The sequence below is a fragment of the Lactuca virosa genome, chromosome 1 (assembly GCF_052849685.1).
Source record: "Lactuca virosa cultivar CGN04683 chromosome 1, Lactuca_virosa_CGN04683_v6, whole genome shotgun sequence".
Classification (NCBI taxonomy): domain Eukaryota; kingdom Viridiplantae; phylum Streptophyta; class Magnoliopsida; order Asterales; family Asteraceae; genus Lactuca; species Lactuca virosa.
Window position 1 is genome coordinate 318,643,453 of NC_136426.1, and position 144,179 is coordinate 318,787,631.

A 144,179-nucleotide genomic window follows, 5' to 3' on the forward strand; every position below is an offset into this window, starting at 1 on the left:
ACACTTGAAACAAGTCACCTCCTCACCGCATTTTCCAGAGTGTTTCTTTTTGCACTTTTTGCACCATCTTGCTTCACTTCCTCTTCCTCCTCCAGACTTCAGGAATTTGCTCTCCTTGTTAGACCTTGAAGATCCTTCAAACTTCGTCTTTTCTCATGCCTTGTCTTTTTCTAGACCCCTTTCTCTTATCTGGGTCTCTACATTCTTAGTTGTTCTAACAGCTGTTTTCAAGGTAGCTGCCATTTTGACTGTTGGGCCAAAGTCTGTGGGCAGTCCGTTAGCAAACCTATCAATCTTGGAGAGTTCAGTAGGCACCAAGTAGGGGAATAGCTTCATCCTCTCGGTGAACGAGGTGGCATACTCATCCACACTCATCTTCCCTTTCTTCAGGTTCTAAAACTCGTTGTTTAGGTCTATCAGATCTATCTCTGAGCAGTACTGCATCTTCAACTGTTCGAAGAACTCTTCCCATGACATCCTTAGGGCTTTTCCTCGTGGCATCATATCTGCCAATAGTTTCCACCAGCTCAAGACTCCAGTTTTCAGTTGTCTTACTGCAAAGACGGTCTTATGTTTCTCGCTACAGTTGCAGCTCTCAAGCACCATCTCCATCTTGGAGACCCAATCCATAATATCAACTGGCTTCGGGCTTCCGAAAAGACTTGGTGGCTTGGCACCCAAGAAGTTCTTATACATTCGTCTATCCTTGTCGTTTCCCCTCTCCGGGCCATTCCTTCGTTCTCCTTGAGTCCCAAGTTGACTTACAGGGCGGCTATTGTTCCCTTCCTCCGATTGCTCGGGAATCAGCTCAGGTTGTTCAACGGGAATGGTAGGCTCATCCCTATTTTCAAGGAACATCTGCCTCATCTCTTCCCTTTGTTCAGCCAACATAGCCCGTATCATGGCTTGTACTCCAGCCATTGTGATTGGCTCGGGTGTGGCTACCACAACATGTATTTGCTCAATCATTGGGGGCTGTTGATTTCTATTCACGTTTCCACTTCGGGTTCTTGCCATCTTGATCTATACACCAAATCAGACGTTCGGTGCGGAGTGACGAGAATTTAGATAGAGAAGATTTTATTTACGATCGACGTATAATTCCCCCTATCACTTTGAAAAGTTATATGTCAGTTCTAATATCGTAATTAAACGTTTAGAAACCTGAACAAATAAAGTTTCCAGATCCGGTCGGCAACAGACCATAGATCCGATCGTATAACGCATCTCATAAATCATTTAGCACATAAAAGCATGTTAGGAATTTTCCCTAAATAAGCTAGTGCTTGTGTCTATTCAAGTGTATTACCTAAATTTTGTTTAGACACACTTCTCACGATCATCACTTAGCATTCTAAGTTTAAGTCTAGAAATAAATCCATATTCCTAGTTCGCTTAAATTAATGCTCTGATACCAACTGTGACATCCCCATTTTCACGGCCAGAAAAGACCGATTTTGTTTATGCTTTATAAAAATCAGAGTACCACTTTTAATAAAAATGTTACGGAATTTGTTCCCAGTAAAACATGATAAATACGTTATCAATGCATTTCTGAACAAATGTATTTTTATTCATTTTAAAACATTTGGGATGTCATCGTCAATACAGAAACATAAGCATAAACAGAACTTACATTCATTATCACTAGTGATTTATATCTCCTTAATCTCTCAGTGTAATGTAACTTCATATCGACACCTGTGATACAAATAAACTGAATGGGTCAGGTTGGGAAACCTGGTGAGTACATAGGGTTTTCAACCCACAATAATATAATTATTATATTTAATCATCAAACAGTTAACCCAATTACCCATCCCCATTATCTTCTTTATTCTTAAGGATCTACCCTAAGAATCAGCTATTTCTTGTTCATTCATTCCTAAGGATTATCCTAAGGAATAGGTACGAATTTCATCGTTGTCAATGACACATCTATCAAGCACAGCTGCTAGTTCTATCACTTAGGCGCATCTGCCAAAATTGTGACATTCTCTACGAGGCGCATCTGCCGGTATTGTCCTTTAGGCGCAGCTGCCAGGGTTATCTTGTTTATCGACAGTATCGTTTCCGAGAATCCACTCGCAATACATGTCAATGGGTTTTTAGAGTACACCGGTGAATACATCGTTCACAACACCTACAGGTTGCGAGCCTGCTAGTGTTCCACTGGACTGCCTAGAATAGTCCGTGGTTGTCATCTATACTCTGCTAGATGACGGGGCTAGCATTTGCGTACAAGGCTTCTTACATCGTCCACCTCTCACCCTCACCTCATTGTCTATTTCACCTCTCACCTCATCATCTGACTCATATTTCATCTACCCATGTTTTACGCAACATATTTTGTAGATATAAAATATATATACAGTTTAAATCATTTAAAGCATGTATAAAAATCTTTCACCCAACATAGACAGCAAGTATACAGACAATATGCACACTTAGCACGTAATTTATACTAAATACTTCTTATCTAGGTGTAAGATGAAAGTAACTATGCACTCACCTGAAAGGTGGTGACTCTGTACTTGAACAGCGCTTCGTTATCTCAAAATAATTTTCCCTTGACAAAACCTAGTATCAATACCATTAGGGTTTAGTCTAACGTTAACCGCGACTAATTAATAGTCTAGCTATTATTACTATTATATAAGCGTTAAGCAACACTCTTATATAACTCATAATAATAGCCCAAATAATTATTTTAAGGTCCTAATAACATTACTATATTAAAACATAAGTTATACTAAAGATAGGTTAGGCGTAGCTCACTTACAGCGGGTTTTTCTCAAAAACGGGCTCCGCTGGAGCAGCTTTCCCGAGCCGAAAGGCTCTTCTTCTCGGAGCCGTCGGCCGCTCCGGGGCTTCCGCCTCGTGCTAGGGAGGTTCCCTTGGCTAGAGAGAGGTTCTAGAGAGAGAGGAAGAAGTAGGAAGGCGTGAGAATGAATGGAGGCCTGACCACTTATTTATAGGGGCTGGAGGAAAGTTCACGTCGTGAATCTCTTGATGTTCACGTCGTGAGTGAGCTTGGGCTCCAAGTCACAGCCTGGTGCTGACACGTGACATCGCACACATGGTGGAAATCAACCGATTTTCAAAAACTCATAACTTTTGCATACGAGCTCCGTTTTCGACGTTCTTTATATCCACACGTAGGTAAAAACAAGATCTACAACTTTTGTTTAGACTCCGTTGGCTAGTTCTCGACCGATCTTAACTTTAATAGTAGGAAGAGATTAGACTGTTAAATGACCGCGAAGAATTCATAACTCCTTCATACGGACTCCGTTTTCGTCTGTCTTTCTATCGTTGAGTTCCTATTAATGAGATCTTCAACTCTCATTTAGGTCGCGTAAGCCAAAAACCCCTCGAACTAAAATTCGAGTTTCGGGTCGTGCACTGCTAAGCTGAATCTTAGAAAAATCATAACTTCCTCATACGAAGTCAGATTTGGGCGTTCTTTTTATGGACGCTCTCGGTTTAACATATACTACTACAACTTTTCTTTGGATCACTATGGCTAAAAAGTCCTTTTTCGTAAATTCACTATTTACGTCTCCCGGTGCCGTGTCGGTTTTGCCGTAAAACTTCGACGAGCCATAACTTCTTCGTTATAACTCGGATTTCGGCGTTCTTTATATGTACGGAACCCTTGAGACATATTCTACAACTTGGTTAAGATTATTTATTCTAAATAATATTTTGTCGAAAAGTCGTTTTCGACCCCTTTTATCTCTAAATTGACTAGCCCGGATCTACGGGCGTTACAAGTTTGCACCGGAGATTGAGGTGCAACAGCTGGTGAGGTAGTTTCATGACCTTCTCCAAACTTCTGATACTATGGCAGAGATCACCGCTAAGTTCCGACAGAGGGATCTATTGGTCCCGTGGTATGCTACGGATGAGGAGATGATGAAGATGAGATACCAAGATATGTTGAGGGATGATATTACAGAGTTTGTGAGCTTTTCAGGGTCTAAAACCCTGAATGACATGATTGCGAGATCCTAAGAACGGGAGATTGAGCTGGAGTTTTGGACGAAGCACAAGCGGAGCAGCTATAGACAATAATGGGTTAGGAAAAGAGGCCTAAGACTGCTGATTCACACACTAGAGGCCGTCAGGGTCGGAGCCGTTGAAGAAAGTTCGGCAAGCCGCACGGTGGGGCATGTCGAGATGACGGTTTCAGGTTGTTTCAAATGTGGAAAGACTGTGGGGTGTGCTGATTTGATTTCATTGCAATCAGACTTGCCATAAAAAAGATGATTGTCTGAGGCTGATGGGAGGAGCAGTGCGTGCGCTTGCACCAGCCACCTTAAGGATTACCGACGGCCGTTAGGGCAAGGCATATGCACTTGTGGTGAGAGCAGAGTGTTCCAGTTAACTACCGATGAGGCTCGATTAACACCGGATGTGGTTACCGGTATGTGTTTTTATCATATCTTTTATTTCTTTCCTTATTTATGATTCTGTTTTATCGGATCATGTATAAGGACTTTCTTAGTCAGTGGTATGACTGCTCATGTTCTGTTCAATCCGGGTGCTAATCGATTTTTTATATCTCTTGCTCTTAGCAAGAAGTTTAGTGATGTTCCCAGGATTTTAGATTATCCGTTGGAGGTAGAGATTGTTGATGATCGTTCAGTGAGTGCTTCGAGGGTTCCAGCGAGGGTGCATTTTAAACCTATTCTGTGAGAGATATTCTATTGATTTGGTTCCGATTCCTTTGCAAGGGTCGAAGGTTATCATTGGGATGTATTGGTTTGGTCCAATGGATCCATGATTGATTGTGAGCACCAGTTACTGAGAGTTTGAACCCTAGTAGGGTAGAACTGGTTATTCATGAAGAGGGTGCATTGTGTGGACCGCCCCTCTGTTTAGGTATGAGGGCCAGGAGATATCTTTAGCAAGGTTGTTCTGAGTTTTTGGCTTATATGGCTCATACTGGGGTTGGGGGCACAACGATGTTGAGTGAGGTGCCCATCGTTTAGTATTTCCCCGATGTGTTTCCTTTGGATTTACCTGGAGTGCCTTCTGAGAGGAAGGTTTAGTTCCAGATGGATTTGGTTCTTGGTGTGGCTCTGATAGCCAAAGCACCATATCGTTTAGCACCCCCGGATATGTAGGAGTTGTCTACGTAGCTGCAAGAGCTGTTATACAAGGAGTTTATCAGATCGAGTAATTCACCATGGAGAGCACCGATTTTGTTTGTGAAAAAGAAGGACGGTTCACACAGAATGTGCATTGACCACCGGGAGTTGAATAAGTTAACGATGAAGAACCATTACCCACTCCCGAGGATTGATGATTTATTTGACCTACTTCAGGGTGCATCTTGGTTCTCCAATATTGATTTTCGGTCCAGTTATCATAAAATGAGGGTTAGAGAGGAGGATGTGTAGAAGATGGATTTCTGAACTCGTTATGGTCATTATGAGTTTGTGGTGATGCCATTCAGACTCACCAACGCACCGACAAAATTCATGGATCTCATGAATAGGGTGTGTAGACCGATGTTGGATCGGTCTATGATTGTGTTCATTAATGATATTCTAGTCTACTCTAAGACCAAGGTGCAGCACGAGGAACACTTACAGGAGGTTTTAGAGATCATGAGGATAGAGAGGTTGTATGCTAATTCTCCAAATGTGAGTTTTGGTTATGTGATGTGAAATTTTTGAGGCGCATCGTCAACCAGAAGGGTATATTGGTCGATCCGACTGAGATTGAGGCTGTAATGCGGTGGAAGATTCTGACACCATTATAGATTTGGAACTTTCTATGTCTCACGGGTTATTATCGGCGATTTATCCAAGATTTCTCCAAGATTGTTGTGCCATTGACCCACTTGATGAAGAATAATGTTACTTTTCGATGGGGGCCCGATCAGCAGACAACTTTTAAGATGTTGAGGCAGAGATTATGTGAGGCCCCAATTCTTACCCTTCCCGAGGGTATGGATGATTTTGTAGTCTACTTCGATTTGTCTATCTCGAGATTGGGGGTTGTAATCATGCAGAGGGGTCACATGGTTGCTTACGCTTCGAGGCAAATAAAGCCTCATGAGGCGAGTAACCCTACACATGATTTGGATTTTGGGGCTATGGTTTATACCCTCAAGATTTGGAGGCACTACTTGTATGGGGTTAGGTGTACTATCTACATTGACTACAAGAGCCTGAGATATCTGATGGATCAGTCGAACCTAAACATGATATAGCAGAGGTGGCTGGATGCAATTACGAGATTCTATATCGCCCAGGGAAGGCCAATGTTGTGGCCAACACTTTGATCCGCAAGGCAGTGAGTACACCCATCAGGGATTTATGCTTGAGGGTGGTTATTGTTTCTCCTCTTTTAGATATAATCAAGAAAGCTCATGTGGAAGGATTGAATAAGGAAAATTGGAAGGCGGAACTGTTGGAAACTGAAAGTGAAGCTATAGCAATCTCTAACCCTTGTAGTTCCAAAGTCAGGCTTGAGTACGAAATGGTTATGGTACGAGATGGTGGTTGAAGTCTGGAGTGGAGTTTGTGGTACGATATGAAGAAATGTTCTGAGATAGTGTGTCAGTCTATGCATTAATTTTTCTTGTCTTTTGTTTGATGTAACCTTACATAGGACTAAGTCTTTTTGTCAATATGGATAATCAGAGTGTCAGATGTAACTTATGTATCCAGTCCTTTGTATGCATTTCGGTTTGTAAGTTGTACCTCGTTTTCCTATATAAGGAGTGTTTAATGACAAGAATATATGACAGATTGTTGCTCTAAAGATAGTTATTTTTGAACTTACTTCACTTTCACTTTTCTCTCAAATCAAACTCTTTCAAACATTCTACTTGTTCATTTATTGTCTTTACCTTGATTATACTCATAGTTCTACATTTAATACTTGAAGTACTTTGTTGATTTCTCTCTTCAGTCTCGACTGGTCTTGCCACACTTGACTGGAACACATAATTATAAGCAGACATTGATCTTAAGCATTAACTCAAGGTTCGAGTTTTCGAACCATGTCCCTGCGCATCATATCTTTCTTCTCACAATTGGTACCAGAGCTTGAGTGGTTGTCCTTTTAATCCATAAGAATAATTATAGTTGGCTCGAGATTACCCTGGTATTTCGATCATTTCTATGTTTAGGATAAAAGTTCTTCTATATACCACTTTTTCTCAAGATATCTTAATTTCAATGGCTGCTTCTAATTCTCAACAAATGTATTCAATGCAAATAGAAAATAGCGTGGGCTGCCCTTCTCGTGCCCCATTGCTAGTTATTGAAGAGTATGATCACTGGAAAATTAGAATGGAAAGATTTTTACTTGGTAAAGAAAAAGTTGAAGCTATCTGGAGATCCGTTAAAGAAGGTCAACATGTTCCAGTTCGAATAATTGTTAGAGATGCTGCTGTAACTCTAATGGGAGAAGATGAACATCGTCAAGCACCTCTCACTGTTGATGACATCGAAAACCTGCATGCAAATCAAGTTGCCTTTTTGGAAATGGTGTTTGGTGTTCCTCCTTCTCTCTTTGAGCATATTAAACCGTGTAAATCTGCTAAAGATATTTGGGACACACTTCAAGACCTGTTCAAGGGATCAGAGAACATGAAGGATAAGCGTCTAACCTCAGTTGTCAACGAGTTCCACACCTTCACTACAACTCCTGGTGAATCTGTTTCCTCAGCTTCAAACAGATACTGAATCGTCGTCAAAAACATGACAACTCATGGGATAGTCCAAACCCCACTTGAATACAAACTCAAGTTCATTAACGGCCTCGGAAAGGGATGGGGAAATGTGAAATCATGTCTTCAGAGTAATGGATCTCTGAAAAAGCTGAAGATCTACCAACCGTTCGATAAGCTTCAAGGTCATAAATCAAATGTTGCACAAACCCTACGAGAACTCACAGAAGGTCCTTTAGCTCTTGTTAGTTCTTACGATCCTCAGATTTCGAACCTCACTGTCTCGGACCCCTTAACAGTGGTTGTTCCATAAATCCCACCTGTTCAATCCTCACCTCCAGCCTTACCTGTTCCTACAAACAACAACTATCATTTAAATGGTGACCTCAACCTTGAAGAAATGCACTCCGAACTCCGCTTTCAACAGGTGTTTGCCTTGCTTTCCATGAAATACAATTATCCTTTTAACAAGACATATCGCAACCGTTTCCATGCTCCTCATCAAAATAATCCTCAACCATTCAACAAACCTTCAGAAAATCCTCCAACTTACAAATCTAACCTTCCTATACCAAATCACACCTCGGAATCTTTACAGACTCCGAAGTCAGTCAAACCCAAGATTGTATGTCACAAATGTGGTCATGCAAACCATTTTGCAAAAGACTGCTTAGCTGAAGTCCCATATAAACCCATAATCAAGGACCCTGCTTACTATGCACGTCGAGCTCAAGAAATGGTAGAGAGTGAAAAGGCCTTTGTTGCCATTGTATCAAGAGAAGTGGAAGGGTACTTGTCTTCAGGAGATGATGATGACATGAGTACTGGCAGGAATATGTGTCTTGTGGCTAGACAGACAATCGAATATGATGAAGGATACTGGTCATTTGGATCAGAGGGTGATTACGAAGATGTTGAACCAAACTACTGCTACATGGCTACCAACGATCCACCTGACAGAAGCATCGTTCAACAGGTAAAATTTATGATTACTGATAACAACTTTGATTTATCTCTTTGCGAACCATATCTAACCCATATCCAATCAGATATGAACATCATTTACAAAGCCTACGAGTCAGCCATAGAATCCAGTGAGAAGATGGAGAGTGAATTAAGTCGTCTTAGATTACGTTTCGAGGATAAGAAGTTGAAAATAGAGTCTTTACAACGAGAGCTTGTAATGTCAAAAGTTGAATGTATCATTCTTAAAGACAAATATGAAATCACTTATTCTGTAAGAAATTTTTTAATTTCTGAAAACAAACGTCTCAATGCCAAAATAGATGCTTTGCATAATTCCATTGACATTCTTGAAGCAAATGAACGGATGACTCATAATTTTCGTCATCCTTGGTCAAAAGCTCCTGGTCTCGGAAGCGAGTTTCCGAAACCTATTGCTCGTCCCTTGAAGGATTTGCAAAATCTAACTTTTATGGGAGACGTTCCGAACCACAAACATTCCGACACCCCTGTCTCACCTTTGTCACCCCTTCCTGAGACTTCTGACCAATTTGCATAACTAATTCATGATTTTCAGCCTATAGTTGTCAAGTGTCCCGATTCCACACCTCTTCCGCCTATAACAAACCTGGACCTGAATCGGACCTCAGAATCCCACTCTAGCATTCCAAGCACTATCGTTCAAATTCCGAACCACAGTCCTCCTAACAATTGTGTTGTTGAAGAAATCATTCCGGAGACAACTGAAACTAATACTTCTAAGTTTGTTTGCGCATCATTAGATAGTGAAATTGATGATTCGTCGATTTCATGTGAGTCAGACTCGCAAGTGGTCTCCAAAACTAATATTATGCCAATCAAGCATGTGTTTGACAACCCTTCTATTGGTCAAACTTCCAAGTCTTCTTTTAACTCCAAAAAGAAACCCATTTTAAATAGAAAAGATGTTGTTGATCCTAAGGTAGAAGCCAAAAATGCTTACAAAAAGGAAATTAAGTCAAGACAAAATTCCAGATTCCTTGAGAACTCCAAAAATAGTGTATCTCAGACTGCCAACCCACCAACTTGGAGTCACAACACCTTCGCACCCACTAAGATTCTCAAAAGGCCATCTAATCCTCCCAGTCAGTTGGAACATAAGAAGGTGGTCAGCCCCACCTCGAAAAATCCCATTGTAGATACTCAATCTATCAGAACTAACTCTTCTCGGATTGTTTCAACTGTATTTATAGCCAAATCTGATGGTACGATTTTCAAACCTCAACAGCTTTCAAAACCAAGTATATCATCAAACAAAGAACGAGTTTTTAAGAAAACAGTTTCGCAAAAATCTTCAAAACAAAATCTTGTGTGGAAAGTGAAAAATCTCAAAAATGAAACTGCAACTCCGAATGACACAGTGATTCTCACTGCTCCGGAAGTCGCTGGTCCGAGAAAAGTTGTTCCAAAACCACATGTCATTGAGTATGATTATTGGATAGATGAAAGAACCATGCCTTTTTCTTTGTTCCCAAAAGAATCTTGGAATAAACCCTCTAAAACTACTATTGCTCAAAAGTCACAACCAAAGTCCAAAACCCGTGCCCTGGTCCCAAAACCTAACTCGGAGCCTATAAACTCCACAACTCACTAATTTTGCAGCCACTCTGTGCTTCGGAGCAAGAAACAATATGGTATATTGATAGTGCTTGCTCCATGCACATGACGGGGCAGAAGGACTTTCTGCAAGATCTTAAACTTTCACCAAATATTGGCTATGTGACGTATGGCAACAACTCCAACTCTCATATCAGAGGTTATGGCATCCTCACAAATGGAAACTTTTCCATATCCAACATGGCATATGTTGCTGATTTGAAGCATAATCTGATAAGTGTGGCTTAAATCTTTCTGATGCAAACCGACGAGTTGAATTCTGCAAGAGACACAACTATATCATGACAGAAGACCGGAAGGAATGTTTAATCAAGTCAAATCGTAACAATAACATGTATCCTCTTGACATCAACATGATTATTGGCAATCCCCAGCTCTACTTACTCTCAAAAGCTATTCCCAATGTCAGTTGGTTATGGCATAGAAGGATTGCTCATCTAAACTTTTGATATATGAATAATCTGTTTTCTGGAGAGATGGTAAGAGGTTTGCCACTCCTCAAGTTTGAAAATGATCATTTATGTGTTGCGTGTGAGTGTGGAAAACAATCAACGAAGGGTCATCCTGTTATCATTGAAAAATCCATCTCGGAGCCGTTAGAGCTTCTGCACGTTGATTTGTGTGGACCCTCAACAATAGAGAGTCTACATCACAAAAAATACATTCTTGTGATTGTGGATGATTTTACTAGGTTCACCTAGGTCTTCTTCCTAAGGTTCAAGTCGGAAACAGCCTCCGAACTCATCAACTTTATCAAAGGAGTTGAAGTTCTCATCAAACTTCCAGTAAGGCGAATCCGAAGTGATAATGGTTCGGAGTTCACCAATGCCACCATCGAGAACTTCCTCACCGAGAAAGGTATTGACCACAACTTATCTGCTCCATACACTCCATAACAGAACGGCGTAGTCGAACGACGCAACAAAACACTTGTTGAATCTGCTCGATCTATGCTTAACTTTGCAAATCTTCCACTCTATCTGTGGGCTGAAGCTGTTTCAACTGCATGCTTCACTCAAAATAGGAGTATTATCAATCGACGCCTCAACATGACACCGTATAAAGCAATGAATGGTTGAAATCCGAGTATCTCCTTTCTTCACGTTTTCGGATGCCAATGCTTCATCAAAAACAACTGTGATCAGCTTACAGAGTTCCAACCCAAAGCTGATGAAGCAATTTTTATTGGTTACTCTGCAAAATCAAAGGCTTATCGAGTTCTTAATCGACGTACTCGAGTTCTAGAAGAAAGCTTTGATGTCACCTTTGATGACAATTTCATTTGGAATTCTGGCCCAACCCATGCTACAACTCACATTTTGGAGTACGATGCTCCTCCACCAGAATGTCTGAACCTTCAAATAATTCATGAAGTTGACTTTGAAACCGTTTTTGGACCCTCAGAAACAACTCTTGATTCGGAATCTCGACCAAGAAAAACCTCATCCTCTACAACTCCTATTTCCCAAACTGTTTCAGGTCCAGCACCAACCTTTCCTCCAGTTTATTCCAAACCGTTTCAACCTTCACAGGTTGAGGGGGAGATTGGTCAAACTTCCCTTGAATCAAATGTGGATGGATTCCAAGACGAAGCTACTGAATTTGAATCTAATCCAATCAACAACAATGATGATGCAAATTTCTTCGATTTCCCACCTGAAGATAATGTCAACCTATCCGGTTCAGAAGTTCAGGGGGAGCATCATCCACAAGTTCAAACCAAATTATTGGAAACCCCAGCGCCGGTGTACAAAATCGTTCTGCCACAAGTGTTCAAAATGATTGTCATTTGTCGGCATTTATCTCAATGGTTGAACCCAAATCCATCAAAGAAGCATTAGAACATGCTGCTTGGATTACAGCTAGGCAGGAAGAGTTGGTAGAATTCGATAGAAATGAAGTATGGATTCTCGTCCCTCCTCCTCAGAATCATCCCATTGTTGGTACTAGATGGGTGTTTCGGAACAAACTAGATGACGCAGGAGTTATCATTCAGAATAAAGCAAGATTGGATGCCAAAGGATTCACACAGATTGAAGGACTTGACTACGACGAGACCTTTGCTCTGGTTTCCCGTCTTGAAGCTATCGAAATCTTTCTTAATTATGTTGCTCACAAAGGCTTTAAGGCTTACCAAATGGACGTCAAAAGTGATTTTCTAAATGGTGAACTAGATATGGAAGTGTATCTCCAACAGCCTCCTGGTTTTCTCAATCTCTCATATCCAAACTACTGCTACAAACTCCAAAAAGCTGTTTATGGCCTCACGCAAGCTCCTCGCACATGGTACGAGACTCTCACCGACTTCCTTAAGTGTTCTGGTTTTCAAAGAGGTATTCCCGATCCTACCTTGTTCCGAAGGTCAAATGGAAAACATCTCATGCTTGTCCAAATTTATGTTGACGATATCATTTTTGGATCTGCAGATTCATCAATGGTAACTGACTTCGCTAAGTTAATGATCAACCGATTTCAAATGAGTATGAATCGTGAATTGAGTTTTTTCCTCAGTCTTCAAATTAGGCAAACCAAGAGAGGGATTTTCATTCACCAAGAACAGTACATATCGAAACTTCTCAAGAAATACTCAATGGATATATATGCCTCTGCCAAGGTACCCATGGGTTTCGGACACAAAATATTTATGAACCCTTCAGGTGTTGCTATTGATGAAAAGAAGTACAGAGGAATGATTGGATCACTACTATACCTTACAACAAGTCATCCCGACATCATATTTTCAACATGCTTGTGTGCCAGATTTCAAGTTAATCCAAAGATGTCTCATCTCTTGGCTGTTAAGCAAATATTTCGATATCTCAAAGGTACAAAGAGTCTCGGAATCTGGTACCCAGCAAATGAAAGTTTCCTCCTTGAAGCATATTCTGATTCGAACTATGGAGGTATTCAACTCGACAGAAAAAGCACATCTGGTGGCTATCAATTTTTGGGTGGTCGTTTGGTTAGCTGGTCATCTAAGAAACAGTACTACATTGTACTCTCAGCAGCTGAAGCGGAATACATTGCTACTGCTAGTTGCACATCTCAAGTTCTTTGGATGAAATCATAGCTCTTGGACTACGGTTACCGGTTTCAACAAATCCCAGTCTATTGTGATTCGTAAAGTGCCATTGCCATTTCACACAATCCAATTCAGCACTCTATGACGAAGGACATCGACATACAGTTCCATTTCATTAAAGATCATGTTTTAAATGGTAACATCGAACTTATTTTTGTTCCATCTGACGATGAGATTGCTGATGTCTTTACCAAGGCATTAGACAAAACCAAATTCAATGGTTTCCTGAACAAAATGGGTATGATGATGCATGATCCTCAGTTCTTTCAAGAGGCTTGCTCTCACTGATGGCAACATCAGAAAGTAAAAAGTTCCGGAGTCAAATTTTATTCCATCTCGGAACTGTTACCTCTCAGAATAAATAGGGTCATTTTACGTGTCTTTTTGTCTAACCACCTTTTGTAGTTGTAATTTGTACAACTCACTTCATCATATGGAGTTCATGACCAATATAGTCACATTGGTATTAATCTCACCTCGGAACTTACTTCATAAATACCACAAGAAGATCATCTCGGAATTCAAGTCCAGAACGGTATTTAACTTTCATCTCATTCTTTGTCTGAGATCAGATCCTTTTTGTCTCGGAGTCTCAAAATCTTCTTAACATAAGTCCACTGAGATCTTCCTATATTTTACCTCTAGTATTCAGTCCGAGTCTGTGCAATCTCGTACTCTATATTATGTACAAGAACTTTTCATTCTAATCTTGGAAGTATCTTATGTCTGCTCATCTTGGAACCTTTGTGGTCTGACATCATAACATAAACTCATCTCGGACACCTAGTGCTCCGATATCACTTCATAAAACTTATCGCAAACCTTTTTCAAGTTCCGAAACAATATCACAAATTCATCTCGAATATTTCCTGGTTAGAGACTCATTGTCAATACGCCTCGAAACCTTATGGCTACAAAATCAATTCTTTTAGGAGAAGTTTAAAAGGTTTTCATCATCTTGTTCCGAAACGTTTTTCTTAAACAACTCAAATGCTTATTTTTTTAATGATGATTATCTCTTTATCCTAGAAATCCGCACCCTTTTTGCACACATCTCTGTAAAAGTAAACATCCCATCAGTAACGATCTGTCGGGTTCAGGATTGATCTCTGGCGGTTTCCATTTTACACATACCGTCAGTGGTTACTTTAGTCATTGCAGGTCAACTAAATCCAAAATTGGCAACACATTTAATGCGATCCGTTTCCAAATCCGGGTTTCATCATTACTTTTCTAACCCAACCCATCCTTCCCTGAACCTATAAAAGAACCCCCAAAACCTCTTTTACCCGTTACGCTCACAAAACCATCATATTACCTTCTCTCTTCTAGTATTCTTCAAAGCTTCAAAACCTGCAACAATAGATTCAGCTCAATCTGTTCCCCAAGTTCGCAAGTCTGCTCTTAAGAAGAAGACATCAAAAGGGTTTGCATCATCGTCTTCAACTGAACCTTTCCTCAGGGACACAACACAACTTTTTTCACTGGACCCCATGGACTACGATGAGTCCATCCGGGTCATGATCGAGTTCATCTCTCGACACCCCATCTCAGTTCCACTAACCAAGATCCCTGATCCACCCCTTCCACTTCGTCTTCTCTACACGACATTTGAGAGAATCAGAATTGCAGATGACGTTCTTGAAACGGTCATCTCCGGTGATCGAATCATTTCTGTTCACAAAAGACCTTCCTGAATGTGATTAGAATGCCCGAAAATCCTAAAGGTTTCACCGTTCAAGAACCAACACCACAATAATTTCAGTCGTTTCTCAACAAAATTGGTTATGCAGGGGAGTTCAAGGCTAAACAGTTCAAGAAATTGGCTGTTCCAGGATTGTAGACTCTGTTAATGCATTTTTTGCTTCGAGGCCTCTCCGGAAAGCACCATGGCACTGATACACTAAGCAAGGACTGGCTGTATGTCGTCTACAACATTTTCACCGGAAAAGCCAACGTCATCGACATCACGGAAGTCCTATGGCAGGACTTTCGAAAGTTCTCAGTCAACAAAAAACCACAAGAGATATTGTGTCTGAGGTTCTGGGCTCTGATTATTCAAGAGCTTTACAAGAAATGGAAGGAGCCTATCCCATACGATACTATTCCTAAAGAGGTATTTCTAACTTTTAAAACGATCAAAACTTATCGACTTCAAAACCAAGACTCTTTCGGACCTATTAGGCGATTGCCTGAACATATGCTAGGCACTCTCCCATCCGACTCCATCCATTTGAAACGCCATTTGGCGACCTCGATTGTGTACCACCCTACACAATCTACCCCGATCACCATTGAGCCCGTCTTAGCTGTGGTTAAGCCTGTTCCATCAAGAGGTAAGAAGAAGAAATCAGCCAAGAGGAAGTCCTCTCCTTCAAATCCAAAAGCCAAAAAGAGAACCAAAGTCGGTCCCCCCTCTCAATAGGTAGGAACCAAAGACATTCCAGCTGACTCTGGCCGTCCACTCACCCCTCCTACCCACTCTTCCAAACTACCCTTTGGAGTTTCAAAATCACAATCACACACTCACGGGGAGTCTCCCCATAATCCACCCTCACCTTCCCAACAAGGTGTTGTTGGTGTTGAACAAAGTTCCTTGCACCCCCATGGAACAAACCCACGAGTCAACTTAGAAACCCTCTTCTTTCATCACAAGCACGGTACGAGTCTCTTGTCTCGAACCCTAAGCTTTCCGAAGCAGGAGTTGTCCCTCCTACCTCGGAAGCCACAACTGGTCTGATACCCGGTAATGGTATAGGATGACCAGGTGCTAATGATCCTCTTTGGAAAGATTTTTTTGGTAGGGCACATTCGAGGCATGCTGAACTTACACGATCCCAGGTTGAATAAACTCTCATTTCGATGAGAAACATGGCCATTCAAAACAACATACCCTTTCTTACTCGAACTAATGATATCACTGATTTAGAGTTTGCCTCAAAAGAAACACAACACAACATCGTATCGGACGATCCTCCCAAGACTCATCATCATGACGCCTTGCATCCTGATCCCGATGAAGAATGATCACATGAAGTTTCGTTTAATGACGATAACACCTCTATTGCTGCTCAACCACTGTTGTCCTCACCAAGCCATATTCTTCAAGGCAAGTGTATGATTATGGGCTCTCCTCCTCTTCTTCCAAACTGGTCGATGAAGAGATCAAAATTGACGATCAAGCTCACGTGCACCTCGGAGAGGAAACAGAATCTACTGCTCACAAGGAAGACAATATAGCCAATGCAACTCAGGTTGGCCCCTCCGAACCACCTGTCAACCAAGAAGATAATAAACCCAAGTCTCAGACCTCTACCTCATACACAGGATCATCAACTAGTAATTATGCTGATCCTTTTGCCCTACCGGAACTCCGAGACAATGTCTCTGATGCTGTGAAGAAGGTCGAGTCACTTTAAACCTCTGTGGCTGGCCTCAATGCCAAGCTTGATGAAAAGGTTTCTGGTCTAGATTCTAAGCTCGATGTAATTCTTAACTCCTTGTCCAAAACCAAAAAGTCCGGACCCACAACTGTTGAAAGGGAAGCCCAGCTCGATCAAATTATTTCCCTCCGACTCAAGCACACTATCGAGGAAGTAGAACAAAAGTATGATGCATCTCTCGATCACTACCTCAACACCATCACCAAAATGTTGAGCATTCATGATGACTTGATCGGCGCTACAAACGAGCACATCAAACAGACCCACATCCGCCATAAAAAGCAGATCCATTGACTAGAGAAGGAGATCCGAAAAAAAGATGAAATGAACCTAATCATACAACAAGTTCTTATCAAGCTTCTCAGGGCATACTGGAACATTGTGGATGTTCCAAATAATAAATTTGATAAGATGCTCTCGATTCTTGGCCAACTCTTCGATCATGTCAAAGTTCAGGCTCCCACAGCTAAAGCTTATGACGCACTGATCTACAGCCGAATAAGAGTTTTCAAAAAGTGTTTGACAAATTCTCGGATCTCAAAGCATCTACGTTGCTTTCACCGGTTGCGGGGTCATCCGTTGCAAGAGGGGGTGAAGGACCTAGCTGGAGAACTCAACCCTGGAAACCTATCTCGGAGTACAGACTCCAAGATGAAAACCCTGATGATTCCTTGCAAGTTCTTTCAGGATCTCCAGATGATGATGATGATGATGATGATGATGATGATGATGATGATGAAGATAAGTACATCTCCAATTCCATCATAGGGATTCCAGCTCCGACAAAGTTCCCAGCCAAGGTGCTTTCCGAGGAAGAGCAAAGAATTTGGTCAGCAGTCACATGGCCATCAACCCTGGCTGATTTTCTTCAAATAAGCCGAGAAGTGGCTAAGGCTAAAACTAAACTAACAGTAGACGCCTTCTGAGATACCACATCGATGTTGCCTCTGATTTCTTCGCCCAAAATTTCTCCTATCAATGAAGGCTCTCCTCTTCGGAAACCATATGATATTCCGGAAGAGCCCCTTCCTTCCTCTCCTCTAAAATTTGTTGTTGATGAAAACATGCAACACATTCTCTCGGTCCTCAACAAACATCAAGACAAGGGAAAGAAGCCTATCCCAGAATTTCCCTACTCCGGAACTCCCATGAATGAGAGAAGTGGTTGGTCCCAGGAAGAAATAAATCAAGCTCTTGAGGAAAGCATCCGGATCCAAGCTCTCAAAGATGATCCTCATCCGATGCTAGGGATTTCCCCTCTTTGCAGAGAAGGGATCATACATGATTTGGACATAGTACCATTTATGTACTACGATCTTCCCAACCAAGATTCGGACCAGATTGATCTGCCTCTCTCTCCATACAACAAATTCTACACTAAGTTCGCTCCTCTCCACCTGGAAGATGATCTACAAATGATCATTAAAACTGAACGTGAAAGATTGAAAACCTTTTACTCCAAGAACGCACTTCCTCAAAAAGAAGTATGGTCTCGGAAAAGGATCACCAACATTTCTGGGTTTGGAAGGAAAATCCTAACCAAATTTGAACCGAACTGTGTGATGTTCCGATACCACATCTTCTGAAACAAACCAACTCAAAAAACCATCACTGACGCTGATTTCCCTGCAATCAATCCAAATGACATCCTGACGATAGTTGCACATTTCAGAAGCCACCAAGTTGATGATATTAGCATGGGAGCTTACCATGCTGCTTTGAGTTTCCTCAAACATTATGTCGCTGAATTTTTGCGGTGCGACTTTGAATTGGCCCATTTGTTCGGAACCAAAAAATATCTAGCAATGATTGACTTCACGCTGCCAAAAGCTGAGATATTGGAAGAGGGACCAATTGACGAACCAGTGTTAGGATTTGTCTATCTTCAAATAAAAACAAACAAGAAGGACTTCTTCCGAGTCCTTAACAAACATCTGGTTCCCACCAAGGCCCTTCGGAAGTTTATCAATCGTGCATCAAAGTCCGACGCACCAGAGCATGTGAAGGCTAAATTCATAAGTCAGTTGTAGTAGTACATCGAAGTCAGAGATTGGTTGTACTGGGCGTATGTGTTTATCTAGGAAGAATCGAACTAAGCTGACTGGATTGCTAAGTTCACTTAGGGGGAGATTGTTGGAACCTGAAAGTGAACCTCTAGCAATCTCTAATCCTTGTAGTTCCGAAGTCAGGCTTGAGTACGAAATGGTTATGGTACGAGATGGTCGTTGAAGTTCAGAGTGGAGTTTGTGGTACGAGATGAAGAAATGTTCCGAGATAGTGTGTCAGTCTATGCATTAATGATTCTTGTATTTTGTTTGATGTAAGCTTACATAAGTATAAGTCTTTTTGTCAATTTGGATAATCAGAATGTCAGATATAACTTATTTATCCAGTCCTTTGTATGCATTTAGGTTTGTAAGTTGTACCTCCTTTTTCCTATATAATGAGAGTTTAATGAAAAGAATATATGATGGATTGTTGCTCTAAAGATAGTTATTTTTGAACTTACTTCACTTTCACTTTTCTCTCAAATCAAACTCTTATTGAAGGTTTTGGTTCATCTTTGAAGGCTGGTAAAGAAATTCTATCAAAGATTCGTGCTGATATTAAGCTTGATAATGTCGATCTGAACTTAACCATCACCACCTAGCTTGATAAGTTAAAAGATGACTTGGCAGCAGAAAACAAAATAATGGACGCCTTAGCAGAGCAAACTCAGAAGGAAAAAGTTCTGAATGAAAAATTGAAGCATGCTAAAGCTGAGGTCGCTAGGTTGCAAGAAGAGAAGTTCTCTGTCAAGTCTCACATTTCTGAAATCCATCAACGACTGTTGAGAATCGTTGAGACCAGATCTCATCCATTCAATGAAATAGTACGCCTTACTCTGTCTGAAAAACTTAAGCCAGTGTTCGCTTAACTGAATAAAACTCTTGGTGTTTTGGGAAGCGATGCTCCTTCGAAACAAGGGGAGAAAAGGAGGTTAAAGTGAAAGAAGATATTGATCATAAGGGTAATGAAGCTTCTGGATCAAAGAAAAACAAGGGAAAAGAAATCGATGAAGACGACATTGAAGAAGATTTGTTTGAATCTAAAATGCTTGTAAGAAAGAAACAAGATAAAGAGCTTGATGAGCTCAATGCTCTCCGACAGAAGCTTGAAGAAGAAGATGCAAATGTCAATAATTCAGCTTTCATTTTAGAAAGTCAAAAGTCCTTGTTTCCTGCTTGGACTATTCATCGAATTCAGAAGGAAGCTATCGATCTTCCGGAACTATACTAGTTGGAACCGAAGACATCATTTGATACCTGTAATGATATCAAATGCCAATTAGACTTTCCTCTCACCCTACGAGCGTTTATTTTCCGATGCTTCCAGAAGATTGAGAAGTCCCCCATCTCCAACAACACGGTCAACAGAAGAGTCTTCAACTTTTATCAAAAGTATGGAAAGCTTCAGTACGAGTCATGGAGTCTAAAGAGGATCGTAGGTTTGAAGATCGGATTACCTGTGGATACTGAAGATTTTCCAAACATTCATTTCAAAGGATATCAGGGTTGGAATCATGTGCTTCATGAGTTTACCTTGGCTGATTTTCCTTTCTCGAATCCATATGATTGGATTTCGTTATTCAATATTGTTGCGAAGGATGTGAACAAATACAAGCCTATTTTCAACCTTCTGAAGAAGATGATTAGATGCTACATCCTGGAGATTTCGAAGATGGATATTGAGATAGCCTCAATTCTAAACAAAAGACCCATAATGAAGCCATTTGAAGAACCGGAGGACATCCAAGATCTGCCAGGGGGACAAATAGACAAAGAATACTGGAGCATCGTGTATAAGAAGAAGGAGGGTGTTGTTCTGAAAAATTGCATGTTCTTTCTAAGGGACAAATACTTGTATTCCACAAGTGACATGAATCAAATTCTGGCTAGGGCTAAAGCGAACAAGACCAACCCAGCTTCTGACATAAAATGTGTGGCGGATATGATTCAGTGGTATCAGGCTGTTAGGGCATCCTTATTGAAAATAATGCCTAAGATTTTTTGAAGCACAAAGACAACAATGAAGACTCTCTTCCGATTCGACACAAAGGGGGAGATTGTTAGGTCTAATAATATTATGTGTCAAATGTATGTAATTAGATTCTGAAATGGGTCTGTCCATGTTTTGAACCGCTACTAGTCTTTGTCTATTTATAGCGTGCATGTAAGTTTTAGGGTTACAGTTTTTAGAGGCAAGTACAAAGTAGTTCCTCCTTGATAACAATTCTATTTTCATGAATATTAATCATTCGACACCCTTTTGATCATTATTGTTTATCATCTTTAATTCATCTTGCAAGTATAGAATCTATCGATCTTTATTGTTCCCACAAAGTTCTTATAGGATCCACAATGCCCGAACAAGTCGAACATGATCTCGTAAAGATTCTCAAGGCTAGAATCAAGACGTTTGCATGGAAGCATGAGGACATGAAAGGTATTGATAAAATCATAATAACCCATAAACTTAACATTGATCATATTTCAGGCCGATACACCAAAAGAGAAGGAAATTTGCACCAGAAAGAAACCAAGTTATACAAGAAGAAGTAGAAAAACTTCTCAAAATTGGCCTGATCAAGGAGGTGAAATTCCCAAGATGCGCAGCTAATGTGGTCATGGTACAAAAGAAGAACGGTAAATAGAGAGTGTGTATAGATTACGCGGATCTTAACAACGCTTGTCCCAAGGATCCTTTCCCTCTACCACACATAGACTCTATGATAGACGCAATAGCGGGTCATGAATTACTAACATTCATGGATGGATCAGCAGGATTCCAACAGATCCGGATGGAACCCTCTGACCAAGAGGACAGGGCGTTTATAACTCCAACAGGTATCTACTGTTACACTGCCATGCCATTTGGTTTTAAAAATATAGGTGCAACCTACCAAAGACTGGTCAACAAGATGTTCAAAGAGAAATTCGGGGACACCATGGAAGTATACATCGATGACATGGTGGTCAAGTCCAAAAAAAGATGAGGATCACCTTAAGAATCTCGAAGAAGCCTTTAACATCCTGGACCAATATAACTTGAAGCTAAATCCCTCCAAGTGCCACTTTGGGATGAGATCGGGTAAGTTCCTGGGATACATGGTAACCAAAAGAGGAATCTAAGAAAGCCTGGTGCAAATCAAGGCCATCCTTGATCTAAAATCACCATCCTCCAAAAAAGATATTCATAGACTAACAGGAAGAGAAGCAGCCCTAAACAGGTTCATCTCAAGATCCTCAGAAAGACGCAACCTTTTTACGGCATCTTGAGGAAGAACAAAAGATTTGAGTGGATCAAGGAACATGAAGATGCTTTACAGGAACTTAAAAGAAATTTGAGTTCACCACCCCTATTAGTAAACCATTAGACCGGGAACCATTCCTTCTTTACGTCTCAGTATCCTCGAAAGTGGTAAGTGTAGTATTAGCTAAGGATCTCAATGGGGACTAGCATCCCATCTACTATGTAAGTAAAAGTCTCCTGGATCCTCAGACCATGCATTCCCACTTTGAAAAACTTATACTTGTATTATGTCACACCCCAAAACCGGAACGGCGGAAACGTTCGGGGGCGGAGGACGTCATGTACAGTATCACAACAATGCATAATAATAAACAAGAAACAACATCATCCATTGCATTAATAGTAATAATTGTAATACAAGTGTGTTCTGAAGTTTATAAGACACCAAAATGTATAAACAAAATAAAGCTGGTGAGTTCATAAGTATTTTAGTGTCATTGTATAAACAAAATAAAAGATGAGTCCTGAATGTGCTCGATCTTCTCAAAAACCTGGTCATCGGTACCTATCTACTGGCGACCTGAGAATACAAGTTATTTTGAAAGCGTAGATCAGCATTAAAGCTGGTGAGTTCATAATTATTTTAGTGTCATTGTTTGAATAAGTTTGAAGAATGCTTGTAAATGTTTGATGTAAAAGTTTGTAAGTATTTGATGTAAATGTTTGTAAACTTCCTAGAAAATCCTATATTTTCTACTAAAGTAGTCTTATACCAAGACTCAACTGTTCTCTATGTTTGTTCTTTTGTAAAAGTGTGAGTTTTCCCAAAGTATGACTATGATTACCAAAATATAGTTTCTCATTACCGTTTATGTGAGAAGATCACAATGTGAATGAATATGGGAAAAATAAAGATGTACTAGTAGTTTAATCTAGGTAACTACCCATGTACTAACTACCTTTAAACTTGTTAGTTAATTAAGGTAAAATGTGATATGATTGTAACCATACTCGATTGACCGGTAAAATATGACGTTCGAGACGTCGAAAAGATATGACATTCGTCACCCGCAGACCTGCAGGTCCCACTGTAGCTAGCAGCAAGGTGTAGGAGGGTCAGTCCCGTATAGATCTATACACAAATTCACGCTCTCCCTCCAGGAGACTCTGGGTACAAAACGTGACACATCATTATATGCCGAGCCATGAAGTAGTATCTCACATTAATGTTATTGTATTCTTGTATTTGTATAGTATGTACTAGTGTAGTGTATGTTCTCTAGTGTATAGTGTGTAGTATGTATTGTTTCTCATTATAGTATTCTTTACCTGTTTCTCCTTATAGTGAGTATTGTTTCTCGTTATAGTGTTTTCTATCTGTTTCTCTTTATAGTGAGTATTGTCTCTCGTTATAGTATGTACTGACTCATGTATGAACTGACTCTTTGTATGTTTCGTTGTTCTAGTAATAGTATTAGTGACTTCCTAAACTATACCTATTATAGTTTACTAGCAATGTTTTTTGTATAAATGAACATGTTTGTACACCTTTGCTACCCAAAGGTATTGAACTGAACTAAGAACTTTTATAACTATATACATATACATAATATATAACTAAGATTCAAATGACCTTCGCACAAACAACCGATACCCTAAGTCCACAACCAAACAAGGAACAGGAAGTAAGGCGAGCTATCAGTCGTAAGTCCTTTCAATCCTACTTATATAACTATATCTATATAGATATGCTTTTGACAAAATATAAGGTTTAGAAGAGTTTGATAAAGAGTTTTGTATATAAAAGAGTTTGTAAAATGATTTGAAGCAATTTGATTTATAACACAGTTTGAAGTATAAGAAATCCATTGTTTGATAGTTATTAATCACATGTGATTGATATATTAACTATAAAGTTTCTACTTGTATTCCCCCCCCCCCATAAAAGCATTTAAAATCATTTAAAAGGTAAGTTAAAGGGGTATGAACTCACCTGCAGTGAGTAATACGAATGAAAGATCGGGTCTTAGGATGCTAAGTGCTAAGTGTAGACTTGAGCACAACGGATCCTACCGAGCATATATTGGCACATATATGAATATAATTAGTCTATATACCACTAATCATGAAAGGAAAACACCCTAGGACTTAGAAAACACTTATATTTAAGTGTTAGAAGCATTAAAAGTTGCCTGAAGTGGGTGTACGACCGTACAGGGCCGTTTGCGGCCACCGGGTGTGCTGCCCATTAGGTGTGCAGCCAGGTGTGTGCGGTCAGGGAGTGTGCGGCTGCACACTCCTAGGGAAAATAATCAAAAGCATGTTTCTAAGGTCATATCTTGTATCCCTTAAGTGTGTTTGATCGTTTGCTAGCATACTAGTTGAGTTTGAGGCCTTAAAGCACTAATATAAAGGGTGTACGGCAACATGCATGTGTGCGGCCGCACACTCCTTGAAGATCGAGTTCTTGGACATTTTCTAAGGCTCAAATATAGCTAAACACATGTAGGAGTAGGGTACTTACAATGTAGAAGCGTATAGGGGTGTTTGGAGCCCAAGAACTTAGTAGGTGTTCTTGGTGTTTTTGAAGAACACTTAAAGATCTAAACAAAAGGAGTAGTTTCACGGATGAAATCATGTATTGTTACTAGGAAGTGTAATGAATCAACTAAACATAAGGAGAAACACTTACAACTTGAAGATCTATAAGAAAATTCGGATGATAGTTGAGAGAGAAGTGTGTTCTTGGCTTAGGAATGTAAAAAGAGTGAAAGGAAAGTTGAGTTCTAACCTTATGCACGTGTGTGTGCTGCCAGAAGGGTGTGTGCGGCCGTACACTCCTAATGTTGGAGTGTTTGGCCCTTTTTTGAATGTGGTGAACTTGTGGAACACAAATCCAAACTTCTAACTTGCAACTACTAGGTTTAGAACACTCAAATGACTCAAAACAAAGCTAGAAAATAGCAAAAACGAGTCTAACTTCAATTGATTTGAATAATAGTGCTAGATGAAAATTTCGGGTTGTCACATCATCCCCCCGTTAGAGAGAATTTCGTCTCGAAATTAGAGTTTAAACAAATAAGCTATTACACATAATTAAACGAAAAGATGAGGATATTTCAGTTTCAACTGATCCTCGCGCTCCCAAGTGAACTCAGGTCCTCGCTTGGCATTCCAGCGAACCTTCACTACCGGGATACGGATTTGCTTCGTTTGCTTGACCTCTCAGTCCATGATCTCTACAGGTTCTTCCACGAAGTTAAGGCTCTCGTTGATCTCGATCTCATCGAGTGGGATTATAAGAGTCTCGTCGGACGGACACTTTTTCAAGTTCGAGACGTGGAAAGTAGAATGTACGTTACTGAGTTCGCGAGGTAGTTGAGTTTGTAAGCTACAGGGCCGTTTCTAGAGAGAATCTCGAAAGGCCCTACGTATCTTGGATTTAGCTTTCCACGCTTTCCGAAGCGTATCAAGCCCTTCCAGGGTGAGACCTTCAATAGAACATGGTCGCCCACCTGGAATTCCAATGGTTTCCTTCGTTTCTCTGCATAGCTTTTCTGTCGGTCTCTAGAGGCTTTCAATTGTTCACAAATCTGAACAATCTTCTCTGTCGTTTCCTGAATGATTTCTAGACCTGTGAGAGTGTTGTCAGGAACTCGTCCTTTGGCTAATTGTGTGTCGCCCACCTCAGCCCAACACAGAGGGGATCTGCACTTACGGCCGTAGAGGGCTTCAAATGGAGCAACCTTTATGCTCATGTGATAACTATTATTGTAGGAAAACTCGACAAGGGGTAAATAAGTATCCCATGCTTTCCCAAAGTCTATCACGCAGGCTCGCAACATGTCTTCTAAAGTCTGGATAGTCCTCTTACTTTCTCCGTCGGTTTGTGGATGGTAGGATGTACTCATGTCCAGCCTAGTTCCTAGAGAACTTTGTAGCGACTGCCAGAATCTCGAAGTGAATCTACTATCTCTGTCAGAGATAATGGATATGGTAACATCGTGCAGTCGTACGATCTCCCTGATGTAAGTTCTTGTTAGTTTCTCCATCTTGTCAGTTTCTATGATTGGCAGGAAGTGTGCGGACTTTGTTAACCTGTCTACGATCACCCAAATGGTATCGAGACCACCTATTCTCTTGGGCAATTTGGTTATGAAGTCCATCGTGATTCACTCCCACTTCCATTCAGGTATCTCCGGTTGCTGAAGTAAACCTGATGGTTTCTGGTATTCGACCTTAACCTTTGCGCAAGTAAGACATTTACTCACGAAGGTAGCAATCTTTGCTTTCATGTTAGGCCACCAGTATAACTTTTTAAGATCCAGATACATCTTATCTGAACCTGGGTGGACGGAATATCGAGTGTTGTGAGCTTCGGTCATGACCAAGTCTCTGAAACCACCGTGTTTTGGTGTCCAGATCCGATCCATGAGATATAAAGCTCTGCCACCCTTTACCACTAATTTCTTATCCATCCCTCTCAGGGATTCACCCGCCACATTTTCAGGTTTCAAAGCTTCGAGCTGAGCTTCCTTAATTTGTGTGGACAAGTGTGAATGGATAGTCATAGTCAATGATTTGACTTTACGACCAGAGTATTCTTTCCGACTTAGGGCGTCAGCTACTACGTTGGCCTTACCGGGATGATAACGAATTTCGCATTCGTAATCACTGAGTAGCTCGACCCACCGTTGTTGTCTCATGTTGAGTTCCTTCTGGTCGAAAATATGTTGTAGGCTTTTGTGGTCTGTAAAGATAGTGCTTTTCGTAACGTACAGGTAGTATCTCCAGATATTCAGAGCAAACACTACTACTCCTAACTCAAGATCATGTGTGGTGTAGTTGACCTCGTGTGTATTCAGCTGTCTTGAAGGATAGGCGATGACCTTTCCTCGTTGCATCAGAACACAACCGAGCCCTTGATTGGACGCATCGCAATTGACCACGAATTCTTCTATCCCTTCGGGGAGGGACAGTATCGGTGCAGTGCATAAGGCTCGCTTTAGCGTTTGAAACGCTTTCTCTTGCTTCTCTTCCCAGTCAAAGGCCATGCCTTTCTGGGTCAATGTCGTAAGAGGTTTCGCAATCCGTGAGAAGTTCTGAATGAACCTACGATAATAGCCAGCGAGGCCTAGAAATTGTCGAATTTCTGTAGGCATCTTCGGTGCTGACCAGTTCTCAATGGCTTTGATTTTAGAAGGGTCCACGTGGATTCCCACTTTGCTAACCACGTGCCCTAAGAATTCGACTCTTCGGATCCAAAATTCGGACTTCGATAACTTCGCATAAAGCTTCTCTGTTCGCAGTGTTTCTAAGACCTATCGCAGATGTTGACTATGCTCCTCCTTACTACGAGAGTAGATAAGTATGACATCGATGAAGACGATGACAAACTGATCCAAGTAAGGATGGAAAGCCCGATTCATTAGATCCCTGAATACTGCGGACGCATTAGTTAATCCGAACGGCATTACTACAAACTCGTAGTGTCCATAACGAGTTCGGAAAGTTGTCTTCAGAACATCCTCCCCTAGCACTCGTAATTGGTGATACCCGGACCTCAGGTCTATCTTTGAAAAGAAGTTCGCCCCTTGAAGTTGGTCAAACAAATCGTCTATGCGAGGCAGAGGGTAACGATTTTTGACCGTTAGCTTGTTAAGTTATGTATAGTCGATGCACATACGGAACGATCCGTCTTTCTTCTTGACGAACAAGACCGGTGCTCCCCAGGGTGAGAAGCTTGGTCTAATAAAGCCCTTACTGAGTAGTTCGTTAAGTTGACTGGATAGCTCCTGCATCTCAGCTGGTGCTAGACGATTGGGCGATTTGGCTATGGGGGTAGCCCCTGGAACTAAGTCGATTCTGAACTCGACTTGACGCTGCGGAGATAATCCTATGAGTTCTTATGGAAAGATGTCGGGAAAATCGTGTACTACTGGAATGTTCTTAATGTCTTTGGACTCTTGGCTGACATCGACAACATGAGCAAGGAATGCGCGACATTCCTTTCGCAAGAATTTTTGGGCTTGAATGCTCGAGATGATGCGAAGGTTCGTGCCGGGCTTGTCGCCGTAAATCACTAAGGTTTTGCTAGACGGCATATTAAGGCGAACAACCTTTTCGTAACACGTAATGTCGGCACGATGAGAACTCAACCAATCCATGCCGATTATGTATATTTCTGGTTCTACTATAAACGGTTCTTTAAGTGCATGCAATTTATTCTTAAGTAAGTGAGCAAATTTCTGGTTCATGAAACTCCTCTCCGCTCCACTATCAAACAGAATGCATGCATATGAGTTATCGAGGAGGAACGTACCAGTGACCACTGTAGGGTCGGCAACTGCTTCCTCGTGGCCTATAGCCAAAACTCTTCCCACTCCATTGGCATTCCTTGCCTTCGGGAAGTTCCTCTTGTAGTGGCCCGGCTCGCCACATCCGTACCAAGTCTGACCCACACCAGCACCGGGGACTTGGGTGATTGGCCTTGCTGGAGCCTTTGCAGAAACGGGCAGTGTGCCCCTTCCTGTTGCAGTTAGAGCATTGCATTTCACGGAAGGGTCCATTGTGGTGGAAGCTATATTTGTTACACTTCGGCATGTTTCCAGCGTACGGCTTTACCGAAGCAGCAGTGGCAGGTGCTATCGCAGCATGAATAGCTACGACCTGCTGCTTTTTGGCAGCTTTCTGCTTCTTCTTGTCATCCCAGAATTTCCGCTTGTTGTCGGCGGCTTTGGATGGTTCTGAGATGGCAAGGGTTGTTGTTGTTGACGGGGTTCGGACCCCATGGTCAATGAGCCTTTGTGCCAATCTCTTGGCACTATCGATGGTAATGGGGTTGGTGATGGGTTTTCAGCATTCTAATACCCCTATGGTGTACATGCAACCCTAGAAACCTTGGATCTATGTTTGACTAAGATACATGCAAATAATTATTTTTCCAAGGTTCTTATCCTAACTAGCATGGTTAATGGTTATTTATAAATGTGACTTTTGGTTATCCATAATTTAAGAACTAGTTATGGACTCCATTAAAACACATAAAGATCAAGAATTAATCTAATCAATTATTAGCACATAATTTCTATGATCTTCTAAAATCATATGTTTATGAATGTTCATATCAAAAGTTTCAAGAATCGTAAGTACATATACAAAACTTGAAATTTTGATACGAGCTTTTGAACAAAACTTCGATTTTAAATTTTTTTTTTTGCATCAAGTATCAAATAAACAAACCTGGCTCTAATACCACTGATGGGTTTTCAGCATTCTAACACTCCTATGGTGTACATGCAACCCTAGAAACCTTGGATCTATGTTTGACTACGATACATGCAAATAATTATTTTTCCAAGGTTCTTATCCTAACTAGCATGGCATGGGGTACTTGAATCAAATAAAACTAGTAGAATTACTTACCTTGTAGTAGTAGTTGATTGCTTGGAGTTTGAGAGCCTAGCACCAATAATGTGGATGCCTCAAATGGAAGTCACAAATCACCACAAACTTGGAAACTTGAGAGAATAGTCACAAACTTCTTGAAATCGGCCCTCTTAGTTTACACACATCAACTAGTGCAATTTCAAGAACCAAAGCCTCCTTTATATAGTGTGGTGGATTAGGGTTACATCCATGTAAACCCTAATACCCATGTCTTTTCATTTCCATGAGATGCATGGGTTAAAGCTCCATGGAGTATCCATTGACTTTCCATGCTAGCCTAGCCCATTCCAAATAAGCATTATCCCACACTATATAAATACAAGAGCCCATATTTAATTAGTCATACTTTGGATCTCTAAATTAATTCTAAATTAATTATAGATCAACACTAATTAAATAATATGATTTTATATTAATATATTAGAACTTACAATATATTAATAAATCATAACTTATACTATTCTCAAAAGATTATCCGTAAATTGTTCGGGTGAACTGCAACCCAAATGGACCATGCCGGGTCGGGTCAAGTACATACCAAATATAGTTATGGACTTAGACACTATCTCCAACAGTCTCCCACTTGGATAAGTCTAATAACTATAGTTGCAAGTATGACTTCAGGAACCGATCAGCAATCGTAGCTCTTAAAACTCTGTTGAACAATGAAGCGCCATTTTAGATAAGTGATCATATAATCCTCTATTCTAGATATCAGTCGGACAAATACATGGAACATGGTCTTGCTTATTGTCCAACATTTGTTTCCCGATTTCTAATTTGTTTGACATAGAACTTAACTGAACACATCAATTTAGTTCTGACCGGGCCCGGTACATAGGTCAAAACAAAATCATCGAGGGGCCCAGATATCGCTTCTAACCCTAGAAGGAATAGATAAACTTCGACTCATATGTTTGCTCTACTACTTGTTGAACTACACACAAAGGCACGGTTTATAACATCGAGTTACCAATGCGTTTTCGTGCAATCAATGCATAACCAACTCATAGGCAACAAATCATATCTCTAGGTTTGAAGACTTATATGATATTACCGTCTCACGATCACTCGAGATAAATTCCATGAAGTGATACAAGTGAGCGTGGGTTGAAGCCAATACTCAGAACTTATGAGCACTCATGAGTGCTGTAGCCCCGCTTTGTCTAACATCTTAGACCTCTACAAGCCAACCCATGACAGTCTTGATTCATATCTACTTCCAACATATGACCGACTGTGGAGAGTTTGAATAATATAATATAAACCATAACATAATTATTCTGGAAGTCAAAACATGCAAAAAGAAATAATAGTAAACGATTGACAAGAGATAGCAACACTTTACTCATAAATAACAACTTTTATTTATCATCAAATGTCAATTACATTTTACAAGTTTCAAGATTATCTAACTACTAAAACTAATATCATCCTTCAGCCCTATGCTCCGAGCATGCTGGAGATGCTTAGCCCGAGTCAGTCCCTTCGTGAGGGGATCTTCTAGGTTCTCATCCGATGATACCCTCTTTGCCACGAAGATTCCTTCTTCTATTCGATGTCTGATGAAGTGATATTTTCTGTCAATGTGTCTGGATCTCCCATGATCTCTTGGTTCCTTGGCTAAGGCAACCGCACTATTGCTGTCACAGAAAATCTCCATTGGCTCCTTTATATCTGGTACAACTCCAAGGTCTCCGATGAAGTTCTTTAGCCATATAGCCTCCTTTGCTGCCTCGCTTGCTGCTATATACTCTGATTCACAAGTGGAATCAGCCACTGTCTCCTGCTTGGAACTTTTCCAAGTAATTGCCCCTCCGTTTAGAGTAAAGACCCAGCCCGACTAAGAGCAGAAATTATCCCTGTCAGTCTGAAAGCTAGCATCACTGTATCCTACAACTCTCAAGTCCTCACTGCCACCGAGGGTAAGGACCCAGTCCTTAGTCCTCTGTAGGTACTTGAGGATATTCTTTACCGCAGTCCAGTGTGCCTTGCCAGGGTTCCCCTGATACCTGCTAACCATGCTCAAAGCAAAGGCTACATCAGGTCGAGTACACGTCATAGCATACATGATCGATCCTACAGCTGAAGCATAAGGTATTCGACTCATTTCTGCTATCTCAGCCTCAGTACTAGGGCTTTGTGTCTTACTCAATCTGGCGTTACTCTGGATTGGTAACTCTCCTTTCTTGGAGTTATGCATGTTGAACCTTTTCAACACTTTGTCCACATAGGTGCTTTGACTAAGTCCAATTAGTCTTTTACTCATGTTTCTCAAAATCCTTATCCCTAGGATATAGGCAGCTTCTCCAAGGTCCTTCATAGCGAAACAATTCCCAAGCCAAAACTTTACTTCCTGCAGGGTTGGGATGTCATTTCCTATGAGTAGTATGTCATCCATATACAGTACCAAAAAGCTGACTATACTCCCACTAGCCTTGATATAGACACAAGATTCATCTTCACTCCTTCAAAAGCCAAATTCTTTGACTTTCTCATCAAAGCAAAGATTCCATCTGCGAGGTGCCTGTTTTAATCCATAAATGGATTTCTCGAGATTACACACTCTAATGGGGTACTCTGTACTGACAAAACCCTCTGGCTGAACCATGTAAACAACTTCAGCCAACTTTCCATTAAGGAAAGCGGTTTTGACATCCATTTGCCATATTTCATAATCATGAAATGCAGCAATGGCTAACAGAACCCTAATAGACTTAATCTTGGCCACTGGTGAAAAGTTCTCATCATAATCAACTCCGGGAGTTTGAGAATAACCCTTTGCAACCAGTCGTGCCTTATAAGTGTGTACATTACCATCCATGTCGGTCTTCTTCTTGAAGATCCATTTGCACCCAACTTTCTTACGATCAGGTACATTGTCAACCAAGTTCCAAACTTGATTGTCATATATGGACTGTATCTCGCTATCCATAGCCTCTTTCCATTTAACAGCCTCAAGGCCTGCCATGGCTTCCGTGTAGCTGTTAGGCTCATCCAAATTTACCAGTGTGTTATCACTGATAAGTGTCTCACCTTCTGCAGTAATATGAAAACCATAATAATGCTCAGGTGCATTCCTAACTCTGGTGGAACGCCTCAGAGGTATAGATTCTTTAGTCGGCTCAACAGGAGTTTCCTCCTCAGGTTGAGGGCTAGGGTTTGAGGTTCCTTCACCACTTGACTCTTGAATTTCCTCAAGGTCAATTTGCCTCCCACTGTCTCCTTGGCTCATGAATTCTCTCTCTCGAAAGAATCCTCTTCTTGCTACAAAGACCACATTATCACTGGGTTTGTAGAAGATGTAACCAAAGGATTTATGTGGGTAGCCGATGAAAATACACCTTTCGCTTCGGGGTTCGAGCTTATCGTGAGTCTCGCGTCTCACGAAAGCCTCGCAACCCCAAATCTTGATGTGGTCTAGATTGGGAACTTTTCCAGTTCACACCTCGTGAGGTGTTTTGGCAACCTTCTTTGTAGGGACTAGATTAAGGATATGGGCGGCAGTCTCTAAGGCATACCCCCAAAATGAGATTGGTAGCGAAGCTTGACTCATCATGGAACGAACCATGTCCAACAAGGTCCGATTGCGCCTCTCAGCTACACCATTCAACTGTGGTGTCCTAGGAGGTGTCAATTGTGAGACAATCCCACATTCCTTAAGATAGTCAAGGAACTCAGTACTAAGATACTCACCACCACGATCGGATCGAAGCATCTTAATGTTCCTGCCCAACTGATTCTCCAGTTCTTGCTTAAACTCTTTGAATTTCTCAAAGGTTTCTGACTTATGCTTGATTAGGTAGACATATCCATATCTGCTAAAATCATCAGTAAAAGTCACATAGAACCGATTAGCATCTCTTGTGGCGGTTCTGAAGGGTCCACACACATCCGTGTGTATGAGGTCCAACAAACCTTCACCCCTAGCATAAGTGCCACTAAAAGGTGACTTTGTCATTTTACCAAGCAAACAAGATTCACAACTATCATCTGACTTTAGGTCAAATGACTCTAAGACTCCATCCTTTTGGAGTTGGCCTATGCGTTTCTTGCTTACATGTCCAAGACGACAATGCCATAAGGATGCTTTATCTAAGCTAGTGGAAGAGTTAATACAAAATACATTATTTCCTAGATTATCTACAACAGATACAGTTTCATACACGCCATCACAAGGTAATTCTTTAAAATAAAGAACATTATTAAAGAAAGCATCAATACTACCATTATTATTATCAAAATAAAAGGTAAAACCTTGTTTATACAATGCATGAAAGGAAATAACATTTCTTGCCATTTCTAGTGAATAATAACATTTATTCAAATCTAATGTAAACCCACTATTTAGCATTAAGGAATAAACTCCTATCTTGGTGACAGGTGAAGCTTTCCTGTTTCCCATGATCAAGTTTATCTTTCCCTTCTCCACATTCTCACTTCTTTTTAGTCCCTGCAAATCACAACATATGTGAATACCACAACCTGTATCAAGGACCCAAGACTTAGAATGAGGTGAGTTATTAGACAATATAGTGTATATACCTGCATGGTTGGGTTTTACTTTCCCATCCTTCAAATCTTGCTGGTACTTTGGGCAGTTTCGTTTCCAGTGCGACTTTTCATGGCAATAGAAGTATTCAGCCTCATTAGGGTTAGCAGAAGGAGTGACAAAACCTTTCTTGGTTTTGCTTGAAGAGGAGCCTTCAAGGGTCTTACCCTTGGTACCCTTAGAAGGGTTCTTTCTCTTCTTCCCTTTGCCATGCCCGATTGCCAAGACATTGGCCGCAGTTGGAGTAGGAGTAGGAGTAGTAACAACCGACTTACCCTTTAGACCACTTTCGGCGGTCTTCAAGAGTCCTTGAAGTTTGCTAAGGGTGACTTCTTCCTTGTTCATGTGATATGTCATGCGGAATTGATCATAACACGATGGCAAGGAGTGCAAAATGATGTCTATTGCTAACTCCTTAGGGAAGTTCACATTCAGCTTCAGTAAACGGTCCACATACCTTTGCATTTTCTGCATGTGGCCCATGATGGGTTCACCATCCTTCATTCGGGTTGTTATCATGGAGGAGATTATTTCATATCGCTCTTGACGAGCAGTTTGATGGTAGCGGTCCATCAAGTCCTGGTGCATCTCAAAAGGATAATAGTCCTCATAGGACTTTTGGAGCTCGGCTGTCATGGTGGCCATCATGATGCATGCCACTTTTGTAGCATCTCTTTCATGTACCTCATATTCAGCAAGCTCTTCAGGAGTAGCAGTTGGCTCGGGTACCTTCAGCTCCTTGTCGAGAACATATTCTTTGTTCTCATACCGAGTGACCATCCTAATGTTTCTGATCCGATCTGTAAAGTTGGACCCATCAAAGATGACTCTCCCACAAAGATTCATGAGAGAGAAGGAGCTAGTAGGGTTTGAGCCAGAAGCATTGTTATTGGAAGACATCTGAAGAGAAGAGGGAATAGATTAGATTAGATATAGAGATAGTCCTTAACAAAACACCCAAATGTAATATTAAGGCTAGGACCCAACACAATATTTTATAACTTAGAAGAGGGATGTCGTAATCTAAGCTATAAGATATTTGAAGGTAGGTGAATGACGATTCACCAATTTCCAGCATGAAAAACGAAATATTTAATTAGGTTCTAATTGGTTTAGAAACTCCTAGATTCTTTGACATTCATTGAACTTTCTTCAATGGCATGTTTCAATCTTGAGTGTGCCCTTCAAGTTTTGTGACTGGGATGCCGAGGATCACAAAACAAGGTGTGAAGTAACCATGCAAATTACTTGGTACCCTTAATGTATTACCCCTCAATCGATGTGCCGGTTAACCACACACGCTCCATCGATACTATGATAAACATTAAGTCACCCTTTACCTACCTTGTTAAGTTCAAGTTAGTGTACCGGTTAACCACACACGCTCCACTAACGACTTAAACAAAGTGTAAAGTGTAATTTCATGGATTAGCACCTTATTCACATTTTCCTAAAATAACTAAGATTGGGAATTCAATAAAGTTTAGTTACTTTAGTATTATCATTATACTTTTAATGAGAATTTATAAGTCCTTGTCCTACCCGTTCGGCTAACGACCCTCCACAGATCAAGGAAGCGGTGGGTGAGAGTGGACACCCATTAAGTTGCCATTTTATAGGCAACAACCTTATACCCCCCTTATAGACCGGCTTCGTGAATGAGGCGTACTAGCGGTAAGATGACTTGATCTTATACATATATAAATATTATTAAACTTATAATATTATAAAGTATAAGGGTTGAATTTTAAATTTTAAAATTCTAGGGGTTGGAACTAAAGTTTTTAATATGACTTTACATGTTCCAAAACTTGAGGGAAAGTTTTGTAAACTTTCAAAACTTTTCATTTCTAATAACTTATGAGTTAATGGTTATTAAAAATGAAGACTCTTCATTTTTTGTAACCTATGTGTTCTTTTAATGGTTATTTATAAATGTGACTTTTGGTTATCCATAATTTAAGAACTAGTTATGGACTCCATTAAAACACATAAAGATCAAGAATTAATTTAATCAATTATTAGCACATAATTTCTATGATCTTCTAAAATCATATGTTTATGAATGTTCATATCAAAAATTTCAAGAATCGTAAGTACATATACAAAACTTGAAATTTTGATACGAGCTTTTGAACAAAACTTCGATTTTAAATTTTTTTTTTTTTTTTTTTTTTTTTTATTTTGCATCAAGTATCAAATAAACAAACCTGGCTCTAATACCACTGATGGGTTTTCAGCATTCTAACACTCCTATGGTGTACATCCAACCCTAGAAACCTTGGATCTATGTTTGACTACGATACATGCAAATAATTATTTTTCCAAGGTTCTTATCCTAACTAGCATGGCATGGGGTACTTGAATCAAATAAAACTAGTAGAATTACTTACCTTGTAGTAGTAGTTGATTGCTTGGAGTTTGAGAGCCTAGCACCAATAATGTGGATGCCTCAAATGGAAGTCACAAATCACCACAAACTTGGAAACTTGAGAGAATAGTCACGAATTTCTTGAAATCGGCCCTCTTAGTTTACACACATCAACTAGTGCAATTTCAAGAACCAAAGCCTCCTTTATATAGTGTGGTGGATTAGGGTTACATCCATGTAAACCCTAATACCCATGTCTTTTCATTTCCATGAGATCCATGGGTTAAAGCTCCATGGAGTATCCATGGACTTTGCATGCAAGCCTAGCCCATTCCAAATAAGCATTAGCCCACACTATATAAATACAAGAGCCCATATTTAATTAGTCATACTTTTGATCTCTAAATTAATTCTAAATTAATTATAGATCAACACTAATTAAATAATATGATTTTATATTAATATATTAGAACTTATAATATATTAATAAATCATAACTTATACTATTCTCAAAAGATTATCCGTAAATTGTTCGGGTGAAGTGCAACCCAAATGGACCATGTCGGGTATGGTCAAGTACATACCAAATATAGTTATGGACTTAGACACTATCTCCAATAGTTGGAAGCTAGGACATTCCCCTGAAATGGAGGCACCAGCCCCCAGATTTACCTCTCCACCTTCTTAGCCTCAGAAGGGACCATTCCCGGACATAGCGCTACCAGATTGCTAAACCTGGCAGCGTAGGAGACTATGTCGGAGCCTTTCATGGTTAGGCTCCAGAGCTCCTACTCTAACTTATGTACTTCGCGCCCTCTGGCAGTACTCCTCGATCATCAGCTCCTTTAGAGCTTCCCAGCCGATGGCATTTGCCACTATAAGAGATAGTGACTTGACATGGCTGTTCCACCATGTCAGAGCTCGGTCCGCGAAGGTGCAAGCAGCAAATTTTACTTTGCTCCCTTCCGGACAGGAGCAGATCTGAAAGATCGACTCCGTCTTCTCGAACCATTGCGAGAGGGCAATGATTCCGCCAGTTCCATTGAAGGATCTGGGTTTGCAGCTATTGAAGTCTTTATATGAGCACTCCCTAGAGCGCACAAGAACTTCGGTAACAGAGGGAGGCACATTAGTTCCACTCCCGCTCGTACCGGTAGTTGTGAATTATGCTAGAGCTGCCGTAACAGCCGCATTCACAGCAGCTTGGATAGTTGCTGGGTTGTATTGAGGAGGATGAGGTGTTTGATTTTGAGCAGTGCGTCTCGTTACTCGGCGTGGAGTCATCCTGTAGCTATAAGATCACAAAATGAAGACATTGATAAGAATTCAATAGAGAGTATGACGAGAGTGACTCATGGATTAACTCTCCATAGTCCAACAACACATACGAAAGTATGATTGGATAGAAAGATGAAAGAATTTGGATATTAATTTTCGTGAGATTAGATATCTGTCAATAATACTGGTATTACAGATGCAATAAGTTTGGGAAAAATGACCTAGACGTAGGTCTTACATCACACCAAGATTATGAAAATTTGACAGAATTAAGACCTAAACGACCGAAAGTTCAAGGTCTTAACATAGACAGGAAATTAAAACTAGAGTTTTTACATAGGCCTAAGTTATATCCAAAAGAAAAGGGATGAGCAGATTATCCCCTACTAACGACGGGAACCCCTTGGGCGAACCCTTAAATCATCCATCAAACGTTCCATTTCTAGGAGGCGTCGCTCGTACACTCGCTGGCGCACACGATGCTCTATGACCTCAGCCCTAGTCTCAGCTAGTGCCTGAAGTAGAGACTCATGGTCTCTTTCAGCCCTCTCACTAGTATCTTCCAACCGACGAATGCGGACAGTGTTGACCCCTGTATTGGCGTCAAGTTCCGTAATTCTTTGGAGGGCTGTCCTTCCCTGAATTTGGTTATGAGCAACCCTGCGGACCAGGATAGGCAGGACCCTGTCCGCTGAGCCTCCTTCTCTCACATCGTAGAAACTTTGGTCTCCATTGAACGAGATAGGTTGGCCTTGTTCCTGACTCCAAGTATCGAGACTTTCCACCCATAGAGGTGTCGGGCCCTAAAAAGCTGGACGTGGGTTTGGATTCGGGATTTGAGCCATAGAGGGTTGATCATTGAATTCAGGCTCGGAGTCAGAATCCTCCGGGAAGTTCTCAGCAAAGTCATCATGCAAAGGAATTGGATGATTTTCTTCTTCTGGCTCGACATCGAGCCATCCTCCGTTATTTTGGTTGGGGAAGTACGGATCTCCTGGGATATGGAATTCAGCCATGTTATCTACACGAGAAAAGGGGTAGAGAAATAATTAATAGACATACTAATTAAGATAATTATAAGATGATCCTTACTAGTTACTCCAATACTTGCGTAGTGCATACCAGTCATATGTAACTAAAATAGGATAGACCCTCGAATAAGTGATCCTAACTCTAAGTCCACAACCAAACAAGGAACAGGAAGTAAAGGAAAGATCACATATTCTAAGTCTATAACACCCTAGTCACATATAACCTTAGTGTATCCACTCAACAACTATTGATATACTAATAAATACCTTTTAGTTTGCACATAAGTAATTATAGTAACACAAAAATACTCTTATAGTATTTTAAGTTTATGTTCTAATGTTTTCATTGTAGTAGTGTTTGTAAGTTTTTAGACTTGCTGCAACATCACAACCATTCCTAGGCACATGCAATCACTTCTCGGAAAGATATAGTTGATTAGGCTATATCACTCTCAGATCTGATTATATGTCCCCAAGTCTACTTGTGCTGTCCAACAATCGTAATACTTTTTGTTCTGTCCTAGTGACACTGATTTTAGTATGAATGCAGGTATGTATACGTTCATTAAATATTTTATTATTTATAAGTATACACACTTGGTCAGAGTATTTTAAATCCCGTTGTGTTTATAGTTGTATATCTTTTATGGGTTGATATACTCAATTCACTATAAACAATGCTCTGATACCAATCCGTGACACCCCAAAACCGGAACGTCGGAAACGTTCGGGGGCGGAGGACGTCATGTACAGTATCACTGTAGTGACATAAGAACATGGTTTGGCATGCGGAATTAAAGATTCCACAATGAACATGGTGATTTGGGTGTTCAAGAGATGTATTGGTTGTATATGGTGTTACACAAAAAGGATCTAGATCTAGAATACATAAATAACACACACTTACACACTCACCCTTTTCTAAAGCTGGGTAGAAAGCGTCAATTTGCACAAACTGCAGGGGCCTGAAATGCATTTTCTTCAATTTTCAGCAAAAACAGTCCTTTTTCGAATTTGGGTATGAACCGCCAAACATTCGAAGTCTCTGGGACTATTTTCGAAAATTCTGCCATTTGTGTTCCAAACATACGAAGAGTTGTCCCAAACATTCGAAAATTCAGAAAATTTTCGAATTTGGGTGAAAAGTGTCAAACATTCGAAACTTCAATTAATTGTTGAGGTTGCCAAATATTCGAAAGTTCAGGGGCTGAATTTAAAAATTCTGCTTTTTGATCAAAACATACGAAATTTGGATCATTCATTCGAAGCCTTTTTCCATTTGTCAACCATTCGAAACTTGAGGGACTACATTCGAAAATTTTACTTTTCCATTCCAAACATACAAAATTTTGCGTCTAAACATACGAAAATTTTGCCATTCGTACGAAATTATCATGTGACAAACATGCGAATCTTCAAGGACCATTTTCGAAACATTTCTTTCTTTTTCCTCAATTCACACGAAATTAGGCAACCCAAACATACGAATTCGAAGGCATTCGAAGCCTCTTAATGAACAGTAACCTCTTAATCATCCAACCTCTGAATCGAATTAACTCACTTCGTACATTCAACCCAAAATCAAATTTTCGTTCTTACAGTTCATCGTTTTTCGTTCGTTTTCCAGTTCACCAAACCTAAATCAAAATTTTCTTTTACAGATCATCAAACCCAAATTTTCATCAACATCAAACTTCATTAGCCAACATCAATTCCCAAATCTTCGAATCTTAACCCAAATCGATCGTTAACCCTTCGTTCATTAACCCCAAATTCTCGTTCTTCGCTTTTTCTATCACAGGTTCTCTAAAATCAAATACCCTCATTCTCTTTCAAAATCTATGGCTTCGCACCCTCAATGATTCCAAAACCAAGTCGTTGACTATCGATTTCAATCAACAGGCCTTCGATTTCTAATCATCAATTCTAGTCGATATTCAACCCAAAATCCAACTCCACAAAACTAAGTCCGATTTTGATTTTCAAAACAAACCAGCGACCAACACCAGTTGACATCACTCAGCAAATTCCAGGTCGTTAGTAAACAACCTCCAAAATCAAATTCAGACTCCAATCAAGTCACTATCACAAGCCCAAATCAGCTCTTTGACTTTCATCAAACTTCAATCTGTTATCCAGCTTATACTCAAAGACATTCGAAACAAACGACCAAAAACGACCAATTTTGACTTCAAAATCAATCGACCCAAAACTATTCCTCTTCGATGAACATGATTTTGAATTTTTCTCATGTTTGACTTTTTCGATTACAGATATGAAATCGATTCAAACTCCACATCAATCGACTCCAAAGAAATTTAATTCATTTGATTTGAACTCATCACCAATCATCGGTTCAAGATCTATTGCAATCTTAACTCGAGTTCAATATCACAGACGAACTAAACTTTGAAAACCGACTATCGATTTCAGATTAACATCTCCAACCATAATTCCAAATTGATTTAGTTAATGAAATCGATCAAGAATACGAAAAATAAAAACGTTTTGATTTTGGTTGCTCGATTTAGATGCTGAAGATGAAAATAATATATCTTTTATCAACCAAGAGTTATCGGATGAAGATAATAAGAACAGATCGACAAAAAGTATCGGACTCAAATGATATGGGCTAAACAAAAATTAAGAGAAATTGAATTGGGCTGCTGACATGAACAGTAACTACTTCGAAAATTTGGGCTACAAAAGATTAGGTCATGTATAGTGACAGATTTCATATATGAATCTAAATATAATCAATAAATTTCAAAAAAAAATATATGAACAGTGAATTTCGATTTTGGTTTTGATTTTTGTAATTTTGATCTAGACAAAAATAATTGGATCAATCAATGGGGTTGAAACAGATGTGATCCAATGAGACAAATCGATCGAAAATTAAAAACGTAACGCATGATTCAATTATTAAGAGATATCATAGAGAGAGACTCACCAAAAATTTCTCCAATTGTGACAAATGTTGCCAAACCGAAAATCGTTCTTCAAAAATCACCTTGATCTTGAAGACCCGCTCTGATACCAATTGTAGTGACATAAGAACATGGTTTGGCATGCGGAATTAAAGATTGCACAATGAACATGGTGATTTGGGTGTTCAAGAGATGTATTGATTGTATATGGTGTTACACAAAAAGGATCTAGATCTAGACTACATAAATAACACACACTTACACACTCACTTTTACATCTCTCAAGCACACCTCTACAAGTGGACTAAACCCACCTTATATAGAGGTGTTTACATGTCTCTCTGTCACTCTCCATCTCTCATGTGTCATAAGGCTAATACTCCACATGCAAGTGGGTTTTACAAAAGTCAAACATTACAAAGTCATTCAAGGAAAACTTTGTACCCCAACAATCAAAACAATGCATAATAGTAAACAAGCAACAACATCATCCATTGCATTAATAGTAATAGTTTTAATACAAGTGTGTTCTGAAGTTTATAAGAAACCAAAATGTATAAAAAAAATAAAAGATGAGTCTTGAATGTGCTCCATCTTCTCAAAAACGTGGATATCGGTACCTGTCTACTGGCGACCTGAGAATACAAGTTATTTTGAAAGCGTAGATCAACATTAAAGTTGGTGAGTTCATAAGTATTTTAGTTTTATTGTTTGAATAAGTTTGAAGAATGCTTTTAAATGTTTGATGTAAAAGTTTTTAAGTATTTGATGTAAACTAGAGGGGAATTAGCTGCGCCTTTGGTGCTGTGTTTGTTTTTTTTTTCCTTAATTGAAGCTGTAGCAAACGATAGAACACAAAATGCATTAAATATAGAAACGTATTAGAAGTAGGGATGTTTGTCGTCGGGGAGGTTTTTGACCTTTATTTTGAGATTTTGAATAAGGGCTTCATATTTCTTTTGCATATCGTGCATGGTCTTCAACAGTTTTGCGCTCTCATAGTTGTTGTCAAATAGGAGTTGCTGCATCTTTAGGTATCCACATGAATTGAGACATGTTCATAATTCTGTCATTATCTGTTCATGATTCCCAGAAATCCACCGCTGATGGTCTGAAAGTAAATAAAATAGAGAGAAATCACAACCAATCAAATAAAAAAACACAAAACCAGTCAACATTCAAAGAATGAAAATAGTAACAAACCTTTAAAATATTAAAATCAAACCGAATTTGATAACCGTTATGCCGTTTTTAAAATTTACAGGCCTGCCCTGCAGTAAATATGTTGAGATACACAACCTATTTAACTGATTAGTAGATTTGAAAAAAGGAAATCGTGGTCCAATTTTTCTACGAATGCAAAGTACCACAGAACATATGTATAAAAAGTAGACCTACTTTGCTTTAATCGAGTCCATTGTGCCAAATAAATGATTTGTCATCATCACCCAATCCAACAATCACAGGGGGGGGCAAAAATAAGGAGCAAACATACACACAATATAAGTAAAAAAATTCAATCAATCTAACAATCATATAATTTTAGTAAGCTAAATGTTGTAACAACTGTTAAGATGAACAAAAAAGATATTTACCTTGAAATTGCTTATCATCTTTACAATAATGGGATCAAAACAGAGCTGCACAAAACTTTTGAAGATCAGTGTTTCGTTAAAACAGAATTGTACAAGAACAAAATTTGTGAAAATCATATTACACATATTGAATATGCTACCGGATTCGTTTAGGAAAACAAAAACCTGAGAATCGAAATAGATAAACACAAACATCACAATGGAAGGTAATAGAAGCAAAAAACATATAAACGCGCCAATAACCACAGACGCACAAACCTGAACATTATAATTTTGAGAAGTTTGAGTTGCTTACTTACATTTTTAGACACTTTCTGAATACAGCTAAGAGCAACTATTCAGGCAATTTGTCCCGAGGCAACCTGAAAACAAAGGGATGGTTTAGGAATGGAATAGAGCAACTTCATGGAATGAAATGTGATTCTTTGTCATGGGTATGGGTTGATTTGCATTCCATAGGAGAAGGGTGTTGAATTTTCTTTCATTTATGAATGAAATCACATTTCATAATTACAAATTAGTTTTTGTTTTATTTATATAATCTTTAAAATGAAGAGTTCTAAATTTTTACAAAAATTCAATAAGATTCTATTTTTTGTTATTTTCCAAAAATAACTAAAAACACAGTTTTTGTTATAATTCCATTCTTAAATTTCACGGTATTTGATTATAACTAATTGTTTATTTCTGTAAACATTTTAACCAACAATAGACTCGACCACTATAATACAAACCTTAACTTGCTTGTGGTTATGGACTTGCATATCCATCACCTGTTTAAGGTACAAAATGATTATAGGCCGGCTCTTCCCGCCTTAATACTTCAAACACATATAAGAAATAAAAAAAATTTAGTTAAAATTTTCATTCGTAATCCAAATATAAAAATATTAAAATAAAATAGTCACTTTTAATTTGTTTACACGAAAGCAAGTGAAGTAGAGATTGGATCTAACTATTTCATTAAAGCTTAACTTCATTAAACCTTGATCATTTCACTTTCACAGTAAAGCTAAATTTAGCATGAACTTAAAAAAAAGTTAGTGAATACATATGTCCTTAACAACTGATTATTTATATCTTTAAAATAAATAAAGGATTAACCATTTCTATCACAAAATAACTACATTAAGTTATCACTTATTTTGTAAATTAATTTGTTTATGAAATTTGGTTTTTTTAAAGAATGTCATCATTTTCTATTATCTGTAGGAGATCTCTCATAGAATCCTAGAAACCCAGAAACCGGAATAAACATGTAGACCCACAAACAAATGAACAGAATTTTCATTGTGACATTTTGTCGAGCAATTGGAGGGTGTTTATGTAGCAACAACCAATAAAGAGATCACCGCCATCCCTAAAACGTTTACACCTCTATTCATCGGGATATAATCAAAAACCAAGGTCAAATATGGAAGAAACAGGGAAAAAACCACATGCATAAGTTCACAGAGTAAAAAAAAAGGATGAAACACTGGTAGGCGATGTGTAAACAAATGCCTAATGTCCAATTAGGCAACAATTAGGCAATTACCTTGTTTTGCAACTGGAAATGTTAACACACGGGTTGAGTAGACGCCAATCATTCCTTCTACAAACAAACGATTCGATTAACATAAAATCAACACATATAGTCGTTGGGTTTCATGAAAATTGGAGAATACATACCTTATGAAAAGGCTTCAATTTCCATCTCTCTTTTGAGTTGGTATTGAAGCCTGCATATGTGAATAATAAGAAGAAAGGAAAGTGAAAGCGTCCAATTTAAGCCCTAATTTCAACCAAATCCAAGTTATTTAACTGTATGTATGTATTACCAACGGCGCTGCCACCAACAACGCCTCCAACTCTGCCATCCATGTTAATGCCATGATAAAAAAAAACAAATTAGGGTAAATTGAAACTTTATGCTGCAAATTTAAAGGTTTTAGTGTGAAGCTTGCAGCCTTGCACAAAGAGATTTAACAGTTGGAGTGCATTAAAAAGGCGTTGAGGAGGAAACCCACTGACGATTAAAACAATGACAATCCCCAAAACGAAAATTGCAGACAAACTTTTAGCAGAACGGAGAGTCGCATGAAAAGGACAAAGCGGGGTTGAATAAGCAGAAAGGAATCCAGTGAAGGACATCGTCGTGAAAAGCAGATGATTGGGTGCACCCAGTTCAGAATTTGTGATTAAAAATGTAGATGGTGGAGACGTCGTCGGCGCCGACCATCCGCAAAACCTTGTAAAAGAAGAAATCAAAACAATTTCGTGGAGACTATGAGATTGACAGAGACAAAGATGCAAGAAATCGAGGAAACTACCTTGGAATTTTTTAAAGTTATTTGAAGTTCTACTCGTTGCCTCCGTTATTGATTCCAAAATTCCTCCTTTGTTCATCTTGGTGGATTTTTTGGAGGAAACTTCAACCTTCGCATCGCCTCCAGCCACCGCCACCGGCAACCACCGCCAGTAAAGGTCGGCGGTGGTGTTTTGATGAAGATGGGAATGAGAATTAAGAGGGAAAAGTGAGATTACGACAAAAGTATTGGAGTCGGTGTAATGAGTCAGTGGAGGAATTGTGATCGGAAGGTTGAGAGGCGGGGGCTAAATTTTGCTACCTTAAGTTGCAGAGATGAGCGTTACTCATGGTGCGTTGAAGAGAACCATTGAAATCGGAACCTATCAAACGAATCATAAATCTACGTGAAGCCATCAAAGGAAGAAGATGGTGGGTTGAAGAGAAAATGATGAATAGCAGAACATGATGAAATTGGAAGCAAATTGAGATAAGAAGAAAGAGGCGAAGTCAAAGGCTGTGGAGAGGAAATATAAGACTAAAGTTGCAAAAGTATTGTGGCGTTAAAATGAGAATAAGAAGTTTCGTGGCCAAAAATGAAAGGGAAAAAAAGATACTATAGCTAAGCTTTTAGGAATTGATAGTATATATAATGTTTGTAAACTTCCTAGAAAATCCTATATTTTCTACTAAAGTAGTCTTCTACCAAGACTCAACTGTTCTCTATGTTTGTTCTTTTGTAAAAGTGTGAGTTTTGCCAAAGTATGACTATCATTACCAAAATATAGTTTCTCATTACCGTTTAGGTGAGAAGATGACAATGTGAATGAATATGGGAAAAATAAAGATGTACTAGCAGTTTTATCTAGGTAACTACCCATGTACTAACTACCTTTAAACTTGTTAGTTAATTAAGGTAAAATGTGATATGATTGTAACCATACTCGATTGACCAGTAAAATAGGATGTTCGAGACGTCGAAAAGATATGAAATTCGTCACCCGCAAACCTGCAGGTCCCACTGTAGCTAGCAGCAAGGTGTAGGAGGGTCAGTCTCGTATAGATCTATACACAAATTCACGCTCTCCCTCCAGGAGACTTTGGGTACAAAACGTGAGACAGCAGTATATGCCGAGCCATGAAGTAGTATCTCACATTAATGTTATAGTATTCTTGTATTTGTATAGTATGTACTAGTGTAGTGTATGTTCTCTCTGTCTAGTATGTAGTATGTTCTCTAGTGTATAGTGTGTAGTATGTATTGTTTCTCATTATAGTATTCTCTACCTATTTCTCTTTATAGTGAGTATTGTTTCTCGTTATAGTGTTTTCTATCTGTTTCTCTTTATAGTGAGTATTGTCTCTCATTATAGTATGTACTGACTCATGTATGAACTGACTCTTTGTATGTTTCGTTGTTCTAGTAATAGTATTAGTGACTTCCTAAACTATACCTATTATAGTTTACTAGCAATGTTGTTTGTATAAATGAACATGTTTGTACACCTTTGCTACCCAAAGGTATTGAACTGAACTAAGAACTTTTATAACAATATACATACACATAATATATAACTAAGATTCAAACGACCTTCGGACAAACAACCGATACCCTAAGTCCACAACCAAACAAGGAACAGGAAGTAAGGCGAGCTATCAGTCCTAAGTCCTTTCAATCCTACTTATATAACTATATCTATATAGATATGCTTTTGACAAAATATAAGGTTTAGAAGAGTTTGATAAAGAGTTTTGTATATAAAAGAGTTTGTAAAACGATTTGAAGCAATGTGATTTATAACACAGTTTGAAGTATAAGAAATCCATTGTTTGATAGTTATTAATCACATGTGATTGATATAATAACTATAAAGTTTCTACTTGTATCCCCCCCCTAAAAGAATTTAAAATCATTTAAAAGGTAAGTTAAAGGGGTATGAACTCACATGCAGTGAGTAATACGAATGAAAGATCGGGTCGTAGGATGCTAAGTGCTAAGTGTAGACTTGAGCACAGCGGATCCTACTGAGCATATATTGGCACATATATGAATATAATTAGTCTATATACCACTAATAATGAAAGGAAAACACCCTAGGACTTAGAAAACACTTAGATTTAAGTGTTAGAATCATTAAAAGTTGCCTGAAGTGGGTGTACGGCCGTACATGGTCGTGTGCGGCCACCTGGTGTGCTGCCCATTGGGTGTGCGGCCAGGTGTGTGCGGTGAGGGAGTGTGCGGCTGCACACTCCTAGGGAAAATGGTCAAAAACATGTTTCTAAGGTCATATCTTGTATCCCTTATGTGTGTTTGATCGTTTGATAGCATACTAGTTGAGTTTGAGGCCTTAAAGCACTAATATAAGGGGTGTACGGCCACATGCATGTGTGCGGCCACATGCATGTGTGCGGCCACATGCATGTGTGCGGCCGAACACTCCTTGAAGATCGAGTTCTTGGACATTTTCTAAGGCTCAAATATAGCTAAACACATGTAGGAGTAGGGTACTTACAATGTGGAAGCGTATAGGGGTGTTTGGAGCCCAAGAACTTAGTAGGTGTTCTTGGTGTTTTTGAAGAACACTTGAAGATCTAAACAAAAGGAGTAGTTTCATGGATGAAATCATGTATTGTTACTAGGAAGTGTCATGAATCAACTAAACATAAGGAGAAACACTTACAACTTGAAGATCTATAAGAAAATTCGGATGATAGTTGAGAGAGAAGTGTGTTCTTGGCTTAGGAATGTAAAAAGAGTGAAAGGAAAGTTGAGTTCTAATCTTATGCACGTGTGTATGCTGCCAGGAGGGTGTGTGCGGCCGCACACCCATGTTTGCGCCCATACACTCCTAATGTTGGAGTGTTTGGCCCTTTTTTGAATGTGGTAAACTTGCGGAACACAAATCCAAACTTCTAACTTGCAACTACTAGGTTTAGAACACTCAAATGACTCAAAACAAAGCTAGAAAAAAGCAAAAACGAGTCTAACTTCAATTGATTTGAATAATAGTGCTAGATGAAAATTTCGGGTTGTCACATATTAGTAATAGCTTCTACTAAATTGAGACATTATTTCGAAACGCACCCTATAACTGTAAGAACTAACTATCCCATTAAGAGTGTGATTAGAAAACCAGAAATGACTGGAAGGATGGAAAAGTGGTCCGTGAAGTTAGGAACATATGACATAAAATACGAACCAAGATCCGCTATAAAGTCCCAAGCATTGGCAGAGTTTTAGGCTAACTTTAGTGATGATCTAAGAACCGAAGTCGAGATAGAAGCCAAACAACTTCTAGAAGAAGAGAACATGGGAAGATGGACGCTATTCACAGATGGAGCATCAACCCAAAGAGGAACTGGATTGGGGATCATAATAAAATCGCCACAGTGGGACATCCTACCCCAAGCAATCTGTTGTGAGTTCAATGCAACCAACAACGAAGCAGAATATGAGGCACTAGTCATGGGACTATAGCTATCCAAAGATCTTCAAATCAAGGATCTTCGGGTATTCTTCAATTCTTTATTATTAACTAACCATTTTAATATATCTTATGCAGTAAAAGTAAGGAAGCTAGCACTATATCTCCAGATCCTCAAAAACCTGGCCTCAGAATTCGAAACATTTAGCCTAAACCAGATTCCTAGAGAAGACAATGTTGAAGCAGATGCTTTGGCCATTCTAGGATCTTCCCTAAGGATCCCGTCAGAAAACAGGATCCCTATAACCCATGTATTGAACCCGAAAATTGAGGATCCTGACAGGAGATTGAAGGATCCTAACGATCACATGGAAACTACTGACGTCGCCAGAATCGAAGATCCCGATTCGACCATTCAGCATGAGGATCCCAACATCAAGGATTCCTCTCCAACCTCAGGATCCTGGATCCAACCCATTATGGAATACCTCCAGAATGGAACGATCCCTAACTAAGAGAAAAGAAAAAGGGAATTTTGAACAAGGATCTCAAGGTTTGTTATAATCCAAGGCAAGTTATATAAAAAAATCTATAGCAGTACCATACCTTAGGTTCCTAGAAAATCATGAAGTTGTAGAGGTCCTAATGGATATACATGAAGGAGACTATCGCAACCACACTGGGGGCAGATCCTTATGTCCAAAGTATTGAGTATGGGATACTACTGGCCAACCATGAAGAAATATTCCTTCCTTCATGCCTAGAAATGTTATGCTTGTCAAAGACAAAACAACATCCTGCATCAACCAGCAGAACCTCTACATCCTATCATCTCCCCTTGGCCATTCATGAAATGGGGAATGAATATAGTGGGTAAATTGCCAGTACCCTTTAGAGGAAAGGTCTTCATACTAGTGATGATTGACTACTTCTCAAAGTGGATAGAAGCCAAAGCCTTCGTCCAAGTAAGAGACAAAGAGGTTGTATCCTTCATCAAACGTAACATCTTGAGCAGGTTCGGGATCCCTGCCGAAATTATATGCGACAATGGATCCCAATTCATAAGCAAAAGGACAAGGGACTTTTGCAAAAGTTGGGGAATCAATATGGTAATGTCTACTCCTGTCCACCATTAAGCCAATGGCCAAGCAGAGTCCAACAACAAAATTATAGTCAACAACTTGAAGAAAAGGTTGGATGAAAAGAAAGGAAGATGGGAAAAGAACTTCCTTTCGTATTATGGGCAGATAGGACCATTTCCAAGGTAGCTACGGGCCAAAACCCATACTCATTAGTGTTTGGAATGGAAGCAATTATTCCCACCGAAGTGGTGATACCAACATCAAGATACCTACTTCAAAACCAAGAGGACAACAACAGGATCCTGGCCCAGGATCTTGACACTATAGATGAACTTAGGGATCTTGCCATGATCTTTATTGTTGTTCATCAACAGAGGATCACCAAGGCGTGAAATAAAAATATAAAAGTCAGAAAATTCCAAATAGGAGACTTGGTATTAAGGAAAACATTCCAAAATAGCAAGGATCCTAGTGTAGGTAAACTGGCACCTAAATGGGAAGGGCCATATCTCATAGATGCCGAGGCAGGAAAGGGGGCATATTGGTTGGCCACCCTAGATTGAAACATCTTGCCAAGATCCTGGAATGATATACATCTCAAAGCCTATTTTATGTAAGTAAGGTTAGTCGTTTCCCAACAAACTTAAGGTATGCATGCTATTTACCTTTTTCTCTTCATTTCTATTACTATTTATTCTCTTCAAATACCATTATTAACTTAAGCATCGGAGGGGCATTAGCTAGGCTAACGCCCACCCCTAGCTAAAGTTTGTTGCATGTAGGGACTTAAGGATCCTGACCTATAAGGATCTTGACGGTTGAACATTCAAGGATCCTGAAACTTAAGGACCCTGACCTCTAAGGATCCTGGCCTATAAGGATCTTGACGGATGAATATTCAAGGATCGTGAAACTTAAGGATCCTGACCTCTAAATTTCTTGATAGATGAATATTCGAGGATCCTGACGTTAAAAAAACCATTGGCATCAAAAAGTTCTATGACTGCAAACATGCGACAATTCACAATATGAATTTCCTAAGAATAGAGACTGATCATCTCTCCTATGAATAAGGTTACTTAATGCCCTCTAAGGTTTAAAGAGTTAATTACCTCTATCACACAAGTTAAGGTTTATACACATCACTAGGACGCACGATATCCAACTATGGGATGTGAATGAGAGGATCATTTCACGCTTTAGTGGATTGGCAACCCTCTTATTTCTGAACATAAGTTGAGATCCTAAAGTTTGAATCTAAGGTTAACAAAATTTACATGTTATCTTAAGTTGGGATCTTCCCCATAAAATTTCTAAGGTTTATAACATTTACATGTTATCTCAAGTTGGGATCTTCCCAAAAAATTCCTATGGTTTATAACATTTACATGTTATCTCAAGTTTGGATCTGCCCCAAATAATACATAAGGTTTATAACATTTATATGTTATATTAAGTTGGGATCTTCCCTAGATAATTCCTAAGGTTTATAACATTGACATGTTATCTCAAGTTGGGATCTTCCCCAGATAATACACAGGGCTTATAACATTTTCATATTATCTCAAGTTGGGATTTTCCCCATAAAATAAATAAAGTTTATAACATTTTTATGTTATCATGTGGTTTGGGATCCTCCCCAAGACTCTACTAAGTTTGGAATTTTTCCAAAGTTCTTCGAGAGTTACGATACCAACGCATTGCTTGAAGATGGGATTATCCCCAAAAAATATGTAACATTTGTAGTACCATAATATTGCAATAGTTTGTTCAGTTATTTTCCAAGTTGGAGTCATTTTCAGTCGATTCCTGAGGAGAGATCCTCCCTAAAGATTACTGGGTTAAAAACAGTCAAAGATCGTCCTTGACGATCAAGGATCCTTCTATAAACGAACTCTGTGATCCTATAGAATTATTTGCACTTCTCCTAGAAGTGAGTCCCAAAGGGCACAAAGTCCAAAGATACTCAGTATCGTAAGAACTCTTCTAAATCCTGGACTACTTAGGATCCTAATTGTAAAAATCCTTGAAAATCCTACTACTACAACCACACAAGTTAAGCAAACATGCAAAGTAAAGATATTTAACAACCATAGCATAAAGGATTGTCATCCAACCCCGCAAAAAGTTAATTGTTTTACATTGCAGGTGAAACAAAAAACTACTTAGACTAATTTCTTGGAGGACTAGAACATAGCCTGGTCATCATTTGCCGCGTCCTTCTTCTCCTCCCCCTCTGCAGGCTTCGGCGTAGGATTCTTAGTAGCGGTGACAGGCTTGCCAGGTACTTTGTGATGGGTTTTGAGCATTCTAACACTCCTAAGTGTACATGCAACCCTAGAAAACCTTGGATCTATGTTTGTCTAAAATACATGCAAAATACTTTTTCAAGGTTCATAATCCTATCTAGCATACATGGGGAACTTTAAACAAAAAAGATGGCTAGAATTACATACCTTGTAGTTAATTTGATTCCTTGAAAAACCTTGAGAGCCTACCACCCCAAGTGTGATGCCTCAAATGTTTGACACAACACCAAGTGCTTTGGAATGACTTTGACAGAATGTAGAACACTTCTAAATTCGGCTTGCCCTCTATTCTTTTTAGTGTAGCCAATTTTGGTGGATGTTATGTTCCTTATATAATGTGTTACACTTAGGGTTACACCATGTAAACCCTACTGTAACATGGCTCTTCATTTCCATGACCTATGGGTTTGTAACTCCCATGGAGCATCCATGGAGCATCCTATGGACCTTAGCCCAACTTGATAATCCATGAAGCCTTTAGCCCACTATACAAGTTATGGATGATTTACATAATCAACCCATATATTTAATTAGTCTTGTTTTGATCACTTAATTAATTCCAAATTAATTCTTGATCAATACTAATTAAATAATACTATTAATATATTCGAACTTATAATATATTAATAAACCACAAGTGTTATTTCTCTCATTTAGTCTATCCAAATGCATGATGCCATGCAACCCAAATGCACCATGCCGGGTCGGGTCAAGTACATACCAGATATAGTTATGGACTTAGACACCTTATCCAACAGTCTCCCACTTAGATAAGTCTAATAACTATAACTGCAAGTATGACTTTAGGAACCGATCAGCAATCGTAGCTCTTTTTAAGGTCTCTCGGAACTAAGAAGATGATGATACGCCATTTAAGATAAGTGATCATATAATCCTCTGTTCTAAATATCAGCCGAACAAATACATGGAACAATGTCTTACTTATTGTCCAGCAGTTTGTTTCCCGATTTCCGATTTGTTTGACAAAGAACTTAATTGAACACATCAATATAGTTCTGACCGGGCCCGGTACATAGGTCAAAACAAAATCATCGAGGGGCCAAGATATCGCTTCTAATCCAAGAAGGAACAGATAAACTTCGACTCATATGCTTGTTCTACTACTTGTTAAATCACACACAAAGGCACGTTTTATAACATCGAGTTACCAATGCGTTTTCGTACGATCAATGCATAACCAACTCATAGGTAACAAGTCATATCTCTAGGTTTGAAGACTTATATGATATTACCGTCTCACGATCACTCAAGATAAATTATAGGAAGTGATACCAGTGAGCGTGGGTTGAATCCAATACTCAGAACTTATGAGCACTCATGAGTGTGGTAGCATCTCTTGATATGTCTAACCACATAGCCCTCTACAAGCCAAGTTCATGATAGTCTTATTTCATATCTACTTCCAACATATGACCGACTGTGGATAATTTGAATAATATGTAAAACATAACATAAATATTTTGGAAGTCAAAACATGCAAAAGAAATAATAGTAGTAAACGATCGACACAAGATAGCAACACTTTACTCATAAATAAAACACACCTTTTATTCATCCTTCAGCCCTATGCGCCTTGCATGTTGGAGATGCTTAGCCCTACATAGTCCCTTCGTGAGGGGATCTGTTGGGTTCTCATCCGATGATACCCTCTTTGCTACGAGGAGTCCTTCTTCTATTCAATGTCTGATGAAATGGTATTTTCTGTCGATGTGTCTGGATCTCCCGTGATCCCTTGGTTCCTTGGCTAAGGCAACTGCACTTTCACTATCACATAGAATATCTATAGGCTCCTTTATAGCTGGTACAACCTCAAGGTCTCCAATGAAGTTCTTTAGCCATATAGCCTCCTTTGCTGCCTTGCTTGCCACTATATACTCTGATTCGCAAGTTGAATCAACCACTGTCTCCTGCTTGGAACGTTTCCAAGAAAGTGCTCCTCCGTTTAAGGTAAAGACCCAGCCTGACTGAGAGCGGAAATTATCCCTATAAGTCTGGAAGCTAGCATCACTATACCCTAATACTCTCAAGTCATCACTCCCACCGAGGGTAAGGACCCAGTCCTTAGTCCTCCGCAGGTACTTGAGGATATTCTTTACCGCAGTCCAGTGAGCCTTGCCAGGGTTCCCCTGATATCTGCTGACCATGCTCAAGGCAAAGGCCACATCAGGACGAGTACAAGTCATAGCATACATGATCGAGCCTACAACTGAAGCATAAGGTACTCGACTCATTTCTGCTATCTCAGCCTCGGTACTCGGGCTCTGAGTCTTACTCAATCTGGCGTTACTCTGGATGGGTAATTCTCCTTTCGTGGAATCTTGCATGCTGAATCTCTTCAACACCTTATCCAAGTAGGTACTCTGACTAAGTCCAATTAGCCTTTTACTCCTGTCTCTCAGAATCCTTATCCCTAGGATATATGCAGCTTCTCCAAGGTCCTTCATTACGAAACACTTCCCAAGCCAGGACTTCACTTCCTGCAAGGTTGGGATGTCATTTCCTATGAGTAGTATGTCATCCACATACAGTACCAAAAAACTGACTATACTCCCACTATCCTTGACATATACACAAGATTCATCTTCACTCCTCGAAAATCCAAACTCTTTGACTTTCTCATCGAAGTAAAGATTCCATCTGCGAGGTCCTTGTTTCAATCCATAGATGGATTTCTCAAGCTTACACGCTCTATTAGGGTACTCTGTATTGACAAAACCCTCTGGTTGACTCATGTAAACATCCTCAGCCAACTTTCCATTAAGGAAAGCGGTTTTGACATCCATTTGCCATATTTCATAGTCATGAAATGCAGCAATGGCTAACAATACCCTAATAGACTTAATCTTGGCTATTGGTGAAAAGGTCTCATCATAATCAACTCCCGGAGTTTGAGAAAAGCCCTTTGCAACCAGTCGCGCCTTATAAGTGTGTACATTACCATCCATGTCGGTCTTCTTCTTGAAGATCCATTTGCACCCAACTGTCTTACGACCTGGTACATTGTCAACCAAATTCCAAACTTGATTGTCATACATGGACTGTATCTCGTTGTCCATTGCCTCTTTCCATTTAGCAGACTCGGGGCCTACCATGGCTTCCGCATAGTTGTTAGGTTCATGCAGACTTACCAGTGTCTCATCAATGATAAGTGTATCACCTTCCGCAGTAATATGGAAACAATAGTAGTGCTCAGGTGCATTCCTAACTCTCGTGGAACGCCTCAGAGGTACAGACTCGTCAATTGGATCAACAGGAGTTTCCTCCTCAGATTGAGTGCTAGGGTCTGAAGTTCCTTCACGACTTGGCTTATGAACTCTCTCTCTCGAAATACACCCCTCCTTGCTACAACGTGTTGGATATAGTGTCTAAGTCCATAACTTTATTTGGTATGTACTTGACCCGACCCGGCATGGTCCATTTGGGTTGCATGGCATTACAATACTTGGATAGACTAAATGAGAGAATAAGGCACTTATGATTATTAATATATTATAAGTTCTAATATATTAATAATAGTATTATTTAATTAGTATTGATCAAGTATTAATCTAGTATTAATCTAGTGATCAAAGTGAGACTAATTAAATATATAGGGTTGATTATAACAATCATCAATTCTTTTATGGTGGATTAATGATCCATGGTTTATGGGTTTGGTTATAACCATATGGAGCTCCATGGATAGTCTATGGGAGTTACAAACCCATGGGTCATGGGAAATCAAGAGTCATGGCAATTAAGGGTCTTCATGAGTAAACCCTAAGTGTGACAACACTATAAAAGGAACCCTATGGCTAGCAAAATGGTGAGCTAGTGGACCTAGTGGACATAGTGTTACTAGAGAGGGCATAACCGATTTTGAGTGCTAGAAGTATTCTCTCAAGTTATTCCAAGTCTTGTGGTGTTGTGTGAAGCATTTGAGGCACAACATTTGGGGTGCTAGGCTCACAAAGTCTTGAAGGAATCCAAGCAACAACAAGGTATGTATTTCTACTAGTTTTATGTTTTATGTAATCCCCATGCCACGCTAGTTAGGAAATAACCTTGAAAAAGAAATTTGCATGTATATAGAGAAAACATAGATTCAAGGTTATTAGGGTTGCATGTACACTTAGGAAGTGTTAGAATGCTCAAAACCCATCAGTGGTATCAGAGCCTAGGATTGTTTTTTGTATACTTGATGCAAAACTGCTTAAAAATCGAAAATTCTGCACTCTGACGACTAAACTCGCCGAGTCCATGGGGAGGACTCGCCGAGTCCATGAACAAATTCATTCTACTCGCCGAGTAGAATAATGCACTCGGCGAGTAGGAGCGTGTTGGGCAGTTTTTTCGAGTTTTGTTGCTGAAAAATGGTTTAAGATCATTATCCCAATCTGTTTTGGACTTGTAAAATCTGTTTTTCAAAATGATAATGATTATGTTAACCCATTTTACATGGCTTTTATCAATTTTCAAGTATTGTATATAGTTATATGATTTCTTCAAATTGCTTGACATGAATTTGTGTTCTTATGAGTTTTTAGAAGATCATAGGAATTATGTGTAACCACCATGTGTGTTTAATTCATGATCTTAATGGCTATGATGGTGTCCATAACTTGTCCTCAAGTTATGGATAACCAAAAGTCACTTCTTTTAATTGTGATTAAAGAACTAAAGAGGTTTCATAAAATGAAGAGTCTTCATTTTTATGAACCATTAAAACTCATAAGTTACAAATTAAAGAGACTTGGAATAGTTTCAATTCTTGCCCTCAAGTTTTGGAATTTGAAAAGTCTTACACTCTAATACTTTAATTCCAAATTAAACCTTACATTTTTAAAAAGTTTAAAAATCAACACTTATACTATTATTATAATTTTATTATATAGATATGTATAAGAATATGTCATTCTTACCGTTAGTAGGCCTCATTCACGAAGCCGGTCTATAAGGGGGGTATAAGGTTGTTGCCTATAAAATGGTGACTTAATGGGTGTCCACTCTCACCCACCGCTTCCTTGATCGGTGGAGGGTCGTTAGCCGAACGGGTAGGATAAGACTTTAAATACTTGTTAAAAGTATAATGAATTATAAAGTAACTATACATTATAAATTCCCAATCTTAGTTACTTTAGGAAAATGTGAAATTGGTGCTAGCCCATAAAATTACACTTTGTACCTTACCAAGTCGTTAGTGGAGCGTGTGTGGTTAACCGACACACTAACATGGACTAGTAAGAGTGGCAAAGGGTAACTTAACCTTATTATAGATCGGTGGAGCGTGTGTGGTTAACCGGCACATCGATTAGGTAATATTGTTGAGGGTACCAAGTCAATTTGTATGGTTATTCACACCTTGTTTGTGATCCTCGGCATCCCAGTCACAAACTTGAGAGGGCACAATCGAGATTCAAACATGCCATTGAAAAGTTCAATGTATCTCAAAATATCTAGGAGTTTCAAAACCAATAAAACCTAATAATAAAATATTTCGTTCTTATGGTGGAAATTGGTAAATCGTCATTTACCTACCTTCAAATATTTTATAGTATGGATTACGACATCCCTCTTCCAACTATAAATAGTTTGTTGGGTCCTAGCCTTAATATTTCATTTGGGTGAATTATTAAGGATTCCTAATCTAATGAAACTTGTCTTTCTTTTCTTTCAGATGTCTTCCAACAATGCTTCTGGCTCAAACCCAACATGCTCCTTTTCCCTTATGAACTTGTGCGGTAATGTCATCTTTGATGGATCCAATTTCAATGAGTGGATCAGAAACATCAGAATGATTACCCGCTATGAGGACAAAGAATATGTCCTCGATAAGGAGCTTAACGTTGTGAATGAAGCCACTGCTACTCCTGAAGAGTTTGCGGAGTTTGTTGCACATGAAAAGGATGCTACTAAAGTAGCATGCATCATGATGGCCACCATGACTCCTGAACTTCAAAAATCCTATGAAGATTTCTACCCCTATGAGATGCACCTGGATCTGATGGAAAGGTACCATCAGAGCGCGCGTCAGGAGAGGTATGAAATCATCTCCTCCATGATAACCGCAAGGATGAAGGATGGTGAACCCATCACCGGTCACTTGCAGAAGATGCAATGGTTCGTTGACCGGCTGCTGAAGCTAAATGTTGACTTTCCTGAGGAAATGGCGATTGACATCATTCTCCATTCCTTACCTCCAAGTTATGATCAGTTTTGTATGACTTATCATATGAACAAGGAGGAAGTCACACTTAGCAAACTTCAAGGACTCTTAAGGACAGCTGAGAATGGCCTTAAGGGTAAAGCGGTTGCTACTTCTACTCCTTCAACAGCCCCTGTTCTGGCTATTGGGCAGGGAAAGGGTAAGAAGACGAAAAGCCCTTCGAAGGGTACCAAGGGTAAGACTCTTGATGGTTCCTCTTCAAGTGGGACAAAGAAAGGTCCCATTACTCCTTCTTCAAACCCAAAGGAAGCACAGTGCTTCTATTGCCAGGATAAGGGACACTTCAAGCGAAGCTTCCCTAAATATCTGCAAGATCTAAAGGATGGGAAGGTTAAACCCACCCATGCAGGTATTTACACAATATTGTCTAACAACTCATCTAATGCTAATTCTTGGGTGCTTGATACAGGTTGTGGTATTCACATTTGTACTGATTCGCAAGCACTAAGAAGAAGTGAGCAAGTGGAGCACAGGAAGATAAACTTAGTCATGGGCAACAGGAAAGCATCACCTGTTACCAAGATAGGAGTTTATTCTTTATTGCTTAATAATGGGTTAATGTTAGATTTGAATAAGTGTTGTTACTCGCCCGAAATGGCGAGAAATATTATTTCTTTTCATGGCTTGTACAAAACAAGGTTTTACATTTTCATTTGATAATAAAAATGGTGCTATTAATGTTTATTATAATGATGTATTTTACTTTAAAGCATTACCTTGTGATGGTGTATATGAAGCCGTGAATGTTGTAGACAATCTAGGAAATAATGTGTTGTATATTGATTCTTCAGATACCTTGGATAAAGCATCCTTGTGGCATTGTCGTCTTGGACATGTTAACAAGAAGCGCATAGGCCAACTCCAAAAGGCTGGAGTCTTGGAATCATTTGACCTCAAGTCAGATGATAGTTGCGAGTCTTGTTTGCTTGGAAAAATGACAAAGTCACCCTTCACAGGTACTTGTGATAGGGGTGAAGGTTTGTTGGACCTTGTACACACGGATGTGTGTGGTCCCTTCAGAGTTGCTACAAGGGATGCTAATCGCTATTATGTGACTTTTACTGATGATTACAGTAGATATGGATATATTTACTTAATCAAGCATAAGTCAGAAACCTTTGAAAAGTTCAAAGAGTTTAAGCAGGAAGTTGAGAATCAATTGGGCAGGAACATCAAGATGCTCTAATCCGATCGAGGAGGAGAGTATCTTAGCATTGAGTTCTTTGACTATCTTAAGGAATGTGGGATTGTCTCACAATTGACACCTCCCAGAACACCACAGTTGAATGGTGTAGCTGAGAGGCGCAATCGAACCTTGTTGGATATGGTTCGTTCCATGATGAGTCGAGCTTCGTTACCAATCTCTTTCTGGGGGTATGCCTTAGAGACTGCCGCCCATATCCTTAATCTAGTCCATACTAAAAAGGTTGCCAAAACACCTCACGAGATGTGGACTGGGAAAGTTCCCAATTTGGACCACATCAAGATTTGGGGTTGTGAAGCTTTCGTGAGGCGTGAGACTCCTGATAAGCTTGAACCTCGAAGTGAGAGGTGTATTTTCATCGGCTACCTACAGAGATCCTTTGGTTACCTCTTCTATAGACCCAGTAATAATGTGGTCTTTGTAGCAAGAAGAGGAGTCTTTCGTGAGAGAGAATTCATAAGCCAAGGGGACAGTGGGAGGCAAATTGACCTTGAAGAGCTTCAAGAGTCAAGCAGTGAAGGAACCTCAAATGCTATCGACCATCCTGAGGAGGAAACTCCTGTTGATCCGATAGATGAGTCTGTACCTCCAAGACGTTCCACTAGGGTGAGGAACACACCTGATTTTTATTATGGTTATCACATCACCACTGAAGGTGATACATTTATTAGTGATAGTACACTAATAGATTTGGATGAACCTAATAATTACAGGGAAGCCATGGCAGGCCCTGAGTCTGCTAGATGGAAGGAGGCTATGGACAGCGAGATTCAGTCCATGTATGACAATCAAGTTTGGAACTTGGTTGACAATGTACCAGGTTGTAAGACAGTTGGGTGCAAATGGATCTTCAAGAAGAAGACCGACATGGATGGGAAGGTACATACTTACAAAGCGCGACTGGTTGCGAAGGGCTTTACTCAAACTCCGGGAGTTGACTATGATGAGACCTTCTCACCAGTAGCTAAGATTAAGTCTATTAGAGTATTGTTAGCCATAGCTGCATTTCATGATAATGAAATATGGCAAATGGATGTCAAAACCGCTTTCCTTAATGGAAAGTTGGCTGAGGATGTTTACATGGCTCAACCAGAGGGTTTTGTCGATACAAGATACCCTAATAGAGTGTGTAAGCTTGATAAATCCATTTATGGATTGAAACAAGCATCTCGCAGATGGAATCTTTGCTTTGATGAGAAAGTCAAAGAGTTTGGCTTTTCTAGGAGTGAGGATGAGTCTTGTGTGTATGTCAGGGCTAGTGGGAGCATAGTTAGCTTCTTGGTGTTGTATGTGGATGACATACTTCTCATAGGAAACGACGTCCCAACCTCGCAGGAGGTTAAGTCCTGGCTTGGGAAGTGTTTCGCTATGAAGGACCTTGGGGAAGCTGCCTATGTCCTAGGGATAAGGATATTGAGAGATAGGAGTAAGAGACTAATTGGACTTAGTCAAAGTACTTACTTGGATAAGGTGCTGAAGAGGTTCAGTATGCAAGATTCCAAGAAAGGAGAATTACTAATCCAGAGTAATGCCAAGCTGAGTAAAACTCAGAGTCCGAGTACAGAGGCTGAGATAGCTAAGATGAGTCAAATACCATATGCTTCCGCTGTGGGCTCGATCATGTATGCTATGACTTGTACTCGCCCTAATGTGGCCTTTGCTTTGAGCATGGTCAGTAGATAACAAGGGAACCCTGGCAAGGCACACTGGACAGCGGTAAAGAACATTCTCAAGTATCTGCGGAGGACTAAGGATTAGGTCCTTACCCTCGGAGGCAGTGATGACTTGAGAGTGGAAGGAAATAGCGATGCTAGCTTCCAGACTGATAGGGATAATTTCCGCTCTCAGTCTGGCTGGGTCTTTATCCTAAATGGAGGGGCAATTACTTGGAAAAGTTCCAAGCAGGAGACAGTAGCTGATTCTACTTGTGAATCAGAGTACATAGCAGCAAGTGAAGCAGCTAAGGAGGCGATATGGCTAAAGAACTTCATCGGAGACCTTGGAGTTGTACCAGCTATAAAGGAGCCAATGGAAATTTTCTGTGACAATGAAAGTGCGGTTGCTTTGGCTAAGGAACTGAGAGATCACGGGAGATCTAGGCACATTGACAGAAAATACCATTTCATAAGACATCGAATAGAAGAAGGACTCCTCGTGGCTAAGAGGGTATCATCAGATGAGAACCCGGCTGATCCCCTCACGAAGGGACTGAGCAGGGTTAAGCATTTACAGCATGCGAGGCGCATTGGGCTGAAGGATGATATTAGTTTCAATAATTAGATTCCTGAAACTTGTAAAATGTAATTGACATTTGATGATAAATAAAAGTTGTTATTTATTTATGAGTAAGGTGTTACTATATTGTGTTGATTGTTTACTATGTTTCAATTTTGCATGTTTTTACTTCCAGAATAATTGTGTTATTATTCAAACCATCCACAGTCAGTCAAACTTTGGAAGTAAGTATTGATTTAAGACTGTCATGAATTTGGCTTGTATGATTTGTCTAAAAGTGCTTTGGACAATGCAATGGTTGCTACAACATTCATGAGTACTCATAAGGGCTGAGTATTGGATCCAACCCACGCTCACTTGCATCACTTCATGGAATTTATCTCGAGTGATCGTGAGACGGTAATATCATATAAATCTTCAAACCTAGAGATATGAGTTGTTGACTATGAGTTGGTTATTCATTGATTGCACGAAAACGCATTGGTAACTCGATCTCATAAAACGTGCCTTTGTGAATAATTCAACAAGTAGTTAGTACAAGCATATCAATCGAAGTTTATCTGTTCCTTCTAGAAATAGAAGCGATATCTGGGCCCCTCGATGATTTGGTTTTGACCTATGTACCGGGCCCGGTCAGAACCTAATTGATGTGTTCAATTTAGTTCTATGTCGAAACAAATCAGAGATCGAGAAACAAATGCTGGACAATAAGTAAGACCATGTTCCATGTATTTGTCCAGCTGATATCATGAGAACAGAGGATTATATGATCACTTATCTTAAATGGCGTATCATCATCATCTCAGTTCCGAGAGACTTTGAAAGAGCTACGATTGCTAGTCGGATTTTGAAGTCATATTTGCAAATATAGTTATTAGACTTATCCAAGTGGGAGACTGTTGGATATAGTGTCTAAGTCCATAACTTTATTTGGTATGTACTTGACCCGACCCGGCATGGTCCATTTGGGTTGCATGGCATTGCAATACTTGGATAGACTAGATGAGAGAATAAGGCACTTATGATTATTAATATATTATAAGTTCTAATATATTAATAATAGTATTATTTAATTAGTATTGATCAAGTATTAATCTAGTATTAATTTGGTGATCAAAGTGAGACTGATTAAATATATAGGGTTCATTATGACAATCATCAATTCTTTTATGGTGGATTAATGATCCATGGTTTATGGGTTTGGTTATAACCATATGGAGCTCCATGGATAGTCTATGGGAGTTACAAACCCATGGGTCATGGGAAATCAAGAGTCATGGCAATTAAGGGTCTTCATGAGTAAACCCTAATTGTGACAACACTATAAAAGGAACCCTATGGCTAGCAAAATGGTGAGCTAGTGGACCTAGTGGACATAGTGTTACTAGAGAGGGCATAACCGATTTTGAGTGCTAGAAGTATTCTCTCAAGTTATTCCAAGTCTTGTGGTGTTGTGTGAAACATTTGAGGCACAACATTTGGGGTGCTAGGCTCACAAAGTCTTGAAGGAATCCAAGCAACAACAAGGTATGTATTTCTACTAGTTTTATGTTTTATGTAATCCCCATGCCATGCTAGTTAGGAAATAACCTTGAAAAAGAAATTTGCATGTATATAGAGAAAACATAGATTCAAGGTTATTAGGGTTGCATGTACACTTAGGAAGTGTTAGAATGCTCAAAACCCATCACAAAGACCATATTTTCACTAGGTCTGTAGAAGAGGTAACCAAAGGATTTCAATGGGTAGCCGATGAAAATACACCTCTCGCTTCGAGGTTCGAGCTTATCGTGAGTCTCGCGCCTCAGGAAAGCCTTGCAACCCCAAATCTTTATTGGGTATAGTTTTGGTACTTTTCCAGTCCACATCTCATGATGAGTTTTGGCAACTTTCATTGTAGGGACTAGATTAAGGATATGCGCGACAGTCTCTAAGGCATTCCCCCAAAATGATATTGGTAGCGAAGCTCGACTCATCATGGAACGAACCATGTCCAACAAGGTTCGATTACGCCTCTCAGCTACACCATTCAACTGTGGTGTCCTGGGAGGTGTCAATTGTGAGACAATCCCACATTACCTAAGATAGTCGAGGAACTTTGTACTAAGATACTCACCACCTCGATCGGATCGAAGCATCTTAATGTTCATGCCCAATTGATTCTCGACTTCCTGTTTAAACTCTTTAAACCTTTTGAAAGTCTCTGACTTATGCTTAATTAAGTAGACATATCCATATCTACCATAATCATTTGTAAAAGTCACATAATAACGATTATCATCCCTTGTGGCAGTTTTGAAGGGTCCACACACATCTGTGTGTACTAGATCCAACAAACCTTCACCCCTAGCACAAGAACCTGTGAAGGGTGACTTTGTCATTTTTCCAAGTAAGCATGATTCACAACTATCATCTGACTTTATGTCAAATGACTCCAAGACTCCATCATTTTAGAGTTGGCATATGCGTTTCTTGCTTACATGTCAGGGACGACAATGCCATAATGTAACGCCCGTAGATCCGGGCTAGTCAATTTAGAGATAATAGGGGTCGAAAACTAATTTTTGACAAAAGATTATTTAGAATAAATAATCTTAACCAAGTTGTAGAATACGTCTCAACGTTTCCGTACATATAAAGAACGCCGAAATCCGAGTTATAACGAAGAAGTTATGACCCGTCAAAGTTTTACGGTAGAACCGGCACGGCACCGGGAGACGTAAATAGTGAATTTATGATAGAGCGACTATTAGCCTTAGCGATCTAAACGAAAGTCGTAGAAAACGTTAAACCGAGAACATACAAAAAAAGTACGCCCAAATCTGACTTCGAATGAGGAAGTTATGAATTTTTTATGATTTGGCATAGCAGTGCACGACCCGAAACTCGAATTTTAGATCGAGCGGTTTCTGGCCTGCGTGACCTAAAGTAGAATTGAAGATCTCATTAATAGGAACTCAACGGTAATAAGACAGACGAAAACGGAGTCCGTATGTAGAAGTTATGAATTTTACGCGGACATTTAACAGTATAATCTCCTCGTACTGTTAAATTTAAGATCGGTCAAGAACTAGCCGACGGAGTCAAAATGAAAGTTGTAGATCTTATTTTTACCTATGCGTGGATATAAAGAACATCAAAAACGAAGGTCGTATGTGAAAGTTACGGATTTTAGAAGTCGAAAGTGTGTTGTGCGAAAATGGGTGATGTGGCACAATCTTGGCCATTGCTTTCTCCCCAAGTCTTGCCACTAGATGGTGACATGTGGCACCAAGTTCAGCCATTCTTTCTTCTCTTTACTCTCTCTCTAGCCCCGAAACCCCCCGAAAAGCCTAGGGAACCTCCCTAGCACGAGGCGGAAGCCCCGGAGTGCTCGACGGCTCCGAGAAGAAGAGCTTTTCGGCTCGGGAACGTTGCTCCAAGCAAAGCCCGGTTTTCTATAAAACCCGCTGTAAGTGATCTACGCCTACGCTATTTTTAATATATCGTTTATTTAATTATAGTAGCGTTATTAGGAACTTATAATAAGTACTTGGGCTATTATTATGGGTTATATAAGTATTGTTTAACGCTTATATAATAATAATAATAGCTAGACTATTAATTAGTCTCGGCGAATAATAGACTAAACTCTAGTGGTAATAATACTAGGTTTCGTCAAAGGAAATTATTTTTAAGAAGCGAAGCGCTGTCTGAGTTCAGATTCACCACCTTTTCAAGTGAGTGCATAGTTACTTTCATCTTACACATAGATATGAAGTATTCTAAATAAATTACGTGTTATGTGTGCATATTATCTGTATACTTGCTATCTATGATGGATGAACGATTTTATAAATGTTTTAAATGATTTAAACTGTATATATATATATATATCTACGAGAATATGTTGGGTAAAACATGGGTAGATGTAATAGATGGAATATGAGTAGGATGATGAGTTGAGAGGTGTTATAGACCACGAGGTAAGTGTGAGAGGTGCACGATGTGAGAAGCCTTTCCCAAATGATGGTTCCGTCATCTAGCAGAGTATGGATGACAACCACGGACTATTCTAGACAGTCCAGTGGAACACTGGCAGGCTCGCAACCTGTAGGTGTTGTGAACGATGTATTCACCGGTGTACTCTAAAAACCCATTGACATGTATTGCGAGTGGACTCTCGAAAACGATACTGTCAATAAACGAGATAACCCTAGCAGCTGTGCTCGAAGGACAATACTGGTAGCTGCGCCTCACATAGAATGTCACAATTCTGGCAGCTGCGCCTAAGTGATAGAACTAGCAGCTGTGCTTGACAGCTGTGTCATTGACAACGATGAACTTCGTGCCGATTCCTTAGGATGATCCTTAGGAATGAATGAACGAGGAATAATTGATCCTTAGGGTAGATCCTTAAGAGTAAAAAAGATAATGGGGATGGGTAATTGGGTTGATTGTTTGATGTTTAAACATAATAATTATATTAATGTGGGTTGAAAACCCTATGTACTCACCAGGTTTCCCAACCTGACCCACTCAGTTTATTTGTATCACAGGTGTCGATATGAAGTTACATTACACTGAGAGATTTAAAAGAGATGTAGATCACTAGTGTAAATGAATGTAAGTTCTGTTTATGCTTATGTTTCTGTATTAACGATGACATCCCAAATGTTTTAAAATGAATAAAAATACATTTCTTCGGAAATTATTTGATAACGTATTTATCATGTTTTTCTGAGAAAAAATTCCGCAAGATTTTTATTAAAAAAAGTACTCTAATTTTTATAAAGCATAAACAAAATCGGTCTTTTCTGGCCGTGAAAATGGGAATGTCACAGTTGGTATCAGAGCATTAGTTTAAGCGAACTAGGAATATGGATTTATTTCTAGACTTAAACTTAAAATGCTAAGCGATGATTGTGAGATGTGAGCACTAGCTTATTTAGGAAAGTATGCCTAATATGTTGTTCTTTGTTCGGAAAGTATGCTAAATGATTTATGCCTCATATGTTGTTATTTGTTCGGATCTATGGTCTGTTGCCATCCGGATCTGGAAACCTTATGTGTTTAGGATTCTAAACGTACGACTACGATATTAGAAGTAACATGTAAACGTTTCGGAGTGATAAGGACGATTTAAACGACTATCCTAAATTAAGATCTAGATTCACCTTATTCGGTGTATAGATCAAAATGGCAAGAACCCGCAGTGGAGCCGGGAATGCTAATGGGAACAGAAACCAACCCCCAGTGATTGAGCAAATACCGGTTGTGGTAGTCGCTACTGAGCCAATAACCATGGCCGGAGTACAAGCGATGATCCAAATGATGTTGGATCGTCAAATGGAGGAAACAAGGTGTTTACTTCAACAAAATCGAGAGGAACTTACGGTGCCTATTGAATAGCCCGATCTCAATGATGGGCAGTCAGAAGGAGGGAACTACAGTGGGACGGTTGGTCGAGCCGACCCACCGATAGTTAGACGAAACAATCAGGATGGAGGAAATGACGGACGTAGATGCAAGTACAAGGATTTCATGGCATTAAAACCCCCAAGTCTTTCTGGAAGCCCAACACCGGTGGATGTTATGGACTGGATCTCCGAGATGGAGACAATGTTTGAGAGTTGCGAGTGTAGCAACAAACAGAAGACCGCTCTCGCGATCCCTCTGTTAAAGTGTGGAGTACTGAGCTGGTGGAAGCTACTAGCTAAGACGATGCCCAAGGGAGAAGCAAGCAAGATGTCTTGGGAAGATTTCATGGTGCAACTGAAAATGCAGTACTGCTCTGAGCAGGATCTCCTAGAGATCAACAATGAGTTTCAAAATCAGAAGAAGGGAAGGATGGGTGTCACTGAGTATGCTGCAAGTTTTACGGAGAAGATGAAGCTTGTTCCTTACCTAGTTCCAACTGAGCTCTCCAAGGTCAATAAGTTTGCCCATGGATTACCAGCGGACTTTGTGTTGGATATAGTGTCTAAGTCCATAACTTTATTTGGTATGTACTTGACCCGACCCGGCATGGTCCATTTGGGTTGCATGGCATTGCAATACTTGGATAGACTAGATGAGAGAATAAGGCACTTGTGATTATTAATATATTATAAGTTCTAATATATTAATAATAGTATTATTTAATTAGTATTGATGAAGTATTAATCTAGTATTAATTTGGTGATCAAAGTGAGACTAATTAAATATATAGGGTTGATTATGACAATCATCAATTCTTTTATGGTGGATTAATGATCCATGGTTTATGGGTTTGGTTATAACCATATGGAGCTCCATGGATAGTCCATGGGAGTTACAAACCCATGGGTCATGAGAAATCAAGAGTCATGACAATTAAGGGCATTCATATGTAAACCCTAATTGTGACAACACTATAAAAGGAACCCTATGGCTAGCAAAATCGTGACCTAGTTTTTCTAGTGAGGGCATAACCGATTTTCAAGTGTAAGAAGTATTCTCTCAAGTTATTCCAAGTCTTGTGGTGTTGTGTGAAGCATTTGAGGCACAACATTTGGGGTGCTAGGCTCACAAAGTCTTGAGGGAATTCAAGCAACAACAAGGTATGTATTTCTACTAGTTTTATGTTCTATGTAATCCCCATGCCATGCTAGTTAGGAAATAACCTTGAAAAAGAAATTTGCATGTATATAGAGAAAACATAGATTCAAGGTTATTAGGGTTGCATATACACTTAGGAAGTGTTAGAATGCTCAAACCCATCACTTTGGTCCAATGGTCAAGCAAGCAACCACTTTGAAAGCCGCCATCTGGGCAGCCAGGAATGTTGAGACTCAGATTAGGGAAAAGGTGATGGGTTTTGAGCATTCTAACACTCCTATGGTGTACATGCAACCCTAGAAACCTTGGATCTATGTTTGACTATGATACATGCAAATAATTATTTTTCCAAGGTTCTTATCCTATCTAGCATGGCATGGGGAACTTGAATCAAATAAAGCTAGTAGAATTACTTACCTTGTAGTTGTAGTTGATTGCTTGGAGTTTTAGAGCCTAGCACCAATAGTGTGGATGCCTCAAATGGAAATCACAAATCACCACAAACTTGGAACTTTGAGAGAATAGTAATCACCTTCTTGAAATCGGCCCTCTTACTTTAATCACCACAACTCATGTGATTTCAAGAACCAAAGCCTCCTTTATATAGTGTGATGGATTAGGGTTACATTCATGTAAACCCTAATACCCATGTCTTTTCATTTCCATGAGATCCATGGGTTAAAGCTCCGTGGAGTATCCATGGACTTTCCATGCAAGCCTAGCCCATTCCAAATAAGCATTAGCCCACACTATATAAATACAAGAGCCCATATTTAATTAGTCATACTTTTTTATCTCTAAATTAATTCTAAATTAATTATAGATCAACACTAATTAAATAATATGATTTTATATTAATATATTAGAACTTATAATATATTAATAAATCATAACTTATACTATTCTCAAAAGATTATCCGTAAATTGTTCGGGTGAAGTGCAACCCAAATGGACCATGCCGGGTCGGGTCAAGTACATACCAAATATAGTTATGGACTTAGACACTATCTCCAACAGTCTCCCACTTGGATAAGTCTAATAACTATAGTTGCAAGTATGACTTCAGGAACCGATCAGCAATCGTAGCTCTTAAAACTCTGTTGAACTATGAAGCGCCATTTTAGATAAATGATCATATAATCCTCTGTTCTAGATACGAGTCGGACAAATACATGGAACATGGTCTTGCTTATTGTCCAGCATTTGTTTCCCGATTTCCGATTTGTTTGACATAGAACTTAACTAAACACATCAATTTAGTTCTGATCGGGCCCGGTACATAGGTCAAAAAAAAATCATCGAGGGGCCCAGATATCGCTTCTAATTCTAGAAGGAACAGATAAACTTCGACTCATATGTTTGCTCTACTATTTGTCGAATTACACACAAAAGCACGGTTTATAACATCGAGTTACCAATGCGTTTTTGTGCAATCAATGCATAACCAACTCATAGGCAACAAATCATATCTCTAGGTTTGAAGACTTATATGATATTACCGTCTCACGATCACTCGAGATAAATTCCATGAAGTGATACAAGTGAGTAGGGTTGAATCCAATACTCAGAACTTATGAGCACTCATGAGTGCTGTAGCTCCGCTTTGTCTAACATCTTAGACCTCTACAAGCCAACCCATGAAGTCTTGATTCATATCTACTTCCAACATATGACCGACTGTGGAGAGTTTGAATAATATGATATAAACCATAACATAATTATTCTGGAAGTCAAAACATGCAAAAAGAAATAATAGTAAACGATTGACAAGAGATAGCAAGACTTTACTCATAAATAATAGCTTTTATTTATCATCAAATGTCAATTACATTTTACAAATTTCAAGATTATCTAACTACTAAAACTAATATCATCCTTCAGCCCTATGCTCCGAGCATGCTGGAGATGCTTAGCCTGAGTCAGTCCCTTCGTGAGGGGATCTGCTGGGTTCTCATCCGATGATACCCTCTTTGCCACGAGGATTCCTTCTTTTATTCGATGTCTGATGAAATGATATTTTCTGTCAATGTGTCTGGATCTCCTATGTGTTGGATATAGTGTCTAAGTCCATAACTTTATTTGGTATGTACTTGACCCGACCCGGCATGGTCCATTTGGGTTGCATGGCATTACAATACTTGGATAGACAAAATGAGAGAAAGTACACTTGTGATTATTAATATATTATAAGTTCTAATATATTAATAATAGTATTATTTAATTAGTATTGATCAAGTATTAATCTAGTATTAATTTGGTGATCAAAGTGAGACTAATTAAATATATAGGGTTGATTATGACAATCATCAAATCTTGTATGGTGGATTAATGATCCATGGTTTATGGGTTTGGTTATAACCATATGGAGCTCCATGGATAGTCCATGGGAGTTACAAACCCATGGGTCATGAGGAATGAAAATGACAATTAGGGTTTACATTTGTAACTCCTAATTATGACACACTATAAAAGAAACCCTATAGCATGCAAAATGGGCACTAGAGTGTTTCTAGAGAGGGCATAACCGATTTTCAAGTGTAAGAATTATTCTCTCAAGTTACTCCAAGTTTTGTGGTGTTGTGTGAAGCATTTGAGGCACAACATTTGGGGTGTTAGGCTCACAAAGTCTTGAAGGAATCCAAGCAACAACAAGGTATGTATTTCTACTAGTTTTAGGTTCTATGTAATCCCCATGCCATGCTAGTTAGGAAATAACCTTGAAAAGAAATTTGCATGTATATAGAGAAAACATAGATTCAAGGTTATTAGGGTTGCATGTACACTTAGGAACTGTTAGAATGCTCAAAACCCATCAGTGGTATCAGAGACTAGGATTGTTTTCTGTATACTTGATGCAAAACTGCTTAAAAATCGAAAATTCTGCACTCTGACGACTGGACTCGCCGAGTTCATGGGGAGGACTCGCCGAGTCCACGAACAAATTCGTCCTACTGGTCGAGTACGATCATGCACTCGACGAGTAGGAGCGTGCTGGGCAGTTTTTTTTTTCGAGTGTTGTTGCTGGAAATGGATTAAGATCATTATCCCAATTTGTTTTGGACTTGTAAAATCTGTTTTTCAAAATGATAATGATTATGTTAACCCATTTTACATGACTTTTATCAATTTTCAAGTATTGTATATGTTTATATGATTTTCTTGAAATTGCTTGACATGAATTTGTGTTCATATGAGTTTAGAAGATCATAGGAATTATGTGTAACCTCCATGTGTGTTTAATTCATGATCTTAATGGCTATGATGGTGTCCATAACTCGTCCTCAAGTTATGGATAACCAAAAGTCACTTCTTTTAATTATGATTAAAGAACTAAAGAGGTTTCATAAAATGAAGAGTCTTCATTTTTTTTATGAACCATTAAAACTCATAAGTTACAAATTGAAGAGACTTGGAATAGTTTCAAATCTTGCCCTCAAGTTTTGGAATTTGAAAAGTCTTACACTTTAATACTTTAATTCCAAATTAAACCTTAGATTTTTAAAAAGTTTAAAAATCAACACTTATACTATTATTATAATTTTATTATATAGATATGTATAAGAATATGTCATTCTTACCGTTAGTAGGCCTCATTCACGAAGCCGGTCTATAAGGGGGGTATAAGGTTGTTGCCTATAAAATGGAGACTTAATGGGTGTCCACTCACCCACCGCTTCCTTGATCGGTGGAGGGTCGTTAGCCGAACGGGTAGGATACGACTTTAAATACTCGTTAAAAGTATAATGAATTATAAAGTAACTATACATTATAAGTTCCCAATCTTAGTTACTTTAGGAAAATGTGAAATTGGAGCTAGCCCATAAAATTACACTTTGTACCTTACCAAGTCGTTAGTGGAGCGTGTGTGGTCAACCGGCACACTAACATGGACTAGTAAGTGTGGCAAAGGGTAACTTGACTTTATTATAGATCGGTGGAGCGTGTGTGGTTAACCGGTACATCGATTAGGTAATATTGTTGAGGGTACCAAGTCAATTTGTATGGTTATTCACACCTTGTTTGTGATCCTCGACATCTCAGTCACAAACTTGAGAGGGCACAATCGAGATTCAAACATGCCATTGAAAGTTCAATGTATCTCAAAAGATCTAGGAGTTTCAAATCCAATTAAAAACTTAATTATATTTCGTTTTTATGGTGGAAATTGGTAAATCGTCATTAACCTACCTTCAACTATTTTATAATTTGGATTACGACATCCCTCTTCCAGTTATTAATAGGTTGTTGGGTCCTAGCCTTAATATTTCATATTGGGTGTTATATTAAGGACTTTAAATCAACTAACTTGAATTTCTCCCATTATAGATGTCTAGTTTAGACAGCTATGGTCTTCCCAAATCTTTAGGAACAAGCTTCCTAATGAAGATGATATCCCAAATGACAACCAAGGTGAAAGATCAATCCCTTTGTTGTGCATTAGTGGGACTGGAAATCATACTTCACTTCCTCCACCTCCTCCAATAAATCTCCTTATCCCAGAAGTTTCAAGACCTGATAAGTTCTAAGTCACTCAATCCCTATTGGCAAACAAAGTCTATATGTGCTTAGGTCTTGGAGATTAAGTCCCATATTGACAAGCCGGGAGAGCCGGGTGTCGAAGTATCGAGGTAGCTGGCTGTTGACTTGGTTCTTCAGTCACTCCCTGATGACAGATCACGACATGACCCTTAATGATCTTACCTATTTGCTTGATGATGCTGAATCAGCAATGATTTGGAGAATTGGTAAAGCAAAATTTAATTGGAAGATCAACTTCCCAAACTTCCATGGACATTGACAATGGTAACATTGGAGGTCCAGAAAAACTTTTTCTTCCCAATTGAAAGGGATTGGCCATAGTCAACTCGGTTGAGAAAATGGTAAAGAGAAAGGCTAAGTCTGTGTACCGTTTCCAAAGAGTCCATATGTTTCTGTTGCCAAAGGAAGGGCATTGGTTGCGAAGCTGCCAAATTTACCTAAAAGTCCATAAGGATAGTAAAGTCAAATGTTTGACTCTGCTTTAGGTAAAGTCCATTATCTAACTTTATTAAGTTTCTATTCTGAGATTCTTATTGCATGATGTGACTGGGTCACATATTGATGTTTTAAGACTCAAAGAAGAGTGAAGAAACTTAAAGGAAGTATATGCTGATTCTGATCGTGAAGATGGATTTCGATCGCATGGTTCGGTGATCAGAATTTTGAGTTGTTACTTAAAAGTTATGATATATTTCTTAGGAATAGATAACAACAAGTTTTCCATATGGATTGTAAGGATAAGTTTTCCGCAAAGTTTTAAAAATAAAAGAAAATGGTTTTGATTTTATTTGAAGTATCCTTACAATGGCATTTGTGAAAAAGGTTGTTGCTTATATGTTTCCATTGATAAGCAATATGGGTAAATGGATTTGATTCTTTCATTAGTGGTAGTGTCATAATTTACCAAATAAGGAAAGATTCTCATCACCCAAGTTTCAATTGGATAGAAACTTGGAATCATGCAAGTTGTATTGTGTGATGAATGAGAATTTTCATCATTGGTAAATTAAGACTAATTCCTTGTTCACATTCGCATGTGAGTCAAGCGAAGGAGTAAAGGATTGGGTACATTAAGTTGTGCACCAGTCAGTTCCACCACAAAGGTAGATAAGATTATTCGTTATGATTTACTAAAGTTTAGTAAATATGGTTATGCTTACGAGTTTAAGTGTACTTCTGAAACATTGGAAAAGTTTCAATGTATGGCAGAATGAATAAGAAGAATCAAATAAGGCAGAAAGATAAAAGTTTCTCCAATCTGAAAGAGATGGGAGAGTACTTGTGTATTTTGTTTTATGATTATCTTAGTGATTATGGAACCATATCACAATTGATCCTCTAAGGACACCTTAGTCTGTTTGTTGCCTGAGGAGAGGAATCGTGAATTGTTGAAATGGTTAAATCAAAAGATAATTCATACTTCGTTCCAAAAACAAATCCTGGAGTAATACTCCAAGATTGTAACTTGAGTGACATAGTCTTTAGAAGGTTCATAACACTTGTCAAATGTAGAGTAAGATGTTTCCTATTCTTGTACACTTGAGATTGGTAAGTTGTGATGTTTTGGATAAAACAAAGACCAGCTAAGACCAATAGTGAGAAGTGTTGAACTTGATAAGAATCCGCACTAGCTTTTCAATATTTGTATTGTCAAGAAATGGTTCTTGACAAAGAGAAGTCTTATATGTCAAGAGGACAGTGGGAGTCTAAAAGATTCTGAAATAGTTTCAAAAACTAATCAAGAGTTTTGTTAATCACTATCCCACGACTTGAGGTTTGTAACCTATCGTGTTGACATATTCTTATTTCTGTGTCTATTCCAGTTAAAAGTTGATTATGCTTGTGAGTTCTATGAGTTCTCAATTGCTTGCATAACAACCCGGAAGCAATGGTGGGCATTGTGCTACCAGGTGGCAAGAAATTAAGATTGAACAAGTTCAGTCTATATGAGTTTGGATTTTTCACTAACCTTGTCTTGTGATTATGGTTATGACAAATTCACATGGATAGGAACACATACACCATAAAAATCTAAGTGTCATAAGGTTTCTCTTCGATTCATGAAAATGATGGTAAGGAAACTCTTTCACTAAGTAGATTTTGAGTAGATAGCAATTGTGAGAATGACAAAAGGTCTAAACATTATGATTACGGCATCCCTCTTAATAATTGTTTAGACACACAAGTGAGCTATCTAAGGAAAGGTGTATGGTTTTGATAAAGTCTTATCAAAGAAATTGCGTATCAGAAATCTGAACTTTGGTAGAAAAGTAAATAAAGTGTTGGTTTCTAAAAGTCCAGCTGATCTCTGGATACATGTCAAAGCTAGTGGGAGCATAAGTGTTATGCTAGTAAGATAATAATCATTATGCTAGTGGGAGGATGATGTTAATTATAGAAAAAAAAGTTTTAATTCGCCTTGAAAAAGTTGTTTTGCTATAATTAAGGGAGAGGATTTTGTACTTCACTCCAATTCTACAAGCTTTGATTGAGAATTTAATCTACTTTAGTCAAGAATATATATGAATGTTATGCTGGAATGGTTCAACATAAGAAAATTCTATATATGTTGCGTTCTCAAAATTCAATTATGATTACGGCATCCCTCTTCATAGTTCGAATTATGAAAACATGGCAAATAAAAAAAATTTATAGCATAAATCATGTCCCATATGCTTTGGGTATAGGTTTGATTACATGTGCTATAATATTCATCCATTCTAAATTTTCCAAATGCCTAGGGCATTAAGATGGAAAAAGGAATAGAACTGGAAATGACTAAAATGATTAAGCAAAGTTGTCGAGGACAATCTGAGGTTTACCAAAGATTGGTTGCTCATGGACAATTAGAAGTATAGATTAAGGACCATATTGACATATTTTGACAAGAGGCAACTCTTGTTTATAAGTGATGGTCAAAATGGTAATATGGAATTGTCTCCATAGGTGGAAGTTATTCTTTGAATCTGTGTAAGATTAAAGAACTTAATGCTAAGAAGGATGTTCAAAGGAATGTACTTTGAATTTGAGACTTCATTTCTATGGAATTGTTTTCCATTGGAATACTTTGTAATGTCTGTTTCCAAGTCTTTGTGACTTCTGTGTATAGTCATTACAAGGGGATCATTGCATATAAGTTTAGAATCTAACAGATTACAGTAAATGGCAAAAGTTTGGTATTCTTGCATTTACAACGAGGATTGGAATTGTGAAATGAGCATCATTGGAATATTGTCAATTGATCTATATGTAAACATAGTATGCATACTTGGAGTATGACATAATTGTTGTTTGGAAAAACATAGTGTACATGCTTTGAGCATGGGACAACTAATGTTTTAATTCAAGCATAAAGTTGATTAATCGAAACATAAATAATGAGTAATCAATATGGTGCTTAAATAAAAGGTGTTTTTATTTACACTCAAAGTGTTGGGGCCATATAAGATTAGTATTATTCTTGTGTTTCACTTTGCATGTTTTGACTTCCAGAATAATTATGTTATGGTATATATCATATTATTCAAACCATCCACAGTCAGTCACATGTTGGAAGTAGATATGAATCAAGACTGTCATGAATTTGGCTTGTATGATTTGTCTAAAGTTCTTTAGACAATGCAATGGTTGCTACAACATTCATGAGTACTCATAAGGGCTGAGTATTGGATTCAACCCACGCTCACTTGCATCACTTCATGGAATTTATCTCGAGTGATCGTGAGACGGTAATATCATATAAATCTTCAAACCTAGAGATATGAGTTGTTGACTATGAGTTGGTTATTCATTGATTGTACGAAAACGCATTGGTAACTCGATGTTATAAAACGTGCCTTTGTGAATAATTCAACAAGTAGTTAGTACAAGCATATCAGTCGAAGTTTATCTGTTCCTTCTAGAAATAGAAGCGATATCTAGGCCCCTCGATGATTTGGTTTTGACTTATGTACCGGGCCTGGTCAGAACCTAATTGATGTGTTCAATTTAGTTCTATGTCGAAACAAATCAGAGATCGAGAAACAAATGCTGGACAATAAGTAAGACCATGTTTGATGTGTTTTTCCGGCTGATATCATGAGAACAGAGGATTATATGATCACTTATCTTAAATGGCGTATCATCATCATCTCAGTTCCGAGAGACTTTGAAAGAGCTACGATTGCTAGTCGGATTTTGAAGTCATATTTGCAAATATAGTTATTAGACTTATCCAAGTGGGAGACTGTTGGATATAGTGTCTAAGTCCATAACTTTATTTGGTATGTACTTGACCCGACCCGGCATGGTCCATTTGGGTTGCATGGCATTGCAATACTTGGATAGACAAAATGAGAGAAAGTACACTTGTGATTATTAATATATTATAAGTTCTAATATATTAATAATAGTATTATTTAATTAGTATTGATCAAGTATTAATCTAGTATTAATTTGGTGATCAAAGTGAGACTAATTAAATATATAGGGTTGATTATGACAATCATCAATTCTTGTATGGCGGATTAATGATCCATGGTTTATGGGTTTGGTTATAACCATATGGAGCTCCATGGATAGTCCATGGGAGTTACAAACCCATGGGTCATGAGGAATGAAGAGTCATGACAATTAGGGTTTACATTTGTAACTCCTAATTATGACACACTATAAAAGAAACCCTATAGCATGCAAAATGGGCACTAGAGTGTTTCTAGAGAGGGCATAACCGATTTTCAAGTGTAAGAATTATTCTCTCAAGTTATTCCAAGTTTTGTGGTGTTGTGTGAAGCATTTGAGGCACAACATTTGGGGTGCTAGGCTCACAAAGTCTTGAAGGAATCCAAGCAACAACAAGGTATGTATTTCTACTAGTTTTATGTTCTATGTAATCCCCATGCCATGCTAGTTAGGAAATAACCTTGAAAAGAAATTTGCATGTATATAGAGAAAACATAGATTCAAGGTTATTAGGGTTGCATGTACACTTAGGAAGTGTTAGAATGCTCAAAACCCATCACCATGATCTTTTGGTTCCTTGGCTAAGGCAACCGCACTATTGCTGTCACAGAAAATCTCCATTGGCTCCTTTATAGCTGGTACAACTCCAAGGTCTCCGATGAAGTTCTTTAGCCATATAGCCTCCTTTGCTGCCTCGCTTGCTGCTATATACTCTGATTCACAAGTGGAATCAGCCACTGTCTCCTGCTTGGAACTTTTCCAAGTAATTGTCCCTCCGTTTAGAATAAAGACCCAGCCCGACTGAGAGCGGAAATTATCCCTGTCAGTCTGAAAGCTAGCATCACTGTACCCTACAACTCTCAAGTCCTCACTGCCACCGAGGGTAAGGACCCGATCCTTAGTCCTCCGTAGGTACTTGAGGATATTCTTTACCGCAGTCCAGTGTGCCTTGCCAGGGTTCCCCTTATACTTGCTAACCATGCTCAAAGCAAAGGCTACATCAGGTCGAGTACACGTCATAGCATACATGATCGATCCTACAGCTGAAGCATAAGGTATTCGACTCATTTCTGCTATCTCAACCTCAGTACTAGGGCTTTGTGTCTTACTCAATCTGGCGTTACTCTGGATGGGTAACTCTCCTTTCTTGGTGTTATGCATGTTGAACCTTTTCAACACTTTGTCCACATAGGTACTTTGACTAAGTCCAATTAGTCTTTTACTCCTGTTTCTCAAAATCCTTATCCCTAGGATATAGGCAGCTTCTCCAAGGTCCTTCATAGCGAAACACTTCCCAAGCCAGGACTTTACTTCTTGCAGGGTTGGGATGTCATTTCCTATGAGTAGTATGTCATCCACATACAGTACCAAAAAGCTGACTATACTCCCACTAGCCTTGATATAGACACAAGATTCATCTTTACTCCTCGAAAAGCCAAATTCTTTGACTTTCTCATCAAAGCAAAGATTCCATCTGCGAGGTGCCTGTTTTAATCCATAAACGGATTTCTCGAGCTTACACACTCTACTGGGGTACTATGTACTGACAAAACCCTCTCGCTGAACCATGTAAACATCTTCAGCCAACTTTCCATTAAGGAAAGCGGTTTTGACATCCATCTGCCATATTTCATAATCATGAAATGCAGCAATGGCTAACAGAACCCTAATAGACTTAATCTTGGCCACTGGTGAAAAGGTCTCATCATAATCAACTCCCGGAGTTTGAGAATAACCCTTTGCAACTAGTCGTGCCTTATAAGTGTGTACATTACCATCCATATCGGTCTTCTTCTTGAAGATCCATTTGCACCCAACTATCTTACGATCAGGTACATTGTCAACCAATTTCCAAACTTGATTGTCATACATGGACTGTATCTCGCTATCCATAGCCTCTTTCCATTTAGCAGTCTCAGGGCCTGCCATGGCTTCCGTGTAGCTGTTAGGCTCATCCAGATTTACCAGTGTGTTATCACTGATAAGTGTCTCACCTTCTGCAGTAATATGATAACCATAATAATGCTCAGGTGCATTCCTAACTCTGGTGGAACGCCTCAGAGGTATAGATTCTTCAGTCGGCTCAACAGGAGTTTCCTCCTCAGGTTGAGGGCTAGGGTTTGAGGTTCCTTCACTACTTGACTCTTGAATTTCCTCAAGGTCAATTTGCCTCCCACTGTCTCCTTGGCTCATGAATTCTCTCTCTCGAAAGAATCCTCTTCTTGCTACAAAGACCACATTATCACTGGGTCTGAAGAAGATGTAACCAAAGGATTTCTGTGGGTAGCCGATGAAAGTACACCTTTCGCTTCGGGGTTCGAGCTTATCGTGAGTCTCGCGTCTCACGAAAGCCTCGCAACCCCAAATCTTGATGTGGTCTAGATTGGGAACTTTTCCAGTTCACACCTCGTGAGGTGTTTTGGCAACCTTCTTTGTAGGGACTAGATTAAGGATATGGGCGGCAGTCTCTAAGGCATACCCCCAAAATGAGATTGGTAGCGAAGCTCGACTCATCATGGAACGAACCATTTCCAATAAGGTCCGATTGCGCCTCTCAGCTACACCATTCAACTGTGGTGTCCTAGGAGGTGTCAATTGTGAGACAATCCCACATTCCTTAAGATAGTCAAGGAACTTAGTACTAAGATACTCACCACCACGATCGGATCGAAGCATCTTAATGTTCCTGCCCAACTGATTCTCCACTTCTTGCTTAAACTCTTTGAATTTCTCAAAGGTTTCTGACTTATGCTTGATTAGGTAGACATATCCATATCTACTAAAATCATCAGTAAAAGTCACATAGAACCAATTAGCATCTCTTGTGGCGGTTCTGAAGGGTCCACACACATCCGTGTGTATGAGGTCCAACAAACCTTCACCCCTAGCACAAGTGCCAGTAAAAGGTGACTTTGTCATTTTACCAAGAAAACAAGATTCACAACTCTCATCTGACTTTAGGTCAAATGACTCCAAGACTCCATCCTTTTGGAGTTGGCCTATGCGTTTCTTGCTTACATGTCCAAGACGACAATGCCATAAGGATGCTTTATCTAAGCTAGTGGAAGAGTTAATACACAATACATTATTTCCTAGATTATCTACAACAGATACAGTTTCATACACGCCATCACAAGGTAATGCTTTAAAATAAAGAACATTATTAAAGAAAGCATCAATACTACCATTATTATTATCAAAATAAAAGGTAAAACCTTGTTTATACAATGCATGAAAGGAAATAACATTTCTTGCCATTTCTGGCGAATAATAACATTTATTCAAATCTAATGTAAACCCACTATTTAGCACTAAGGAATAAACTCCTATCTTGGTGACAGGTAAAGCTTTCCTGTTTCCCATGATCAAGTTTATCTTTCCCTGCTCCACATTCTCATTTCCTTTTAGTCCCTGCAAATCACAACATATGTGAATACCACAACCTGTATCAAGGACCCAAGACTTAGAATGAGGTGAGTTATTAAACAATATAGTGTATATACCTGCATGGTTGGGTTTTACTTTCCCATCCTTCAAATCTTGCTGGTACTTTGGGCAGTTTCGCTTCCAGTGTGACTTTTCATGGCAATAGAAGCATTCAGCCTCATTAGGGTTAGCATAAGGAATGACAAAACCTTTCTTGGTTTTGCTTGAAGAGGAGCCTTCAAGGGTCTTACCCTTGGTACCCTTAGAAGGGTTCTTTCTCTTCTTCCCTTTGCCATGCCCGATTGCCAAGACATTGGCCGCAGTTGGAGTAGGAGTAGGAGTAGTAACAACCGAATTACCCTTTAGACCACTTTCGGCGGTCTTCAAGAGTCCTTGAAGTTTGCTAAGGGTGACTTCTTCCTTGTTCATGTGATATGTCATGCGGAATTAATCATAACACGATGGCAAGGAGTGCAAAATGATGTCTATTGCTAACTCCTCAGGGAAGTTCACATTCAGCTTCAGTAAACGGTCCACATACCTTTGTATTTTGTGCATGTGGCCCGTGATGGGTTCACCATCCTTCATTCGGGTTGTTATCATGGAGGAGATTATTTCACATCGCTCTTGACGAGCACTTTGATGGTAGCGGTCCATCAAGTCCTGGTGCATCTCAAAAGGATAATAGTCCTCATAGGACTTTTGGAGCTCGGCTGTCATGGTGGCCATCATGATGCATGCCACTTTTGTAGCATCTCTTTCATGTACCTCATATTCAGCAAGCTCTTCAGGAGTAGCAGTTGGCTCGGGTACCTTAAGGTCCTTATCGAGAACATATTCTTTGTTCTCATACCGAGTGACCATCCTGATGTTTCTGATCCAATCTGTAAAGTTGGACCCATCAAAGATGACTCTCCCACAAAGATTCATGAGAGAGAAGGAGCTAGTAGGGTTTGAGCCAGAAGCATTGTTATTGGAAGACATCTGAAAAGAAGAGGGAATAGATTAGATTAGATATAGAGATAGTCCTTAACAAAACACCCAAATGTAATATTAAGGCTAGGACCCAACACAATATTTTATAACTTAGAAGAGGGATGCCGTAATCTAAGCTATAAGATATTTGAAGGTAGGTGAATGATGATTCACCAATTTCCACCATGAAAAATGAAATATTTAATTAGGTTTTATTTGGTTTAGAAACTCCTAGATTCTTTGAGATTCATTGAACTTTCTTCAATGACATGTTTCAATCTCGAGTGTGCCCTTCAAGTTTTGTGACTGGGATGCCGAGGATCACAAAACAAGGTGTGAAGTAACCATGCAAATTACTTGGTACCCTTAATGTATTACCCCTCAATCGATGTGTCAGTTAACCACACACGCTGCATCGATACTATGATAAACATTAAGTCACCCTTTACCTACCTTGTTAAGTTCAAGTTAGTGTGCCGGTTAACCACACACGCTCCACTAACGACTTAAACAAAGTGTAAAGTGTAATTTCATGGATTAGCACCTTATTCACATTTTCCTAAAATAACTAAGATTGGGAATTCAATAAAGTTTAGTTACTTTAGTATTATCATTATACTTTTAATAAGAATTTATAAGTCCTTGTCCTACCCGTTCGGCTAACGACCCTCCACCGATCAAGGAAGCGGTGGGTGAGAGTGGACACCCATTAAGTTGCCATTTTATAGGCAACAACCTTATACCCCCTTATAGACCGACTTCGTGAATGAGGCGTACTAGCGGTAAGACGACTTGATCTTATACATATATAAATATTATTAAACTTATAATATTATAAAGTATAAGGGTTGAATTTTAACTTTTAAAATTCTAGGGGTTGGAACTAAAGTTTTTAATATGACTTTACATGTTCCAAAACTTGAGGGAAAGTTTTGTAAGCTTTCAAAACTTTTCATTTCTCATAACTTATGAGTTAATGGTTATTAAAAATAAAGACTCTTCATTTTTTGTAACCTATGTGTTCTTTTAATGGTTATTTATAAATGTGACTTTTGGTTATCCATAACTTAAGAACTAGTTATGGACTCCATTAAAACACATAAAGATCAAGAATTAATCTAATCAATTATTAGCACATAATTTCTATGATCTTCTAAACTCATATGTTTATGAATGTTCATATCAAAAATTTCAAGAATCATAAGTACATATACAAAACTTGAAATTTTGATACGAGCTTTTGAACAAAACTTCGATTTTCAAGTTTTTTTTTTTTTTTTTTTTTTTTTTTTTTTTTTTGCATCAAGTATCAAATAAACAAACCAGGCTCTGATACCACTGATGGGTTTTGAGCAATCTAACACTCCTATGGTGTACATGCAACCCTAGAAACCTTGGATCTATGTTTGACTATGATACATGCAAATAATTATTTTTCCAAGGTTCTTATCCTATCTAGCATAGCATGGGGAACTTGAATCAAATAAAGCTAGTAGAATTACTTACCTTGTAGTTGTAGTTGATTGCTTGGAGTTTTAGAGCCTAGCACCAATAGTGTGGATGCCTCAAATGGAAATCACAAATCACCACAAACTTGGAACTTTGAGAGAATAGTAATCACCTTCTTGAAATCGGCCCTCTTACTTTATTCACCACAACTCATGTGATTTCAAGAACCAAAGCCTCCTTTATATAGTGTGGTGGATTAGGGTTACATTCATGTAAACCCTAATACCCATGTCTTTTCATTTCCATGAGATCCATGGGTTAAAGCTCCATGGAGTATCCATGGACTTTCCATGCAAGCCTAGCCCATTCCAAATAAGCATTAGCCCACACTATATAAATACAAGAGCCCATATTTAATTAGTCATACTTTTGATCTCTAAATTAATTCTAAATTAATTATAGATCAACACTAATTGAATAATATGATTTTATATTAATATATTAGAACTTATAATATATTAATAAATCATAACTTATACTATTCTCAAAAGATTATCCGTAAATTGTTCGGGTGAAGTGCAACCCAAATGGACCATGGCGGGTCGGGTCAAGTACATACCAAATATAGTTATGGACTTAGACACTATCTCCAATAGTCTCCCACTTGGATAAGTCTAATAACTATAGTTGCAAGTATGACTTCAGGAACCGATCAGCAATCGTAGCTCTTAAAACTCTATTGAACTATGAAGCGCCATTTTAGATAAGTGATCATATAATCCTCTGTTCTCAGCCGGACAAATACATGGAACATGGTCTTGCTTATTGTCCAGCATTTGTTTCCCGATTTCCGATTTGTTTGACATAGAACTTAACTGAACACATCAATTTAGTTGTGACCGGGCCCGGTACATAGTTAAAAAAAAATCATCGAGGGGCCCAGATATCGCTTCTAATTCTAGAAGGAACAGATAAACTTCGACTCATATGTTTGCTCTACTACTTGTTGAATTACACACAAAAGCACAGTTTATAACATCGAGTTACCAATGCGTTTTTGTCCAATCAATGCATAACCAACTCATAGGCAACAAATCATATCTCTAGGTTTGAAGACTTATATGATATTACCGTCTCACGATCACTCGAGATAAATTCCATGAAGTGATACAAGTGAGTGGGGTTGAATCCAATACTCAGAAGTTATGAGCACTCATGAGTGTTGTAGCCCCGCTTTGTCTAACATCTTAGACCTCTATAAGCCAACCCATGACAGTCTTGATTCATATCTACTTCCAACATATGACCGACTGTGGAGAGTTTGAATAATATGATATAAACCATAACATAATTATTCTGGAAGTCAAAACATGCAAAAAGAAATAATAGTAAACGATTGACAAGAGATAGCAACACTTTACTCATAAATAATAGCTTTTATTTATCATCAAATGTCAATTAGATTTTACAAATTTCAAGATTATCTAACTACTAAAACTAATATCATCCTTCAGCCCTATGCTCCGAGCATGCTGGAGATGCTTAGCCCGAGTCAGTCCCTTCGTGAGGGGATCTGCTGGGTTCTCATCCGATGATACCCTCTTTGCCACGAGGATTCCTTCTTCTATTCGATGTCTGATGAAGTGATATTTTCTATCAATGTGTCTGGATCTCCCATGATCTCTTGGTTCCTTGGCTAAGGCAACCGCACTATTGTTGTCACAGTAAATCTCCATTGGGTCCTTTATAGCTGGTACAACTCCAAGGTCTCCGATGAAGTTTTTTAGCCATATAGCCTCCTTTGCTGCCTCGCTTGCTGCTATATACTCTGATTCACAAGTGGAATCAGCCACTGTCTCCTGCTTGGAACTTTTCCAAGTAATTGCACCCCCGTTTACAGTAAAGACCCAGCCCGACTGAGAGCGGAAATTATCCCTGTCAGTCTGAAAGCTAGCATCACTGTACCCTACAACTCTCAAGTCCTCACTGCCACCGAGGGTAAGGACCCAGTCCTTAGTCCTCCGTAGGTACTTGAGGATATTCTTTACCGCAGTCCAGTGTGCCTTGCCAGGGTTCCCCTGATACTTGCCAACCATGCTCAAAGCAAAGGCTACATCAGGTCGAGTACACGTCATAGCATACATGATCGATCCTACAGCTGAAGCATAAGGTATTCGACTCATTTATGCTATCTCAGCCTCAGTACTAGGGCTTTGTGTCTTACTCAATCTGGCGTTACTCTGGATGGGTAACTCTCCTTTCTTGGTGTTATGCATGTTGAACCTTTTCAACAATTTGTCCACATAGGTACTTTGACTAAGTCCAATTAGTCTTTTACTCCTTTTTCTCAAAATCCTTATCCCTAGGATATAGGGAGCTTCTCCAAGGTCCTTCATAGCGAAACACTTCCCAAGCCAGGACTTTACTTCCTGCAGGGTTGGGATGTCATTTCCTATGAGTAGTATGTCATCCACATACAGTACCAAAAAGCTGACTATACTCCCACTAGCCTTGACATAGACACAAGATTCATCTTCACTCCTTGAAAAGCCAAATTCTTTGACTTTCTCATCAAAGCAAAGATTCCATCTGCGAGGTGCCTGTTTTAATCCATAAATGGATTTCTCGAGCTTACACACTCTACTGGGGTACTATGTACTGACAAAACCCTCTCGCTAAACCATGTAAACATCTTCAGCCAACTTTCCATTAAGGAAAGTGGTTTTGACATCCATCTGCCATATTTCATAATCATGAAATGCAGCAATGGCTAACAGAACCCTAATAGACTTAATCTTGGCCACTGGTGAAAAGGTCTCATCATAATCAACTCCCGGAGTTTGAGAATAACCCTTTGCAAGCAGTCGTGCCTTATAAGTGTGTACATTACCATCCATGTCGGTCTTCTTCTTGAAGATCCATTTGCACCCAACTATCTTACGATCAGGTACATTGTCAACCAATTTCCAAACTTGATTGTCATACATGGACTGTATCTCGCTATCCATAGCCTCTTTCCATTTAGCAGCCTCAGGGCCTGGCATGGCTTCCGTGTAGCTATTAGGCTCATCCAGATTTACCAGTGTGTTATCACTGATAAGTGTCTCACCTTCTGCAGTAATATGAAAACCATAATAATGCTCAGGTGTATTCCTAACTCTGGTGGAACGCCTCAGAGGTATAGATTCTTCAGTCGGCTCAACAGGAGTTTCCTCCTCAGGTTGAGGGCTAGGGTTTGAGGTTCCTTCACCACTTGACTCTTGAATTTCCTCAAGGTCAATTTGCCTCCCACTGTCTCCTTGGCTCATGAATTCTCTCTCTCGAAAGAATCCTCTTCTTGCTACAAAGACCACATTATCACTGGGTCTGTAGAAGATGTAACCAAAGGATTTATGTGGGTAGCCGATGAAAATACACCTTTCGCTTCGGGGTTCGAGCTTATCGTGAGTCTCGCGTCTCATGAAAGCCTCACAACACCAAATCTTGATGTGGTCTAGATTGGGAACTTTTCCAGTCCACACCTCGTGAGGTGTTTTGGCAACCTTCTTTGTAGGGACTAGATTAAGGATATGGGCGGCAGTCTCTAAGGCATACCCCCAAAATGAGATTGGTAGCGAAGCTCGACTCATCATGGAACGAACCATGTCCAACAAGGTCCGATTGCGCCTCTCAGCTACACCATTCAACTGTGGTGTCCTAGGAGGTGTCAATTCTGAGACAATCCCACATTCCTTAAGATAGTCAAGGAACTCAGTACTAAGATACTCACCACCACGATCGGATCGAAGCATCTTAATGTTCCAGCCCAACTGATTCTCCACTTCTTGCTTAAACTCTTTGAATTTCTCAAAGGTTTCGGACTTATGCTTGATTAGGTAGACATATCCATATCTACTAAAATCATCAGTAAAAGTCACATAGAACCGATTAGCATCTCTTGTGGCGGTTCTGAAGGGTCCACACACATCCGTGTGTATGAGGTCCAACAAACCTTCACCCCTAGCACAAGTGCCAGTAAAAGGTGGCTTTGTCATTTTACCAAGCAAACAAGATTCACAACTATCATCTGACTTTAGGTCAAATGACTCCAAGACTCCATCCTTTTGGAGTTGGCCTATGCGTTTCTTGCTTACATGTCCAAGACGAAAATGTCATAAGGATGCTTTATCTAAGCTAGTGGAAGAGTTAATACAAAATACATTATTTCCTAGATTATCTACAACAGATAAAGTTTCATACACGCCATCACAAGGTAATTATTTAAAATAAAGAACATTATTAAAGAAATCATCAATACTACCATTATTATTATCAAAATAAAAGGTAAAACCTTGTTTATACAATGCATGAAAGGAAATAACATTTCTTGCCATTTCTGGCGAATAATAACATTTATTCAAATCTAATGTAAACCCACTAGATTCTTTGGGATTCATTGAACTTTCTTCAATGGCATGTTTCAATCTCGAGTGTGCCCTCCAAGTTTTGTGACTAGGATGCCGAGGATCACAAAACAAGGTGTGAAGTAACCATGCAAATTACTTGGTACCCTTAATGTATTACCCCTCAATCGATGTGTCAGTTAACCACACACGCTCCATCGATACTATAATAAACATTAAGTCACCCTTTACCTACCTTTTTAAGTTCAAGTTAGTGTGCCGGTTAACCACACACGCTCTACTAACGACTTAAACAAAGTGTAAAGTGTAATTTCATGGATTAGCACCTTATTCACATTTTCCTAAAATAACTAAGATTGGGAATTCAATAATGTTTAGTTACTTTAGTAATATCATTATACTTTTAACGAGAATTTATAATTCCTTGTCCTACCCATTCGGCTAACGACCCTCCACCGATCAAGGAAACGGTGGGTGAGAGTGGACACTCATTAAGTTGTCATTTTATAGGCAACAACCTTATACCCCCCTTATAGACCGGCTTCGTGAATGAGGTGTACTAGCGGTAAGACGACTTGATCTTATACATATATAAATATTATTAAACTTATAATATTATAAAGTATAAGGGTTGAATTTTAACTTTTAAAATTCTAGGGGTTGGAACTAAAGTTTTTAATATGACTTTACATGTTCCAAAACTTGAGGGCAAGTTTTGTAAGCTTTCAAAACTTATTATTTCTCATAACTTATGAGTTAATGGTTATTAAAAATGAAGACTCTTCATTTTTTGTAACCTATGTGTTCTTTTAATGGTTATTTATAAATGTGACTTTTGGTTATCCATAACTTAAGAACTAGTTATGGACTCCATTAAAACACATAAAGATCAAGAATTAATCTAATCAATTATTAGCACATAATTTCTATGATCTTCTAAACTCATATGTTTATGAATGTTCATATCAAAAATTTCAAGAATCGTAAGTACATATACAAAACTTGAAATTTTGATACGAGCTTTTGAACAAAACTTCGATTTTCAAGGTTTTCTTTTTTTATGAATGTTCATAACTTGTGTGTTCTTTTAATGGATTTAATACAAAGTGACTTTTGGTTTTCCATAACTTGAGGACAAGTTATGGACTCCATTAAAACACATAAAGATCATGAATTAAGCATTAAACAAGTAATTCCTATGATCTATCAAGAACTCATAAGAACATGAATAGTCAAATCAAAATTTCAAGAACATATGAACACATATAATCATGTAATTTTGATATTAGCCATTGTAAATGGATTAGAACAACCATTACACCATCTAAAACAAGTTTTAAAACACCAAAACAGTTTAGGGTAATGTTTTTAGTCCATTTCCAGGAGCAAAATTCAAAAAACTGCACTCAGGGGCTCCTACTCGTCGAGTGCAAGAACCTACTCGACAAGTAGGATGAGTTTACTCATGGGCTCGTCGAGTCCCCCCATGGACTCGGTGAGTTCATGCTTCAGAGTGCATAAAAACATGTTTTTTTTCACAATTTTGCATCAAGTATCAAACAAACAAGCCTAGGCTCTGATACCACTGATGGGTTTTGAGAATTCTAACACTCCTAAGTGTACGTGCAACCCTAGAAAACCTTGGATATATGTTTGTCTAAAATACATGCAAAATACATTTTCCAAGATTCATAATCCTATCTAGCAACAATGGGGAACTTTAAACATAAAAGATGGCTAGAATTACATACCTTGTAGTTGATTTGATTCCTTGAAAAACCTTGAGAGCCTAGCACCCCAAGTGTGATGCCTCAAATGTTTCACACAACACCAAGTGCTTTGGAATGACTTTGAGAGAATGTAGAACACTTCTAATTCGGCTTGCCCTCTATTCGTTTTAGTGTAGCCGATTTTGGTGGATATTATGTTCCTTATATAGTGTGTTACACTTAGGGTTACACCATGTAAACCCTAATGTAACATGGATCTTCATTTCCATGACCCATGGGTTTGTAACTCCCATGGAGCATCCTATGGACCTTAGCCCAACTTGATAATCCATGAAGCCTTTAGCCCACTATACAAGTTATGGATGATTTACATAATCAACCCATATATTTAATTAGTCTTCTTTTGATCACTTAATTAATTCCAAATTAATTCTTGATCAATACTAGTTAAATAATACTATTAATATATTAGAACTTATAATATATTAATAAACCACAAGTGTTATTTCTCTCATTCAGTCTATCCAAATGCATAATGCCATGCAACCCAAATGGACCATGCCTGGTCGGGTCAAGTACATACCAAATATAGTTATGGACTTAGACACCTTATCCAACACTTTGGCTAGTGCCTCGTGCCATCCAGCTACATTCCAAGATCATGGGTTCTCAAGATCCTACACCAGCTTGATCTTATCCACCTAGGTAGCCATCACGACACTCGCCTTTGCATCAGCAATAACCTCCTCAATCTCCAGGATGTGCTCCTCCTCCTTCTCAGCCTTCTGTTTGCAACAGCTCCACCCTATTAAGAAGATCCTCTTTGGTTGTATTCCAGATCTTCTCTTGCTCCCTTAGAGCATGTTCATCTCTTTTGCACGGATCCTAAGATCAGTGACGAACTGAGAGACATGAGCAAATACCTGAAAGAAGCACAACATCAGTAAAGGTAAGGGGAAGAACAGATAAAAAGCAAACTATATAAATAAATTAACTTATAGCCTGAGAATAGGAAGCCAATTTCCCAAGAGAATCATCAATGTTGATGTTCTCAAGGCACAGATCTGTAGCCTCAGAGGTCTTTCTCTTTCGAGATCCCGGAGTCATCACAATCAGATCAAGTTGAGTCTTTTTCGAAGGAGGGAGAGTAGAAACCTTTTCCTGCTTGACCATAATCAAGCTGCTGGTCATGCTTCAAGGTCTACCAACGCAAAACGAGGTCTGGATCGAGTGGTCCTGGAGCCTACATAAATGTAAAGATCCTTATAAGATTGAAAATCACAAAACCAACCAGAAGAAGAGACGAGGAATTATACCTGTAGCCATGGAAATGGTGTCAGAGGAACCCACTTAGAGACTGGATTGGTTAGGCTTAAAGTATCTATCCACCATAGGGAGAGAAAGAAAGTTAATGATCTTCTCCTCTATATCCTCAGCAACATGAATAACTTCTCCAAGCTTGAAACCTGTAACAAAACAAACAAAATAAGAAAGTAAATTTTAGGATCTTTTAAGATAATCTTGAAATCCTACCCTTCATTCTTTGGGAAAAAGATCCCCATCAGGAATGGAGTCACGCGTGACGAAGAAGTATCTCTCCTTCCAATCCCTAACGTTGTGTTTTCTTTTCAACACAAGAGGAGACTTGTTTTTGACTTTGAACAGGAAACGAGAATTTCCAAAAGTTGAAAGATCATATACATGGGACAGTTCAGCCAAACCCATGTCAAGATCATGAGTTTGATTCAGATGCTCGACCCAATACAGGATTCCCCAAATGATAGGCATCACTTGGATGTAAGGGAGCTTTATAACCTCAAAAAATTCATAAATCACACCAGAGAAAGGGAATTTTAGGCCTAAAGAAAAAGGGTACTCCGAAAAGCACACCCATGAAGAGGAAATGAAATCTAATGAAAGGATCATATGGCCTAAACACAATGTCGAGGGGAAAAGCTCCACTTTCTTTTAGAGACTAGATGTCTCCATCGTCAATAGAGCATGTTTCGTCATATGACAAATACTTTTGATGAATGAAGTCATCTTTAGGAATGCCAAGAACATTTTTGCGAGAGAGGGTCATCTTTTTACCCATGATGAATAAGTTTATAGAAAGAAATAGAAGGAGAAATTTACTTTCAAAGTTACCCGGTAATGATCAAAAGGAACTAAGAAATAATAGAGGAAAACTTACCATTCGCTCCTATTTATAATGCCAACTGAAGAGAGAGGCGTATGATTTGACTGCCTCGTAAATGTCTCTTAACAAGGTAGAAATCTAGCCGTTGGGGATTTTAAATTCAAAAAATCTTATCCTTTTACCCTTATCTCTATTTTTACTCATTTATTTTAACTTATCCATTCAATATATCCGAAATTAATTCGCTTTTTTTAGCGATAACTTGGGGGCAATTGTTAGGGCTAGGAAGGATCAAGGGCTTTCCTTGTAGAAAACTCATGTCACTTTGATCTACATTTTATACTTGCATTATTATGAACATGACAGCCTCTCATACACTTTGGTCGATCTTTAAATTGTTCATTTTTTTTTTACCAAAACACATATTAAGGGCAGATACTTATGCTCCAAAATATTAAGGACGAGGTACTACTGGCCAACATTGAAAAAGGATGCCTTCTTACATGCACAAAAATGTAACGGGGAGCATGGAAACGCCTTCCAAGAACTTAAAAAAATACTTCAGTTCAACACCCCTATTAGTAAAACCATTAGATACAGAACCGCTCCTCCTATACCTTTCAATGTCCTCAAACTTTGTAAGTGTAGTCATGGCCAAGGATCTTAACGGGGACCAACATCCCATTTACTACATAAGAAAAAGTCTCCTAGATGCCGAGACCAGGTATTCTCATGTCAAAAAGGTAATAATTGCATTAGTTACAGCTTCTACTAAGTTAAGACATTATTTTGAGAATCATACCATACATGTAAAAAACTAATTATTCAATTAAGAATGTTATGAGAAACCCAGAGATGTTAGGAAGGATGGCTAAGTGGTTGGTGAAGCTCAACACATTTTACATAAACTATGAATTGAGATCTGCAATAAAGTCGCAAGCACTAGCAAACTTTCTGGCTTACTTTAGTGACGATCTATAAGCCGAAGTGGAAACGGAAACTCGACAACTTCAAGAATAATAAAACATGGGGAAATGGACGCTCTTCACATACGGAGCATCCAACCAAAATGGAATTGGCCTTGGGATCATACTAAAATTGCCATATGGCAACATACAACCCCATACCGTTAGCTGTGAAACAAAACAGAATACGAAGCACTAGTCATGGGACTTCAATAAGCCAAGGATCTTCAAATCAAGGATCTCCAGGTATACATCGATTCTTTATTAATTACTAACCACTTTGATGGATCATATGTAGTTAAATGCGAAAGGCTAGCATCATACCTTCAAATTGTTAAAAAATTAGCCTCCGAATTCGAATCTTTTAGCCTAAAACAAGTTAACAAGGAAGATAATGCCGAAGCAGATGCATTATCCAATCTAGGATCTTCCTTTAGGATCCCACCGAAACTAGGATCCCAATAATCCATGTAATCATCCCATCGATTGAGGATCCCACCAAAAGACCAAAAGATCCCGACGACCGTGAGCAGACAACCAATATTGAAAATATTGAGGATCCTAGTCCTCAACCCTCTCTCTAGGATCCTAACGATCAGGATCTCGATCCAAATAATTAGGATCCTCAGAGATCCTATATCAACCCATTATAGAATACCTCCAAGATGGCACGATCTCAAAAGAGGAAAGAAGTGACAAAGAATTTAAGATGAGGGTCTCACACTTTGTGATGATCTAAGGTAAATTATATAAGAAGTCTATGGCAGGTTCATACCTAAGATGTTTGGAAGATCACGAAGTTACAAAACTCGTAAAAGATATACATGGAGGAGACTGTGGAAACCATACTGAGGGAAGATACTTATGCTCCAAAATATTAAGGCTGATGTACTATTAGCCAACAATGAAGAAGGATGCCTTCTTACATGCACAAAAATGTAACGAGGAGCACAAAAACGCCTTCCAATAACTTAAAAAATACTTTAGTTTAGCACTCGTATTAGTAAAACCATTAGATTTAGAACCGCTCCTCCTATACGTTTCAGTATCCTCAAATTTTGAAAGTGTATTCATGGCCAAGGATCTTGATGGGTACCAACATCCCATTTACTACATAAGTAAAAGTCTCCTAGATGCCGAGACGAGGTTTTCTCATCTTGAAAAGGTAATACTTGCACTAGTTACAACTTCTAATAAGTTAAGTCATTATTTTGAGACTCATGCCATACATGAAAAAACTAATTATCCAATTAAGAATGTTATGAGGAAACCAGAGATGTCAGGAAGGATGGCTAAGTGGTCAGTGAAGCTCAGCGCATTTGACATAAAGTATGAACCAAAATTTGCAATAGAGTCGCAAGCACTAGCAGACTTTGTGGCTGACTTTAGTGATGATCTACAAGCCGAAGAGGAAACAGAAACTCAACAACTTCTAGAAGAAGAAAACATGGGAACATGGACGCTCTTCACGGACAAAGCATCCAAACAAAAAGGAACCGGCCTTGGTATCATACTAAAATTGCTACATGGGGACATACTACCCCAGACCATTAGCTGTGTGTTCGATGCAACGAAAAACGAAGCGAAATACAAAGCACTAATCATGGTACTTAAACAAGCCAAGGATCTTCAAATCAACGATCTCCAGGTATACGTCGATTCGTTATTTATTACTAACCACTTTAATGGATCGTATTCAGTTAAATGCGAAAGGCAAGCATCATACCTTCAAATTCTTAAAAAATTAGCCTCCGTATTCGAATATTTTAGCCTAAACCAAGTTCATACGGAAGATAATGTCGAAGGAGATGCATTATCCAATCTAGGATCTTCCCTTAGGATCCCACCGGAAACTAGAATCCCAATAATCCATGTAATGATCCAGACGATTGAGGATCCTGCCCAAAGACCAAAAGATCCCGACGACCGTGACCAGACAACCAATATTGTAACAATTGAGCATCCTAGCCCTCAACCCGCTCTCCAGGATCCTAATTATCACGATCTTGATCCAAATAATTGGAATCCTTTGAGATCATGGATCACACCAATTTTATAATACATCCAATATGGAGCGATCCCAAAAGAGGAAAGAAGCGACAAAGCATTTAAGATGAGGGTCTCACACTTCGTGATGATCTAACGGAAATTATATATGAAGTTAATGTTAGGTCCATATGTTGGATATAGTGTCTAAGTCCATAACTATATTTGGTATGTACTTGACCCGACCCGGCATGGTCCATTTGGGTTGCATGGCATTGGAATACTTTGATAGACCAAAATGGGAGAGAGGACACTTAAGTTTAATTAATATATTATAAGTACTAATATATTAATAATATTATTTAATTAGTATTGATCAAAGAATTAATCTGGAATTAATTAAGTGATCAAAAAGAGACTAATTAAATATATGGGGTTGATTGTGTAAGTAATCTATTCTTGTATAGTGGGCAAATGATCCATGGTTTGTATGGATTGGGTTAAAACCCATAAGGTGCTCCATGGATAGTCCATGGAGGTTACAAACCCATGGATCATGGAATATCGAAAGCCATGACATTTAGGGTTTACATGGTGTAACCCTACTTGTGTCACAACTATATAAACACCCCTTGTCTAGCAAAATCGGCACATATAAAAACAAAAAATAGGGCTAGCCGATTTTGAGGTGTTAGTGAAATTCTCTAAATGTTATTCCAAGTATTGTGGTGTTGTTTGAAGCATTTGAGGCATCACATTTGGGGTGCTAGGCTCACAAAGTCATCAAGGAATCCAAGCTACTAAAAGGTATGTTATTCTACTTGAGTTTTGTATTACAAGTTCCCCATAACATGCTAGTTAGGAAGTAAACCTTGGAAAATCAAATTTTCCTGTATTTTAGAGAAAACATAGATCCAAGGGTTCTAGGGTTGCATGTACACCATATGAATGTTAGAATGCTCAAAACCCAACAGTGGTATCAGAGACTAGGCTTGTTTTCTTCATACTTGATGCAAACTTGTTGAAAAAGCTCAAAAAACTGCTATCTGCAGCATGAACTCGCCTAGTCCATGGGGTACTCGACGAGTCTATGTGAAAATTCATCCTACTCGTCGAGTAGGTTCTTGCACTCGACGAGTAGGAGCCCCTAAATGCAGTTTTTCGAGTTTTGCTGCTGGAAATGGACTAGAAACATTACCCTAAACTGTTTTGTTGTTTTAAAACTTGTTTTAGATGGTGTAATGCTTATGCTAATCCATTTACAATGGCAAATATCAAAATTCCATGTTTTATATGTGTTAATATGATTCTTGAAATTTTGATATGAATGTTCATGTTCTTGTGAGTTTTAGAAGATCATAGGAATTATGTGTAACTTGATTGTAAGTATGATTCTTGATCTTAATGGCTAATGATGGAGTCCATAACTTGTCCTCAAGATATGGATAACCAAAAGTCGCTTCTTTAAAAGTGTCATTAAAGAATAAGAGGTTACATAAAATGAAGAGTCTTCATTTTAATGGACCATTAAACTCATAAGTTATGAAATGAAAAGTCTTGAATAGTTTTAATAATTGCCCTCAAGTTTTGGAATTTGTAAAGTCTTACACCCTAATACTTTAATTTCCAAATTGAACCCTAGAATTTTAAAAGTTTAAAATTCAACCCTTATACTATTATTATAGTAAAAGTTTAAATATATATATATATATATATATATATATGTATAAGTATAAGTCAGTCTTAGCATTAGTAGGCCTCATTCACGAAGCCGGTCTATAAGGGGGGGTATAAGGTTGTTGCCTATAAAATGGCAGCTTAATGGGTGTCCACTCTCACCCACCGCTTCCTTGACTGGTGGAGGGTCGTTAGTCGAACGGATAGGACAAGGACTTTAAATCCTAATTAAAATTATAAAGTAACTATACTTTAATAATTTCCAATCTTAGTTACTTTAGGAAAATGTGAAATAGGTGCTAACCCATGAAATTACACTTTGTACCTTACCAAGTCGTTAGTGGAGCGCGTGTGGTTAACCGGCATACTAACAAGGACTAGTAAGAGTGGAAAAGGGTAAATTAATTTTATCATAGATCGGTGGAGCGCGTGTGGTTAACCGGCACATCGATTAGGTGATAAAAGTTAAGGGTACCAAGTCAATTTGCATGGTTATTCACACCTTGTTTGTGATCCTCGGCATCCCAGTCACAAACTTGAGAGGACACAATCGAGATTCAAACATGCCATTGAAAGTTCAATGTATCTCAAAAGATCTAGGAATTACAAATCCAATAAAACTTAATAATCTATTACGTTTTCGTGGTGGACATTGGTAAATCGTCATTTACCTACCTTCAAATATTTTATAGCTTGGATTACGACATCCCTCTTCCAACTATAAATACTTTGTTGGGTCCTAGCCTTAATACTTCATTTGGGTGACTTATTAAGGAATCTTTATCTAATAAAACTTGTCTTTCTTTCTATTCAGATGTCTTCCAACACTGCTACTGGCTCAAACCCTACATACTCCTTTTCCTTAATGAACTTGTGTGGGAAAGTCACTTTTGATGGTTCCAATTTCAATGAATGGATTAGGAACATCAGAATGATTACTCGCTATGAGGGCAAAGAGTATGTCCTCGATAAGGAGCTAAAGGTTATCGATGAGTCGACTGCTACTCCTGAGGAGATTGTTGAGTTCACTTGTAACAACGTAAATTTCCAAGACAATTTTTCATTTTTAAAACATACTTTTATTCATAGGGTAATATCAAAACATAATCTATCCAATGTTATCATAACAAAACATATCCCAGAATCTCAAATATAAACTCCATAAGTGTATACGGATCATGTCGGCGCCTTCCCGCGATCCTCGCTAGTACCTGAAACACATAACACAACAACTGTAAGCATAAATGCTTAGTGAGTTCCCCAATATACCACATACAACACATACGCCTTTCCAGGCCATAACTCTGTGGGACCTTCCGGTCCAAGTGTCTCAGGGGACTTCCGTCCCAAATCCCGGTAGACCTTCCAGCCCTACCCGTATCGACCTTCCGGTCTGTAACCTCTTGACCTTCCGGTCCATATCATCTTGACCTTCCGGTCCTTATCATACATAACATACATAGCACATACATATCACATAACGAAATACAACACATACATCTCATAACATATAAGACCTTCCGGTCACACATAGGTACCCTTACAGGTACAGTATAGTGAGAAGGCTCACCTCAATGAAGTCGGATAAACTCTCCTGCTCAACGTCCCAACCTAGCCTCCTACTATCATTGAAATTATGTTCAATTGGTTTATTTCACAAAGTAAGGATCATAGACAATCATAGAGTGCATAATTGGTGTATGGCAAAGCTATTGTTTAAGAAAAACATAGTGTACATGCTTGGAGCATGGGACAACTAGTGTTTTTAATTCAAGTATAAAGTTGATAAAACCGAAACAATGAATAATGAGTAATCAGTATGGTGATAAATAAAAGTGTTTATTTATATTCATAGGGTTTGATACCATATTTGATTCATTTATTCTTGTGTTTCACTTTGCATGTTTTGACTTCCAGAATAACTAAGTCGGTCTTCCTGAATGATTAAGTTATTCAAACCATCCACAGTCGGTCATATGTTGGAAGTAGATATGAATCAATACTGTCATGGGTTGGTTTGTAGATGTCCAAGTTGGTGGACAAAGTGGTGCTACATGAGTGCTCATAAGTTCTGAGTATTGGATTCAACCCGCGCTCATTAGAATCACTTCATGGATTTTATCACGAGTGATCATGAGACGATAATATCTTATATTCTTCAAACCTAGAGATATGAGTTGTTACTATGAGTTGGTTATACATTGATTGCACGAAAACGCATTTGTTAACTCGATGTTATAAAACGTGCCTTTGTGTATGATTCAACAAGTAGTAGAACAAGCCATATGAGTTGAAGTTTATCCATTCCTTTTTCCTTCGGGATAAAAGCGATATCTATGGGCCCCTCGATGATTTAGCGATGACACATGTGAGTGCTTGGCCAAGCCAAGACTGATTTGATTTCTTCAATCAGTCAGTCATCATAAATCGAAAATCGGGAAACAACAAATGGACAGAGAGAATGATTATAATCCATGTCTCAGTCCATATGATATCTAGAATGGAAGAATATATGATCCCTTATCTAATGGACAAGTCATTGACAGGGTCAGAGTTCGACAGCGGCTTTAAGAGCTACGATTGCCAGTTAGGTTTTGAAGTCATACTCAATAATAGTTTTAGACTTATCCAAGTGGGAGACTGTTGGATTAATGTCTAAGTCCATAACTATATTTGGTATGTACTTGACCCGACCCGGCATGGTCCATTTGGGTTGCACTTCACCGGCACAATGTATATGGATAGTCTTTTGAGAATAGTATATTTATAATTTATATTAATATATTATAAGTTCTAATATATTAATATGGAATCATATTATTTAATTAGTATTGATCAAGAATTAATTTAGAATTAATTAAGTGATCAAAAAGAACTAATTAAATATGGACTTTTATATATATGGAATGGGTCAAGTTCATTTAGGTTGGGCTAAGCTTTCATGGATGGTCCATGGAGCTTTTAACCCATGGATCCTATGTAAATGAAAGGTCATGGGTATTAGGGTTTACATGGATGTGACCCTAATCCTCCATAATATATAAAGGGGTCCTTGGCTCACAAAATTGGCACAAGTGTGTGAAAATGAGAGTGGGCCGATTTTAGTGTGCATACATATTCTCTCAAGTTCTTCCAAGGTGTTTTGGTGATTTTTGATTCCATTTGAGGCTTCCACACTATTGGGGCTAATCTCTTAAAGCTTGAAGACATCAAGCTACATCAAAAGGTATGCCATCTAACTAGAACTTTGTAGTATAGGTGCTTCATAATATGCTAGTTAGGATGAAACCTTGGAATAGTTAATATTTGGATGTATAATAGAGAAAACATAGATCCAAGGTTTATAGGGTTGCATGTACACCATAGGAGTGTTAGAATGCTCAAAACTCAACAGTGGTATCAGAGCCATGGGTTGTTTTCTGTTATATTGATGCAAATGTTTTATTTTCAAGTTGAAAAAAAATGAAAAAAAAACATGACGTTTGTCATATTTTAAGATAATTACTTGTTTTGTGAAAAACGAGTTATTTGTAAAATTTGAATAATTTGTTATATGAGTTGAATTAGGTCAAATTTAGTAAAAGATAAAATGATATGATTATTTTATTAGTTTTAAAAGTTTGATCTAAATGTTTTAAGGAGTTACATATTTTGTCATAAAATTTTGGAGCTCAAAAGTTTTTTTTTAAAGTTGTGATCTTAAGGGTTTTTGAAACTTTCATAAGTTATGGATATGAAAGGTTTTTTTTTTTTAAAAAAAAATTTGATTCAAAGTTTTTATGGAGTTACAAAATTTGGTGTTAATGTTTTAAAGAATTCCATAACTTGTTCATAAGTTATGGAACATGGAAAGTTTCATCATAAAACACCATTAATTCCATAAGTTATGGAATCCAAAGGTTTTCAAGAATTACAAAACTTGCCCTCAAGTTTTGGAAATTGAGAAAAGTTTTTTATGAAAAAAAGAATTGAATTCTAAAACTCTTGGGTTCATAACTTAAACAATTAATTAAATGGTTTTAATTTTGAGTTTAATAATTGGAATTATGATGTTTTGTTGAGTAGTTCAAATTAACTCTTATGGACTTTATTAATAGTTAATTAAAGCGTTTAATTAAAAGAGTATTATTAAATCCATAAATATATGGTTTGAGTTTAATTAAATTAAAAGTCTAGTTTAATTAATAGATTAAACCACCAAGTATTTTCAATGTCTAAAATACACCCTTATACTATTATAATATTAAAAGTTTAATATATTATATGTATAAGAGCAAGTCGTATTACCATTAGTAGGCCTCATTCACGAAGCCGGTCTATAAGGGGGGTATAAGGTTACTGCCTATAAAATGGCAGTTTAATCGGTGTCCACTCTCACTCACCGCTTCCTTAACCGGTGGAGGGTCGTTAGCCGAACAGGTAGGACAATGACTATAATTCTCCCTTCATTATAAGTATAATGATAAATACTAAGTAACTAAACACTTATAAATTCCCAATCTTAGTTACTTAGGAAAATGTGAATAAGGTGCTAATCCATGAAATTACACTTTGCACTTTGTTTAAGCTGTTAGTGGAGCGTGTGTGGTTAACCGGCACACTAACCTGGACTTAACAAGGTAGGCAAAGGGTAACTTAATGTTTATCATAGTATCGTTGGACCGTGTGTGGTTAACCAGCACATCGATTGAGGGGTAAATATTAAGGGTACCAAGTATATTTGCATGGTTACTTCACACCTTGTTTTGTGATCCTCGGCATCCCAGTCACAAAACCTGAAGGGCACACTCAAGATTGAAACATGCCATTGAAAAGTTCAATGAATCTCAAAAGAATCTAGGAGTTTCAAAACCAATTAAAACCTAATAATACATTTCGTTTATCTTGGTGGAAATTGGTGAATCGTCATTCACCTACCTTCAAATATTTTATAGCTTGGATTACGGCATCCCTCTTCCAAGTTATAAAATAGTTTGTTGGGTCCTAGCCTTAATATATCATATTGGGTGTTATATTAAGGACTTAAATCAACTTTACGTGAATTTCTCCCATTGTTGATGTCTGGTTTAGACAACAATGATCTTCTCAAACCAACCTTTCCTAATGAATATGACTTCCCGAGTTTGGCTCATGGAAGTCATACTTCTCTTCCTCCACCTCCTCTAATTATTCTCCCTAACCCACAAGTTCAAGGTCACTCAAGCCCTAATGGCAAGCAAGGTCTATGTGTGATCACATCTTAGAGATGAAGTCACATATTGACAAGCCGGGAGAGTTGGGTGTCAAAGTCTTGAGAAAGTTGGATGTTCAATCACTTTCTAAGTCACATAGTGAGTTCCTTTGGGACTGCTATGAAACAGACTATGACATGAACCTTAATGATCATATCTATTTGCTTGGTGCTGCTGAATCAACAATGATTTGGAACGATAGTAAAGCAAATTTTATTAGAAGATCAACTTCCCAAAAACTTTATGGACAGTGACAATGGTGACACTGGAAATCCAGAAAAAGCATTCTCTTCCCAATGGAAAGGGATTGGCCATAGTCAACCCGGTTGACCAAATGATAAAGAGAAAGGCTAAGTCTGAGATAGTCCCATTACCAAAGGGTCCATATGTTTATTTTGCCAAAGGAAGGGGCGTTGATTGCAAAGCTGCCAAATTTACCTAAGGATGTTAAAGTCAATAAGTTTGACTCTACATCAGGTAGAGCCCATTATCTAACTCTGTTAAGTTCTATTCTGAGATCCTCATTACATGATGTGACTTGGTCACATGTTGATGTTTTAAGAATCAAAGAATAGAGAGAAATCTTAAAGGAAGTATATGCTGATTTTGATCGCGAAGGTGGATTTCGATCGCATCAGAATTTTGAGCAGTTGCTTAAGAAGTTATGATATATTGCTAAGGAATAGATAACAACAATTTTCCATGTGGATTGTAAGGATAAGTTTTTCCGCAAAGTTTTAAAATAAAAGAAAATTGTTTAATTTTATTTATTTGAAGTATCCTTACAATGGAATTTGTGGAAAATTGTTGTTTATATGATTCCACTGACAGCAATATTGGAAAATGGATTTGATTCTTTCATTTTTAGTAGTGTCTAAATTTACCAAATCAGGAAAGTTCCTCATCACCCAAGTTTCAATTGGACCGAAACTTGGAATCATGCATGTTGAATAGTATGATGAATGAGAACTTTCAAGCATTGGAAAATCAAGACTAATTACTTGTTCACATGGATGTGTGAGTCAAGTGAAGGACTAAAGGGATCGAGTACACATTCTTGTGCACTGGTCATGTCCACCACAAATCTCGTTAAGACTATTTGATTTACTAAAGTTTAGTAAATATGGTTATACTTACAAGTTTAAGTATAATTCTGAAACATTGGAAAAGTCTCAATGTATGGCAGAACGAATGGGAAGAATCAAATTAGGCAGAAAGATAAAAGTTTCTCAAATCTGAAAAGATGGGAGAGTACTTTAGTATCATGTTTGTGATCATATTAATGATTTAGAAATCATATCACAATTAGTCCTCTAAAGGTCATCTTAGTGCATTCTTATGACTAAGAAGAGGATTCATGAATTGTTGAAATGGTTAGATCAGGAAGATGAGTCATACTTCGTTCCAAAACAATTCTTAGAGTCATACTCCAAGATTGTAACTTGAGTGACATATCTTAAAGAAAGGTTTAAAACACTTGTCAAATGTAAGAGTAAAAGTGTCCTACTCTTGTACATTTGAAATTGGTAAGTTGTGATGTTTTGGATAAAACAAAGACCAACTAAGGCCAATTGTGTGAAGTGTTTGTCTTGATAAAGAATCTGCACTATCTCTTGAATATCTGGCAAGATAGTCTTATATGTCAAGAGGATAGTGGGAGTCTTAAAGATCCTAAAAAGAATTTTAAGAACTAATCAAGAATAAAACCTGAGGTTCTTCACTAGCACACGACTTGAGGTTTATAACCTATCGTGTTGACATATTTTGTGCCCATTCCAGTTAAAGTTGGCTTTGCATAGGAGTTCTGAAAGTTCTCAATTGGTTGCATAACAACTTGCAAGCAATGGCAAGCCCTACTGCCATGTGGCAAGAAGTTAAGATTGCATAAGTCCAGTCCATATGAGTTTGGATTTGTCATTATCCTTGTGTTGTGACTATGGTTTTGACGATTCACATGGATAAGAACACATACACCATAAAATCTAAGGCTCATAAGGTTTCTCTCCGATTCATGAAAATGATGGTGAGGAAACACTTCCACCAAGTAGATTTGAAGCAGATGGCAAAAGGTCTAAACAATTGAGACTATGATTACGGCATCCTTTTTCATAGTTCTGAAATTGTTTAGACACACATGCATGCTATATAAGGAAAGGTGTATGATTTTGATAAAGTTTTATCAAAGCATCTCGTATCAGAAATCTGAACTTTGGTAAGAAAGTCAATAAAGTATTGATTTCTAGAAGTCCAGCTGATTTCTGAGTACATGTCAAAGCTAGTGGGAGCATAAGTGTTATGCTAATAATCATCATGTAAGTGGGAGCATGATAATTATTGTTAGCGTTGCAAGTTAGCAATGTTAATTATAGAAAACAAAAAGTTTCAATTCGTGAGGCTGCAGGGATTGAAAATGTTGTTTTGCTATAATTAAGGGAGAGGATATACTTCATTTTAGTTCTAAAGGCTTAGATTGAGACCTTAATCATCTTTAGTCAAGAATATATATATGAATTTCATGTTGGATTGGTTCAACTTAAGGAAATTCTATATATTGCGTTCTCAAAATTCGATTATGATTACGGCATCCCTCTTCATAGTGAAATTTTGAAAACATGGCAAATAAAAATATTGTAGCAAAAGATTGGTCTAGAATCATGTCTTTATGTGAGACATCATGAATCGTGTACCATTTGCTTTGGGTACAGGATCGATTGCATGTGCTATAGTAATTGTCATTTCTAAATTTTTCCAAATGCCCAGAGGCATTAAGAACGGAAAAGGTCTAGAATTGGATATGACTAAAATGATTAAGCAATTGTCGAGGACAATCTGAGGTTTACCAAAGATTGGTTGCTCAGGGACAGTTGGAAGTATAGTGCTAATTTTGGAAGGACCATATTGACATATTCTGAAAAGAGGCATCTCTTATTCAGAAGTGATAGTCAAAATGAGAATATGGAGTTGTCTCCATAGGTGGAAGTTATCTGTGTAAGATTAGAAAACTTAATGCAAGAAGCATGTCCAAAGCAATGTACTTTAAATATGAGACTTAGTTTCCATGGAGTTGATCTCCATTGGAATACCTTATAAAGACTGTTGACAAGTCTTTGTGACTTTGTACATATTCATTACAGGAGGGTCAGTGCATATAAGTTTAAAATCTAAACAGATTTCGATAAATGATAGGAATTTGAAATTCTCACATTTTTCGATAAGGATTTGGGAGTGTGAAATTAGAATCATTGAAATTATGTTCCATTGGTTTATTTCACAAAGTAAGGATCATAGACAAACATAGAGTGCATACTTGGTGTATGGCAAAGCTATTGTTTAAGAAAAACATAGTGTACATGCTTGGAGCATGGGACAACTAGTGTTTTTAATTCAAGTATAAAGTTGATAAAACCGAAACAATGAATAATGAGTAATCAGTATGGTGATAAATAAAAGTGTTTATTTATATTCATAGGGTTTGATACCATATTTGATTCATTTATTCTTGTGTTTCACTTTGCATGTTTTGACTTCCAGAATAACTAAGTCGCTCTTCCTGAATGATTAAGTTATTCAAACCATCCACAGTCGGTCATATGTTGGAAGTAGATATGAATCAAGACTGTCATGGGTTGGTTTGTAGAGGTCCAAGTTAGTGGACAAAGTGGTGCTACAACACTCATGAGTGCTCATAAGTTCTGAGTATTGGATTCAACCCGCGCTCATTTGAATCACTTCATGGATTTTATCACGAGTGATCATGAGACGATAATATCTTATATTCTTCAAACCTAGAGATATGAATTGTTACTATGAGTTGGTTATACATTGATTGCACGAAAACGCATTTGGTAACTCGATGTTATAAAACGTGACTTTGTGTATGATTCAACAAGTAGTAGAACATGCCATATGAGTCGAAGTTTATCCATTCCTTTTACCTTCGGGATAAAAGCGATATATGTGGGCCCCTCGATGATTTAGCGATGACACATGTGAGTGCTTGGCCAAGCCGGGACTGATTTGATTTGTTCAATCAGTCAGTCATCATAAATCGAAAATCGGGAAACAACAAATGGACAGAGAGAATGATTATAATCCATGTCTCAGTCCATATGATATCTAGAATGAAGGAATATATGATCCCTTATCTAATTGACAAGTCATTGACACGGTCATAGTTCGACAGCGGCTTTAAGAGCTACGATTGCCAGTTAGGTTTTGAAGTCATACTCAATAATAGTTTTAGACTTATCCAAGTGGGAGACTGTTGGATTAATGTCTAAGTCCATAACTATATTTGGTATGTACTTGACCCGACCCGGCATGGTCCATTTGGGTTGCACTTCACCGGCACAATTTATATGGATAGTCTTTTGAGAATAGTATATTTATGATTTATATTAATATATTATAAGTTCTAATATATTAATATGGAATCATATTATTTAATTAGTATTGATCAAGAATTAATTTAGAATTAAGGGCTCTTAAAGCCCACATGCCTATAGCAATTCGATACTATCTATACCCGAAGTTAAAAAAGAAAGCGCTATTTATGGCAAACCGCGGATCGGTAGACGGAAGAGAAGCTTGAAGTGCTGCTGAAGATTAAGTGATCAAAAAGAACTAATTAAATATGGACTCTTATATATATGGAATGGGCCAATTTCATTTAGGTTGGGCTAAGCTTTCATGGATGGTCCATGGAGCTTTTAACCCATGGATCCTATGTAAATGAAAGGTCATGGGTATTAGGGTTTACATGGATGTAACCCTAATCCTCCATAATATATAAAGGGGTCCTTGGCTCACAAAATTGGCACAAGTGTGTGAAAATGAGAGTGGGCGGATTTTAGTGTGCATACATATTCTCTCAAGTTCTTCCAAGGTGTTTGGTTGATTTGTGATTCCATTTGAGGCTTCCACACTATTAGAGCAAAGCTCTTAAAGGTTGAAGACATCAAGCTACATCAAAAGGTATGTCATCTAACTAGAACTTTGTAGTATAGGTGCTTCATAATATGCTAGTTAGGATGAAACCTTGGAATAGTTAATATTTGCATGTATAATAGAGAAAACATAGATCCAAGGTTTATAGGGTTGCATGTACACCATAGGAGTGTTAGAATGCTCAAAACCCAACAGATTTAACTAAAAGAGGCATAAAGAAAACCCTAGATTTCACTAGAATCATAATAAACACGAGAATGGCACAAATTGTTACCTCCAACAGCTTCCTCTGATCAAATAGAAGTGGATCCAAGCTCCTCAACCCGCCTAGCTTGTTCTACCTCCTTCCTTCTTGCTAAAACACACAAGAAATGGTGAATTAGCCTTTCTCTTGCACCACAAACGATCTCTCTGATCTCTAGGGTTTCTCAGGGGTGAAGTGGCCACAAATGGAGGCCATAAAGGCCTTTAAATAGGGCACAGACCCCGAGAATTAGGATTTCAATTTACAGCGCGGACTCGTCGAGTCCACCCCTTCCGACTCGTCGAGTCTGTTCATTAATAAAGTCAGCAATCGCAGTCCTACTCGACGAGTCTACGCCTCAACTCGTCGAGTCCCTCTCTTTTACTCATAAATAAATGATCAAACATAATACCTGGAAATCCGGATGTTACAATTCTCCCCCACTAGAATCACACTTCGCCCTCGAAGTCTTGCTCCGCAAACAACTCTGGATGCTGCTCCCGCATCTCCAATTCCGGCTCCCAAGTCAGCTCGGACCCTCTCCGATGTTGCCACTGGACCTGAACCAGGGAAACCTCCTTGTTCCTCAGAACCTTGATCTTCTGATCCCGGATCGCGATTGGCCTCTCAGCATAATTCAGGCTCGCATCCACCTGAATATCCTCCAGCGGCACTACCGCCGACTCGTCGGCTATACACTTCCTCAACTGAGACACGTGGAAGGTATCATGAATCTGGCTCAACTCTGCAGGTAGCTACAAACGATACGCTACCCTGCCCACCCTCGCGGTCACTCTGAACGGACCGATGTACCGGGGCCCCAGCTTGCCCCTCTTCCTGAATCGGATCACACATTTCCAAGGAGACACCTTCAGGAGTACGAAGTCTTCCACCTGAAACTCAAGCTCGGATCGTCGCCTATCCGCATAACTCTTCTGGCGACTCTGAGCTGTCAACAACCTCTGTGTGACCTGTTGTATCTGCTCAGTCATCTGAAGCACTATCTCAGTGCTACCCATCACGCGTTGTCCTACCTCTCCCCAACAAATGGGAGTCCGACATCTCCTACCGTACAACAACTCGAAGGGAGGCATACCAATACTCGAATGGTGGTTGTTCTTATAGGAGAACTCAGCCAACGGCAAATACGTGTCCCAACTTCCCCCGAAGTCCAACACACATGCTCTAAGCATGTCCTCGAGCGTCTGCATCGTCCGCTCACTCTGCCCGTCAGTCTGTGGGTGGTAGGCGGTACTGAAATGCAACCTCGTACCCAACTCCTCATGGAACTTCTTCCAGAACCTGGAAGTGAAACGTACATCTCGATCTGACACAATCGAGATCGGTACACCATGACACGATACCACCTCTCTCACATACCACTCGGCCAACCTCTCTGCGGAAGAGCTCTCACTGATAGCAAGGAAGTGAGCACTCTTCGTCAGCCGGTCAACAATCACCCAAAATGCATCGACACCCCTCGCGGTCCTTGGCAATTTGGTGATAAAATCCATGGAAATCTGTTCCCACTTCCACTGGGGAACCTCAAGTGGCTGCAACTTGCCATGCGGCCGCTGGTGCTCGGCCTTAACCCGACAACAGGTCAAGCACCTCTCAACGAACCATGCAACATCCCTCTTCATAGAGGGCCACCAATAGTCTTCTTCAAATCCAAATACATCTTAGTGGCTCCGGGATGGATCGAGAACCTAGATCTATGCGCCTCTTCCATCAAAATGGTACGTGCCCCTCCTGCATACGGCACCCAAATCCGTCCCTGAAAGGTCATCGGCCCTCGGCTATCGGTAACGAACTCAGACACCTGCCCGATCACCCGCTCCCTCTTGCGATTATCTGGTATTACAGCCTCTTCTTGGGCCTCCCGAATGATGTCCAACACCGGAGTCATCACCGTCAATCGCATACAAGTGTCTCGAATCGGAGCACTCTCTGCCCTTCGGCTCAAAGCATCGGCTACAACATTAGCTTTGCCCGGGTGGTATAGGATCTCACAATCGTAATCCTTCACCACATCTCACCATCTCCTCTGGCGCATATTTAGGTTGGGCTGATCCATCAAATACTTCAAACTCTTGTGGTCCGTGTATATGGTACACCGAACCCCATACAGATAGTGACGCCAGATTTTGAGAGCGAACACCACCGCCCCTAACTCCAGATCGTGGGTGGGATACCCCGTCTCATGAGGCTTCAGCTGCCTCGATGCATACGCTATCACATGCCCTCTCTGCATAAGCACATCACCCAATCCCGATATCGATGCATCACAGTACACCACAAAATCCTCCATTCCCTCTGGAAGGGATAACATCGGGGCTTCGCACAACCTCTGGTGAAGTGTCTCAAACGAGGTCTGCTGCTCCGGACACCATGAGAAAGCAACGCCCTTCCGGGTCAACTTGGTGAGGGGCACGACAATCTTGGAGAAATCATTGATAAATCTCTGATAGTAGCCGGCCAATCACAGAAAACTCCTGATTTCGGTGGGGGATCTCGGCACCTCCCAACTCATCACAGCCTCAATCTTGGCCGGATCGACCAATATCTCATTCTGGTTAACGAGATGCCCCAAGAACTGGACCTCCCGTAACCAGAAATCGCACTTGGAGAATTTGGCGTAAAGCCTCTCCGACCTCAATACTCTGAGGATCTCTCTCAAATGCTCCTCATGCTGTTCTCTGGATCTCGAGTACACCAGTATATCATCGATGAACACGATCACCGAACGATCCAACATCGGTTTGCACACCCTATTCATGAGATCCATGAACGCTGCCGGTGCGTTGGTGAGCCCAAAAGGCATCACCACGAACTCGTAGTGCCCATAACGAGTCCTGAACGCCGTCTTCTGGATATCCTCATCTCGCACTCTCATCTGGTGATATCCAGACCTCAAATCTATCTTGGAGAACCAAGATGCTCCCTCCAACTGATCGAACAGATCATCAATCCTTGGTAGTGGGTAACGGTTCTTGACCGTTAACTTGTTCAACTCCTGGTAATCAATGCACATCCGGTGTGAACCATCCTTATCTTGACAAAAAGGATCGGCGCTCCCCAAGGTGAGCTACTCGGCCTGATGAATCCTTTCCCCAACAGCTCCTGAAGCTGTGAGGATAACTCCTGCATCTCTGGTGGCGCAAGGCGATAGGGTGCCTTGGCGATAGACGCCGCTCCCGGAACCAAATCGATGCGAAACTCCACTTGCCTCTCGGGAGGCACACCCGACAACTCCTTGGGGAAAACATCCGGGAACTCACGCACTATCAGCACATCATCAACTGAACTCGGCCTCCCCGAGGCCACTCATGTATCCATCACATAAGCTACAAACCCACTGCAGCCCTACTGTAGACTCTGTCTCGCTCTAGCTGCCGAACAGAACGCCGACCCAGATCGGGTACCCTCGCCGTACACCGTAAGCACTCCCCCACTAGGGTCTCGTATCGTCACCAACTGTCGCTCGCAGTCTATAACAGCCCCAAATCGGCTTAACCAATCCATGCCCACTATGACACACATGTCCCCCATCGCAATCGGGACTAGATCTATCGGAAACTCAACCCCGAAGATCTCGAGTACACATCCTCGAATCACATCCATAGCATACACCGCTCGCTCGTCAGCTATGGAAACTCGTAGAAGTCGACTCAACGCCTCCCGTTGGATACTGATGTGCTAACTAAACGCTAAAGACACAAACGACCGACTCGCACCCGAGTCAAATAACACCAAAGCCGGTACAGAACTCACAAGAAAAGTACCTACGCATATCATAATATATGCACAATACCCCAAACTCAGCATAAATAAATGAAAGAATACATACCAGCCACAACATCGGGCACTGCGTGGACCTCCTTCGCTGTCAACTGGAAGGCTCTCCTGCGAGCCTTCGGTGCCTCGGCCATCATCGGCCGAACCTCAGTGGCTCGCACGGCAGCAGGGGCAGATCCCTGCGGTGCTCCCTGTGTTGTCCCCCGCAACTGCGGACACTCGGCCTTCCGGTGTCCAGTTTGGTTGCAATGAAAGCAAACCATGAACCCCTTGGGGCAATCCTTGGCTATGTGCCCCTCCTTGCCACATTTATAACAAGAACCCGATCGACAAACCCCATCATGTCCCTTGCCGCACTTCCCACAAGTGCTCCCTTCTGGACTCCAGATCTCGAATTGGCGGGCTTTACCCGCTTGGCTGCCGGCTGAGACTGTTCCGGCCGCCGATCCATCCCCTGAGACTCGGCCTCCTCCCTGGCCTGAGTCTCCAACTCAATCTCCCTCTTCCGGGCATTTTCCTGGAGCTCAGTAAATGTCCGGTAAATCGATTTCGATACGAACTCCTGAATATCCCTCCTCAGAACGCTCAAGTACCGGCTCATGCGTGCCTGCTCGGTAGACACCTACTCAGGGCAGAACATCACCCTCTCATGAAACTTCCTGGTGATCACAGTAACAGAATCAGTGCCCTGCTTGAGGGACAAGAACTCCTGAGCCAGCCGCTCCCTCTCCACCGGTGGAACATACTCGTCTCTGAACATGGTGTTGAACCTCTCCCAGGTCACCTCTGAAATCTCTGCAAGAATGAAGCTCGCCGTCACGAACTTCCACCAGTCCTTCGCTCCCAAGCGAAGCTAGTTCAGCGCGAACCGTACCCTCAGGTGCTCCGGACATGAACACGTGTAGAAGCATCCCTCGATATCAGAAATCCATCTCATCGCAGTGATCGGATCTTGCGTCCTGTCAAACTCTGGTGGCTTCGTGTTGCTGAACTCCCGAAACAACAACGAGTCACCTCCCTGAGGCCTGGCAGCAGCCACAGCTGCAGTAGCTACAGCGGCTGCAGCCTCAGTCACCGCTGCATACCGCTCATCAAAAGTCTCAATCAATGTGGTCTTGATAGACCCAAACATCTCCGGAATCTCGGCTCGGATCGCCGCAGCCACCTCATCGTGGATCATCTAACGAAGCTCCTCGTCACTCACGCCGCTCGTACCAGGTCTGTGGCGCGTCCCAACCATGATGTCTCTGAAATACAACATAAAAATATCAGAGACTTGCTCGAGCATACTCGTACTCGATAACTCAACCCTACTTGCTCCCTAGTACCCTAAGGATTCTTACTTGGACTGCGCACTGATCCGGTGTCTTCAGTAGTACGGGCCCAATACTACCGTCCACACCGCATCAGTATTCACCCCAAGTCCTCCTCCTAGGATCCCAGATCACAAGTACTCTACATCTCGCTAGCATAGGCTACCCTTTGGTAGACCTCTCATAAGCTCCTCATTGCTACCTACTCACTCCCAAACATCTCATAGCAGCAGAAATCTTCCTAGGCTAAGGCATCACAAATCAGCCCACACTAGTCCTGATATGAATACCTATCCTACTCTATCATGCGTAACATATCATAACATATCTCAAAACACATAATGTAAGGGTATTTTGGGAAATCACCGTTCAGGCGCTGGCTGATCGTACACACTGCTTTCTTATGCTTTTCTCAAATTCTTTTACTTTTTAGAAAATCGTTTCCTTTATGAAAAACTTTCTTAAATCCTCAGTTTGAGTTCAGATACACCCGAAGGTGCGTCCGAATCCCTCAAACCAAGGCTCTAATACCAACTTGTAACAACGTAAATTTCCAAGACAAATTTTCATTTTTAAAACATACTTTTATGCATAGGGTAATATCAAAACATAATGTATCCAATGTTATCATAACAAAACATATCCCAGAATCTCAAATATAAACTCCATAAGTGTGTACGGATCATGCCGGCGCCTTCCCGCGATCCTCGCTAGTACCTGAAACACATAACATAACAACTGTGGGACCTTCCCGCCTTCCCGCCTTCCCGCCTTCCCGAGTTCCCCAATATACCACATACAACACATACGCCTTTCCAGGCCATAACTCTGTGGGACCTTCCGGTTCAAGTGTCTCAGGGGACTTCCGTCCCAAATCCCGGTAGACCTTCCAGCCCTACCCGTATCGACCTTCCGGTCCGTAACCTCTTGACCTTCCGGTCCATATCATCTTGACCTTCCGGTCCTTATCATACATAACATACATAGCACATACATATCACATAACGACATACAGCACATACATCTCATAGCATATAAGACCTTCCGGTCACACATAGGTACCCTTCCAGGTACAGTATAATGAGAAGACTCACCTCAATGAAGTCGGATAAACTCTCGTGCTCAACGTCCCGACCTAGCCTCCTCCTATCATTCAAATAACATCCCCGATCAATATTCTCTCATAGTCTCATCTCTAAAGATTGGGTAGAAGGCCATTCTACCCTTCTCTGAACTCTCTTGAATCAGTCTTGACCAGAACCCTAAGGTCAACGAAAGTCAACGGTCAAACTTTGACCCGACTCGTCGAGTGCACATGGGCGACTCGGCGAGTCCATGCGGGTCCTCTAAATCCTTCCAGCCTCTCTTGGCACGTCGAGTCATCCCTCCACTCGACGGGTTCCTCCTGTCACGAATCGCGGGGCAACCCCGACTCGACTCGTCGAGTCCACTTAGGAACTCGGCGAGTTGCTTCCATGCTCACACTCAAATGACCTTCTGAGGTCAGATATGCTTCTCTAATCTATAGATCTGACCTTCCCAAGCATGATAAACACGTAAAAGTCGAATCTTGGTACACATGCAACACACCCAAAGCTTCTTTTGGTGAAATAACCTCTAAAATGGCTTCCTAGGCTCATAACTCAAAAGGTATGGCATAAAGCAGAGTGGTAAGGACTCTCTGGACCTCTTAAGGTCCAGATCTATGAACCAACTCGCCTTGGGACCTCACATACTCAAGATTTAACTAAAAGAGGCATAAAGAAAACCCTAGATTTCACTACAATTATAATAAACATGAGAATGGCACAGATTGTTACCTCCAATAGCTTCCTCTGATCAAATAGAAGTGGATCCAAGCTCCTCAACCCGCCTAGCTTGTTCTACCTCCTTCCTTCTTGTTAAAACACACAAGAAATGGTGAATTAGCCTTCCTCTTGCACCACAAACGATCTCTCTGCTCTCTAGGGTTTCTCAAGGGTGATGTGGCCACAAATGGAGGCGATAAAGGCCTTTAAATAGGGCACAAACCCCGAGAATTAGGGTTTCAATTTACAGCGCGGACTCGTCGAGTCCACCCTTTTCGACTCGTCAAGTCTGTTCATTAATCCAGTCAGCAATCGCGGTCCTACGCGACGAGTCTATGCCTCAACTCGTCGAGTCCCTCTCTTTTACTCATAAATAAATGATCAAACATAATACCTGGAAATCCGGATGTTACATCACTACCGATGAGAAAGATACGACTAAGGTGTCTTGCATCATGCTGGCCACAATGACAGCAGAACTCCAGAAATCCTATAAAGATTTCTACCCTTTTGAGATGCACCAGGATATGATGGATAGGTACCATCAGAGTGCTCGTAAGGAGAGGTATGAAATCATTTCCTCCATGATAACAGCTAGGATGAAAGAGGGAGAATCCCTCACCGGTCACTTGCAGAAAATGCAAAGGTTCGTGGACCGATTATTGAAGCTTAATGTGGATTTCCCTGAGGACATGGCGATTGACATCATTCTTCATTCCTTACCTCCAAGTTATGATCAGTTTCGTATGACTTATCATATGAACAAGGAGGAAGTCACACTAAGTAAGTTTCAAGGACTTTTAAGGACGGCTAAAAGTGGCCTTAAAAGTAAATCAACTGTTACTCCTACTCCTACTACTGCTCCTGTCTTGGCAATTGGGCAGGGAAAGGGAAAGAAGAGAAAGACCCCTTCGAAGGGTACCAAGGGAAAGTCTCTTGATGGATCCTCTTCAAGTGGAACCAAGAAAGGTTCCATTCCTCCTTCTTCAAACCCAAAGGAAGCACAATGCTTCTACTGCCAGGAAAAGGGGCACTGGAAGCGACGCTGCCCCAAATACTTGCAGGATGTAAAGTATGGGAAAGTTAAACCCACCCATGGAGGTATTTACACTACATTGTCTAATAACTCATTGCATACTAACTCTTGGGTGCTTGATACAGGTTGTGGTATTCACATTTGTACTGATTTGCAGGGCCTAAGAAGAAGTGAGAAAGTGGAGCACGGGAAGATAAACTTAATCATGGGAAATAGGAAAGCATCACCTGTTACCAAGATAGGAGTTTACTCTTTATTGCTTAATAATGGGTTAATGTTAGATTTGAATAAATGTTGTTACTTGTCTGAAATAGCGAGAAATATTATTTCCTTTCATGGCTTGTACAAACAAGGGTTTACTTTTTCATTTGATAATGATAATGGTGCTATTAATTTTTATTACAATGATGTATTTTACTTTAAAGCATTACCTTGTGATGGTGTATATGAAGTTGTGAATGTTGTAGATAATCGAGGAAATAATGTGTTGTGTATTGATTCTCAAATAGTTTAGACAAAGCATACTTGTGGCATTGTCGTATTGGACATGTTAACAAGAAGCGCATGGGCCAACTCCAAAAGGCTGGACTTTTGGAATCATTTGACCTCAAGTCGGATGATAGTTGCGAGTCTTGTTTACTTGGAAAAATGACAAACTCACCCTTCACTGGTTCTTGTGAGAGGGGTGAGGGTTTGTTGGACCTCATACACACTAATGTGTGTGGACCCTTCAAAACTGCCACAATGGATGCTAATCGCTATTATGTGACTTTTACTGATGATTATAGTAGATATGGATATATCTACTTAATCAAGCATAAGTCAGAAACCTTTGAGAAATTGAAAGAGTTTAAGCAGGAAGTGGAGAATCAACTGGTCAGGAACATCAAGATGCTCTGATCCGATCGGGGAAGATAGTATCTTAGTATCGAGTTCCTTGACTATCTTAAGGAATGTGGGATTGTCTCACAATTGACACCTCCTAGGACACCATAGCTGAATGGTGTGGCAGATAGGCGTAATCGAACCTTGTTGGACATGGTTCGTTCCATGATGAGTTGAGCTTCATTACCAATCTCATTCTGGGGGTATGCCTTAGAGACTGCCGCCCATATCCTAAATCTAGTCCCTACTAAAAAGTTTGCCAAAACACCTCATGAGATGTGGACTGGGAAAGTTCCCAATTTGGACCAAATCAAGATTTGGTGTTGCGAGGCCTTCGTGAGGCGTGAGTTTCATGATAAGCTCGAACCTCGAAGTGAGAGGTGTATTTTCATCGGCTACCGACAAAGATCCTTTGGTTATCTCTTCTACAGACCTAGTGAGAATGTGGTCTTTGTAGCTAGAAGAGGAGTCTTTCGTGAGAGAGAGTTTATAAGCCAAGGAAACTCCTGTTGATCCGACTGACGAGCCCATACCTCCGAGGCGTTCCACAAGAGTTACGAATGCACCTGAGCATTACTATCGTTTCCATATTACTGCGGAAGGTGATACGTTTATCAGTGATAGTACACTGGTAAGTCTGGATGAACCTAACAGCTACACGGAGGCCATGGCAGGCCCTGAGGCTGCTAAATGGAAAGAGGCTACGGACAGCGAGATACAGTCCATGTATGACAATCATGTTTGGAACTTGGTTGACAATGTACCAGGTCGTAAGTCTGTCGGGTGCAAATGGATCTTCAAGAAGAAGACTGACATGGATGGTAATGTACACACTTATAAGGCGCGACTGGTTGCAAAGGGCTATTCTCAAACTCCGGGAGTTGATTATGATGAGACCTTTTCACCAGTAGCAAAGATTAAGTCTATTAGGGTTATGTTGGCCATTGTTGCATTTTATGACTATGAAATATGGAAAATGGATGTAAAAACCGCTTTCCTTAATGGAAAGTTGGCTGAGGATGTTTACATGAGTCAGCCAGAGGGTTTTGTTAGTACATAGTACTCTAATAAGGTGTGTTAGCTTGAGAAATCCATCTATGGATTGAAACAAGCACCTCGCAGATGGAATCTTTGTTTCGATGAGAAAGTCAAAATGTTTGGTTTTTCGAGGAATGAGGATGAGTCATGTGTATATGTTAGGGCTAGTGGGAGTATAGTTAGCTTTTTGGTGTTGTATGTGGATGAAATACTACTCATAGGAAATGACATCCCAACCTTGCAGGAGGTTAAGTCCTGGCTTGGGAAGTGTTTCGCTATGAAGGAACTTGGGGAAGCTGCCTATATCCTAGGGATAAAGATATTTAGAGACATGAGTAAGAGACTAATTGGACTTAGTCAGAGTACTTACTTGGATAAGGTACTGAAGAGGTTCAGTATGCAGGATTCCAAGAAAGGGGAATTACCAATTCAGAGTAACGCCAAACTGAGTAAGACTCAGAGTCCGAGTACAGAGGCTGAGATAGCTGAGATGAGTCATGTACCATATGCTTCTGCTGTGGGATCAATCATGTATGCTATGACTTGTACTCGCCCTGGTGTGGCCTTTGCTTTGAGCATGGTCAGTAGATATCAAGGGAACCCTGGCAAGGCTCATTGGACTGTGGTAAAGAACATTCTCAAGTATCTGCGAAGGACTAAGGACTGGGTCCTTACCCTTGGTGGCATTGATGACTTGAGAGTGGTAGGATATAGCGATGCTAGCTTTCAGATTGATAGGGATAATTTCCGCTCTCATTCAGGCTGGGTCTTTATCCTGAATGGAGGAGCAATTACTTGGAAAAGTTCCAAGCAGGAGACGGTAGCTGATTCAACTTGCGAATCAGAGTATATAGCAGCAAGCGAGGCAGCAAAGGAGGCGATATGGCTAAAGAACTTCATTGGACACCTTGGAGTGGTACCAGATTTAAAAGAGCCAATGGAAACTTTCTGTGACAACGAAAGTGTGGTTGCCTTAGCTAAGGAACCAAGGGATCACGGGAGATCCAGACACATTAACAGAAAATACCATTTCATTAGACATCGAATAGAAGAAGGACTCATCGTGGCAAAGAGGGTATCATCAGATGAGAACCCAGCAGATCCCCTCACGAAGGGACTGAGTAAGGTTAAGCATTTACAGCATGCAAGGCGCATCAGGCTGAAGGATGATATTAGTTTTAATAATTAGATAGGTTTTGAAACTTGTAAAATGTAATTGACATTTGATGATTAAATAAAAGTTGTTCTTTATTTATGAGTAAAGTGTTACTATCTTATGTTAATCGTTTACTATTGTTTCAATTTTGCATGTTTTGACTTCCAGAATAATTATATTATTCAAACTCTCCACAGTCATTCATACTTTGGAAGTAGGTATTGAATTAAGACTGTCATGAATTGGGTTTGTAGATTGTCTAAGGTGTATTAGACATAGCAATTGTTACTGCAACATTCATGAGTGCTCATAAGGTCTGAGTATTGGACTTAACCCACGCTCACTTGTATCACTTCATGGAATTTATCTCGAGTGATCATGAGACGGTAATATCATATAAATCTTCAAACCTAGAGATATGAGTTGTTGACTATGAGTTGGTTATACATTGATTGTACGAAAACGCATTGGTAACTCGATATTATAAAACGTGCTTTTGTGCATAATTCAATAAGTAGTCAGTACAAGCATATGAGTCGAAGTTTATTTGTTCCTTCTAGGACTAGAAGCGATATCTGGGCCCCTCGATGATTTTGGTTTAACCTATGTATCGGGCCCGATCAGAACCTAATTGATGTGTTCAATTTAGTTCTATGTCAAACAGATCAGAGATCGAGAAACAAATGCTGGAAAATAAGTAAGACCATGTTCCATGTATTTGTCCGGCTGATATCTTGAGAGCAGAAAATTATATGATCACTTATCTTAAATGGCGTATCATCATCATCTCAGTTCCGATAGACTTTGAAAGAGCTACGATTGCTAGTCGGATTCTGAAGTCATATCTGCAACTATAGTTATTAGACTTACCCAAGTGGGAGACTATTGGATATAGTGTCTAATTCCATAACTATATTTGGTATGTACTTGACCCGACCCGGCATGATCCATTTGGGTTGCACGACATTGCAATACTTGGATAGACCAAAATGAGAGAAAGGACACTTAAGGTTTATTAATATATTATAAGTACTAATATATTAATAATATTATTTAATTAGTATTGATCAAAGAATTAATCTGAAATTAATTAAGTGATCAAAAAGAGACTAATTAAATATATGGGGTTGATTGTGTAAATAATCTATTCTTGTATAGTGGGCTAATGATCCATGGTTTGTATGGATTGGGCTAAAACCCATAAGGTGCTCCATGGGTAGTCCATGGAGGTTACAAACCCATGGATCATGGAATATAGAAAGCCATGACAATTAGGGTTTACATGGTGTAACCCTACTTGTGTCACAACTATATAAACACCCCTTGTCTAGCAAAATCGGCACATATAAAAGCAACAAAGAGGGCTAGCTGATTTTGAGGTGTTAGTGAAATTCTCTCAAGGTTCTTCCAAGTATTGTGGTTTTATTTGAAGCATTTGAGGCATCACATTTGGGGTGCTAGGCTCACAAAGTCATCAAGGAATCCAAGCTACTAAAAGGTATGTTATTCTACTTGAGTTTTGTATTACAAGTTCCCCATAACATGCTAGTTAGGAAGTAAACCTTGGAAAATCAAATTTGCATGTATTTTAGAGAAAACATAGATCCAAGTTTTCTAGGGTTGCATGTACACCATAGGAGTGTTAGAATGCTCAAAACCCAACACCATACCTAAGATGTGTCAAAGATCACAAAGCTGCAGAAGTCCTAAAAGACATACATGGAGGAGATTGTGGCAACCATACTGGGGGCAGATCCTTATGCTCCAAAATAGTAAGTATGGGAAACTACTGGCCAAAAATGTAAAAGGATGCCTTCTTACATACACAAAAATGTAATGATGAGCACGAAAACGCCTTCCAAGAACTTTAAAAATACTTTAGTTTAACACCCCCTCTTAGTAAAACCATTAGATGGAGAACCGCTCCTCGTATACCTTTCAGTATCCTCAAAATTTGTAAGTGTAGTCCTGGCCAAGGATATTGATGGGGACCAACATCCTATTTACTACGTAAGTAAAGTCTCCTAGGTTCTGAGACCAAGTATTCTCATCAAAGGTAATACTTCAACTACTTAGAGCTTCTACTAAGTTAAGACATTATTTTGAGACTCATATGATACTTGTAATATCTAATTATCCAATGAAGAGTGTTGTGAGAAAACCAGAGATGTCAGGAAGGACGGCTATTCGGTCGATAAAGATAAGCACATTTGACATAAAGTATGAGCCGAGATCCGCAATAAAGTCGCAAGCACTAGCATACTGTGTGGCTGACTTTAGTGATGATCTACAAGCCAAAGTGGAAATGGACAATCGACAACTTCTAGAAGAAGAAAACATGGGAAGAAGGACACTCTTCACAGACGGAGCATCAAACAAGCAAGGAATCGGCCTTGGGATCATACTAAAATCGCCACAGGGCGACATACTACCTGTAACATCATGTTTCGGATCGTCCGTGATTTAGTGTTCGTGGGCTGCAACCCGGGCATGAGGAAGCCTCGGGGTTGCAACGAGTTGCTAGAAGCATAGGGCTTCCCTTCACCTTTCCGTGGATATGAGCTCTTTGGAAACGGACATATAACGAGGGAGTTATGACAGTTTGAAGTTTTGGCAGGATAAGTCCCTTATTTGAGAAAGGTGGCTGTTGAGTACGCTGGGCGTACGTGTGTGTACGCTTAGCGTACTCATGTGCGTGAAATTGAAGCGGAGCCACCTAGTACGCTGGGCCTACCAGAGGGTACGCTGGGCGTACTAGGCAGATAATGAAAACCCTAAATAAGGGGGTGTCCGTATATAAAGAATAAGATGGCCTCATTCCTGGCCACCATCCTCAGACAATGAACCCTCTCAAACCCTAAATAATCGTCCATTGAGCTTGTGTGTCCAGTTGTGAGCAATTGAGTGATCTTGTGTTTCTTTGGAGTGAAGAAGGAGCCTTGAAGAAGAAGGAGTGGGATTCCAGGCCTTGGATCAGAGCTTATCTGACTTTGGAGCTTCATTTTGAGGTATAAAGCTCAAAGCTTTCTAACTCTTTTGATTTGTGCATCATTCTAGTTCATTTTAGGGGTTTGGTCCCAAAGTTGGATGTTTTATGAGATATTGAGATCCAAAGATTATTATCAACTTCTTTGAGTGTCTTTAGTGGTGTAGAGTCATAAAAATCAAGACTTGGATGTTTGAATCAACCCATGCATGAGATATGAGCATTTTGAGATAAGAAAATCAGAGTTTTGGGTGTTTGTGACTTTATCAGCCATACAAAGGCTTAAAGCCACAAACTTTATGGAGTAAGAGCCTCTAGGGAGTCCAGATCTGTGATATGAGCTAAGGTCTTAACGTGTTAAGACCAAGAGAGTGAAAAAAGCCATATTGGACGTACGCCGAGCGTAATCCTAGTACACCCCGCGTACTGGGTTGGCGTCCCCGATCAGGATTCGTGCATGCTTGTGTACGCTGAGCGTACCAAGGAAGGTACGCCCCGTGTAACCTCGTTGTGGGCTTTTTGGGCTAAATCTTATATTGGGCCTTAAGGCTTGGGCCTGGATCTTTGGGCTTGTGTTCTAGAGATTTTGAATAGATAAATATTATATATATATAGATATATATATATATATATATATATATATATATATATATATATATATATATATATATATATGTGTGTGTGTGTGTGTGTGTGTGTGTGCCTTGGGCCCTTGTGTTGGGCTTGTCGCTAGGACTTGAGAGTTGGGCCTCGGGAGAGCCCATTCATTATTGGGCCTTGGTGGGCCCAACGAGTTTTAGGTTATTGATGGACTAGTTAGTGGACTACCTTTAGAACTAAAGAATGAGGGTTTGGACTTAGATCTTAATTGGGTAATTGTGGATTTTGGTCCAGTGTTAGAGGCCGGTGCAACAACAACATCTATAGGAGCTGTTCATCATCCGATGTGAGTCTTCTCACTATAATTTACCTAGAGTGGTAACCTTTGTGTGACCTGAGGGTATTATGTGCTTATATTGAGTATTGTGATATCCTACATTATGTCTTTGTGATTTATGTTGTGTATTATTCTGATCTTACTGAGTTAGGATCGTAGGGTCCACCCGAGTTGTGGGACCGAAGGGTCCCACTGAGATACATTGACCGGAGGGTCTTATCTGAGTATAGCCATGAGAGGCTAATGAGATATGTGTGGTATTTTGGGGAACTCAATAAGCTTCGTGGTTACCGTGTTATGTTATATGTGTTTCAGGTACTTTTCAGGATCGCGGGAGGTGTCGGCTTGATTGTACACACAAGAGAAAGAGTTATGTTTTGAGGACCCTGGATTATTAATCAAACAATTATAGAGTTGCATTTTGTTAATTCAATAATTGGGATTTTGGTGAAATGTGTTATGAGAATTATGTGATTTTAAAACGAAAAATTTGTTTGAAAATTTTTGGTGTTACAAGTTGGTATCAAAGCCTTGGTTTGAGCGATTCGGATGCACCTTCGGGTATGTCTGGACTCAAACTGAGGATTTGAGCAAATTTTTCAAAAGAAATGATTTTTATAAAACGAGCAAGAATTTCTAAGAGAAAACAAGAAGGAGCAGTGTGTACAATCAGCCAGAGCCCGAACGGTGATTTCCTGAAATACCCTTACTTATTTGTGTTATGAGTTATTATTGAGATATTAGTGATGCATGCTAGAAGATATGCTAGGTATTTCATATTTTAGGGCAAGAGTTACCTAATTTGTGATGCCTTAGCCTAGGAATTGTTTCTATCTGTGATGTGCTTTGAGTATGTGCGGTGTAAGAGTATCCAGCAGGAATATTTTAGAGAGAACTTTGAGTAGAGGAGTAATCTAGGAGAGATACCTAGATGAGCATTGGAGGAACCTACTGAGACAGTAGTTAGATACCCGCGAGAGGTAGGGTTGCTTGAGTTTGGTGATACATTTTGAGTGTGAATAGAGCAAGTGGAGTTGTAACCTAGAGTGGTTTTACGTGTTGGTGGAGATTATTTGATGCCCGAATGCTGCTTGCTTTGTGATTTGTGGAACTCTTCATGATGGGAGTCAGCTACTAAGTGAATATGACAATATTCAGGAGGTAGATGGCAGGCATCATAAGCCGTTCTTTAGCAGCTGATGGCAGAGAAGTGTGAGAACCTAGGAAGAGCCTAGGGAGTGAATTTAGTCAAAAGAGTAAGCTGATAGAGGAGAGTATTCGCTGGGAAGTGACCAGGTATAGCAGGATTGGTAATCGAGAAGGTTGAGTAGCTACTTAGGAAATCTGGGACGATCCGTGTGGAAAGTATGGGTAGATGTGGCAGGTAGTATGGGCCCGTACTACTGAAAGTAGAGGACCCGTACTCGAAACAGGGAGAATTCCAGAGGTTCTAAGCATCAGATTGAGAGGTGATAACATGGTTCGAGTACCATGATTCGAGGCAGATTGTGAGGATATAACCTGGTTCGAGTACCATGATTCGCAACAGATTGAGAAGTGATAACATGGTTCGAGTACCATGATTCGTGGCGGTTAGTGCTTCTAATTTTACCAGTTATCCCGTTGTGGTTGATTAGACTGAGAACATATATGATGGAGTGAGGGGCCAGAGGGCCATGTTGAATGAATTTCAATAGAGCATACCTTGAGAGGGAAATTGAGTTAGTTTTCGAGAGATTTTATGGGTGAGATGTCAGTTGGAGTCGTAAGACCCAGGGATGAGTAGAGATGATGCTTTATGGAGGATCGCAGACTCAATTGAACAATCAGCCGATAGATGAGATGTCACCTTCTGTGACAATAGTTGCGTTGTCCCTGTTTCCTGGGAGAAGCAAAAGAGATAACGAGCTTTCGGTTTCAGAGTTGGAGGCAAACCCCGTGGGGTAGCATATGGTGGTGACCTTTTCACCAGAGTATTTGGGCAGTATGTCTGCTGTGAGGTATTCCTTATACTATGAAGGAGTCATTAGTGGGGACTGAGATGGAAGAGAACAAGGAAGTTGCCTTAATGAGTGAGGTATGCTTTTAGCAGCAGTTCCAGGAGATTAAGAGGAGTATACTGGGGCAGTGGCGCTCGTTGCTTGCTTTTTGTATCGACTGTGAGAGTGAAGTCTATTGTTTCTATGATGATCCACATGCTGGAATGTTGGATGAGGGATCGGAGACGAGGTGTGTGATATTTCATTAATCCTGGATTGAGATCCATGACTAATTTGGGATAGTTAGGATACCTGACGTTGTGTCGGTACGAGATTTCGGGATGACTAGAGACAGTCACATTGGGAGGATACCAAGGATTTCATCTGAGATTCGGGATAGTTGGAGTTGCTTGGTCTCCATCTGGAAGATCATCGAGTGATTACGTAGTACGTTCCAAGAGTCATGTGTGATGTACCTGGTGAAACAGTCTGCGGAGTAGACTGTTGGTATGCTAATTGGTGATGGTTCGAACCCTTAGTGGAGGAGAACTGAGTATTTTATTAAGAGGATCAGAGATTTGTTCTAGTGCGGTTAGAGAAACTGATTATGGAGATCTGCGGTACGGAAATATGAGACTTGGGTCATTGGTGGATGAGACAAGGTGTAGAGTGAGAAAATGAAACCACAGTAAGTAGCCGTTGGCTAGGGACCTTATTGTGGTTAGGAACTCTTCAAGTTGTAGTGGTTGAGATTCGAGCCAGTTGGCTCGTTGAGGTCCAGTTTCGACTGTTGAGAATTTCTAGTTTGATGTATGGGTTATTATATGCACTCTAGGAAGGGCAACAGTTGTTTGGCAATCAACTTTATTATCGGTATGAGTATTCTCGCATGGGTTTTGAGTAGTAGGGGATGGGATTTCGGATTGTCGTCAGCGTGTTCTTGGCCATTGATGATTCCTCTGTATTTCAAGTTGTGAGTTGGAGTATTTCGAGGTTGTGAGTTGTGCGAGTGGAAGATCAGTAATCGAGGCAAGACATGATGAGATTATGAGAGGGTGTATTGCGGTAACTGAGTATCATGCCGTGAGTGGAAGATCCCTGGATGAGAGAAGACATCGTGAAGTTCTGTGATGGTGTACCGGGGTATATGAGTATGACGCCCCAAACTTTTAGGATTATTTTGAGACTTGAGTTGTGAGATGACAAGTGGAGTACCGAGCGACTATTGTTCCAGTGGGAACCCTTCAGCTAATTGTAATATGACGGGACTATCCAAATGTGAATTGTAGCAGGAGAAAGTGTCTTGTTGTGGCAATTGTCATCAGAAGTAGAGATGTTTAATCTGGATGGGTGTGTGAACCTATTTATGGTTGGACCACAAAGCATGAGCTAGTGGACTCAGTAGGGTGACGACTTCAGGATGAGAATGTGGGGTGATAAGAGAGTGAACAGATCCGAGTGAGAGTAATCACTTAGGACTGTCAGGGAAGACCATGGAGAGAGCCCATGGAGAGTAAGAGAGAGAGAGAGTATGATTATGGGGAGTCGTAGCATACATGAGTTAGAGAGAGAGAGTAGTATGATTACGGGGAGCCGCAGCATACATGAGTCAGAGAGAGAGAGAGAGAGTCGTATGATTATGGAGAGCCGTAACATACACGAGTCAGAGAGAGAGTATCATATGATCACGGGGAGCCGTAACATATGTGAGTCAGAGAGAGAGAGAGAGTATCATAGAATTACCGGGAGCCGTAGCATTCATGAGGCAATTAGAGAGTGTGATAGGACTACGGGGAGCCGTAACACTTGTTAGTCAGTGAGAGAGTGTTGTATAACTGTAGAAGCCGCAGCCTTACTAGTCAAGGGTGACGTAGAGGGGCTCTTAGGCCTGGGTAGCCTTACCAGAGGAGTCTGTGAGGGCCTGTTGGCCGAACCAAGGGCGAGACTGGGGTCTCGGCAGTGGTCGGAACTCATTGTGTTTTGAGTTAGAGAGGGGCTATCGCGAATCGGACGAATCGAGGTGTAATGCATACGTATAATCATGGAATATGGGTCATGAGTTGAGCACTAGATTGGGGCGAGTGGTTCCAATTTTGTGTCAGACCAGACTCTGATGGGTGAGTTTGGCTCTATTTGTGTGGAGGACGAGCAGTTTGGGATTTCGGGTGGATCTCATTCTGAGAGGGATGTGTTTCCGTCTGGTGTTTTAGACTTGAGTGGGCCAGTTCGTTGGTTTGGGAAGGACCACGAGATGCATGGAACTAGCAAGTAGTAGACGACAGGGGTCGGAGGTGAGGCAACTTCTGAAGGGGACTGTAGAGTTCGCTTGAGGTATGGCGAACATGTGACTTCGCGGGTCACATGATGGGCTGAGATAGCTATTGCGAAAAGGAATTATAAAGTTGACTGATGGATGGGAAATGAGTAGCCCTTGAAGGTCCAACTGTTGGGTCGGGAGTTGACCTGGTGTTCAGTGTCGGAAGGAACATTTGAGAGGAACTGGGGCTTAAGAGTATGGGTGTTAGAGGATCGTTCCGAGCTGACATGATCGTTTTCTTGTGTTTAAGGACAGATTTTGAGGGTCATTCCTTCAGAAGAGTTCTGATAGCTATTTAGGTGGTGGGTCCTTGGTGGGATATGACCCTTCTGTTCCTTTTGAGTTACGCCTGTGATCGATTAGAGAATCAGAATTGGTAGAGTGTTCTTAGAGTCTGTTATTCGATGAGCGATTAACATGATGATCTCTTGCGAGGACGGTCTGTCAGGGAGACAGACCACAAGAGTTTTAAAGTTCTGGAGAAACAGAACGACTACCGCAGCGGCAGATGAGTCTGTCCTTTTCAGGATTAAGAGTTTCGGTGTGGGTTCAAGTGTCTTTGGAAGAGATTGTTGGATGATATGAGGTCCTTTCGGTGGTACTTCTCGGGTTAATGGGTTCGATCTTTGATTGATAAGGAGCGATTTCGGGGGCGAAATCTAATTCAAGTGGGGGAGAATTCTAACATCTTGTTTCAGATCGCCCGTGATTTAGGGTTCGTGGGCTGCAACCCGGGCATGAGGAAGCCTCGTGTGACATCCTCTAATTTCTCGGCCAGAAAAGACCGATTTAATTTATGCTTTTTAAAATAAAATCAGAGAAATCTTTTTAAAAGATGTTGCGGAATTGGTCCCCAAAACAAAACATGATAAACGTTTATCAAAACCTTTCTTTAAGAAATGTATAGTTTCATTTCATATCAAAACCTCGGGATGTCATGTTCCGATACAGATCAAAAGCATAAACAAGACATTATAAGCCTTTCAACAGTTATTTACAACTACTGGCCTATAATCCAAAAATCTCTCATCGTCCTCCGACTATGCTCGAGGTCCACTACCTGTAACATAAAAAGCTGAGTGGGTCAGGCTTGGGAGCCTGGTGAGCATATAGGGTTTTCAACCCACAATAATAATAAACTTATTAAGTTTACCAATCAACAATAACCATGATTACCCATTCCCGTTGTCCTCATTTTACGTCCCTAAACACCTATCACAAGGGACCTAGCCTAAGGAATATCATCAGGATGGACACTACTGCTAAGGGGTCTCCTCAGCCATACATGTCCTAAAGGCAACCATGAGGGTGATGGACTACGCCAATGAAACATTTAGTTCATCAACACCTATAAGTTGCGAACCTGCTAGTGTGCCACTGCACTGTCTAGAAAAGTCTGTGGTCGTCATCTATACTCCGTTAGACGACTACAACAACAACAACTACAACATAGATGCCTCTCACCATTTTAACACACATCGACTATTTCGTCTACCCATGTTCTACCCAACATATTTGTAGATAAAATACATATACAGATTAAAACTTGTATAAAACATCTGTTCAATAGTCACCTCAAATAAACACTTAATATAATTACACATAGCGCATATTTTAAAGAAAATACTTCATATCTAGGTGTAAGATGAAAGTGACTACACACTCACATGATTTGATGAAAATCGGGCAGCAATTCGTTTCTTAAAACGTTCGTTTCTAATAAAACCGGGTGTTTTATTGAGAAACCGGGCTCTGCGAAGGTCGGGCTTCGAAACCGAAAAGATAAATTTTTCGGGCTTCTCGGGCACTTCGTGGTGTATTCCGGGGGTTGTAATTGATACCGGGGATTTGGTGGATGTCAGAATGAAAGAAATATGGGTTTAGGGGCTAAAAGTGACAAGTTTCCAAAATATACCCGGGAGGTCTCGCACCCTACTATTTATAGGGGCCGAGGCTGCTGATCCAAGGGCTGAGAAGCCTCCACGCGTCAGCAGATCCGAAGACTCGCAGGTGGCTCGCACGTGGGCTGCGCATGCGAGGGGCTCGGTGGCATGTTCTGATTGGACCGAAGTCCAGGTCCGATGAGGGGGGGTCCGTGGCACCATGCGAAGCTCGGATGCACGAGGAAAGGGGCACGCGTCGCAGCTTCATTGGACCACTTCAGATTAGCTCTCCGGTTCGGATGACTCAGCAATATTTCGGACACGCGTCGGATGCGAGGCGAGGACACGTGGCCGAAGTCCACGTATGCGAGATTTCTCAGTTTTGATAATATTTCTCGATTTTTGCGCCATAACTTCTAAAATCCATAACTTTCGCATACGAGCTCCGTTTTTGACGTTCTTTATATGCACGCGTATGTAAAATTACGCTCTACAACTTTTGTTTAGACTTTGTCGGCTAATTTTGATTTTAATTTTTATATTATTATTTTTAACAGACCGGGATAGGAAATCCGTTAAAAATTCATAAATTCTTCATCCGACGTCCGTTTTCGTCTGTCTTTTTACCGTTGTGCTACTATTGACGAGACCTTCGATTCTCGTTTAGGTCCTGTCGGCTAAAAATTACTCGATCTAAAATTCGAGTTTTTAGTTGTCTACTACTAAGCTGAAACTTCGAAAAATCATAACTTCCTCATACGAAGTCAGATTTGGGCGTTCTTTTTATACATACTCTTGGTTTAACGAGCACTACGACTTTCGTTTAGATCACTAAGGCTAAAAAGTAGTTTATCAAAAACTCACTTTTTACGGCATTCGGCACCGTGTCGGTTTTGTCGCGAAACTTCGACATGTCATAACTTCTTCGTTATAACTCGGATTTCGGTATTCTTTATATATTCGTAATCCTTGTCACGACCACTACAACTTTCTTAATAGATATCGGCTTTATCTAATATTTATTTTCGACGCTCATTTTCATTCTTAATTATTTAACTCCTAGTAATTAAGCATAAAACACATAAAACACATAATATTCTCATAATTCCTTTTCATTTCTTCAAAATGAGTTACAAAGGTTAACCTAGACTATCACATCAATATTAATGCCTAGCCTAGAAACATGGGCATTACAATTCTCGCCCCCTTAGGATGATTCCGTCCCCGGAATCACACATCAACAAACAACTGCGGGTAGCGACTCATCATGTCACTCTCCGTTTCCCAGGTGAGATTTGGCCCATTCGTATGTTTCCAACGCACAAGCACTAAATCGACCATCTTGCGTCATAACTTCTTAGTCTTACGGTCAACGATTGCCTCAGGTTCTTCAATCAACCTCTTGTTTTCATCCAACCTTAATTCAGAAATGGGAATGATGTCGGGCACATCTCCCGTGAATTTTCTCAAATAACACACATGAAAGGTGTTATGAATACCCTCCAGTTCTTCCGGTAATTCTAGCTTGTAAGCTTGATTCCCGATCCTCTGAAGAACTTTAAATGGTCCAATAAAACTTGGACTCATTTTTCCCCTTTTACCAAATCTTATAAGTCCCTTCCACGGCGAGACTTTAAGTAAAACCGAATCTCCAACTTCGAAGGATATCGGTTGTCTTTTCTTGTCAGCATAACTCTTTTGTCGATCTTGAGCAGCTAACATCCTCTCCCTAATTATTTTCAACTTTTCAGCAGTCTGATGGACTATTTCAGGTCCCATAAACTGCTTTTCCCCAGCTTCAGCCAACATGACGACGTTCGACACTTTTATCCATACAAAGCGTGATAAGGTGCCATCTTGATGCTTGAGTGGAAACTATTATTATAGGAAAATTCTACTAGAGGTAAGTGTTCATCCCAGTTACCTTGGAATTCTAGGGTACATGCTCTCAGCATATCCTCCAATGTTTGAATTGTTCGTTTGCTCTGACCATCAGTTTGCGGATGGTAAGCTGTACTCAAACACAACTTGGTACCCAATTCCTCTTGTAGACTCCTCCAAAACCTTGAGGTAAAACGGCTGTCACGATCGGATACAATCGTTAACGGAACACCGTGAAGCCTCACAATTTCCTTCACGTAAGAATTCGCAAGTTTATCCATAGACCATTTCTCTTTGGCTGCTGTGAAATGCGCACTCTTAGTGAAGCGATCAACGACCACCCAAATCATGTCGTGACTGTTCCTTGTTCTGGGCAGTTTAGTCACAAAATCCATGGGGATATCTTCCCATTTACCCATGGGTACAGGTAAAGGTTCTAAACTCCCATACGGTTTCTGATGTTGTGCCTTAACCCTAGCATAAGTTACACACTCGGCCACATACTTAGCAACATCGAGCTTCATCGTCGGCCACCAGTAGTAGGGTTTTAGATCCCTATACATTTTCGTACTGCCGGGATGAATCGAGTACATGGTTTTGTGAGCTTCTTCCATCAGAAGATCTCTTACTCCTCCCGTCTTAGGTACCCAAATCCTATCTTTGAATACCTTCAGTCCTTGACCGTTTGTATCAAACACCAACATTTTCCCCAAACGTTCCTCCTTCCGGTCAATTTTCTCTAAAGCTTCCTCTTAAGCTTTCTCTATACTTTCCACAATTGTAGAGACAACTTCAATTCTCAACGCTCTTGGCCTTTTCTTTTCAAGATTTACCTTCCGACTGAGAGCATCGGCAACAACATTTGCTTTACCAGGGTGGTAAAGTATCTCGCAGTCGTAGTCCTTGAGTAACTCTAGCCAGTGCCGTTGCCTCATGTTCAATTCCTTCTGATTAAAGAGATATTGAAGACTCTTATGATCAGTGAAAAGTTTGCACTTAGTACCGTACAGATAGTGCCTCCATATCTTTAAGGAGAATACTACCGCTGCCAACTCCAGATCATGAGTGGGGTAGTTCTTTTCATGCTCTTTCAATTGCCTCGATTCATACACTATCACTTTATCCCTTTGGTTCAGAACACATCCTAACCCAACTCCAGAGGCATCACTATAGACTGCGAAGTCATCATCTCCTTCAGGTAACGAAAGAATCGGTTGTTCACACAATCTCTTCTTTAACTTTTCAAAGGCTTCCTTATGCTTCTCATTCCAAGCATAAGTAGCTCCTTTATGGGTCAAAGCTGTTAATGGAGTAGCAATCGAACAAAAGCCTTGGATAAATCGACGATAACATCCGGCTAATCCTAAAAAGCTTCGAATCTCCGTAGGACTTTTTGGTTGTTCCCACTTCATCACAGCTTCAATCTTTGCTGGGTCAACCATTATTCCTTCTTGGTTAACCACATGACCCAAAAATTGGACTTCTTGAATCCAAAATTCACATTTGCAGAACTTTACATACAACTTCTCCTTTTTCAGAACTTCTAGCACTTCCCGCAGATGCTTTTCATGCTCCTGCTTGCTTTTCGAATAAATCAAGATATCGTCTATGAATACTATCACGGATCTATCAAGGTATGGCTTACAACCCCTGTTCATCAAATCCATGAAAGCTGCTGGGGCATTGGTTAGTCCAAATGACGTAACCAAAAATTCATAGTGTCCATATCTTGTTCTAAACGCAGTCTTCTCGATATCCTGCTCTCTCACCTTTAGTTGATGGTATCCTGACCTAAGGTCGATCTTCGAGAAATAGCTCGAACCTTGCAACTGGTTGAACAGGTCATCGATCCTCGGCAACGGGTATGTTGGATTAATGTCTAAGTCCATAACTATATTTGGTATGTACTTGACCCGACCCGTCATGGTCCATTTGGGTTGCACTTCACCGGCACAATTTATATGGATAGTCTTTTGAGAATAGTATATTTATGATTTATATTAATATATTATAAGTTCTAATATATTAATATGGAATCATATTATTTAATTAGTATTAATCAAGAATTAATTTAGAGCTAATTAAGTGATAAAAAAGAACTAATTAAATATGGACTCTTATATATATCGAATGGGCCAAGTTCATTTAGGTTGGGCTAAGCTTTCATGGATGGTCCATGGAGCTTTTAACCCATGGATCCTATGTAAATGAAAGGTCATGGGTATTAGGGTTTACATGGATTTAACCCTAATCCTCCATAATATATAAAGGGGTCCTTGGCTCACAAAATTGGCACAAGTGTGTGAAAATAAGAGTGCGCCGATTTTAGTGTGCATACATATTCTCTCAAGTTCTTCCAAGGTGTTTTGGTGATTTGTGATTCCATTTGAGGCTTCCACACTATTGGGGCTAAGCTCTTAAAGCTTGAAGACATCAAGCTACATCAAAAGGTATGTCATCTAACTAGAACTTTGTAGTATAGGTGCTTCATAATATGCTAGTTAGGATGAAACCTTGGAATAGTTAATATTTGCATGTATAATAGAGAAAACATAGATCCAAGGTTTATAGGGTTGCATGTACACCATAGGAGTGTTAGAATGCTCAAAACCCAACAGTGGTATCAGAGCCATGGGTTGTTTTCTGTTATATTGATGCAAATGTTTTATTTTCAAGTTGAAAAAAAAAAGAAAAAAAAACATGATGTTTGTCAAATTTTAAGATAATTACTTGTTTTGTGAAAAACGAATTATTTGTAAAATTTGAATCATTTGCTATATGAGTTGAATTAGGTCAAATTTAGTAAAAGATAAAATGATATGATTATTTTATTAGTTTTAAAAGTTTGATCTAAAGAGTTTTTTGAAACCTCCATAAGTTATGGATATGAAAAGGTTTTTAAAAAAATTGATTCAAAGTTTTTTATGGAGTTACAAAACTTGGTCTTAATGTTTTAAAGAATTCCATAACTTGTTCTTAAGTTATGGAACATGAAAGGTTTCATCATAAAACAAGTATCTAACTTCATAAGTTATGGAATCCAAAAGTTTTCAAGAGTTACAAAACTTGCCCTCAAGTTTTGGAATTTGGAAAAAGTTTTTTATGATAAAAATAAAAGAATTGAATTCTAAAACTCTTGGGTTCATAACTTAAACAATTAATTAAATGATTTTAATTTTGAATTTAATAATTGGAATTATGATGTTTTTATTGAATAATTCAATTAACTCTTATGGACTTTATTAATAGATAATTAAAGTGTTTAATTAAAAGAGAATTAATAATTCCATAATGACATGGTTTAAATTTAATTAAATTAAGAGTATAGTTGATTAATAGATTAAACCACCAAGTATTTAAATGTCTAAAATACACCCTTATACTATTATAATATTAAAAGTTTAATATATTATATGTATAAGAGCAAGTCCTCTTACCATTAGTAGGCCTCATTCACGAAGCCGGTCTATAAGGGGGTATAAGGTTACTGCCTATAAAATGGCAGTTTAATGGGTGTCCACTCTCACCCACCGCTTCCTTGACTGGTGGAGGGTCGTTAGCCGAACAGGTAGGACAAGGACTATAATTCTCCCTTCATTATAAGTATAATGATAAATACTAAGTAACTAAACACTTATAAATTCCCAATCTTAGTTACTTAGGAAAATGTGAATAAGGTGCTAATCCATGAAATTACATTTTGCACTTTGTTTAAGCTGTTAGTGGAGCGTGTGTGGTTAACCGGCACACTAACCTGGACTTAACAAGGTAAGCAAAGGGTAACTTAATGTTTATCACAGTATCGTTGGAGTGTGAGTGGTTAACCGGCACATCGATTGAGGGGTAAATATTAAGGGTACCAAGTATATTTGCATGGTTACTTCACACCTTGTTTTGTGATCCTCGGCATCCCAGTCACAAAACCTGAAGGGCACACTCGAGATTGAAACATGCCATTGAAAAGTTCAATGAATCTCAAAAGAATCTAGGAGTTTCAAAACCAATTAAAACCTAATAATATATTTCGTTTATCTTGGTGGAAATTGGTGAATCGTCATTCACCTACCTTCAAATATTTTATAGCTTGGATTACGACATCCCTCTTCCAAGTTATAAAATAGTTTGTTGGGTCCTATCCTTAATATCTCATATTGGGTGTTATATTAAGGACTTAAATCAACTTTACGTGAATTTCTCCCATTGTTGATGTCTGGTTTAGACAACAATGATCTTCCCAAACCAAGCTTTCCTAATGAATATGACTTCCCGAGTTTGGCTCATGGAAGTCATACTTCTCTTCCTCCACCTCCTCCAATTATTCTCCCTAACCCACAAGTTCAAGGTCACTCAAGCCCTAATGGCAAGCAAGGTCTATGTGTGATCACATCTTAGAGATGAAGTCACATATTGACAAGCCGGGAGAGTTGGGTGTCAAAGTCTTGAGAAAGTTGGATGTTCAATCACTTTCTAAGTCACATAGTGAGTTCCTTTGGGACTACTATGAAACAGACTATGACATGAGCCTTAATGATCATATCTATTTGCTTGGTGCTGCTGAATCAACAATGATTTGAAACGATAGTAAAGCAAATTTGATTAGAAGATCAACTTCCCAAAAACTTTATGGATAGTGACAATGGTGACACTGGAAATCCAGAAAAAGCATTCTCTTCCCAATGGAAAGGGATTGGCCATAGTCAACCCGGTTGACCAAATGGTAAAGAGAAAGGCTAAGTCTGAGATAGTCCCATTACTAAAGGGTCCATATGTTTATTTTGCCAAAGGAAGGGGCGTTGATTGCAAAGCTGCCAAATTTACCTAAGGATGTTAAAGTCAATAAGTTTGACTCTACATCAGGTAGAGCCCATTATCTAACTCTGTTAAGTTCTATTCTGAGATCCTCATTACATGATGTGACTGGGTCACATGTTGATGTTTTAAGAATCAAAGAATAGACAGAAATCTTAAAGGAAGTATATGTTGATTCTGATCGCGAAGGTGGATTTCGATCGCATCATAATTTTAAGCAGTTGCTTAAGAAGTTATGATATATTGCTAAGGAATAGATAACAACACTTTTCCATGTGGATTGTAAGGATAAGTTTTTCCGCAAAGTTTTAAAATAAAAGAAAATTGTTTAATTTTATTTATTTGAAGTATCCTTACAATGACATTTGTGGAAAATTGTTGCTTATATGATTCCACTGACAGCAATATTGGAAAATGGATTTGATTCTTTCATTTGTGGTAGTGTCTAAATTTACCAAATCAGGAAAGTTCCTCATCACCCAAGTTTCAATTGGACCGAAACTTGGAATCATGCAAGTTGAATAGTATGATGAATGAGAACTTTCAAGCATTGGAAAATCAAGACTAATTACTTGTTCACATGGATGTGTGAGTCAAGTGAAGGAGTAAAGGGATCGTGTACACATTCTTGTGCACTGGTCATGTCCACCACAAAGCTCGTTAAGACTATTTGATTTACTAAAGTTTAGTAAATATGGTTATACTTACAAGTTTAAGTATAATTCTGAAACATTGGAAAAGTCTCAATGTATGGCAGAACGAATGGGAAGAATCAAATTAGGCAGAAAGATAAAAGTTACTCAAATCTGAAAAGATGGGAGACTACTTTAGTATCATGTTTGTGATCATCTTAATGATTTAGAAATCATATCACAATTAATCCTCTAAAGGTCATCTTAGTGCATTCTTATGACTAAGAAGAGGAGTCATGAATTGTTGAAATGGTTAGATCAGGAAGATGAGTCATACTTCGTTCCAAAACAATTCTTAGAGTCATACTCCAAGATTGTAACTTGAGTGACATATCTTAAAGAAAGGTTTAAAACACTTGTCAAATGTAAGAGTAAAAGTGTCCTACTCTTGTACATTTGAAATTGGTAAGTTGTGATGTTTTGGATAAAACAAAGACCAACTAAGGCCAATTGTGTGAAGTGTTTGTCTTGATAAAGAATCCGCACTATCTCTTGAATATTTGGCAAGATAGTCTTATATGTCAAGAGGATAGTGGGAGTCTTAAAGATCCTAAAAAGAATTTCAAGAACTAATCAAGAATAAAACCTAAGGTTCTTCACTAGCACACGACTTGAGGTTTATAACCTATCGTGTTGACATATTCTGTGCCCATTCTAGTTAAAGTTGGCTTTGAATAGGAGTTCTAAAAGTTCTCAATTGGTTGCATAACAACTTGGAAGCAAGGGCAGGCCCTGTACTGCCAGGTGGCAAGAAGTTAAGATTGCATAAGTTCAGTCCATATGAGTTTGGATTTGTCATTATCCTTGTCTTGTGACTATGGTTTTGACGATTCACATGGATAAGAACACATACACCATAAAATCTAAGGGTTATAAGGTTTCTCTCCGATTCATGAAAATGATGGTGAGGAAACACTTCCACCAAGTAGATTTGAAGCAAATGGCAAAAGGTCTAAACAATTGAGACTATGATTACGGCATCCCTTTTCATAGTTCTGAAATTGTTTATACACACATGCATGTTATCTAAGGAAAGGTGTATGATTTTGATAAAGTTTTATCAAAGCATCTCGTATCAGAAATCTAAACTTTGGTAAGAAAGTCAATAAAGTATTGATTTCTAGAAGTCCAGCTAATTTCTGAGTACATGTCAAAGCTAGTGGGAGCATAAGTGTTATGCTAATAATCATCATGTTAGTGGGAGCATGATAATTATTGTTAGTGTTGCAAGTTAGCAATGTTAATTATAGAAAACAAAAGTTTCAATTCGTGAGGCTGCAGGGATTGAAAAAGTTGTTTTGCTATAATTAAGGGAGAGGATATACTTCATTAATCATCTTTAGTCAAGAATATATATATGAATTTCATGTTGGATTGGTTCAACTTAAGGAAATTCTATATATTGCGTTCTCAAAATTCGATTATGAAGGGAAAAGGTCTAGAATTGGATCGATTGCATGTGCTATAATATTTGTCATTTCTAAATTTTTCCAAATGCCCAGAGGCATTAAGAAGGGAAAAGGTCTAGAATTGGATATGACTAAAATGATTAAGCAATTGTCGAGGACAATCTGAGGTTTACCAAAGATTGGTTGCTCAGGGACTGTTGGAAGTATAGTGCTAATTTTGGAAGGACCATATTGACATATTCTGAAAAGAGGCATCTCTTATTCAGAAGTGATAGTCAAAATGAGAATATGGAGTCATCTCCATAGGTGGAAGTTATCTGTGTAAGATTAGAAAACTTAATGCAAGAAGCATGTCCAAAGCAGTGTACTTTGAATATGAGACTTAGTTTCCATGGAGTTGATCTCCAGTGGAATACCTTATAATGATTGTTGACAAGTCTTTGTGACTTTGTACATATTCATTACAGGAGGGTCAGTGCATATAAGTTTAAAATCTAAACAGATTTCGATAAATGATAGGAATTTGAAATTCTCACATTTTTCTATAAGGATTTAGGAGTGTGAAATTAGAGTCGTTGAAATTATGTTCAATTGGCTTATTTCACAAAGTAAGGATCATAGACAAACATAGAGTGCATACTTGGTGTATGGCAAAGCTATTGTTTAAGAAAAACATAGTGTACATGCTTGGAGCATGGGACAACTAGTGTTTTTAATTCAAGTATAAAGTTGATAAAACCGAAACAATGAATAATGAGTAATCAGTATGGTGATAAATAAAAGTGTTTATTTATATTCATAGGGTTTGATACCATATTTGATTCATTTATTCTTGTGTTTCACTTTGCATGTTTTGACTTCCAGAATAACTAAGTCGCTCTTCCTGAATGATTAAGTTATTCAAACCGTCCACAGTCGGTCATATGTTGGAAGAAGATATGAATCAAGACTGTCATGGGTTGGTTTGTAGAGGTCCAAGTTGGTGGACAAAGTGGTGCTACAACACTCATGAGTGCTCATAAGTTCTGAGTATTGGATTCAACCCACGCTCATTTGAATCAATTCATGGATTTTATCACGAGTGATCATGAGACGATAATATCTTATATTCTTAAAACCTAGAGATATGAGTTGTTACCATGAGTTGGTTATACATTGATTGCACGAAAACGCATTGGTAACTCGATGTTATAAAATGTGCCTTTGTGTATGATTCAACAAGTAGTAGAACAAGCCATATGAGTCGAAGTTTATCCATTCCTTTTACCTTCTGGATAAAAGCGATATATGTGGGCGCCTCGATGATTTTGCGATGACACATGTGAGTGCTTGGCCAAGCCAGGACTGATTTGATTTGTTTAATCAGTCTGTCATCATAAATCAAAAATCGGGAAACAACAAATGGACAGAGAGAATGATTATAATCCATGTCTCAGTCCATATGATATCTAGAATGGAGGAATATATGATCCCCTATCTAATGGACAAGTCATTGACAAGGTCAGAGTTCGACAGCGGCTTTAAGAGCTACGATTGCCAGTTAGGTTTTGAAGTCATACTCAATAATAGTTTTAGACTTATCCAAGTGGGAGACTGTTGGATTAATGTCTAAGTCTATAACTATATTTGGTATGTACTTGACCCGACCCGGCATGGTCCATTTGGGTTGCACTTCACCGGCACAATTTATATGGATAGTCTTTTGAGAATAGTATATTTATGATTTATATTAATATATTATAAGTTCTAATATATTAATATGGAATCATATTATTTAATTAGTATTGATCAAGAATTAATTTAGAATTAATTAAGTGATAAAAAAGAACTAATTAAATATGGACTCTTATATATATGGAATGGGCCAAGTTCATTTAGGTTGGGCTAAGCTTTCATGGATGGTCCATGGAGCTTTTAACCCATGGATCCTATGTAAATGAAAGGTCATGGGTATTAGGGTTTACATGGATGTAACCCTAATCCTCCATAATATATAAAGGGGTCCTTGGCTCACAAAATTGGCACAAGTGTGTGAAAATAAGAGTGGGCCGATTTTAGTGTGCATACATATTCTCTCAAGTTCTTCCAAGGTGTTTTGGTGATTTGTGATTCCATTTGAGGCTTCCACACTATTGGGGCTAAGCTCTTAAAGCTTGAAGACATCAAGCTACATCAAAAGGTATGTCATCTAACTAGAACTTTGTAGTATAGGTGCTTCATAATATGCTAGTTAGGATGAAACCTTGGAATAGTTAATATTTGCATGTATAATAGAGAAAACATAGATCCAAGGTTTATAGGGTTGCATGTACACCATAGGAGTGTTAGAATGCTCAAAACCCAACAGGGTACTTGTTCTTTATTGTTGTTTTATTCAGCTCTCTGTAATCGATGCACATTATCATGCTCCTATCTTTCTTATTTACAAATAACACAGGGGCTCCCCAGGTTGATGAACTAGGTTGAATGAAACCTTTGTCCAATAACTCCTGAAGTTGTGTCATAAGTTCTTTCATTTCTGTTGGTGCTAATCGATATGGTGCTTTTTCTATCGGCGTCGTTCCTGGTAACAAGTCGATACGAAATTCTACTTGTCGATCAGGGGGCAATCCGGGAAGATCTTCGGGAAAGACTTCCGGATAGTCACACACCACCGGAATATTCTGCACCTCCTTCTTTTCCTTCTTAGAATCGATCACGAACGCTAGATATGATGTACATCCCTTGGCCAAACACTTTCTGGCTTTCATTAGGGAAATGATTCCAGAGATTACTCTGTGTTTGTCTCCGTACACCATAAACGACTCTTTCCCTGGCGGGTTTACTTTTACTATCTTCTTCCTACACAATATTTCGGCATCATTGGCACTAAGCCAATCCATTCCTAAAACTATGTCGAATCCATTTAACTCGATAGGCAATAATTCCTCGTGGAACTTATTCCCATCCAAGTCAATGAGGATGTTTTTCATACGATGGCTAACAGGTACAAACTTGCCAATAGCAATATCGACTATTATAGCATTAACTAGTCTATCTACAGGCAAAGCTAGTTTTCTACCAAATTCATGCGATATAAAGGAGTAATTGGCTCCAGAATCAAACAAAATTTGGGCAGACAATTCGTTTACGAGAAAGGTACCTGAAGCGACATCGGCTTCTTCTTTCGTAGCTTCAAGTGTCATCTGAAAGGCTCTCGCCTTCGGCTTTGGTGGAAGATTGGGCTTTGCTACATCCTTCTTCTTCGGGCAATCCCTCAAAATATACCCTTCTTCATGGCACCCATGACAGACGTTATTAGTGAAGGTGCATTTATTGGCATAATGCCCTAGCTTTCCACATTTGTAACAAGTGAGTTCCACGCTGCATTTCCCAGCATGTTTCTTCTTGCACCTGTCACACCACTTGGCTTCGGCTTCTCCTCCGAATTTTCTCGAACCAGTCTTCCAGAACTTGTTCTTTTTATTGGAACCTGAAGTTCCTTCAAACTTTCTCTTTTCGCCAACTTCAACCTTGATGGAGGCTCTCCCCTTTATCATATCTTCAATAGACTTGGCAGCCCAGATAGCTGCCTCCAAGGTAAGTGCCTGACGTACTGGCACAGCATACTCCCATGGAAGTCCCTTTGCATACCTGTCAATTTTTGCCAGCTCATCTGGGACAATACGCAAGGCAAACTCCATTTTGTCTGTGAAGTTATTCGTATATTCGTCAACGGTCATACTCCCCTTCTTTAATGTTAGAAATTAGTTTTCTAACTCAAGCACGTTTTGGGCCGAGCAGTACTTGTGCTTGAAGTGCACCAAGAACTCTGCCCAAGTCAGTTGCAGTGGCTCATTAGGGCTTAGGGTTTTCCCCAAAGTGTTCCACCAACGAGCAGCACTACCCCTGAACTGACGTACTGCAAATGTGGTTTGTAACTTGCCTTGGCAACCACAAGTCATGAAAGCCAATTCCATTTCTGAGATCCAATCCATTACTCCGACATGATCTTCTTTTCCAGTGAAGGTCGATCGCTTGCAAGTCATAAAGTCCTTATACTTGCACCCATTTCTCTCCACTCTATCCTCGTGGTTATTTCTCCCAACCACAAGCGGTTCACTATGACCAACAGATCTACTGTTGTTTCCTTCTTCAGATCGATCATCATTCAATTGACGTTGTTCAACAAGAACTGAAGGTTCATCCCTGTTGTTCAGCAACATTTGCCTCAATTCCTCCCTCTGTTCAGCCATCATGGTCTGAATCACAGCTCGTACTCCAGCCATGGTGATGGGTTCGGGTGCAGCTCCTACTATAGGCACCTGTTCCACCACTTGAGGTTGAGGTTGTTGGTTTCTGTTTGCATTTCCCGCTCCACTTCTAGTTCTTGCCATTATAATCTATATACCGAATAAGGCGAATTTAGGTCTTTATCCTTGTTAGATATTTTAATTCCCTTATCACTCCGAAACGTTTACATGTTAGTTCTAATCTCATAATCATACGCTTAGAATCCTACACACATAAGGTTTCCAGATCCGGTCGGCAACAGACCATAGATCCGAACAAATAATGGCATATATGGCAAACATATAGCATTTGGCACATAAAAGCATTTTAGGCACCTTTCCTAAAATAAACTAGTGCTCGTGTCTAAAATATGGTAGACACTCATCTCACAATCATCACTTACCATTCTAAGTTTAATTCTAGAAATCCTACAATTTCTTAGTTCGCTTAAACTAATGCTCAGATACCAACTGTGACATCCCATAATTTCTCGGCCAGAAAAGACCGATTTAATTTATGCTTTTTAAAATAAAATCAGAGAAATCTTTTTAAAAGATGTTGCGGAATTGGTCCCCAAAACAAAACATGATAAAAGTTTATCAAAACCTTTCTTTAAGAAATGTATAGTTTCATTTCATATCAAAACCTCAGGATGTCATGTTCCGATACAGATCAAAAGCATAAACAAGACATTATAAGCCTTTCAACAGTTATTTACAACTACTGGCCTATAATCCAAAAATCTCTCATCATCCTCCGACTATGCTCGGGGTCCACTACCTGTAACATAAAAAGCTGAGTGGGTCAGGCTTGGGAGCCTGGTGAGCATATAGGGTTTTCAACCCACAATAATAATAAACTTATTAAGTTCACCAATCAACAATAACCCTGATTACCCATTCCCGTTGTCCTCACTTTACGTCCCTAAACACCTATCACAAGGGACCTAGCCTAAGGAATATCATCGGGATGGACACTACTGCTAAGGGGTCTCCTCAGCCATACATGTCCTAAAGGCAACCATAAGGGGGGTGGAGTACGCCAATGAACATTTAGTTCGTCAACACCTACAAGTTGCGAACCTGCTAGTGTGCCACTGGACTGTCTAGAAAAGTCTGTGGTCGTCATCTATACTCCGTTAGACGACTACAACAACAACAACAACAACATCGAGGCCTCTCACCATTTTAACACACATCGACTATTTCGTCTACCCATGTTCTACCCAACATATTTGTAGATAAAATACATATACAGTTTAAAACTTGTATAAAACATCTGTACAACAGTCACCTCAAATAAACACTTAATATAATTACACATAGCACGTATTTGTAACACCGGGTTCATGGTATGATTTTATTTAAGTTTTTATCTTAATTTTGCCATGAACTCGGCGAGTCTGCGTCCCGACTCGCCGAGTAGCAGCAGGGTGGACACGGGATTTGAGCGGTGAACTCGGCGAGTCGATGCATGGACTCGGCGAGTCCACCTGTCTGGATGAAACTCTATTTTCAGACATTGCACCCTATTTTACCCATTCTAAAACACCCATTTCGTCCCATTCTCTTCCAGAAGAACTGGAGAGCGAAACCCTAGCCCATTTTGATCCTTGAGAGTGATTTTGGCTTGGTGAAGGAAGTTTGAAGCTTAAGAGAAGAAGGAGGAAGTTGGAGGGTGCAAGGAAGTGTGGTAGATCCGAAATCTACCCTGGGAGAAGCTCCTAACCAGGTAAGAAAGCTCCTTCTTAATCTTTAGTATAATAGATTCCCTTTTTTGTCCCTTATATGTGGATTTCAAGACCTTAAACCTCCTAAACTCCGTGTGTTTATACCCTAGGAGCTTAGATTAATGGTTTGGAACCATTGCATGTCTCAGTTTTGGCCAGAATGAGTGAAGAGTCGAAGGGTACTCGGCGAGTGCAAAAGTGCACTCGGCGAGTTCCAAGAAGATGGCCTTAGACTCAGCGAGTTGGATAAACAACTCGGCGAGTCCTATGAAGATTGCCTGGTACTCGGCGAGTCGTTCTTCAAACTCGGCGAGTCCCTTGAATATAGCCTTGAACTCAACGAGTTGTTCTTCCAACTCGGCGAGTCATATGATCAGTCACTAGGATAAGAAGGGTTTAAGTGTAGGAGGTCCAACCCTCCGTAGTCGCACGTGGAATTAGCAATTTAACGTGTAGCTATAGTCCCAGAATCTCCAAATCTCCAAGGTTGATGTTCTGATGGAAGATTGGAGCGATTTGTGAGATCTGTTCGTCGGACTCGGCGAGTCACCCCCTTGGACTCGGCGAGTCCAGTCGCGGGTTTGTTAGTTGTCCCCGTCTAGCGAGTCAGGCTGACTCAGTGAGTGGGAACAGGGACCCGATGAGTCAGAGTCGGGCTAGACATAGAAGGACTCGGCGAGTCGCCATATGGACTCGGCGAGTCCAGTCAATCAGAAGGTTGACTTTGACCAAGGAGTTGACTTTGACCGGTCATTTGACCTTAGGGGTATTTATGAGTACCTAATCCATGTTTACGGATTTATAGCCGGAGGGATTACCGGTGCGGCAGCCAGGCGTAGTCTGAGCAGGTTTTCGGCAGCTACTCTCGAGGTGAGTTTCCTTCCATTAGGGACGGGTCTAAGGCACCAAGGCCGGCCCGTATAGACGATATGTTAGTATCGGAGTGTGGGCGGAGCCCGTATCTCATAGCTGAGTTTGATTGTGATATATTCCAGTATGATAGAATTGCTTATACTTGTTGTCTTTGTGATACTTGTATGTTATGGTTTAGTAGCGGAGTGTGGGCGAGGCCCGTATCTCCATGGATAGCAGAGTGTGGGCGAGGCCCGTATCTCCTAGCTAGTAGAGTGTGGGCGAGGCCCGTATCTCTATGGGTGTGGGCGAGGCCCGTATCTCTTAGCTGTTCATTATATGATTGCATGGTATGTGGCATTATGGGGGAACTCACTAAGCTTCGTGCTTACGTTTTATAGTTTTGTTTTCAGGTACCTCTTCAGCTAGGGGAAAGGAGTCGGCGCGGTAGCGACATATCACACACTCTCATGTTTTCCGCACTGTGGATTTTCTGGGATGTACTCTGAATATTTTGTTATGAACGTTTTATAACGATGTTTTATGTATTAACCTAATTTAAAAATGAAATGTTTAGCTGGTATTT

The 144,179-nt window shown here is 39.4% G+C and overlaps 1 protein-coding gene across 1 annotated transcript; it reads left to right on the forward strand.

Moving 5' to 3' along the window:
• Positions 1 to 93,800: 93,800 nt before the first annotated feature.
• On the forward strand, positions 93,801 to 94,787 carry LOC145131159 (uncharacterized). The gene has a single exon (XM_079065888.1). It carries the CDS (start codon positions 93,801 to 93,803, stop codon positions 94,785 to 94,787), a length of 987 nt encoding a protein of 328 aa, XP_078922014.1.
• Positions 94,788 to 144,179: the final 49,392 nt, after the last annotated feature.

Coding starts and splice junctions, on each gene's coding strand:
- LOC145131159 (XM_079065888.1), top strand. CDS start 93,801: ATGGCCAAGGATCTTGATGGGTACCAACATCCCATTTACTACATAAGT.